This window comes from Apteryx mantelli, chromosome 2 (assembly GCF_036417845.1).
Source record: "Apteryx mantelli isolate bAptMan1 chromosome 2, bAptMan1.hap1, whole genome shotgun sequence".
Taxonomy (NCBI): Eukaryota; Metazoa; Chordata; class Aves; order Apterygiformes; family Apterygidae; genus Apteryx; species Apteryx mantelli.
In genome coordinates this window covers 114,635,374-114,741,599 of record NC_089979.1, presented here as the reverse complement: position 1 = coordinate 114,741,599, position 106,226 = coordinate 114,635,374, and the positions used below count along the sequence as shown (strand labels likewise).

The following is a 106,226-nucleotide window of genomic DNA, read 5'->3' as shown; positions in this document are numbered from 1 at the left end:
CCCTCCCGCCCCGGCTCCCGCCACACGCGCCGCCCTGGAGCTTTCGGTCCTGCGTGGGTGGCAGGGACGGGCCACGGGGCTGCAAGCTCCCGCCTGCCGGAGGCGTTTGGCAGGGCCCTCTCCCAAAACAAAGCTGTTTCTCCTCTTCCCCCCACCCCCACCCCTTTAGGGACAGCCTCGATTTTTCCGCCTTCCCCTTGCGCAGGCGGTGCTGCCCATGCTCCCAGACTGCGATTGCGTCCTGTTTCCCTCTTTTCCCTCGTGTCACATCCTGCGGTGTTACTGTCTGCTGCCTTTTTCTTCCCCTTTCTTACTCCATTTAGTTTTGGGAGCATCATCTAAGTTAATGAAATGCTCCCCAAAGAGAAAGGAGATCGCAGAGTGCTTCCCCCCCCCCCAAATCCCATCTGCAAAGTTTTAACTGCCAAAAGGTGATTTGTTGTGTGTTGCCTTGTCCCAGTGGCTTCCCATTCACAGAAAACATGACCACCTCTTCATTTTGGGGTTCATCTGTGGTTTTGCATTATCATTTGTTAAAGATGCTAAAACATCCAGCTAATGCCTGCGCACAGCCCTGAGATCTTGCTATGACCTCCTCCACCCCAGGGCTAAGAGTGCCATGGGTAAGTTGTGTACCTGTCTTCTGAAGATGCCCATGAACATACAGTAAGCAGTGCTTTTGACTGGTGGTCTGCCTGTGCCTTGGGACTCAGTAGATTGCTTAATGGGGAAAGATGACCAGCAAAGCAAGGCCACAGACAAAATGTAACTCTAGTTAAAACATTCTTCTGGGTTCAGAAGTTTAAAAAACGTTGAAACCCGCAGATCTGGAATAACATTTAGAGTGCCGCTCTGCATCTGAGATTTAGTTTAAGGCAGGTAATCGCATGTTTATATGAAATAAAACTCCTTTGAAGTCTGTGAGACTACACTTGATTTATAGCAACTGAGGGTTAATCAAAAGGCTTTCAAGTCTCTTATAACAAAAGGTTAACATTTCTCTCAGAGACTTCACTCAGAGATTTTTAAGATTTCACTTTTTTATTTAACGTATGCCGCTCGTGCTGCCCCGAGAGGGCTTTGTGCTGTGAACCTCACCATCAGAATGGGTCAGCCAGGGTGACAGAGCACATCTCACTTCCAGACTTGCTTGTCTAGCAACCCTATTCCTTCATTTTCCGGGAGATGCCGGGAGAGGAACAGTACTACTCAGCACATTGTATAATTGGTTATAATGGCCTGAAAACATTTATACTTCCTCACAATAGCCGGTTAGATTCTGTATAACATGGACCTCTGAAACCTGAAATATTATTTCACGACTTTCTAAAGCAGTCATCTTCAATAAACCATGGTAGCTATTACTGTAGCTCCTATACTAAGAAATAGAATTACTATTTCACTGATGATGCAAATACAACATAACTGTCAGACAAGACTGAGCTACAAAAGAACAGTCGTCCTCCTACCTGTGTTTTTCTGGTCAGCACAACTGTGGTCAGGCAGTGACTGATCTGATAATGACACATCAATTTAATTACCATTTTTGGATAATGGTGATTAAATATAAAAGAGTATAACCTCTTCATTTACTATAATCTCCTCAAACTATCCCCTTCACTGTTCTCTGTCCGACCTGTTTTTATTTTTTCTCCTACAAGTTCTTTCTCAACCGTACATACTTCTTGCTTCCCAGATGTCCATTATTTCTGTCTTAAGTGTTTCTTTTGACCCTGCTCCCTTTTCATTTCTCTGTATTCATGTTTCTGCTCCTGAGTTTTCTACATGCTTGAGTTTTATTGACATCATCTTTCCCTTCAAATCTTTTCTTATGTTTTCCTGGCACTTCCACCCTTTTCCATTCTGAAATAAAAGCCACATGGCTGTTTCTAAAATGTTTACGGCTTCAATTTTTCCTTTTTTGTTTTCTTTTCCTAATTTTTTAATGAATCCTATCCTGCTTGAAAGGAAGGTTTCAGCATTATGCAGCAAATATTACTCTATCATATTATTTCAAAAAGATGTTTAATATAGTCAGATTGTTAGGACAGGAGGGTAATTTTGGTCCAGGTTCAGCCACCAGGGTTATGAATGTATGAGAAAAGAATGGCCTTTGTATCTTTGTGGTAGTAGGAATGCTGTTACCACAATAATAGTGTAAGTACTTATTACCACAATAATAGACATAAGCTGATGCAGCTGAATAAAACAAACAAGTCTAGGAGATTGACAGAGGGCCTTTGTATCCACAGATACTCATAGCTCTACATTCCTTAGCTTGCTGAGGGAAAATCATTGCTTTACCCCCAATTTTTTTGGGAAGTAAATTCAAATGGCATATGTCCTGTGTTAACATTTATCTCAAAAATAAGCAGGGCAGATCTTTTGGGAAGAAATAATACCTTTCATTTGCCCAGTTTATATAATTGTATAAAATAGCCAGTCTCCTGAGCACACAAGTCCTTCTTCAAAAGTGAATTACCTGCAACAGATTAACATTACAAGAAACATTTATCTGTGCTTGTTATATACTAAGTATATCTAAAACTATAAAAGTAACACTATTTTAATGTTTGAAGACTACATACTATTTTTCTATCTGTTTTCCAAGTGGCTAAACCAGAAGAAGTTTCACAATCTACTGTTCTTCATACCTGATACTTATCATGAAGCCTTGTCATAAATTTAGTAACTAGCCAAGTCTGCTGTTGCTGGCTGTGTTTTGAAATGTGCAGTCTCCAGATATTTAAGGAGTTCTACACTTAACTGGCATAGAAAAAGAGTATTATGTTATGTTCTGCTGACTTTTAACTCCTGAAACTTACTTTTAAATTTTGTCAAAGTCAATATAGCTATGGAACACTTAGGAACTAGAAGGGTTGGCATTATTAAGGTTCACATCATTGCCATGGGATGGCTAGACTATTAACTGGGCCTAGTCAAGCCTGTGGCAAATCAATTACCTTCAGATTGTTTTCTTTTACTATAACTCTTCAGATGATAATTTATTTCGAAAGATAACACCCACAGTGCATAATAACAAAGGCACTTACTACTTAAGTAAACAACCCAAAAGATTTACAAAGCTATCAGCTTTGTGATAAGAACACAAAGATAGAACATCAAATCCTTAAATGTGAAGGTATTCAGCAACTATAAATTGTGATAGAAACCCATTAACACTACCTTGAAAGCGCTGCAATAGAGCAGTATACCTCTAAAAATAAAATGAGACTTTCTTCAGTCTAAAAAAGACATAAGTAGTAAGAATCCAACAATGTTTCATATGGAATAGATCATTACTAAACCTGCAGATCACAGACAAAGGAGTGATCCCAGTAAGCCAACACATACCTTTCTATTAAGAACAAAAAGAAAAAAAGAGGAAATGTGATAACTCAGAAAGTAAATTTGATTTCTCTCAGCTCTTGATGGTCCTGAAGGACATGGTAGGCCCTAAAAGAGACAACACTTTAATCAGCTTCTGCTAACTTCTTTTGCCCAGGGACAGCAAAATGCATGAGACATCACTCCCAGGACAAAGCACATCCTGAACCACAACATTCATGTTTCTGCTAAGTCTTCCTTATTTCTCTGACCACAGATTTTCCATCAATGATCATTTGACTGTCTTCATATTTCAAAGTCACTCTTCCAGCTTTCAACAGTCTCAGGATACTGAGTTGGATGTTATTTTTGACACTCTTTCAATGGAGATAATTCATAGCCCTTCCAGTAAAACACATTGCCTTGGCAGTTCCTATCCTTTTTCTGGCAGTATTCACCCCGGCCCTGGACAGGTACTCCTCATCACCAAACAGTCCAGAGCTTACTCTCTTTTCCTCTACTCATTCTCATCTTCTGTACTGTTTCTTGCCACCAGTTGTCTCACTTCATTTTGCTGTTTATTACCAATACTAACCCCTTCCCTTTTGCAAAGTGATTTGAATAAGACTGTCTGTGGAGAATTCCCTTTTTTATGTCTATAATGTTTCTTCTACTGCTCTGCTTTGTCCCAGTTGTGTCGTCTCTGAGTGTATGCTGCAGATTTTGTAACTAGGGAACAGTTAATCTGCCATTGGCCACTACCACATCGCTCTGCTTCTTTGAAGCATATATTGATCCTCCACACTTCCCCATATTCTTTAGCAGGCTCTTAATAATAGGATTGCATTGTAGCAATTGTTAGGGAATTTCATCTTCCCTTCCTTTCCCTTTTTCAACCCAAGGTTAGCATGCAGTAAAGGCATAATCTGGAAGGTATGTCAGGTCTGTAGCAAATGTGTGGCTGCTGCTTGGTTAGATGTGCTCAAGCTAGCATTAAACTAGCTATTTTGAGTACTGAGAGCAACATAGCTACAGCAATATGGAGCTCAGAGCCCCAGGTAAATACCCAGGCAATTAGAGCTTTTTGAGCTCCTTACCATATGGCCATGTCTGACTTAATTAATTATTATTCCTGCTTGAACTTCAGTCACAGGGCAGACAATTTCTTACCTAGGGAAAGTACTTTGTGAGGACAGAAACAGTTGGGACCTCTTCTTGTGAGACTAGGCTGAATAGAAGTGCAGAAGTCTAAGGAGTCTCTCAAGGTACATGTGAAGAAGCAGGATTGCCCTAGGACTTTGCAAGTGATGGAACCTTCCAGGAGAAACAGCAAATGTGATGGTAATCAAGCTATAATGTGTATCTTGTTCTATTTAACAACTCTGTGGGGCCAATTCTCTTTTTGCAGGATATGAATATCTCCCCTTGAGTTAACTCTCTTAAACATGCGTTACCTGTATCCTGAAGAGAGAAAAATGGGCTCCTGGCGAGTTAGTAATACAGCAGTCTGATTGCTACTGGCACATATCTGTTTACATCCATCTTCTCTCACTTTTAAAATTGCAGTTGCATTTCTAACTATACAGCTGCAGCATCTCAGTATATATAGCTAACCTCTTATACAAGTGAAAGCTTGTTTCTACTAGAAACATATGAGAACAATTTACTCAGCTTTCCTGTCCTGGCAACAAAAATCACTCTTTTAGAATGGAAAGTCCTGAAGACCCTTCTTTCTTTGACACAGAATTTACCTCCTTCCTTTCCAGAAAGATGATTGTGAGTCTCAAACTGCCTGCTGCTAAAATAACACTGGAGAGCATTAGTGACTCAGAAAAACCCAATTATCCTCCATAGACCTTTTCTGATTTCTTGGCTTTCAAGCTCCAGTACCACCATTTTCATGCTACCTTAAATACTTACCTGCAGCTCTGAAAAAAATAGTTAAAAGACCATGAATTATTATGAATATCAATAAAAAATTATAAGCTACATTGTGAACCTTTTAGATCTAAGATATCTCCAGTTACCCTTCCTTCCTTGCTGCAGACAGAACGATCACAGCAGCACAGCCTTCCACTTGCCCTGTTCAGTAGCTGATTTGGGATATTTGCCAGTGCCCATTTTAATAACATGGGATTCACTGTGTACAAGTAGTCATGCTGATTTGGCATGGATGCCATGATTCATAGCCACAGCAACTGCATCTCATTATGCTTGCATTTGCAGGAGAAAATTATAGAGCAAGTTATCTGAGGACCCCAAAACTCACTGTTACAGAAAGAAGGGATGGATCCAGCTTATCCTAACCTGATTTACCAACCACCAGGGTTTTGCTTCATTTTTCATGAGGTCAGTGCTTATTTGGCAGCTCTTTAAGCAGCTGCTGACAGAAGATGTATCAGAAAAGACAAAGGAAGAAGCCTGCAGTGACAAGCAGGAGCTAAGTGACAGTAGCAGAACAGAATCATATGAAAATGGACTGAGCTAGTACTATTTTTCATGGCAGATGCACTCTATGCAAGAATGAGAACATTGGCACCATTTCTGGTGGAAATACAGGAAGGCCAGCAATGGACTTAGGACAGTAACATGAGAAAAGCAATGATCTGGAGGTGTGCACAAAATAGCTTTTCAATTAACAACTGGCAGAGCAGTCAGATGTGAGGAACAGTATTGCTCTTGAAATACATTGCTATTGCCATACTGAAGTCAGTAAACTTACACTGCTGGAGATTTACTGGCAAATCTACTTTAGCAAGAGAGAGAGAAGGTTGTGAACCCCTGTGAAATACTTATGGACAGCTGTATCAGAAACACTGGCAGGGTCCAAGCTCACCTACTGAGAAGTTAGCAAGTTAATTTATTGTTTGCCTTTTGCCCACCCTGATGTTCATGTCAGTAGTGATTTCAGTGTATCCTTTACTGCCCCAGTTAATGAAGGCAGAGAAGAGGCAGACTCAGTACTGGCAGACAGTGACAGAAAGTGCCTTTAGCAAATGACGTAAAATGGCAGACCAGATTGAAGGCAAGATGATCTTGCACATCAAACGCATACCCCATAAATGGTAGACAAAGCCATCACCTGGGAATTTTGTTTCCTATATATATCTGAGCAAAGGTGAATTCTTTGTCATGAACTGAATCACTGACATGGTCGTTTTGAGGTCTGCATGTCATCTCACTTCTTGGTAAGTCTGGTCTTGATGCCAGAGACTTTATCTAGAGAAAAAAATGTTGGTGAGGCTACAAGCCCTTTAATTTTACACCCACACACAACTAAAAATTAACACAAATTTTATCTGAAAATCACATATAGAGTCCTTACTGGTGACTAACAGCAACAGTTTAATCTGTTTTCCTCATCTCCTTCCTCACCTTTTTCACTTTTTGATAATCTGTGTCAAATCATGGTCCTGGCTGTTTGCATGGTTTCTTTATGTGTTCTGAGACCTTGCAGATAGCAGGACCCAGGCTTTAAAGACTATTTGCCAAAATATTTGTTTCACCATGTTAAAGAACTTGACAGAATTCTTTCTTTCAATTTTCCGTGGTCATTCACAGGCATCAGTCTGTCCCTCTTTACCACACCACCACTGTAGTCTCTTGAACTACCACCAGATAGGTGGTGCTTCCTTTCAGCTGGAATAATGCTTTTGTCTGTGTCCTGTCAGCTAGGCTATGACAAATAGGTGGAACTAGTTCCTAGTTTTGAAGCATATTTTTGAGGTCACAGTGCCCTCTACTGTCAAAGGCATCCTCTTTACTTCTGCGTCATCTTGACAGAAAACAAAATGCAGACAATATTTAATACGTACTCACTGAAAAGAGCAATATATTTTTTTCCCTGAATTAACGCATTCATTTTTGTTTCAACATACACTTTCATCTGGCCTAGAGGACCAACTCTTGGCTGTTTGACTAGATAGAAAATAAGTTGACCAGGGCATGTTCATTTGTTGCTGACTATAAGGCTATTTTGTCAGAGTTGCTATTAATTTAAATTAAGCCAATAATCTATGAGGAGTTTGAATCACACCTGACTTGTAGATGTAGAGTAATTCCATATAATTAAATGCCCTGGTGTATTCAAAGTTAGAAGAACCAGGCCTGTGTATAAAGTACAAATTATAAGTATGTCTGCTAGAAATTTGTATTGCTCCTGGTGATCATTCTAACTCTGTAGATGAGAACCACCTATTACATATTGAGACTTTTTTTATAAACTCCTCTCCTGTCTGTGTAAGCCTTCACCCTTTCTCTGATGGGTGATGGGATATTCTAGATGGTCTCACTCCCTTTTGAGTGTCCACTGGAGCACAACACACTGTCCTGCAAGTGAGCCTGAAACCATCCCTGCCTTCCTGCCAACTCAACTCTCACAAATAACCAGAGACCCCTTGTGGCATTCCCTCCCTCACCCCTAAGCAAAACCTCCCCCTTTACCTTCACACAAGACAGGGACTTCTCTCATCCACCCTTTCCCTACCAGAAAGTCATGCTTGCTTATGATTTTAGTAAATCATAAGCATTTAGTTTAGTAACTAAAAGAAAATTAGAAATTAAATAAAAAATTCTAGCTTGGCTCACTTCTGAAGAAACCTGCAGCACATGGAAGGTAGCACTGAAGTGGGGAGAGCACTAGGTTTAAACAAGTACTATTTGTTTTGTATTGCGAGAACCTTTCATCCTTAAAGAACATCTCAGAGTGCTTAGGGTAGCAGCTGGCTTGTTATTTTCCTATATGCAGATGCATCCACTCAGGCTCCTCAAGGTGCTACAACAACTTGTTTCCCAGTATGGGACATTGTAGCATGATTACACATAGGATGACAGGCAGGAGCTCAGAGGATTTTGCTTGATGAGAGGTCACACTGTATGTCGATTATGGACTAAAACTTGAATATCCATTCTTTATGCTGATATGAGAATGAGGAGAGGTTACTGAGCAATCCACTTTCAAGTGTACACATATATTCATATATATAAATGTGTGTGTGTGTGCATGCATGTATTAAAAAATACCAATTAAATACTAAAAATCATACAGTACTGCTGGGAATGGAAGCCATATTTCAAATATAGTAGGCATAGTTGTCTTTATTTAGCCATTTTGCCATGTAACTGCCAAATCATAAAGTCACAGATAATTTCAGTGATACCGAGTACAGATGAGGACAAATCCAGAATGGAACTGGGGCTACATTGAAAGGAACTGTGGCCCGACCTGTAATCTTGAGTTTCTCTGAAAAAATCCTTCACAGGAAAGCTGCTTTTAAAATTGTCCCTTAATGGAGAGAGAAAAGGAAAAAGAGCTGAAGAGTGTGCTGGATGGAGTGAATGCTCAGTGCTGGTTATTGGTACAAGAACACATTGCTGGGACTATGCAGGGGAACAGAGAAAGCTGTGTACGTAACTGAAATGCAGAATGACTACCAGCAATAGGTGCTAAAATGTTAACAAATCTTTTGTCTTTAGAGAGGTTTCCTTTTTCATATATGCTGAGGCAATACATGGAAAAGTTATATCTACTTTTCAAAAAGGAAGAGCTTCACTGCCCGCTGACAGCTCACAAATGGCTGCCAGTAGCAAATTTAAAGTAACTTCATGTTTACATGCCACATGCATATGCAGAAGTGTATTTGCAAACAATGGGGAACCCCCGCAGTTTCAGACAATGTTATAAGCCTTATAGCCTAGGCTATTAGAAATGTTGCAGTAGAAAGAATGCAAAATACATTATGACTGTGCTGCTTTACTGTAAACTGATACAAAAATCTCTTACACTATAGTGAAATCAGTCAACATGTTGCACAGCTGTAGGAAAACAAAAAGTGCTACACTGGGTATGTGAGCAAAAGTTTCATGTCTCATACATGAAGTCATCTATTGACCCAGTTTTCTCGGTTAAGGAATGTGTCCAAGAGTGAGCACTGCACTTCAGGAAAGATGTAGAGCAGTTTAAGAGTAGGGATTTTTTTTTCCTCATATTCTCCTTTACCCCTTATTGTAATACTTATTGTACACCAGCCATGGTAGTTATAGAGTAGACCCTTCAACATGCACATGCAGCAGGAAAAACCCTTAAAGTCCACACAAGGAAGATGTGAAGAACAGCCTGGAGAAAAGTAATAAGAGGAGATGTAATATGAGTTTTCAAACAGGTAAAAGGTTGCTACAAGGAAGAAACAGACAGCACAGGATAAGGAATGAAGAACTAACATTACAGTCAGGGACATGCTAGACATTAGGGCAGATTTCTAATGAAAGGGTAGTTAAGCATTGGACTCTGAGGGACCCTGGAAATCTCCATTGTCAGAGGCTCTTAAGAGCAAATAGGACAAACATCTTTCAAAGGTAGTTTAATTACAAAACTCATCTTGGCTTGAGCCAAGGGGATGATCTCTGAAGAAGCCTTCCTGCCTTATTCTTTATTATGATATAGGAGCTAATCCTCAATGAGTTTTTATGAAAAAAAAAATCCATCCCAAGTATTCCCTGACCCAGCTGTGATTTAGAGACCATGCAGCGGTTCCATACACTGAGAAAAATGCTTTTTTTTTCCACTTTGAGCTACCATTCTATGGTTGTTCATCATGAAGGCTCTCTACAGCTCAGGGAAGATCAATTCTCTGCGATGAAATACATGACAACCACTTCAAATTATGCTAATGCCTGAAAAAACAAGAGAAGAAAATGAACTCCAGAAGCAGAGGAGCAGGAACATTTGCTTGGGCTTTTGTTTTAGGGTGGGAAAGCAGACGAAGAAAGACAAAACAATGAGTTTACAATGAAAAATTAGGTTGGGTCTGAGACCTGAATGTCTAATGGATCTGCCACAGACCTTCTTTGTAAATACAGTGGATGGTCTAAAATGAGGGTGATAACAGAGAAGGAAGGGTGTTGTGACAGTAATTGATTAGTAGTGTTGAGGACAGGGACCATATGTGTAGAACAGGACTGGAAGGGGCAGGAAATAAATGAGGAAGAAAATGAAAAGTCAGAGGACAAAGAAGGAAAGAGGGAGGAAAAGAAAAGTTATCTTGGGAAATAAATAACCTTAAATGTGCATGTGAAAAAAAGGCCTAATTCCAACAAAGAATTTTCCATTTTCAGCATTTTGTATATTTTTAAAGAAGAGGAAGAGTGGAGAGTGGAAAAGGGATGCCCAGACACTACAAAGAAACTTGGTCCTAGAACCCGGATCCCTTGGCCTGCCACTCAGTAGGTCAGAAACTGCGAGGGCTCACATTTCTGCATAAAGTCTCACTCATAACTAAAATTTTCATCTCATTCAAGAGATTGAGAAGTCCTCCTTCTATGTGTTCTCTACCCCAGGATACAATAAATGTTGCTTTTTGGTAAAATGATATCCAGTCTATTTCCCACATTCAAAAAATGGGTCTGTCTCATGTGATGGATTTTTCCTGCCTTCCTCTCCTGAACATTAAAAGTCTCTTCCTTCTCAAGGAATAGATTCCAAAGGTCTCCGGGAGAGCATGTTTTTCTGGTACTTCTTCCTCATTGTCTGTCACTACTATCATCTGAAAAAGGAGAAAAGTTGCACCCCTCATGCTTGAAAGAAAGGAAACCTAAAGAAGGTAAAAGAGCTCACACCAACAGATGCTTGTTTATGCAGTAGGAAAACTTCAACTGCATCTTCAAGTTTTTCTTACATTCCTCCTGTTGTTAGCTTTACCTCAGTAAACACTGTCAGATTTCTGTTCTCTGACTACTTTACTCTTCAGAGATGCCTTATCCTTCTCTTACAGCCCCTATGTTTTCAGAACTGTGTTTGGAATCAGAATCTTCTCTTCTGGGGTTTAGCCCTCCTTTTTCAGAAAAGCCCCCCAAATATGGCTTGGAAGGACAAGGAGGAATTCAAACTCCATGACCTGTCAAGCGTGTGTCTTTACTTCTCAAAGATGGCAAGGTTATGTCTAGAGTCAGACACATGTTCTATACTTCAACATTTCCATTAAAAGGAGATTTATTCTCATTTAGCTAGAGTCCAGCTGAGACACTCTTATCCTCCAGCAGACACCATAATTTTTTCCTCTCATTGTGTCCACTTGAATATAGAATCAAAATCATGAAAGTTGAAAATGAAGATAAGTGTCTAAGCTCCTGATTTTTACTCAGTTACCTACAGAAATAAGATTTAAGACTCTGTGTGTGTATATATGAGTTTGTCTAGCCATGTCTAATGACTGTACTATTTAGCCAATTTCAACTTAATTTGACAGTCATGCTTTACAGTAGTAGCGAGGTGTTTTTGTATTCAGTTGGTTTCTGGATTAACAACAGTTTAGATCTGTGCAAATAGTGAAAGGATGGGAAGACAAAATTTTGAGACCGATGCAAAAGACTAAATCACAGTGTTTCTTTATAGCTCATTTTCATCCTGCTCAAAGTGAAGATCTGAAAATGTATGAAATGTATTCCCACAAAAGGAAATACATTCATCTTAATGCAAACATTCCATCTGCATAGCTTTTCCCTGAGTGAGGTGTTAGGTGTGGCACACTTACCCAGTTCAGCAACAGCAAGTCCTGAAAGACTATCCAGTTACACAATTCCAGTGCATAAAGAAAGCTTTAAGTGGGTGCACACATCTGCTTTAAGCTTTGTAATGCTTCCTGAGCATTATAAATTGGCTTTTGTGTAAACGAAAATAAAGCTCTGTATTTTCTGCCTGGTATGATGTGGAGTACGTGCTCCAAAAGTATTTAAAGATAACTCCTTTTTTAAGATATGGACTGGTACATTTGGTTTGCCTACTGGGAAGAAATTAAAAGTAATGCATGTGGATATGAGCTAATGCTTTTCTCTTTTTCAGATAGCATTTGTTACGGACAACACTATTATTTGCTGAAAATATGTAAGAATAAAAAAATGATCTTACATCCATAATCCAAAAAGACATTACAAAAGACATTACAACTTACTGGTTGGCACGAATCCAGTTGTAAGTTTAAAAAAAAAGAAAAAAAGGAAAAAAAAGAAAAGCTCACTCAACTTCAGAAACAAAAAGAGTTAGCAGGTACAAGTCAGCATCCTTTCACTCACCTTGTGGATTTTGCACCTGAGGATCTGGTAGAAAATCTGCGAGGATACACTCAGGGCTGAATGCAGGTTTTATATTGCATAGGAAAAAAATGGATTTGGTGCCTGAAAAATGCTTGAAGCCACAAAATGAAAATTTGCAGCAGTGACAGAGTAGGTTTCTGGGGAAAGAAGTGAAACAATTACTGTTGAGGGCAGAGGCTGGGAGCCAGGAGAGGAACAAGGGAGTTTTGGGAATACCATTAATGGGTGCACAGGGAAAAGATAGGATAAAGATCTGGATAGACCAAATTCTTTTTCTCCTTTCCCTTTTTCCTCTTTCCCTCCACCCTACATTGCCACCATGTGCTTGCACCTTCCCGTGTTTCCCCTAACCGACAACACACTGAGGCAGCAGGACATGTACTGCGCATACATCTGCTGCCAGTGAAAAGGCTGTCGTGGCCCAGGGAACTGCCACCGTGCAGCCAGCAGAGGGCACAGAAAGTCTGTGAAATACCTGACTATAATATGGTACCTGAAAAACATGTATTTTCTGTTTCAGGTGGCATTTTTCTTACAGCTCTATCCAAGTGTAGGAGGGGAACAATCAGATGATTTCCAAAAAACTTTTAGTTTTTGATTAGAAACAAAGATGGGAATTGTTCCTGTGCCAAAGTAGCTTCAGGTTAGGCCGATTGTTAGGGCAAGGAAGAGGAAGTAAAGAAACCCACTGGTGGCCCCAAGCAATTGTGAAGGTGGACTGCCCTTCTACTGCCAGTCCTCCATTTACTGAGGCACGCTCCATCCTCCCCTGCAGTGGCCACAGTAGGGAGTTACTTTCTGGGAAAAGGTTCCCTGGTAGTGGCTCCTGAGCAGGGAACATTTTCATGAGGTTTAAAGTTTGATGGCAAGGCTGTACTGCAAGGGACACCTGTGCCAGGGATTATATGCATGCACACACGGACATCAGCATGGGAGCAAGGTCAGTTGTGAACCGGAGACCCAGGCAGTGCTTATTGCTGCAGCATGGCAGTGAAATGGGTTTGTGGCATGAAGAGGTGTAAGCTGTTGACCCTTAGCATGTGTTCAGAAGAGAGCTGGGTGCCTACCTCTATACAGAAACTAGGAGAAAGGGGAAGGACTGCAGCAGCCCAGCAATATAGGGCATCTCTGTCCTCCAACACAATCAGCGCTCTGCAGTGCGAGGCTGGGCGGCCAGCGGCAGCCCTCAAAGCAGTTACCTAGTGCATACAAAAAAGGGTCTAAAACTATCACAGCATCCCAAGCTACAGAAGGAGGTGTGAAATAATATATAGTCCCAGTCTTTACAGTAGCCAGCACTGCAATTCTTTGTTTCTTTGTTTGTTTTGCCATCTAATGATAAGAGTGTAATGGAGTGACAACATATAAAAGTGTAGAGTAGGGATTAGATACTCAAATGAAGGAACGTGACTTAGGACCAGACATGGCCAAAAAGTTCAGTGATGAGTGAACTTGTCAGATGAAAAACCTGTTTCCTGGAAATTGAAATGAGTTTCTAATTCAGACCAAGTGATTTTCAGCTGGAAGGAAAAAAAAAAAAAAAAAAAACCCTACTTCACATATAAAAAAAAATGTTATTTTGATAGGTGATAAAGTGTTTTACTATTTCATTCTGAACCAGTGTAAATAAATTACTTAAGGAAGAATGGTAAATAACCTGAGGACAGAATCAAATATTTTCAGTGAATGCAACATTTCAGATTTGCCTGCAATGTGTTTCTTGTTCTCCCTTTAAATTAGCCATTTCTGCCCCTCCAAACTCTATTTTTCCATTTTCAATTCAATCTGAATCAAGTTTACCCTAATTTTTCAGTTCAGCATTCAACCAAAAAGTACCCCCAAGCCCATTATTTTAGATTCCTAAATACAGCTGTGTAAAGAGCAACACAGAGAAAAGTCTCTTTGCCATTATAGCTCATCTTGGTTATGCAATTGGGATAAATTATATTAGAAATAAATGTATTTGCTGGCATAGCAACATCAGCAAAAGTTATTTTGCTATTGCCAATACCAGTATTAAAAAACAAAACAAAAAAACGAGTCATGACCTAACTAGGATCATAAAGGTGTTTTAGATGTTAATATAATGATTTGGGACTATATTTTTAATCTTACTATCATTTGGGTGCTGAGTTTTGAAGCAGGTTTACCTCACCTCTATCTGTTTGCAACTTTAAGGGGCCTCCTCCCTCCCTCCCACCCCCATAAAGGAAGCTGGGGTTCTTATGAAATTTTGATTCTCATGGATATATTTTTAAGAGAAAAAAAAAGTGAAACATCACAAAACACAATTAAAATACAAAAGAAAAATCACAGGGGCTTTTGCGGGGGAGGGAAGCCCTAATGCTGAAATGAAATGTTTTAGTTTTAAAACTAGATTATGGGGATTGCAGCCATCCTGTATTCAAATTTAAAATGAGTTTTTTATCTTACAGCTCTCCATCCAGATATTTCGTTCATGTGATGTTGGGTGGAGCATACTAAAACAACCAGCTTATAACCTCTTGCAGATATAAATAAGGAAATCCAATAAAAATAGCTGAAACCACATTTACATTTTATGAACAATCTCCCTGCTATAATCCTTACCATTTTAGAAATACATATCTCTTACCAAACCAGGTTTGTGCCTACGCTTTATCATGTTTAAGAATCTTTGCTTTCTTTACCAAAGAGTGCACACTCTTATGTAACATTTTTGTAAAGGCTCGCTTTTTTTTTTTTAAAACTATGATTTCCTCACTAGCTTAAGATGCTTCTTTTAAGTGCTTCTTCTCAAAGCAACTTCACATGAAAAAATCTATTTTCAGGCATTTGTTAATTTACCATTGGTGAAGTGTAGAGCAAAATAAAAATGAAGTCATTATTCATTTTAAGATTATTTATGTCATATGCAGTGGTAGGGGATATTTTGCAGAGTTCTGTTTCTTTCCTCAATTTCTTTCCAACAGCTTGGTCTACTTATTAATTCTTATAACTTTCATTATTTAAATAAAGATGAAGTATAGTTCTCCGTTTCTTTTTCTGGAGTCCTTTTTGTCTTCTCTGAATAATTTCTCCATCTGGATGCATGCTCGGCCTTTGTCATTATTCACAGATAAAGCAGAAATCCATTATTTTGGTCCCATTTGTTGTATTTGTGTGTTTGAATCATTGGTTTAGCCCCAGCCATGCAAGTTATTTTATGTGGGCATACTCCAGAACCAAGGAGGTAAATAGGAAATCAGCATTGTAACACAACAGTTAGGATAAGCACTCATTTTTCTTGCACTTGGACACAGTTCATTGCTGATTTTTAATGTTTGCTTGAATCAGAATCTGGTATAGCATAAATTTTGATGTATGCCCTGTTTTTTCTTCAGGTTATATAATAACAGAACCCTTCGTTCTACGCTACAGTAGTCTTTAACCATGCTGCAGTTTTGTTTATGCTCATGCAGCATGTGTGGGTTTTTTTTATTTAAGAATTCTGTTTGTTGTTTGCAATTTCTTATGCAATTTTATGTTTTAAAATGTCTCCCCTGGTCTCCTGTTATCACACAGGGCATATTCAGTGCAAAGTTTTACATTTGGCACATAGAGCAATTCATCTCAAAATGACATGTTATTTGCTTAATTTGGTATTTCTATTTACAATGACTCTAAATACCCGCTTAGATCTTATTCTCAGCTTCCAATTTATTTCTACTGTACATTTCTACATCTGGACAGTTGCTATTCTTGTCTTTCTAGTTTTTCCCAGGGTGTTCATTCTGGTGAAAGTGCCCATCTCATCACAGCTGCATTGTGGATTTCCAGAATAATACAATTGTTAAAAATATTTAAGTCATCAATTTTTGGATATCCCATTTGTGGACACATTTCTATTTGTAAAAAATGGCTTTACCAAAGTCTTGCTAGAATTTGAACTTCAGAATAAGTATCATCTAAACTTCTCACAGCTTTCCACTAGGATTTTAGATGCAGGACTAGGACCTTGTTCAGCCCTAACATGCAGTTAGGGGACTGATCTATGAAAGAGACTTGAACATTGCAGATCTTAGTTTCTAGGTCCCTAGATTACCAGGGCAATCCACAGCCTTGAGTAAAGTCAGCTCTGCACACAGGCTGACAAGGCAGTTTCTGGGCATCAAAGAGTGTGTGTGTTTATATGTGTGTGGACAGGGGGGACAGACTAGCCTCAGTTCTGCTACCTACTTTGCTCCCTGTACCAAACCCCTGAAGAGCAAAATTTGCTGAGGAGGGTACTTGAATGTGCCAGGGCAGCAGCTACTGCTCAGGAGCGAGGGTTGGAGGCACTACTTCTTGGCTGCAGTAAGAGCATGCTAGTCCTAGTCTACCCCATGCAAATCCACATTCCACCTTTTCCCAGCTTCCTTTGTGGCAAAAGAGCTCTGGCTGGAACAGCAAAATTCAGTTTTGCTGAGATAGCAGGTCTGGCTTTGAGACAACTATATAGACTCTTCTTATGCAAAGCAAGAGGAGAACCAAAATCCTAAGAAGAGGAGCCACAAAAGCCAGCATGCCCCAGTCCCTGCAAACAGAAGAAGTGAATCTCTGCAACTTAGATGAGTGATCTTATTATTGAGATAGCAAATAAAAAGGAAGTATCCATGTGTCCCCTAACAGTTTGGCCAAGGCTGTTGAAGGAACAGGAGAACAAAGACATGATATTATGGCAGGGGGCAAAAGAAACTTTAAAAGAAACTACAGTTTCAGGAAGGGATGGCAAGACTTTTAGGTTGGTCTCTGAATAAGTCATAAGACTTTCAAAACAGGACCGGGGGAATTAGAAGCATGATTCTTACTAAAATTAGTGGGATCTGTGCATCTATATACCTAGATGGCTTTTAAATCTCAGCCTACAATATTACTTATTAATCTTTTTCCCTTAGCAGGCATCTAGGATGGAAAACATTTTCTCTGACTGAAAACACAAGTTGTCTGTCCAGAAGAACTGGAAACCATGCCAGGTTGTCTTAAGTGCTAGGCAGGATATACAGCACATGATAATTCATTTAAAAACAACTGAAAAATGCTTAAAGCCTTGTAAAGAAAATTAAGGGGGCACAAGCATTTGACTTTTTTATGCGCATACAAAAATGTGTGATGTTCCTGGTGCATTGTAAAATGAAAGAGCAAAGAAGGACAAAGACTTTAACCATCTAAAACAATCTAATCATCCTCTGGAAATGCACTGTTTGGGGTGACTATGTTAACAGAAAACGGGAATGATTAAATAAAGTCAGGCTGATAAATCTCCTGAGTACTACTAAGTTATCTGTAACATCATTGAAGCCAAGTAGCATGACTGGTGTCTCAAGTCTAAAAGCTATGACATTCAGCGGAAGGTAATTGAAGCCTGCCGTTCCAAAGCCCTCGGTACATGTTCAGATATTATCAATGCAAATTTTACAGCCAATGATTTGCATCTAGATAAAAATGAATTCCACTTTTGGCTGCCTTGGGATCTATGAAAGAGCAGGGAAAGCAATAATAATAGACTTAAAAGTGACTATGCATCAACCATGACTAAGATGTGGAGCAAAAGAAACATGAAAAAAACCATCTCTCTCCCACACTCAGTTTTTACACTAGAGAACATCAGTGAAGATCAATAGACTTTGTGTCTCAAAAACGTAAAAAAAAAATGCAGGTACTGACAGAAGTGGCGGACGACTGACTCCTTATGGAAAGGTCCCTCACTGATCGCAGCCACTTCCAGCAGCTCCTGTTAAACACAGACAATCAGTTTAAGAATCACAGCTCATTCCAGCTCTGTGATAACTCAAGGAGACAGACAGAGAGAGTGGATTCTGATGACAAAGACCCAAACAGTTTAGGATTTTATAGTTAAAGCTATAATATAAATTGTCCCTAAAAGCTGACTGTAAGCTAGTGCAGACTTTAATTAGAAGAGTTCATGAACTTCCGCAATTTCATATTATTGCTTTCACGACATTTTAAGGTGCCTTAAGACAGAGGCCCATGTAAAAAGTACAACAATAACTCTAGTCTGAGGTGACAAAAAGTATATGAATGGATTGCCTCTGAAAGAGAAGATTATAGGTTTCTGGGAAAGACACAAAATGTATGATATATACTTTATCCCTGCTATGAATCCCTAGGGATACCTGACCATAAGTTAAGCCTCTAAACAGAGAAAAGTTGTAAATGCTCGAAGAACTTTATTACTTCCACCTGTTTTGGGGATCATTTTTCCTAAATGTCATCAATTATGGATTCAGTGGCAGGTATTTGCCCTTCTTTAATTAGTCTTATTTTTTGACCTAGTCCTCTACAGTAGCCAACTAAATTTAAACAGATGAAGAGCTAGTGGAGTGTCTTCTGCATATCTGAAACACTTATTTGTGTCACCACTGTTTCTGCTAATCACCTTGCTCCAAACACAGGAGGGTGACAGAAATTTGAAGCAAATACTCATGAAGTCAGCCAAACCTTGGCTCAGAACTAGGAGATTCTCTAGGACACAAAAACCTGGAGCCACTCAAAATAACAGCACACATCCCTGGCAGGCTTCACAGTCGGAGTGAAAGCAATTCAGAGTCAACTAGTAGATCAAAAAGAGCCAGCATGGTTGCTTGATTTTAATTCAACACTAGCAGATGATGAAATAAGTTAGTGCAATCTCTGTGTTAAGTCTGTTTTCCAACATAAAAGGCCTAAAAGATGCCAGGTTTTGCTGTATCTGCTTGTAAAATTGTATTCTCTATTATTTCTTTAAAAAGAAAATAGATTGAAAATAATTAGCAGAGCTAAAAGTGCTGCAGTGATCAGGCATCTAATACACTCTGCATTAAAAAATTTATCATCCTACTCTTCAAAAAAACAAACAAAAAAAGCAACAAAAAACCACCCACCTCACTGGTAAACTTTTCTGGTAAGCATCCCCACAGGATTGTGTTAGTTCTTCCAGATATCATCAGGGAGGGTAGTTCCCTCAAAGGAATTACCCTCTAGAGCCTTGCTGACCAACACTGCTTATCAATAACTGGCTTTAATAAGGATATTTGACATCAGACTACTGACAATTTAAATCCTTTTTCTTAAATAGAATTGTTATTACTGATTATTGCTAAATACAAATATTGAACAGAAGCTGTATAATCTAAATGTTTTTATGTAATTGTCTTTTTACTTGTGATTCAAAATATCATTTATTTCTCAGTGGCTAGCATGCCATTAAATCAGTGTGTTCATTATATAATGTTTCTACACAGGAAGTTTAGAAAAATTACTCTCATTTTCTGCACTCCAAGATAGGTAAATTGGATACAAATCTGTTCACTAGATGTGACACGCAAGACCTAACCTACAGTCACCATGACTGTTCATCAGTTTTCAGAGTAATTCTACTGGGAGGCAATTCAGGAACTTTGTTTTATTTAATCTCCTGGTTTCTCTATAATTGGAATCTTCATTCACTATTATCAATAAAGGTGTGTGTTGCATGAACAACTTGTTCCCAGAAGTCTTGATTCCACAAAGCACAGAGGGTTCAATTGCAGAGTCAGTGAAATACTTAAGCAATGATTTAACTTTAAGTGAGCAAGCCTGCTGATTTTAATGAGGCTATTGGCATAACTATAACTTGAACAAGTATACAGCCAGTATTCCTGATTCAGGAAAGTGCCAAAGAACACACTTAGTTTATCCTGCATTCAAGAAAGCTCCCCAGCCTGAGGTTATGCAAAGACTTTCAGAGCACTGAATATTCATGAGATAATAAATAGAAGTTTTTTGCTACCAAGCAGACATGAAAATATAACAGAGACAAAGGACACCATATACAGTTACTAACTCACTGAGCTGTCTTCATTTTCAAATATTCCAAATGTAAAGGGATACAGTAATGCATGGTTGTAACTCAGCATAGTTAAAAGTGTATTTGAATTACCTCAGGCTGTTCTCTCCTTGTTTATATTCACAGACAGAAACCAAATTAAAGCAATGCTACAGCTGTCCAATGGAACCTTGTGCTCTTTTATCACATCAAGTTTCTCTATAAGCCAACCACTACTGTGAACTAGTTGCAAAAGACCCAACAGCTGATCTCAATTTGAGGATAAACTGAACTACAGGAGTGTAAAGATAACCCTTAGAGGAACCTGAGGATTTTGTCAGAAGCTGCTTTAAGGAATGGCTCTTACAGAAAGTTGAAAAGCACCTCGAGAGATCATTTGTTTGTCTCAAGGCAATATTAGCTCTATTCACATCATTCTTAACAAATGCATGTTCAACCTGTTCTTAAAGACTTCCAGTGATGGAAATTGCTCCTTAACTTCCCTATGCAATCCTGAGTTTTGCTTCACTACCCCTCTTTGAGTATCTTAGATATCTCACATAAATCTCCTTCGCTTTAACATAAGCCTATTAAAATACAAACAAAATCTAAGCCTATTAAAAGCCCGCAGTAGATATGTAGAATAATTTATTCCTTCCATCTTTACATTCTTCATAGATTTGAAAACCTTTTTGTGTTTTCCCATAATCTTCACTTCTCCAGACTAAACAGACCCAATTCCTTTCCCCTCTTTTCTTGGGCTGTTTTTCCTAGGTCTCTGATCATTATCTCGGTGATCCTGGGAACCCCAAATTTCAGCCTCTTATTTGTACTCCTGTGAAAAAAAAGCAATTTTGAGGACTGTCTGAATAAGAATATGGCTGCAAAGCACCTTGAAAAATCATTTGCGTAACAATGCACAAGCTACAATTATATTTAACTACAATATAACCATCATTCCATACGGATCCAAGATTTAGGCCACCTTTTGCAGATGAGCAGCTCTTCTGAATTTTGTGTGTTCTCAGAGAAATCCATCACTGGTATCATTGCACACAGTGACTTGGCTAGAGAAAGAACAACAGAAGGAGAAATCTTTGGCTAAATAAGAATAATATATCAAAACACCCAATATTTTAATGAAAGAAACTGAATATCCACACATTTGTACTTCTGTACAGGTTTTGTGATATATATATATATAATTTTAAGCTGTTTACAAATAACATTTAATGCTTCAAATATTACATAATGTTGATATTATTTTTCTAGCAGAAATAAATATATTGCACTTAAAAAGAAACTTTTCATTAGATGTTGCTTCATAGTTTATGTTCATAACTTTTTTCCATAAAAAGATTTCCCCCCTGTCCCCACCCCGTACACGCAAACACACACTTCAGTACATGGTGAATGTGCTCACGCAATGCATTATAAACAACAAAGTCAACACAGCAAACAGCAGAACTGTGGTACATTCTGTTAAAGAGGTTACATCCAGTTTTTACCTTCCTTATTTTTAAACAAAATCTTTCCTCCTGTTTCTGAAGGTACAATAAAAAAAGAAAAGACTGTTTAAATGTGCTAAAGGTAAAATACAGCAAATTGTATTTTTTGTCCTTAAACTATTATAAAAAGTTACTTGAGAGTTTACTTAAATCACTGCTTAGTTTTCTTTTAAAAAGGTAAAATAAATGAAAATAAGTTGTCATTTTATAAACTAGAGACTATATTCAAGGACAGTTTGTCACAGAGTAATTATAAATCCTCTGGCCAGCAAGTATGTGGTTACTGAAAAAAACCCACATCTGCAGCAGAAAAGGCTCAGTTAGGAATAGTGATAGTAAGAACTCACCAAAAATAAAAATAATCTTGCAACGAGTGAATGTCATCCTTCTGCAGATGATCAGCATAAGAACTGCAGCCACAAATGCCTCCCAGCTAATGAGCTGTACGTGTTACATTGATCTCACTATTGCTTTTCTGTCTACAGGTAACTTAGTACAACTTACATTAACCACCAGTTTTGGAAAGTTCCCCGAGTTTTCACAATAATTTTCACTGGTATTTCTGTTTCCGTGTAATACACACACATACATAAAGAGGATACAGTGCATAATCAAGTTCCCAGGCCAAACTTTTTCAGTTTCTTCCTATTGCATTTTGTAGACTGTACTACTATTACACAATTATCCTTGAACTTGTAAAGAAGCATTCTCATTAGAAAAGCACTCCTTAATTCTGCACTGTTATCCACTTGGTCTACGCTTGTTTGTCAGTTTATACCTAGAAGAGTACCACAGAAACCAGTGGAACTGAATTTGTATCTTTGACAGACCGTCAAGCCATATAAAGTAATACTGCAAATCAAACAGCCAAATTTAAAATGTTTTAGATGTCTAGCTTCTCTCAGGACTCCAAAAACAGAAAAAAAAAATCAGACAAATGCATCTAAGTCAGTTCTGTTAGTCTTTGGGATGCTTTTGTTGGATAAAAGACCTGAGGCTGTTGACTATCTATGGATAAAAGGGTAATCCAGAAAACATCCAAATGCACTCATAACACTTTGGAGGATAATCTTATCATTCTCTTTGAAAAGCATATTCAGGCATGTTTTCTCCACCCTTCTTAAAAAAACAACACAAAACAGCACCAGTTTGCTGAGCCAAGAAAGCTCATAAAGGTGAAGAGCACTTCACATGGGATATAACATGTGAATTATATTGGAAAATAAACTCTAGATTATATTTGGCATTCCTAGACCATCCACCAGCGACAGATGTTCTGTACTGAAAGTGATATAATTATGACAGCAGTACAGCAACTCCTTAAATAAATTACTGAGTTATTGTCAAAATAGTACAGATTGTTTTAGGCAAAGTGATTTTCCTCTTTAAGTGATTAATAACAAATTTACATTCCTTTTCTTCCAATTGTGAAATCAATGCTAAAGGTGTAGCATTGGTTTGTAGTCTTTCCTGTAGAGCATTGCTGGTATCTCTACAGTCACCATCCATACAGCTGGATAAGAAAGTTGCATGAAATCCTGTCTCCATTACAGATAAGAAATTTACTACGGACTTCAGCAGGGCAGTAATTTTATCCCTGGAATCACTCACATGCTGCCCACTGCCCACAGGAAGCTGAGATGGACAGGGGGCAGAAATTCCCCAAGGTGGCACAACTTTTCTGGCCTATGCTCTGTGGTGTCTATGCATTTAATTCCTTCCAGCTAAACTCTATATAACTAACTGTTTTTGGAGACTGGATTGTGAGGACAAAGAAGAGGAGTGGCGAACTGGACATACCTATTAACCTCATTCCTGGGGAAGGTTCTCAGAAGCTGTCCTCATTTCCCTGACGACAGTTCTGTTTGGGACCTGCCTGTGATTCTGCAGCAGTGGGGAACCCAGTGGGTTTCTGATGCAAGGGACACCATGGGGGAGCAGCGTAGGTCAGAGAATAGCACAGGGAGGAATAAGCACTCCAACAGAAACTTGATCTGGCTGGCAAAATCAGTCTGTGGATTTCCATTTTTTAAAGTTTAAAAGTCTTGACAGATGGCTTTGTAGAACCCAGCCCTTGGTGGGCTATAATATGAATCTCGGAGAATTTGAATGAGAAGTTGGCCCTCTCTTATTTTTATATAGGGAGAGTCTACAGGCATATTTTTCAGATATGCATCATATCTCATTCCTAGTGATAAGCACTTGTCTTTCATTTAATATCTTTGTAAATGATAATGTCAAATTCCAGTTTCACTGTTTCAGGAAGAGCCAGGAGAATTTTCTCTGAAACAGTATCAGAGGAATTTGTGCCAAATACTGATATTTATAGGACAAGGTCCAGGAAAGAGCTAAAGAGATCATATAGTTTATTTTTTTGGACATGCTTCATGAAGGGAGGGTAGGTCACTGTGTGAGCAGGTTTTATATAACTTCTAAAGCTTACCTAAGTCAGTGTACCTGTTCCAAACATTTCTGGAGTCATCTGAAAGCTGCCTACTTACTTGACCATTTTTTGATAAAAGTATCAATATTAAAGCCACTGGCTTGAATTCTGAACCTAACTGCATCTCCTGCAACTCCAGATAGCTTAATGGATCTGCAGAAGAAAACAGATGCAATAAATAAAATAGGATTTCCTCACAGGCTTTAGTGAAAGTCATCATGGGATCTTACCTAAGAAAGACAAATATAGCTACGTATATCTTACAGAAGTCAAGCAACTGAAGGACAGGGATTAAAATTTCCTTCCAGATCATCCTTGAAATTCTTATTTATGTGAAATCATCTAGGTATTTGAAGATTTATTTTCTTGTGGAGGCAGTATCATCTGATTTCCTGAAAACTAGGGTTCTTCATATCAAAACAGGGCATGAGCAGGCACAAGAAGTGCCCTTTGCAACATGCACTTTTCAGATGATGTATTGCCTAGAGCAAAATCTAATGTTTACATCAGCCAAATTCAGTGTTTAATTCTAAGCCATTTAAGTACTGCAGAGCTTGGCTCATTGTATGAACTGGCTCATTATATGGAACTCCTCATCAGCTCATTTGGCTCACTACATTGAACTCCTTGCAGTAACTCTGGATCCAGAAACTGTGAAGGGTTTCATTGCTTGTCTTTGTTCACCTACAGATCAGAAGACCTGCAAACTGTCTTAAGTCATCTTTTTTTTGTTCAACAGTGAGTACATGGAAATTAGGCTAATATTGCAGATAACTGAGATACTCAAAATGGCCAGTTTCACAAGATTTTAAATTCAGCTACTGGGAAATATACCGAGATGGCCCTTATCCATGGGACGCATGTACTGGCCTACAATAGGAATTGGGAAAAGTCTGGGAGGGTGTCATAGCTATGTATGGTTGGGCATGTTAGATAAGGAAATGGGCTGAAAAAAAGACATGTGGCTCACCTTTCAATTTACTGAGATGGGAGGTAGGTGACTCAGTGTCTTGCATTCTCCCTGCTACCATATGATGCTGACACACATTGGTAAAAAGTAGAAGAGAATAGTGCCAAAGAAGTCTGTTTTCCATTCCGTGTTTTATCTCTACACAGATCTTTATTATGAGATCGTATTGCTTGTTCTTTTAATATCAGTAGAGTGTGAGAATTGAGGTCATTAAGTCTCTTCTATGACTTGGATGCAACCATACACAGCAACTCTGTGTTGACCTCTTATTTACAGTGAAATCCTAGCTCCTGCCGTGCAGAAAACCACAATCACACTGGTACTCTTTTCAGCAGTGCAAAGGATTCATGCTAGCCCTCTGCAGAGAGGTCATTTTTTCTGATGACGCTAAGCACAGTTCCTCTGTTGCATCAGACAAAACATACTAGAAAGTGTGGACTGTACTTTGAAAGAAGTGAATTCCTAATTACTGACTCAAAAAGGTAGATATGAATAAAAAAATTACAGGCAAAGTTCTGCGCTGATATTTTCCTAAGAAAACTCCACCATTCTACTGGGACATGAAAAAGGAGAGAACACAACCCTCATTTGCCTGGCCACACAGCTTGTCTAACAACAGGTGTGACCAAACCCAAGAAAATCAGAAGAAGTAGGAAGACACTCCAATGCCATTCATCTTACACCAATCCGTTGCTTATATCTACAGAGTAAAATAATAGCCTGAAATTCTGTTATCTTGGTATTTGCAACTGGACACAGGTCTTCAGTGGGAAGTGCAGCAGCAAATAAAAGCTTTGATTTAATGATCTGATAAATTTTGGATTTCTAAGTTTAAGTAACAGATTGTCTAAAATCAGCACTTTCCTTCATCATACCTAACAGACTGTGAAATTGCTCCTCTTAGGATATGGGACAGGCTTATTTTTAGACTGAAGAAGACTACATCATTACTGCTACAGTCCTGTACACAGTTCTTTTTGGAGCAGATAGAGTTTTGTGAAGGAAACAAAGAAAGAAAGAAAGCCTTGTTAATAATTTCCTCTTTGAGATTATAGTAGCAACTATGAAATACTGCTCTTGGTGAATATAAGCCAGTCTTTTAAAAAGGACAGTGGCCTTCTCCATCTTGTCCCCTTCCCAGCAAATGTATGCTGAGATAGCCTAAAATATGCTCAAAGCTACAGCAATACATTTTTCTGTATTGATGCTCATTAGTCACAAGAACAGATGAAGATGAATAAGAGCATTACCTTTTTCAGAATTCTTGTAGCACATGAAAAAAAGACCTATACACAATTAATTTGTACACTGCTGCATAAACACAATCTCTTTCCACAAGGCATAACGCACCTTGGAACAACCTGCATGCCATTAAAAATCCTGGGAACTCTGGGATCCATTTCAGCTGTGTTACACATCTGTGAGCAGCTCCACGCTGCATGCCCTCTTCTTGAGATCCCTCAACGGAGGAATCTATATCCATAACACATTTTATTAGCTGGTTTGTTATGAGTTTGGCACTTTCTTGCCATAGGCCTTTCAGGAAGGTCCCTTGTATTTTTCATACCAAACTTGCACATTTAAAATCTCGTGTTTCTCTTGTCTTACATCAGTCATACAAATGGCGTCATCACTGCGGAGGAGTGACGCAGTCCCTGGATAGCTGCATAAGGACCCTGCTGAAAATAATGGTGGTACCTAGGCATGTGGAAGGAAGGGAAAGTGGGGCCACTACCTTGCATGGAGCTGGCAATAGCTGAAGGTGTAAGAGGCATTCCCAAGCGGCTGTATGGAGGCAGAGATCCTTGGATTGGATGAGGAATGGGTGTAGCTATGGATGCAGTGCTGGTACCCAGGGCACTCAAAGACTGTGGATGCTGAAATCCAGGAAAACTGGTTGAGGAGGATACCCAGGAACTGAGGGATAGGTTATCAGATGTTGTAAAAGCTGATCCTGCAAACAAAGAGAAAGAATGCCTGACATATGCACTGCAACACACAAAGCTTTTAAAATAGCAAAAAGGAAGAAAAAGTCTTTCACAGCAAGGCTGATTTTTATGACAAGTTATCAGTGCAAATACTTCCCAAATACATCTCTCTCCTTATGTCTTTTTTTACATTTATTTGCCAGTTGCTCTCTTTTATCCCTATACCTTAGACAAATTTCTTTTTTTAAGAAGCTGGTTGCAGTGGCTTGATCAGTAAAATCAGCTTTGCACATTGATTTTACATAGCTCCTAGTAAAATCACCATATAATTTTGTTCTGCAGAGTTGTCAGTTTGTGAGTAGATGTATAAAGTCCATCTCAGTGCTGGCATGAAACACTCAAGCATCTACTCTGACATGGAATCTCATTGCACTACCTCCCCGTTTTGATGACAGGCTTGTAGCTTTTTACATCAAATCTTCAGTAGAATTGATTAAGTTTTTCTAAAATTTCAGTCTGGCAAAAAGGTAGAAAATGTCATTTGCAATACAAGGGCTTTTTTTCCCCAGTAAAATCTTGTCAACACTCCATCTTCTCACTAAAATTGGCTTTTCCAAAATTTAAAATAAAAAACCTCTAAAATGTCAAAAAGTTTGCTATTTTTTTCAACTGCGTACAGTGCTCTAATAAAAAACAGTAATAATGAATCATAGTAAGAAAAGTTGTTTTTTAAGTGAAATACACTAAAATATGAGAAACACGCTCCCAAGCTAAATATGTACTTCAATCTAATCAGTGGTTTCTTTGGCAGCTTTTTTAATTTGAAAAGTTACAAAAATTTCTTTTTTCACAAATCTTCCACTCTTTAAAATATGTTTTCTCTGAAGATTTCAGAATTAGAAAAAAAGCAAAAATGGTGTCTTTAAATTGTAAGTAATAATTTACTTTATTTTGACAGTAAACTTTGGGGGAAACTAATGAATAATTTGTTTTAATAATTATACATGGTCATTTTCAAATAATCTGATGAAGATGTTGCCCTTCCTCTCTGCGGTTCTTCTGTGCATCTGGTTATCAACAGATGTCTGATTTCTAGGCATGGTGAATACTACAGAATTCTATTAACTATCTCTTATTTTTTAGTATGATTAAACAACAATTCAACTCATGTCCCATCTCTATTTTCTTTCTTGTCCAACACCTTCCATTGTGAAAAATGTTTCTTACTTTAAGAAATACATTTACTGGCAGGAATATCTGTTAAAGCATAATTTTAAGCCAATATTTAAAAATAGTCACAGACAACAAAACTTGTAATTATTATTAGAGGTATTAATTCCATAGATCTGATTCTAGAAGATAGGTTCATCCAGCCTGTGAAAAGAAAGTATACACAAACATCTATATGTGAAGACTTATCAGAATGATGTGTTAACTAATCATAACCAGCTACTCAAAACAAAACAATAAGCAAATAACAATAGAAACAAAAAATGCAAACTATGACAAAAAAATCATAAATCTCTTCAGGGAGAGATTCTCAAATCAGAAAGAGGTGAAGGTACTCTTTATTAGTTCCTCCTCTGCTTAATGAAATAAGTAAAATGGCCCAGTAACAGGAAATAGAAATTGTGTCAATTTGGCAGTAGAAATGGACTTGAACTATTTACTGACCCTACCACTGAACCAAATCCTGACTGCTGGGAAATTAGGATCCAGAGTCAAACTATAAGGATATCACCATACTGGCAGCAAAATACTTTACAAATCCAGGAATACCTGACTATTATTGCACTATAGGGAAGGCTGGATGCAAATCTGGATTTGACTAGAAGTTTTACATTTAGTTCAATTCCAAGTGGCTACTACAGTGTGTGGATGTGCTAGAGCACAGGAACCGAGACATTATGGATTAAAAAGTTTTAATTTGATGTATACATTTCCTAATGGTTAATCCCCTTGGAAACAGACTTCCTGTGATGGATACTCTACTGAATGCTAGCCACTTCCATCTTTAGATGGCTGAAAATGGCTGAGATGAGAATGCCCTGGATGGGTGTTGAAGTATTTAGAAATAATTAGCAGTGATAAACTTTCTTTTTCTACAGAGGTAAGGTGCCTTGCTCTGAGCATCTCCGGCAAGGGAAAATTTAACATCATCTTCAACAATAACTGGCCAAGGATCTAAGCTGACATAAAGTGAGGTAATCCCCCAGAAGTGCTTGAAAGGGTGGCATTGTACCAGCTAAGGAGTTGCTCCAGAAACTCTACAAGTTAAGGAACTAGTCTTAGAATAGACATGTATGAACAAGCCCAACTAATCATATTTTGTTGAAGAGCAACTCATGGTTAAAAATAAGTGTATTTTCCCTTCACAAGTCCAAAGAGCTTATGACCAGAAATAATGCTCTTATCTTAGCAACACTGTATGAAGCTAGAGGACAAGACAAGGGCACTGCCAGTCGGAAGGCAGATAGAACTGTTTTACCTCAAGTGGCTGTTGCATATCAGACAGGTCATGAAGTCAACATGCAGAGTATAACGCAACACAAGTTTATGCTAATCAGTGATCCCTCAGGATGGGTTCGAGGTCTGTTTCCAGTGGCAAATTATGGCAGATGCAGTCTGTCCTGCAAGCATCCCCATAGAGAACAAGGTCCACATTGTCATTAGTTTTGTGACTGCTAAAGGAGACAAACCTAAGTGATTTGTGGTGAAATGCCCAAGTAAGAAAGACATCTTCTGGAGACCATGAGATAAAAAAATAAAGGTCAATTTTCAAAGGCTGCTATGGATTTTTCTTTCTGTAGAGGTAAATCAGGGTAACGACAGGCTGGTTGAAGGTGGTTAGAACTGAGTCCTCTATTGGCAGAAGGCTGGAGGGGCAACAAAAGGCACATCCACATGGTACTTCACAGGTGGTGCTGAGCTCCAGCTAGTAAGCCCTGCCAAGGGATGAGGAGCATTAGCTTGTATTCAGCACCACATTAATGAAGTTGCCTGTTTTTCAGCCAGCTTGAAGAGGAAGCAGAGAGCGTTCTTGTCTCCTGGTAAATGCTGTATAAGCAACTCCAGAGCTGCCTCCTGAACCAGCCACCTGCTCCAGTGCCATGGGCATATACGATGTGCAGAAGGGCCATATAGGAACGAGTATCCTTCACTGTTACAACACCTTATGCCAGAGGCACACACCAGAGAAATGTTTCAGGATACCACAGTACTGGCTGTGGTTCTCCTTTTCTCAGGTATAACTTGGTCACAGTGGTTTAGCTAATGAGAAGATCTTCCTACCTCTGCTTTGTGTTGCCTGACTCTCATCTCCCAGATCATCTTCTCCTCCATAGGTTCGAATGGGGGATCGGGCATAGGAATGCTTTTGGATAAGACTCTCCACACTTTCTCTGTGGAAGAAAACAACATATCATATCAATAACTTCCTAAACAGCCTCCTGTCTGTTTCAGAGAATAAGCCAGATGATCACTCTATGATTGGCCTAAAGGAGGCACTGGAAATTTGGACCCTGGAATAGGAAAATAATATGTTAAGTTAAAACTAATGAATATGCTGCTTTTTTCCTGTCCTGATTGTAGTTTTCTCACATAGATTCTTTCTTCAAAATTATTTAACAAATGGGTTACCTCACAGCATGTTGCTGGAAACCCCAAACTTGGCCTGTGATGTTTTATCACTGCTGATCACTTCCTACCTGCATGATACAACCTCTTCAGCAGACAAATTAGAGTGAACCCCCCACTGCATTTCCCGAATCTGGTTTCAGGTGGCAAAAATAAGACCAGCACTCCTCACAGATTTGAAGATGCAAGCATAAAACCTGTACCTTGTAAGTATTTGTGCTCGGTGGCCAGTCTGGGTTCAAAGGAAGAACTCCCTTTGAGCAAGCTTTTGTGTCACATATGACCACCCCATCTGGCACTCTCCCATTCTTCTGAAATGAGGGGCAAGAGATAAACGTGTCCGGAGACAGTTCACCTTTAAACATACTCTCTCCACATCAGGGCTTAGGCCAATTCATAACAGGAAGTCTACAGATACTACAGATCTCGTGCAGTATCTATTCTGGGAGGTTAAAAGTGTCTGCCAGACCCATACCTCTCCAGGTGCATAAAGCACTGAAGTCACCCAAACAATTTTTATATAGAAGAAAGCCATATCTGCATGATAAGCCATAGCAGTTTGTAAGGAAGATCCAACCATATACATTCCCAGCATGTTTCCATGTAAGTAGGTGGCATTATACCAAAGATGAATCTGACCTAGGCACATTTCCAAAATGGCTTTGACCTTTTGTTCCCATTTAACAAATCTAGGTAGAGATAGCTGTCTAAATCTGCTGCTCAGTGAAGGGTTTGTTTGAACTCACCATTTGGCCCGTTGTATTTGCTAAACGCCTTTCACTATGAGAGTGTGGCTGTTGCAGAAATTCCAAGGAAAAATATTTTCCAAGTAACACAATAAATCACAATGGCACATGTTTTCCTTTCCTACAAAATGCCCATTACAGTCATTTTGTCCTTGGTCTATCACTGGCATCATTACTTATGCCAGTCTCCTCAAAAAAAATAAATAAAAAGGGGATCTTATCAAAGTGATTTACTTGTGTCAGGATTGGAAGTGGACTGAAAGCAATGGCAGTTCCTATACAGAGGATGATATAATTGAATTACTGCCTTTTAAGTGATTGAAAACAGTAGGCATATTGGGGCTATCTTGAAGAATATTTTACAAAGAAAAAGACAGATGGCATTGTTTACATTATGTATTGAATGCTTCTTGAAACTTTTTTTTTGAAGCACAATGTGAAATGCAAAGAATTTTACTTAACTAAAAAGACTGTCTCATGAGTACAGAATAACAGAAAAATGAATTAGACCACTGTTGCCTGACAGATTTAGATACCAGTCTATAAACACATTCATAGCCAAAGAATTACTAATCTTTAAAGGTCTGAAAAATAAATGTGATTCAGGTGATTGTCTATATTGTCTCTATTGACTTTATTTCTACTAAAGGTCTGCTTATAATGATAGACATTACGGCATGTAATAATATCCTGATGCAACAGAAACAATGCAGCTCTAGTTCCAGTGCAGTGGGCCAAATTCATCTCTAACCTCACTGGATCCAATGGAGGTTTGGGGATAAACTCACCCCAATAAATTTACATTTGAATTACCTACAGAGGTTTAAAACTAAATCAAATGCCCACAATTATTGCAGACTAAATTCTTTCCAGATGGGTTTGTATGTTAGACAGAGAACTCTATTACTCTATATGGTTGTCTTCTTTTAAAGGAAAAAGAGAGATGACTTCTTAGTGAACCCTAAATCTGAAAAGTTTGAAAATAGGAAACTATGTGGTAGGCTTATTTATTTTTAATATTGTAATTTTGCAGGTAGTATGCTAAAGATTTTAGAAGATTAATTTCACGCATTGGTGCAAGAAGCAAGGGTTTTTATGGCATAGGGAACAGTCTGAAAGAGGAAACTCAGATCAGGGAAAGCAACTCATTTCACAAGAGCAGGTAGTTTTGTGCAGCTGGGATTTAAAACTCAGAACTGTATGTGCTTATCTAGCCTGACCGTGTTGGTGGTTTAAGCTATTATCACAACACGCCTACAAATTTTTCATTTTAGAGGTTGAGGCTGTGATTCACATCATGTGTGCAAAGCACTCAGATTCACACCAGGATTTAGGCACCTGATCTCCACAGCAATATCCATGACCCTCAGGTGGATAATTTCCTTTCTACATACATACATACATACATACATACATACATACATATATATATATATGCTGCATATATACCTCCAAACAGACCTGCAAAACACGAAAGGCTGAGCAGAAAGCCACCTTAACGTGCCAAAAGGAAACAAATAAAAGCCAGAAGTGGTGTATTTTCTCCACACATTAAGCAGATGTCTGAGTGCTCCCACTAGGCACTGTTCCTTCCACCTAGAAAAACAGGGATCAGGTCTGAACTCAGGTCTCCCAGACCCTGGACAAGTGACCTAACTACTGAAATAAAGGATAACCTTCACTTCTATCTGTGTCTCAAAGGAAAGAGGTGGTGGCCTCTGCACTGTGTGCAGGTATTTCATGCTCAGAGAACACTACCCAGAGATCTCGGAGAAGACAGGTTTGCAACTAATCTAGTCTGTGGAAACATGTAGGCTTAGGTGGGAAAGAGGAGTTTAACCTCCTGCACTCTTTGAAGATGGAAGTGCCTCAGGACTTGCTCAAAGCAGACCTGTAGGACAAAGTAGAACTCTAACAAGAAGATTTAAGTGCTGTTGAAATCTAGTTAACCTGAAGTAGTAGTTTAAAATGTGGGAACAAAGCCAGCAACCTGGAATGTAGGTTCCTGCTTAAACTCTTTTCTCAAACTGAGCCAAAGGACTTAAAGGTCAAAATCTTCCTGAAAATTCTGTTTCTAAAAGTGTGATCTACTTAGGATACCCAGAATATAGTGCTATCAATGCCCCAACATATAATAACAATAATAACAATAATAATAATAATAATAATAATGAATTTATTTAGAACTTGTGGCTTTATAGTTCTCTATACAAAACATCTTCAGCAAATCTATATAATTTATAGCAAGACCACTCATATCTCAACATGGTTCAAAGCATTTCTGTAGATAATTTTATAAATTACTGAACTATAAATCAGTATTTGCCATATTATGATTCTTCTCAATTAAAAAAAAAAATGAATAGCAGGAACAAAAATAGGATTTGATGGAATTTTTTTTAAAGCTTTCCTTTAGTTTCTTCAGACCTGATTCATACTAAACTGGCTGAAGGGCAAAGTGATTTCAAGTTACTCAATGTGCAACTTCTGTTACTCAGTTTGTGATCAGACACTTGTTATCTAATACTTGGACCTAATGATTTTTACTTTTTAATGCATCTTAGAACTCTACAGTGTCTTCTATTAGCAACAAGTTAGCAACAAACTTTGTTTTGAGAGATCAAAAGCTGTCAGCTAGCTCGAAGAAAGATGTCTTCTTTCTGTCAAATTTTTTTGTGTGGTTTCCCAACCATTTTCAGCCTTCCAGACTGCTTTTTAACTCACAGTTATCTTGTAAATACCCAGAGGGGAAAAAACACACATGCACAGGCATAATATATTACTATGATTAAGCTGTGTGATGTGTACAACTGGATAATAGTAGCAGATGACAGGCTGGAAAATAGCAAGTTAGGGGCTAAAGCTGTCTGAGACAGAGAAGAAGGAATCATTTGCCAAATGGAGAGGGAAAACCTAAGCTGTTATTGGCTATCACACCCTAAGAGAAGATGCTGAGACAGGATAAATGTGAGGGGAGGTAACATGGGAAAGGAGCGCAGGTTGATCCCAACGACCTGCATTACGACAGAAGCACACCTTGAGCCCAGCCCTTTTAATAAACCTCTGCTTACTATGAACAAAGTGCTTCTCTCCTTTGTGCAAGAAAACAACCAGTAAGTTTGGGACTGAGAATCCAAGGAAGTGAAGGATTGGTAGAATTTATTATTCAGGAAGCTTTAGGGTACCTAGACAGCCCCTTGTCACTCTGCAGGTATTAACCTCTGGACTGAACAGTTAAATCTTGTCCCTGCTGACAACCAATTCCACAGTTAAACTCTCAGCGAAGGATGCTTTCTCTCTTGCAGCTACAAGCTGTGTCTTTGGCCTTGTTTAGTAACACTGTCCTGTACATACAGAGCAGTTTCAGGGGATCAAATATAGACAGGAAGACTCTGACATGGCTGATAAATAATTCACTAATACTTTACAAACTAAATCCAAGATCTTGCCATGGTACTGGATATGAACTGGGAAACAACAGAAAACATGGAGCTGATTTAGGAAGCAGCCAAGGAGCAAGGCCCTGTGTGAGGACACTCACTTCTTGCTGTCAACCCCAAGTCACAGAAATTCTCGCAGGAGATGGTAAAGTCCATGCTTACCCTGAGCAGGATCTTCAATCAAGATGAAAGAATAGTGCTGCTTTGTAGGTGGAAGCAGGCATTTCTTTGATGCCCCCTCAAATCATTTTTTCTGCTGTTATTCTTTTTCAGGCATGCATTTGCCACAGCCCGCTGACCACCATGACCCTGATCTTGAAGCATGTGACCATAACAGACTCTGTGACCCCTGAGGAGACATTGAAGAGGGCTCACCTGAGCACAATGGACCATCAGTACAGAGGCCACTACATGCTTGCATGCACCTGAAGCTATGGATTTTCCTGAATTTGGTAGAGAGAGCACCCAGGGGATGGAGACAGGATGTCTACCTTCTCCCTTTGTGCTGAGGAGACTTGAGGCAAATATATTTAGTTTTGGCAAAAGGTGTTAGAAAAGCTAATCCAGAAGTAGCCTGATGGTACTACCCGTCTTAGATCCATCCCAAGGATCCAAAGACGATGGAGTTGATGTAATACTAGCCATTCACTCCACTGCAAACCCGGATCAACATCTGTTGAAGACAATGGGCGAAAGACAATCTGAAGTGAGAGAGAGCAGGTTCCAGAGCCAGGCAATCTAAATTTATATCCTCTGGATAAGCTACCATCTCATTTAGGAATGTCTAAAAGGGGGAAAAATTTTAGAGCAGTGATGAGCAACCCATTAGTATTTTCTCTATTTGCCCTTACTATCCAAGTGATAGATAAGCAAAAATGGAAGAATATCCTCAGAATCTTCTCCCTATTCCCAGTATCATATTTTTTTGTCATTTTCTTTTTAAGAAAGACAATGTTAAAAAAAAGATTAATAGAAGGAAAATAATAAAACTGGCAACCATGTTTTGCTTGGCCATTCAGTTCTACACAAAGAGAAAATACAGAACAGGACATAAAGTGTATGAATTATCAGTTTGCAGCCTGAATGACTCCTTTAGTTCTGCATTTCAAAGGTTTCCTTTTTTTTATAGCTGCCAGTTAGTATGTTTGGAAGAAAGCCCAGATAACAGAAGACATCAGAAGTGAGGTGAGGTGAAGACAGATGGAATAAATGGGCTGAGAAGGCACAAAAATAAACTTGTCGGAAGTCGCACTGTAGTAGAACTTTTTTTCTAAGGGAAAGATGACTAATTTGTCCAAGATGCAAGCGCTAAAAAGGAGTCCAAAAAACAAGCAGGAGGAACAAATATATTTCCATAACAGCAGCTAGGAGCAAACAACAAATCTGTCAGAACTGCTGTTCAGACGTCACTCAGCCTCCATGCTCCTGTGGCTTCTAGCTGTTACTTTACATGTGCACAAGCATAAATACAGACACAGATTAATATGCTACATATAGTTGTTCTTATATGGGTATATTAATATCACAGACTGATATTAGGAACAGTTCAGCTCTGACACTGTATGGACCAAATCCTCAATCAAAAAACTAGCACTGGTCCACTGATTGGGTTAGAACTGAACCAGTTGCTACCGGCTAAGAACCAGGGCCCATCAAATTTTAAGAAAGAAGGGGAATCAAAATTAAATTATAACAAATCTATATTTAGAAGACTGCAGGAGAAAGAACAAGTGAAGTATGAGGTTATTAAATATATCTCCCCCACTTCTCTATCTACAAAAAAAAAAAAAAAAAGAGAGAGAGAAAAACAGCTAGCTTTATACAGGGAATGAGAAAAGTGAAGAGGTTATATTTCTCTTTTCTCACTTGCCCAAAAGCACACACTTACAAATGCATATTAAAGCTCTTCATCTTTTTCTCCCCAAATATACTGACACATTTAACACTAACATAACCCCATCGGGCTCCATTTCACCCAGTGAACACAACCAGTTCTTTCTGATTGTCAGGCAAAGGACACAAACAGTGCTGTGAAACCTGGACTGGGGAAAGTCCCTGGGAAATTTCCCCTCTGCTGGAAACAGTAGGTCTGACATGACATTGTCCTGTCTCCTTTTGCACGCACTACACCTGCATGAAGCAAGTGGAAAACACTAGCAAAATAAAACACTTTATACCATTTTGCGCAAGGGACAAGATAACAGAAAATCAGGCCTCTGCGAAGAATGACCTAGGGTATGAGTACTTAAAAGTTTGGGAACTGAAGAGATTTTAGCTGGAATGAAGGGATTTCTGCTGGGGAAAAGGAAAGGTTGTCCAGCTAATAGGAAACAGAGTTGGAAGAACCAGACTTGAAGGGGATGATTCAGGTGTCTAAATGTAGGCAGCAAGGGTGTTCTAGATGTCCTAAGACATCCCAGCCTCCTGCAAGGGTCTGGAAGGTGTGATACAGAAACTACAGATAATTTGTCTACCCTTTTGGAGTAGCAGCAGCTGGAGGCTGTAGTAACCACAGGGCATCTGAAATGGCAGCAGCTACAGATGTTTAGGCACGTGAGTTCCTGGTGGCTCTCCCTAAATTCAGGACTTCTCCCAACTTAGAGATGATCTCCCATGGCTGGTCATTGACATCTACAGACTGAGAACTAGCGAGGGATAAAAGGTCAGCTGGAGAGTTTGACTTGGAGGAAAACTATGGCAAAGCCCTACTTGACCATGGATATGGGAGTAGGTCCTAGAGAGTATGTATTTCTGGCTGTTGGTAGGAGGGTTTCAAGACTCAGAAAAGTTCTTCTGGACCAGTAGGAAGCAGTGGGGAGGAAAAGCAGCTGCTGTGTGGCAAGCAGGAAAGGAATGGGAGTGAGGACTGCTGCTGACAGCACATAATTAAGCACATGGCTTTGACTGCTAATTCAACAGGGCAGTACCCATATCCAGGCATTAGCATTCATTTCATTTACAGCCTTATAACTCACTACAATATATTTCCATGTTTCAGACATGAAGTTCCTCAGGGGAAAATTCAGAATCTGATTACCATGCAAATCCAGCTGGGATGCTGTGCTACAGCTCTCTCTTATGTACTTCCCCCATCCCCAATCCTTCCTCTCTCTGCTTAAAAATTATTTTGGTGTGCAGACCATATTTTTCCATTACCTAAGACATTGCCTCTTGAAGCATGCATCTAGCTCCCAGAAGCATTTATGGGATTTGTGCAGATGAGTGTACTCCCTTAGTTCTCTGTAGCAGTTACAGGTCCATCCCTTGAACTCACCTATCGCACACTGGATCAAACTGAAAAACTATGTTCAAAAAATGATTACGATCTGTCAATTCTTGTTTGATCATTATTTTATGATTCAGTAGTTCTGTTGACTCACACTCTTGAAATAATCATGTTTTTGTTTGGATTGTCTGCATGATTTTAACTGTTACGGTTTTATTTATATATCTATTTATTTTTTAAAGTCTAACTCTTCACCGCAATCCAAAAGATAAATTCAAGCACTAGATGAAAAGTGAATCTATTGTGTTCTGATTTGGCATTTTCTATGGGTTTGTCAGTTTTTCCTTAAACAGAAACATAAAGACATTACCTTAAAACTTCTCTCCAGAGTCCAGCTAATATTAGAAAACCTGTCTTCTTTACAAAGGTTACCATTAAAAAAGATCACTCTCAAGACCAGCATCCATACTACAGTGTTTGGCATCTGGTAGTCAACACCGCAGTATGTCAAGTTCCACAGTCTGATAATTTCTGCTAAATATTCAGTTTTTCAATCACAACCACGGTAGGAGCCTTTTTATAGTAGAAGAAATGTAAATACCATATAAAAAGATCAAAAGGTGAATCATCAACTTATCTAAACACAGTAGCCCTAGATAAAGTCTGTCCTGTTAATGTAAATAGATTACCACAAGTAATGTATGGAAAGAGCTGATTGTGGAAGGAGCTTCACATTCTACTGAAAATTTGCTATATACCAAAAACACATAAGATTTTTTCAACAGTTAAAAGATTTGCATAATTAGCTATGAGTATGAGGAAACTGTTCTACAGTATTTAGACAGGAACAAAAGAAAATGTAAGAACTTCAATAGCTTGCAGTTGCCTAACTCCTTTATCATTTTGCAGACTTCACTACCTTTACATGTATTATTTTGACTCCAATACATATAATGCAAACAGATTTAATCCTAAAGGCATTTGCAGTTTGAATTTCCTACATAGGGATCGTAAATCTAGACTGGGAAGCCTGAAATCGTTAAAGTCACATATTTATAAAATCATATTCAATTAGGTTAAAAAAGTGCAATTTCTGTCATCATGTCATAAAAAGATGTGTTTTTCTCTCAGATCTACTATAAAGAAAAACTCCCTATATTGTTACAGATAGAGGCTGTTTTCAATCAGTTACAAGGAGCAATCCAATTACTGGATGGTTTAGTGCAGTAACTGACTCCAGACTAATTTAATTGCTTTAGGTCTCTAAAGATCAATTGATCTGATTTGTTTCCCTCCCCAAAGGCTGTTTAGGAAAAAGCAGGCTTAAATACCTGGAAATGAAATACAAAGCTCTGTACACTTTCACACTACTTAGGTCACTCCGAAAAGCTGGAACTTGCAATAAATGAGTGCTCTCTTGGCCCTAACATCACAGGATACTTTACAAAAGACCATTAAGATCACCGCACAACATTGCAGATTATGCACGCACACACTGTGTCTCAGCCTGCTTAGGAAACATTACATAGAAGCTATTTACACAACTTCTAGTTAAATATTCGTCTTCAAGAACTCTGCAAAAGTGCATTTGCACTGCATACTATTCCCAGGCAAAGAAATATTTTTATCAGCAAGCCGTCTTATTGAACCTACTAAGTTTCCAAGTAGACCATGCTGGAGTCATGCTGTACTATTCAATGGATTACCTTCATCTTGTAATGCATGCCTCAGCGGACATAGAACAGGAAACTCTTCCTGCTGTTGTATCTCACTTTGTTATTTCTTTTGGTTTATACGAGATTTATTTAAACATTTTTTCTGGTGCTATGATGAAATCTGTAAAACCAATGCTGCTGAGGAAACATAGCAATGGGGCTCTGAGAGCGCAGTACTGACTGACACGACATTCTCTTGTGTCTGAATATTTTAATGCTGGAACTGAATAAAACCCTTAGTATGTCTGGACCGTACCAGATAACTCAGGAGAGGAAAAATGAAATTCACAGTCTCTTACTAGCCCTCTTGTGTGTCACACTTTTACTATCTTTTTACTTGATGTGTTGTGCAACAGTTTTTGTTTTTTTTAAATACAGTTGTCCCCTAATAAGAGCTAAACTTTCCCATTTAAGTCAAAATAGATCTGACCCAAACCTGGACTCTCAAAACCAGGTTTTAGTGTGGTTTCCATACTTTACACATTCCCTTTCTTGTATTTATTGTAGGTTTCACGCTTGGATACCTTATCTTTTGTGGCAACATTCATGCCTGGGCTAGGCTGACTGTCTCAGGCTCTGTTCTTACACTTATCAATAAACAAAAGGGCACTGTGGTTTCAGCTCAGCATTTCTGACTTCATGCCATGTGCTGTTATAATAAGATGTCCTCTGGAAAAATTCCCTTCATATCCAGCACCACGATAGTCAGTTCGTCTGCACAGAGGTAACTAAGTTTTTCTCTCAGCTTATCTCTTCAGACACTCTCAGCCCTTGTAAAGATGTGTCATTAGATGTTGCCTGTCTGTAAAAAAAGGAAACTCAAATGTGAAAATTAAGGCCTCTTCTCTTCCTACAGGTTCTTTTTGGACTATTTTCTGCACAAAAACCTGATCTCTGGACCTTGTTTACCTTAGTACTCTGCCAATATGCCAGGCTATGTTATTTCAGTTAAATCTACTTTGTTCTTCTTCATTTTCAACTAAGACTTTCACTTAGGAAGCAACTTTTAACAACAATGTAAGCACACACTGTAGTCCACAAGCTTTCTTTCTGATAAATAACTGTTCTTGCACCCAATTATTCAACAGATCACTAATAATCCAGTAACTAGTAAGGTATAAAACACACTGCCATTTCCCAGCCATAAAACTGCTTGGGACTGACGTATTTTTGAAATGCTGTAAAGACTTTCTCTAGCTGTTTGAATATTAGCAGCTTGTCCCTTATATGCACCCATGAAAGATGAATCATAGAGACATCTGGATATCCACACATAAGAGCCTGGAGGGTTTCAACCTCTCCAAAATTTTCTTTCACGATCATGTTCTTACAGGAAAATTTGGATGTGCTATATCCATCTCCATCAAATTCGCTTCCAGCCTAAAGGATTCAGACAGCTTAATTTGCTTCATTTGCCAAAGCATTTGACACTATCATAAAATTGTGATGCACTGGAGGGATACCAAGAGACTGAAGTTTATTCCCTACCCAACCGCGGGTTAATGCTTCAGTCCCTATGGCAGCAGTTGCTTGTAATGAACTGTAACACAAAACCCCACAGTTTCCAGATAAAGCTTTCCCCTAATGCTGTACAGTATCGGTGAAACAAAGATGGCATGTTTGTCGGCAGAGTGGGAGTTATGGGATTTGTCCTGGTGACAATAGTTGCTGACTTCAGTGCCTGGGATGGCTGAAGGGCATTTTGGGAAGCTGCCCTCTCTCTTTTCCACTGTGTAGAGCAGTGGGCAGCTATAAAGACATTTTTCACAGGACCACAGCCCTTGTTTCTCAGAGATCCAATTCACAGCCCTCAACAGAATTAAATGGCATGATAAGAAAAAAGCTTTTCATTCTGAAGTTATAAAACTGACCCTCTCTTCCTTCAAGAAGCCCCATCAGGAAGATGAATATACGGGCCTCAACTGAAACAGATGTCACAACTCAAAACAGCTCTTTCTTCATAAAGTTTATAAGTATTTTTAAAGGAGGTGGAGGAGGCTTACTATACACAACAAGATAACATTAAAATGCACAGCTTCTCAGGAGTTGAAAGGATGCTTTTCCTACAAACTCTCTCTTCTCTTTATCTTATCTGCATGGAAAGTAAACAGAAAGTCCCCATTACCTCTCGATATCAGTGAGTCTGGAAGAGTCCCGGAATCCTTTAGCAAAAGGGTTGCTGTCAATTTTCAACTTGGTTATCTGGAAACACAGAAAAGAACAATACAACATAAACACAGTGTTAAGCTGTTGCAGTGTACAAAGTGTTAACCAGCCCACCCTCCTGGCTTCACCACTAATTTTATCCATGCTGCTTTTGTGTGTGTGTTAGTGTGTTGTTTATGTGCCTGCAACTCTTGGGATGCTGCAGAGCTCCGGAGGCAGAGCCTGGTCCTCCTCTCATCCCATGGTGAAGAAAGAACAACTCCTCTGAAATCAGTGAAGTGACACTGCTATGAAACTGGTATCAGCAAAAGAACAAGTCAGATTTCCTTTTGGGAGCCTTATGTTGAGCCAGCTCAAGAAGCAGGCTGTATCATTCATATGGCAGTGGAAAGACCAAAGGGCACAGTGGGTTGTGGCTTCATGTTACCCAAGCAGAGGGAAGCCGCACACGTACAAGGTTATTGCTTCCAAATACTTTAGCACAAATTAGGTAGTGTTTTCCATCAGCAGTGCACAGCATCCTGCTAAGATCTGAGCCTCTTTGGTGGAACTGCACAGCAGCTAACCTGAGCCCAAACCACGGGCCTGTTGTCTGCAAACTTGAGAATGCTATTTCAGTTCGGTCCCACCTGTTTTTTTTAGTTATGCAACTGTTCTCAGCCAGACCTACCAGCCACCACACAGGGCCAGTATAACTGTTTTTGTAGAGATAAGACGCTGGGGAAGGGAAGGAGGGAGAGAAAAAGTGGGAAGAACCCAGATCTGAAGTGACACAGTCTGGGTGTTAAAAGGGCGGCCCCGTTAAAACTGTTCCAGTCCTAAAAGACTAGATCTTTTATAACCAAAACTCTCCTCCCCTCTTCAAATTCAACTACAGATCTGTTCAGTGCATCCCACCAGCCTTCACATCTGCCATAGAAACCCACTGGTTAGGACTCCCTCTGCCCCAAGGCATCAGGGCTCCCCTTAACTTTGCAATGTAACTGTTCAGGAATAGAGGGTGGCTACCACTGTGCTTTGGGGGATCAGGAAAAAATACACACCATCGTCCTTCTGAAATTTTCCAGCTGTCCAAAAGAAAAGAGATTTGGTAAATAAAACCTGAGATATCATAATAATATTCAGATTCTCCAACTATACTATTTCTTCTAGGAATTAAAAATGAACTATAAGTGAGTAGTTAGAATTTGATTGTACACAAGACAAGGTCTACCCTGCAAGGCAGTGAATGCCACCCTAGCAGAAGCCAAAGAAAATCAACAGCTCTCAGTATTTCATACTGAGCAGCTATTTCAGCTTGGCTTTCTGTGAAAAAAGCTTGTATAATAGAGCCACACCTCATTTTTAATAGCTGGCCCTTGAGACTCAGAAAGAAAAGGGATCTTTTCCAAATCCGCAAATGATCAAATTCTCTCATGAAGTAAAGGTATTTCAGAATTGGGTGGCTCCTCCAAAAAAGGAGCAGGACAACTGAACTGAATCCTCTCTTGTTCTGAGAGAGAGGTCTTTTGGGAGAGAAACACAGAGGGGGAAGGACAGGCTCACAAAAAGTGAAGTATATGGGGCCAGTAATGAGTTTTTAATTACTGGTCTGCAGTGTCCAAAAGGCAGGTCTGAGCTACAGCTCTGGACACAGCAAGAAGAGGAAGGGAGCACGACAAACAGAGAGGCAGTCTGGCCTGCTGGGTAGTGCGTGGGACTGGGGTCATGAAACCTGAAATAGAAACTAGCTGTCCTGATGTCTTTGGCAAAAACAGACGTCAAGAGGAGAGCCCACGGGTGCTCCGAGCAGCCGCTCTCGGGTCTGCCACCCACCCGCTCTGCAACCCTGGGCAACTCACGTCACCGCCGTGCTGCTGCCTTCCCTGCTCAACTCTTTCCATTCAGTGTGCAAGCTCCCTGGGAAGGCAGTGATCCTTGCTCTGAGGAATTACGCAAGAGACAAACCCCTGCGTTGGCTGGGGTTTTAGGCTGTCTCATCACACAAATACAAATGATAACAACTAGCCTGAACACCAGTTTTGTCACAGGATCTTGTAACAGTTCAGCAAGCCAGTTAGAGTCTTCTCCTACTCCCAAGAGGTCGGCGTCCTTGACTCACGGTCACGTTGCAAAGAGCAGGGGGTTAGTGTCTCATGTATAGTGAACTGACTTCAGTCTGTGGCAACATTTGAAAACTACCTTGGAAAAAGGTAAGCTCCAAGTAGTTCCCTTGACTTAGATCACCAACACGCTGAGCCAACTGTACTGCAGAATAATAAGAATTTCTATTCATCTCTTGAGTGCGTTTTCACCAGTCAAACTTCCATTTTCCTGATATTAAAGGTTTGGTATGACATCACAAGAGAAACTTTTTGTATCCACCAAATCCAGATGAGACTCGCAATCATTTATGGCCATGTTTTTCCTGAGAGACTGTCTCACAAACAATCAGAGAACATCTGCTAGAAAGCATTTTAAAATGAAATTTGACCTACAATTCAACTCTGTGGCAGTGGTTTGACTGTTTAAATAAATGCATGCCCTTTAAATCTTAAATTATGAGATAGTTTGTTGAAAGTGTAATGTATTTAGCTTTTATCTAATAACCTGCAGAAATGTAATCAACCCCTCCTTAAAACAGTTCTGAAAGAAATGGCAAAAATGAAAAAAGGTTCCATTTTCATTAGTCATAAATAAAATGACAGCATCAACCTCTAGGGGTTCCGGAGATGTTCCATTGAGAAATTTTCCAGGACTCGTTGTGTGTGCCTTGGGAAGGTTAGTTTAGAAATGTCTCTGATGTAAATATTATTGGTAAACACAAATCCATTCCACAGAATGAAATTCCAGTTTAAGTTGTTTTTGTGTTTGTTGTTATTTTGCTAGTTTCTACAGAAAGTTAAGTGGAAAAATCTTTTCTAACCACAAGTCCAAACTTTATATTCTTGAGATTGCCACACGCTGAATTCATTTTCTTTAACATTCAAATACATACTCAAGTTTACAGTCAAAACATTCTGATATTAAAGCCTTAAAGCTGGATGTGGGGTCTGTCACAATTACTGACATAGCCCTACTACTACTGCATTCTTTGCTTATTCAGCATGACATGCAGTAATTTCATTTTATTCATAGCACTTAGAAACGAATCATTTTTGCCTCAGATTAACAAATGCAGTGTTTTTTTTTTAAACATAAACCAACAGATATTTTGACTCTGTGATGCTACCTGCCCACATGTTTGGAGAGCACTTGTAATATATCTGGAACAGCCTGTCTTAACTTGGGGGAAATTGAGAGAGAAAGAGGCAATTTAAGAAGTGCAGTAGTCATTAAAACACACTCTGAATTGCACTGAAGCCAACAACATCTTTCCACTGACTTAAATATTAAAGTTTTATACACTGTTGAGCAAAGCCTCTGTTTTCCAATTGTTTATATATGTCCTAAAATTACTCATTAGCAATACATTGTTATGATCTCCTCCATTTTGTGTATATTATTCACTGGCATGCAAATTGAAATTCAAACATCTGGATGTAATCTGGGCAGCCTCTGAAAAGCATGTCTCTCAGCGATTTCCCTTATATTTGAGCCTTACAGCTTAATTAGTTGAGTTTTTAAGTCCATGAAACTGTCATGTGCAAACCAGAATGTCTGCCAGCTACTAGCTCAAAGCGTGAACGAACACTGGAAATCAGAAGAGCTCCTTAATGAACTATAATTTTAAAAGCGCTAAATGATAATATGCAAACAGCTTTGTGTAGACAGAAGGGAAGACAAATGAAAGCCTCTTTCATGTCATCTTTACTCATATGAGCAATCCTTATGTCCCTTTGAAGTTAGGAGAACTACCCATATACATAAGAATTACTCCTTAATATGTTAGGCCGGACAAGGTCTACAAACATTAGAATGGAAAGGTAAGTTATATCAGAAAGTTTCCTCAACCACATCTCAATGTGAGGGAAAAGAAAGAATTTCTTAGCTGTGTGGAATTTAACTAAATCAGAGGAAGTTAGCAACTGTACTTACCAATTGATTCTGATAGGCGGTAACAGCTGTAAAAACTGTTTCTGGAAAGATAAATGTCCTGAACTCTTCAGATTTCAGATTTAGCAAAGATGCCGTGTGATCCTTCTTCTTAATAATGTGGACCCTTGGCTGGTACTTGTGCATGGAGTTTAAAATTATCTGAAAAAAACAGTTACAAGACATTGTCCTGAGAGGAAGATTAACAAGACTGTTGAAGACAATAAAACTGTATGGAAGAAAAGATACAGTTAACACTGTAGAAGGGACATCTTAAGTCTAACTAGCCTGGGGCTGGTTTTCAGAGCAAGCTCTCCAGCTCATTTGGGCGAGTGCTTCCTTCTGAAAATCAAGCCGTAAGAACAGGCATTTCAGGAGCTGATTTCGTCTCATACCTGTGCCACTAGTGAGCACACACTTTTGAAGCATAAATACCTGTTCCCCCAGGTGAGATGTTCTACATATACAGTGTGTTATGGCTAGTTTGTGTCCTGGTTTGTAGGTGCCACCGACAAGTGTAAATATCAACTCTTGAAAAGCACCTGGCCAAGAATTCACATTTGCAAAACTGCATGGGTGACAGAATAAAACCAGGCAGGAATCCCCCCCCTCCCCCCAAAGCAAAACAAAATGAAACTGCAAAAAATCTGCCACCATCAGCCCAAAGAGCTGAAAAAAAGCAACCCTCCCCCGATCCTTTCACATCCTTCAAACCTTTAAAGCAATCTACTTTGTAGATGCTCTTCACTGCAAACTACCAGAAATGAAATCATGGAGAGAAACCAGTACAGAAAACTAAACTGGCCAGGTTTTGCCATTTTTTCTCGATAATAATTGTTTATGAGCAAAAGCATAATTCCAAACCTAATGGACCAACTAACCAATTTCAGTGTTCACTGGAGTCAAACAGAGATTCCCACTTGCTTCAATTAGCACTGGATGGAGGCCTATTTGGCTGCCTCTTAACCACAATATTACAATATAAGAATTAAATACAGAGCTCAGCTTGCACCGGTCCTTGTTTTGGATATAATCACAGTCATAAGACTAAATTGGCAATGGTGTGGGTGGTTCTATTTTACGGGGGCCATAACGACATTACAGACAGTTCTGTGCATCTGGAATAGCTAATCTACATTCCACGGGAAGCGTTAACTTCAGCTGAAACACAGCAGAAGTGTAGTATTTCATGCTAACTTAGTAAATAAGAAAGGTTGCATATTGCCTAGGAGCGGGGAGCTTCGAAACAGCTTTTTCATGGCTAAAATTCCCTACAGCAATTTCTTCTCTTCTCCTTTGGGGCCAAGATTGCTGTGACTTGCACTGCAATTTTGGCGGGCTGCACACGGGGAGAGGGCAGTCACTATGATGACAGGGAGTCATCGCTCTGAAAGTGTTATATGTCAGCTTTTACCAGTTCAGGTCCTTTCTCAAATCACTTCATCAGTTTATACACACACACACAAACACACACACACACACAACGGGCACATGTTTTGCGGTTAACATTCTCAGTATTTTTCCCTCTGTTTCTGAGATTTTGTCTCACCAGCCTAGTCAGTGGGACCCACCAGACGCTCTGTACATTGGGACCAGCTCTAAGCAGTCGGAAAAGACATTTCAAATGACAGTGTGTGCATGGCGATCAGCTTAGTGAGGAGTTGGCCTACAGCACTCGGCAACACGCTTTCCATTGTCTTTAATGGCTGTGATATTTGTGCCGTGGCATTACATCTGAGCAGCAGCCGAGCGGAAGGAGGAAAAGGCTGTGATGGAGCAGCTCCCACACATACCCTTTCCTTTCACTCCTTTGTGAATGTGAATTGTGATAACAAAACTCCATTTTTCAAACAAGACCACGTAATCCTCTATGAAAGTTTTCCAAAACCAAAAGTGCACTTAAATAACATCCTCTACCATGATACTCTACCCCACATATTCCCACCAGAGAAAAGTCAGGTCATTTGGGTACAAAACGCAGTACCGAACTCAGCCAGGAGTTCACAAAAATTCTGGGAGACCCAAGGCCAAAGTTAAGGTCACTATTTCCTTTTTACTAAGGTCTATGCAAGTTGTGCTCCATCTGCAGCCCCACAGAGGCTGTCAAGGTTGCAGCATTCACTGACATTAAAGTCAGCTGGATACTGCACAAAGATACCCCTTAATATCTGTGCATCTTTTTGTATTCAGACCATCAAGGCAGCCTAAAGGAATTAGATACACAGAGTGCATCTGCAGAGTAGTCCCCAAGGTTGGTTTCCAAGTCAGAACGGTCCCCTACCTGTGCTGCGTATTTAGCAGAAAATCTCTGATGCCAGCTCTGAGATACACTGGTGCGCTCAAAGAGAAACATCGGGTGCATGAACGCTTACGGCACACCCCCCAGCACATGCTTACTGACAGTGCGGAGTGATCACAGGCCTCCAGCCATCACATCTGCCTCTGTGCAGACAACCTCAGGGAGGGGAGATGACCAGGATCCTTCGTGGCAGGATCCTGCTCGCTGTGAGGTCAGGCGGGCTTCGGAGGCAGCTGGCTCCCACTGGCCACCAGAGGCAATCTGGATGCCGGCTGCAAAATCCCTGAGGTGACTTTGAATTCAGGAACTCTGCTGTGAGTACAGCTTCCACATTCACTGAAGAAGAGCACTACTAGGCAAAGCTTACTTTTTAAAAGCATTTAGGTTTCAAACTTCTATCAGCTTAATCTTTTAAAAAATGTCCATCATTCCCTAAGACTATTCTGAAACCCTTGCTTCACAGTTACTCTTTGGTCATGTTCACACCTTTGCGCCTGTTTTTGCAAATGTTCACGCATTCAGGTTTTGCTGTCACAAAAGCCATGTATGCATTTGCACCAGAAAAGCAACTGTGATAATGTATACACTCATGACAGATCTCTCCGTGAATCAAAGATGATACCACTGCAACTATGTGCAATCCAAAGTCCTAAGACCAGCAATCGGTGTGAAAAATATCACCAGAAATATGAAAAAATCACGGTGTTCATAAATGTCCAGCAATCAAGAAAACAGCAATTACTTGCTCAGCACTGAAAATCCAGAGATGGAAGCCATTTCCTTTCTCTGCTGAGGATATCTGAAAGCGTTTCCATAGAGCAAGCCATATGTCATGCACACAGAGATAAGACTTCTGTGTGACGCTTGGGAAGAATATGTGCATAGCTACAGGGTTACGCAAGCTGCTGAAGATACATCAGCAGAGATGCTTGCCAAGTCCAAAAGTCTCAGAATAAGTGAAAACAAACAAACGCTAAAACAAACAAATGCCTCTCCTCTCTTCAGGTGGATTCCTTTTCAGGAAACGAACCACTCTACAAATAAAACACCACAATTATCGTAACAGCCAAAAAACCTGTCTTTTGGGGGATAGAGAAAACAAGCAACTAGAACAGACTGGAATTAGGTTGGTTCCATCTTCTGTACCTATAAGTAGTACTTAAAGAGAGTTTTTAGGCCATTAAAACTTCATCAGGAGCCAACATACCTTATCAAACATAATTAACATTTTAGTAGCTCAATTAAAGAGATCTCCTTGGTGAAGAAGGGTTCTTTCAAACAGAAGGGAGAGGTTTCAGAAGGCATTTCAATTCTCCCCTCCCCTTAGCACACAGGAGCTCAGAAATACCATTGGCCATACCACAGCGAACCACCCTTTTTAAAGCTTCAGAGAATGAATTTGTTCCTTAATTCTACTGAGCATCCAATGATGATATTTACATAGCTTCAACAAGGCAGCACATAAAACCTGACACCCTAATTTGGAACATAAAACACCACAAAATATTAAAAAGGGAGTGCTCCACGAAGCCATAATGTCTGTCACGCAAAGCTCAACCCAGCGTCAAGCCTTCGGGGCTTATTCTTAACTGAACAAGCAAAACTTTCCATTGATTTCAGCTGTTCAAAGCCTTAGTGCAAAGAATCTGTTCCACCTCTGCTGTTTCTTGGAAAGTTAATCAGGAGGCCACATCTCCTAAGCTACGGATCATATTCTCCCACTGCGTGTATTTGAAATGATTACATCTTGCTCTGTCACATGTCTCAGTTCCCGACAGTTTCTCAGATCTACTTCTTTTTTATACTCATCTGGACTTCTGGGAACTGCACCACTCCTAACTAGTTTGCAATATACTGCTGCGAGCCCTTTATTAGAGGCACACATGGCCCCTGTTACAATGAAAAATGCTTCTTTTTAAATGCGCACGTATACTGCTCTATCATCACTCGATGATAGAGCCCACAAATCTTCAGCTTTTCCCTTCTGGAGATTATGAAATAAAGAGAAAAAAGACATTCTCCGCCAGCCAGGAAGGGAGTCATGGTGGGAAAAGGATTCAAGAAAAATATATCCACCGACAGATCTTTACAAAGGAACAATTCACAGGCATCTAGCTGGACTTTCTTTTGATTTTTTTTTCTTCTTCTTTTTTCTAGTTTTCAGGATATATTTCAAACTATAAAGACTGTGGTTCAGTTTTTAGGTCTTGAAATGAGCAAAAATTCCCTTTCAAATGAGAAGTATTTGCACAGAACACAGCTCAGACAAATGGCCACTATGCCAAACAGTCTGCAAAAGCAATAAATAGCTCGCTACAGGAGGGCTCTCTGATATCACGTGTCACTGTGCCACAATTATTCTGCTTTGTAGGTTAGTTATCCTCCCCTATGTTTCATTGTTCAGAATCAGCCCTGTCTTGCTGACATCTCCTTTATCAAAACTCTTTCTTTTTAATTGTCCCATTCTGAGCCAACAACTCTTTCAAATCTGTCCCCTTGCTTCTTCAGCTTTCCCATGGAGAATTGCCTAGCTCAAAGTCACTTTTAGCCCTTCCTTCTCCATTACAAGGTGCCACCAAGCCGTTCCTGCACTTTTCAGGCAGCTTCTTAGGAGAGACTCTTACTACCTGGCATTATACAGTCCAGTGGCTAAATGCAGCGTCTCCACTGATGACTGAAGGAGCATAGCAGGAGCCCATTGCTAAGCAGCTCCGCATCCTATTTTCCAGCTTCCAGCCTCAGAGCTTTTGACAACAGAGTGGCACCGATCAGTGCTGGGTGCTGGGACCCTTTAGAGTGCTGTTCCCAGTGCTGTTCCCTTTAGAGGCCCAAGTCCACCCTGCGGCACATTGGGTATCAGAAAGTCTAAGGTTATTCTGGGAACAACTGAGGCGTATCTATTTTTATAATTCTAGAGCCCTTGCTTTGGTGTTACATTAACAGTTTTCTGCTGACTCTGTATCCATTCTGCCTTGAGTCTGGAAGTAAAAAAGCTATTATCCATGGACCCAACCCTAATAGGTTGCCTGTAGTCATGACATGCTATTCAGCAGAAGGGACTCCTCCCAAGCACACACTGAAAAGCATGGGAGCTTGCTAGCCAGTGCGGTGTGGCAAAACATACCGCCAGGTCACAGCAAAATGAAGATGGAAGCACAGCAAAAAGCTCACCTGCCTCCCTTTCTCCTTCACCGTTATGTGCAACCTCACCCTGAATTTTTCCCCATTGGGTGCTCTGCCTCCGACTGGAAAGGGAGCATGATTTGACTGCTTGTGTTGACCTGGGCCCTACCCATCTATCTCAGGAACAACCCAGCATGACACAGCCTCTAGGACCCGTGTGGAAACATGTGCTCGTCCAGCCTGTGGGCTCAAACATTCCCAGGCAGACAAGGCAGATGATGCCACACTCCCTCCTCCAGAAAGGTAAACACAATGGTGATGCTTATGCAAAGGTAGTGCTTACGAACGATAATAAACAGATTTCTGAGATTATCAAAAAGAGAGATTAAAACCCAAAGTATTTAAGCGTTGCACAGCTTCCTCCTCCACTGTGGTATGAAGGGCTGGACAAGAAAGGTGTCACCTTGGGCTAAGGCAGCCTTTTTCCTTTGGGACCTTTGTCCTACAGGATTAGTCCTGAGGTACAAGTGAGAAATTCTCTCATTGCATTTTTTTTTTTACCCTTTCCCACCAGGAGGGCTACTCACATGGCCATGCTGATCCAGCTCGTTGTTTGTGAGCTTCACTTTTTCGAACGATACCATCTGCTTTAGTAATTGCTCTCCTGTAAATGGTGAGTCAGGGTGCACATACAACCTAAAAAACACACAGAAAAGGCACGTTCATAAAAATCTCACTACTTGGCTTGCGTGTGGGCACCACCTCTGTAAGATATTAAGAAGCCCACAATATTTTGCTTTCAGGATATGCAATGGATTCATATAATGAATTTCCTTGAGAGCTTAGGATAATACAGTTTTGCTGCAACCCATAATCTCCCTAAATTAATGAATGCCTGAAATATGACCATTAATGAAAGACAGTAGAGCACATGACTGGAGTTCTTTCATTCACCGGAATATAATGAAGAATTCTGTGTCCAAGTGCTAGATTGCTCTCTAACCATAGCTGTTATTTTATCTAGTTATCTAAAATGGAGACATTAACTAACATTCACTGTTTTGTCTTTTCCCAAATGAAAAATTGATCATGTCTTTCCCCACAGCTGTACTAACAAGCACTTAAAATAACAATGACTACAGCTCCAAGAGAAAAAACATGGTGTCATTAGAGAGATAATGGGGGAATGCAGATAAAAATGCATTTTTCTTTATATGTAACATTAAGCTGTGATAATGATTTTAACCTGCACTCGATCACACGTTAGCTGTGGTGACGTGTGTTTACAAGAGGTTGAAGGCTGCAGTCCAGCATAGTGATTTGACATTAAAAAATTAATTGCAGCTATGTAATTAACAATCCACAACTTGGGAAATTAAGCAGAAGAAAAGGAAGCACAGAAGACATGTAGATATAAAGATATATACATTATGACTAGACTATTTACAAGTGCTGGGCTATTTAAGAGCAATGATTTTACAGGAATGGTAAATTGCTGAAAATTATTTAACTCAAATGTTCTTTTGTGACATTGAATTAAAAGCTAATTTAGCTCTTCAGCTGGGTCAAACTGGAATTGTTCCACGTCTGTCAGTGTTGATTATTGCCCGTGGAGGGCCTGCCTCTCTCTCTTCAGATGATGTACTTGGCCTCACTGATAGATTCGTTCCATTAGGCGGGTGGGTTAGTGCTGAGATGCAGGGTAAAAAGGTAAACATATATATTTTTTTTCTCTTATTGAGCTATAGTTTGGGTTAGGCAAAAGGAGAACTGAAAGACCACTAAGTGACGGGGCGTAACTCTGACAGACTATGTGGATCCCCTCATCAAGGAGCGTCTGTACTAAAGGCTTTGGGGAGCCCAGCTCTGTTGCTCACTGAGGAAAGGTTTGATCCTGGATTCTGTCTTTGCCAGCAAAATCCCCAAGACACAGTTCTGCTAGCAGAACTGAAGTTTTACCAGTGTAGCTTACTTCAGATGTTTGGGGTGTTTTCCTTAAATTGATATGAGCACAGCCTGGCTGGTATAGCTATGTCCACAGCAGGGATGCTGTGCCAGAATTCGTACTGCAGTAAAATGTTCCTAACATACGCAGGACCTCGCTGCTCTTGACTCTCCTGACTGTACTGCAAGGCTTGTGAAAAACAATGATTTATTTGAAAACCCAAGATGTGGAATCCTGTTATGTCAAAAGAATATTACCTTTCATGAAAATTAACTTCTTTGCCTTCCTGTAGAAAACTATGAAAATCTGAATCTTTAAAGGGTTAAATCACAAAGGCAAAACAAAAGGAATCTTAAACGTATTGCTTTCAACCTCTGCAATTTTTCAGCCAGTCGTGTTTCGTTTTTTTTTTGGAGCCTGAATCCTGATTCTGAATGGCTGGATAGCTAATACTGTTTACTGTGATCACAGAGTGTCAGGCTTAACAAGGTTTTGCTAATTGGGACCAAAAAGCCAAACTATTTCAAACATGTGCTTGGGGAGTGAGTAAAGATCTTTAAGTGTTTAAAAGCTGAGCACAATTGTTTTACCCTGTACACAGTTAATGTTTGACACCACTACCAAGCTATGGATTACCTGGGTGTTAGCAGAGAGCTAACAGGAAAGTCACTGAAGGATTGGTACCTGAATACCAGTTACTTAAATGTATTAATAGACCTTGTTTTCTTTACTGATTTGCTACATCTTCGATCCCACATGAACACGTGGTTCCCCATGTTTGAACTACACCTATCAGCATACTTCTCCTATGGCCTGATCTTGTACAGCCTGGAATGGAGGATTCAGAACTAGATATAAAGCCATCTGAAGCAGAGGGAATCCATGAGACTGCAAGTGTGCATGAGCAAAGGGATTAGAGGACTAAACGTGCACATTCCACCGAAGCGCACACAACTCCCGCTGCAGTGAGCGCGAGCTCTGCCGCCAAAGGTCAGCCACACGGGAGAGCTTGCGCACTTGAATTCACAACGGCTTTAGGAGCCTTATTTGGACCTAAATTTGCTCCAAGGTATTTAATGTTTCATGAGATATCCATGATTTGGGTACTGCTTGCTTCTTGTATATTTTGGAACACTATACCATTTTCCTTCTATCTGGTTTACAGTTGGACCGGTCCTACAAGCTCTCTGTGCATGCAACTTTTAATTACCTTAATGTTACAAACAGGTAATTTGCAAAATAAAATAACACCTTTTCTAAAAGTTTCCTTCCTAGAGTTTTCTGTAAGTGTGTAAATACTGCAGCTACATTAAACAAATGATTATGGGCAGGCCAATGTTGCCAAAAACCTAAAACAACAGCAAAAAAACTCTTTATGAAAAGGAAGGTAGAAAAGGAAGAATAGGCACTAAAGGTACATGCTGAAACTTATTAAGCTGATACTTCTTTCAAATAGTCTTTGCAACTTGGAAGAACAAACACAAAATATCACATAGGAATTCTATCCCCAGATAGCACTTCAGGAGACTTACAAAAGACTTTCTGAAAAGTACTTTTATTGAAGTGTCTGTGGCAAAATAAAGTTGTCTTAAATGTTGACAGCAGGAAGACAGGGATAAAAACTGTTTTTTGTAGTTAAGTTCCCTGAAGGACTAATCTTTCAAACAGCATCACAGAATACTTACTAATTTTGAGAAGAGTTGTTTTAGTGTTTAAAGTTATTTTTAGACTAAAAAGAGCAAAAAGTCCTATGGGTTTGAGGCAAAGCCTTACACCCCTGCATAATGTGACTTGGGCATAATTCCCCTGATGCCTTTGAGACTATCCAGGTGAATAGAGCAATGTGCATGTGGAGTTAGCACCTTGGCACGACCGTCCCCAGCACTAAAACATTTGAAGGAAAGAAATCACGAGCGATAACTTCATTGAAGGTTTCTGTTCCTGGAGCAGGACCATTTTAAGATGGGGGGACTGCTACTTTTAATGTGTTCGAGCAGGATTGAGGCGTCCCACCTCAAAAGATGCATTAATGCTCCAGAAACAGCAACAGTGATGCAAGCACACCAGCATGTACCACCCCTTGACAGCCTTTTCTCATCAAATAGGAGTCCAAAAAGCAGAAAGTGCATATACATATGTGCAAGTACCATTTATAGAAATAAAAAGTAATCTGTGCCCATGTTGTTATCAGTTCTGCTTTGTCTAAACATCCTGAAAATGAAACAGGCTATGCAGCATATGTATACATTAGCACACAGGGGCACTGACCTGATGGGGACCTTTAAGAACTACCAATATGATAATAAATAGTAAACTGCAATAAGGTTTGACCTCATCTCTATAAAAGTTGGTAAGGAATTTGCTAATTACTTCAAGGATCAGCCTCCTGTCTTAGTCTCGTGAGAATTTCTTCATTGAGCTATTCTATGCCAGATGGTATGTGGATTAGCAGTCTAGCTAAAGGTACCCCAAAAAAGCTAGGGACTTTAACACACAAAGAAGAAGGGGAAAACCCTGCCCTGAGACTATTTCTGTCTTTCCTTAATTTTTGTTTGACGCTGACTCCTTTGGGAACAAGAGTCATCTTTTTCCTTGGGGTTTGAGCAGTGCCTATTACAATACTTCAAAATGAAGCCCTTAGCTGTTAACCACATTACAAGAAGGAGTTTTTGGCCCTGAAAACAAAGCCAGCATAACTCCTAGGTTGCTGTCTTTAATAATAGCTTCCACGCATGCACTTTTTCTTTACTTCCCTGAGCTGCCTTCCAGAGATCCAGAGTCAGCAAGATTTCAGCAGAACTATTTATATAAGAAAATTGTTCGGGATTTGGTCTCGCACCCACACCTAAAAATGTGCTTCCATTTCTTCTGTTTTAATTCCTGTTCTGTAATACCCAAGATCTTAACCCTGGGCTAAGACACCTGGAGGGGATCTGTGTGCCTGCGCAGAGCTCTCCACATGTCAGAAAGGTTTCTTGCGGAGCCAGAACAGCACCCACGTTGCTGCCGTATCTCCAGCTCTGACTCAGCAAGGCTGCATGTGCTTCTGCCTTACTGGTCGTGGGGACTTAAGTACATACTGAAGTGCTGTGCTAAATATGATAAAGTATAGGTCGCCGCTGAAATGCTTTCCTACCATAAGGCCTAGGGCTGTAGCCTCAGTTTCCCAGTGCCGAAAGAAGTCAGACATTAATTACAGTAATGGAAGGATTTTAGAAATGAGTTTTCTACACATTTTGTTCTGAACAGGAAAGGGTGCTAGTTTACTTGATTTTTTTTTTCCTAAGGTATCAGAAAAATGCTACGATTCCTTAAAAAAAATAAAAAAGCTCTACTGGGGATACACCAGTACATACCTTGACTGCTGTGTAAGAGATAACTAAAAGCAGGAATAAAATTATTAGTTAGTAAACATCGGATATATTATCAAGAAATAATATCATTTCAAGCATAAACAGCATTGTACTGTAATGTAGTATTTCTACTTGGACTTGCCTGGTGGTGCTTGGATTGCTTTAAATTATAAGGTTGAATTGTGGGGGGAACCAACACACAAATCAAAGACTTTTTTAAAAAAAGTTTCATGATCTAAATTGAGACAAGTTTCTTCTAAAAAATATAAAACAGCATTAAGCCAAATCCTGCACAGCTTTGGAACATTCAGTATAAATCAAACCTCATGCAGAGACTTGAGGCCTGATTCTGCCTCACAGAAATTAATCAGAGTTTTCAAATCAACTTTTTTTGGCAAGGTCTCAGGCTCGCAGATCACTGTTTGCAAACAGCATTGAAAGGTTAATAGGTATTTCTTGAAGGGACACACACACACACACACACAAACCAGCTGTAAAATCTACAAACCTTGCAGGGAGTGGAGGGTCAGCTTTTCCAGCTACTAGCCAGGAAGACCTGTGGTAGGCATATCTGTATCTTTTATTGTCCACAGGAACTATATCCATTAACACAATGTACTTGGCTTCAGGATCCACTCCCGAAAAGGAAACCCTGATCGTAGGAAACATTCTCCTGAAATAAAGGCAGATCAGAAAATAAACAGGCGGATGGAGAGCAGAAATAAAAACTTCTGAAAAGCTACCACAAATAAGAATTACATTTAAAACTCCTGGAAAAAAATGGAAACATCAATTGCTTCTATTTCAGCGTGATAGAAATTAAATCCCACGTATCTCTATAATAGACACAGAAACAACAACTAGAAATTGGAATAATTTCTTTGAAGCAAAAAGATAAAATGGTAACAGTGAAAAAGGAGAAAAATGCATTTTTTGCCTGGTTCTTAATGTGCACAAACAATGATTTCAGAAAACAGTTGTACCGAAGGTACATAAGTTCTTACAAACATTTATTTTTGTGGGATCCATGCTAGGGTTAGGGAAATACTGCAGAAATTATTTCCATGAGTATCCCCACAAACTGCAGATGCATCTTGTTTTAGCCTGTCCACAATATTCCCAAGAAGTATTGCCACATGTAAGCTTCCTTTTCTTCACTTGAATTTTGACAAAACGTAGATTTTAAAATGCAATGTTTTGCCACATACCAGAAATGAAGTTAAGCAACTTTTTAAAAAATTGAACTTCACATTGCAAATTTTACACGTTTTTTTTTAAACACACACTGATATATTTGGCTAGTTATAAAAATCATCAGGGAGCTATATTAATAACAAGTAACTTTGGGGATTACAAAAACTGACATTTGGCTCCTACGACTGCATTTTGCTGACCCAAACCCAAAGAGCCTTAGGGAGAAAGCTCAATGCTTTGAGATGACTAGAAAACCTGCGATTGTTTTGCACATGATATGCAAACAGAGAAAAGACACGTTCATCCAAAAAAACAACAAAAAAACAGAATTACTGCTCCGCGACCCTGCATTTGCATATATCTGTACCAACGCAGCCCTGCAAAGTCGCTGCGCAATGCAAAGCAGCTTTCAGCCACAGTGCTGACTTCCACTCGCTTGCAAGCTAGGGGCTTCCTTGCAGATTATTAGGGCGTCTAAATTTGTACCAAAAACGCTGGGACTTGTCCCGTACGAGCTCAGCCTCCCGCAGAGGACAGGTCTGCGCGGTGGCCGAGCAGTGGCCGCGGGGAGCCGAGTCCTGCTAGCAGCGCCCGCCGGTGGGGGCCCCCCCGGCCCTGCTGCTCCCCCAAGATCAAGGCTCTTCTGAATGTTTGGGGGGAGGGGGTTGTCGTTGTTTTTGTTTAATTTCCACTTAAACAGCTGCCCGGAGAGGACATCTCGGTGCCCTGCCCTCCCCCGGCGCGCTGCCGTCCAGCCTTACCTCCCCGACTTGGTGATGATCATCTCGGTGCCCAGCTCGTGAAACTTGTCCCAGAGCTCCTTGGTCTCCAGGCTGCAGGAGATTTTGGCCATCTCCTCGCTGGGGATGATGGGGGTGGTGGGGATGAGGGGCTCGGTGCACAGGGACGAAGGGCTCGTGCTAAAATCCCCGTGAGGGTCCAGGCTGGACAAGTCGGTCAAAGGCTGGGCGCAGGAGGATTTCTCCACGAATTGCTCTGCAGGGTTTGGGGGAGAAAAGAAGGGAGGTTCAGCCGGGACGGGGCTACCGGCGACAGCAAGCTCGTTTCCAGAGGCAGGCACTCAGCCTTCACCCGAGCAAAGGGCGTCAGCTCATGATTTGCGGTGGGAGCGACGCTTTTGCTTTTCGGACGGTAGCGGTTCGCCCGCGCCAGCCCCCGCGGCCCCGAGCGGCGCCTGTGCCCCGAGGTGCCCGGGGGCCGCAGGAGCGCAGCGGCCGCGGCCCCAGCTCCCTCCGCGGGGCGCGGAGAGGCCGGGCCGCCCTGCGCTCTGCCCCCCGCTACCGGGGGGGATTTCCGTGGAAAGGTCATTAATTCTCGTTAAAACGGGAGCGCTCGGCTCCGGCTGCGACAAGGGCCCGAGGCACCGCGGCGGGATGCGCGGCCGCGCTGCTTGCGCGGGGCAGCTCGCCCGGCCCGGCAGCCGCGGCAGGCGGCGGCGCATTTACCGGTCCAATTTGCGTGTCAGCGGCAGGAATTGAGAGGATGGAGCATTACTGCAATAACCTCAGCCGCGGAGAGCCCCGCTGCCCTGCTGCGGCTTCTTGTGGGTGGCTCGCCCGCGTCTGCCGCCGGACTCAAGGCAACAAATCCGCGGGACCCGTGCAAAAAAAAAAAAAAAAAAAAAAAAAAATCAAAATAATAATAATAAATAAATAAAAGAGCGAGATTCCGCCCAAATTTTCAGCAAATAAAAGCTGAGTTACGGACAGTCGTTTTCCCTCAGTTTCTAATTGAACTGTGGGGCAATGGAGTTAAAAAAAATAGAAATATGAATTGAGCGAACGTTTTCAAAACAGCCTTGTAAGGAAAAAAAGAAAAAAAAAGAAGAGAGATGTGTTTAACTCGAGACTGTTTAAATATGTCAAACAGGCATTTTATAACATACCCGGCCTACACTATCGCAGACTAAAAAAACTATATCTAAACTTACAAGGAATTCCTAGAATACGTGAAATCTATTAAGTCATTTAATTAGATGGAGCAGACATTAAAATTCCTTTAATCTTGAATGAAATCTTGTTTATTGGCGCCGAGAATTTTTAATACATTCTTTTTTTCGTAGTTTTCTGCGAACTCTTGTATGCATCCAAGGAATACAAGTCACAGAAATGCGGGGTGAGGGGAGATACTAACTTTTTTTAAAGACTTCGGGAATCTGAATCAAGGCGACCGAATATGAGTGAAATCGCTTACCCGAAAATCCCGAAGAATTATTATAAAAATCCTCGCAATTACTGTAGACTAAAACAGTCCGTATGAGCCCGCATCGAGTAGCTGTGGAATAAGGGAGTTTTCAGGTCTACGTACAAATGTTATTAGTCCTTGTTAACTAGGAACAATACCGGAGACTCTTTTTATTTGACTTTTAAAAGCACAGATGACGTGCAATAAATATTTAACAGAAGGTTTAGTTCCATACCAGCGAAGAGAAACATCACTACCTTAGGGTGTGATATTATTCAACGAACGGCAAAGCCAGATAAATAAACAGAGTAACTTAAGCTGGAGGTATTTAGAAAATGGCTCGTATTATAAACAACTTCGCCTGAAAAGGACGGTAATAAATAAATAAATAAGAGAGATTTAAGCGGCCTCTGTGGTGAAGCTTTTGCTTCTGCAAAGAAAAAAAAATTATATATATATATAATGTGTGTGTGTACACACACACACACACACACACACACGCACACAGAGGGAAACGCGCTGCTGTCTGAGCCGGGCTGCAGGAGCTTTGAGGAGGGCGGATTTCGGAGAAAACGAGCACTTGAGGAGCGAGCTCGGCCAGCGGCTGCCGGGAGCGACCGGCGCTGCTCCGCGGACGCGAACGGGCGCGGCGAAACGCCGCAGCGCAGCGGCCCCGACGGGCGGGGGCGGCCGGCACCCCCGGGCCGCCGCGGCGCTGCCCGGCGCGGGCTGCCGCACTCACCCAGCGGCTTGATGGTGCTCTCCGGGGACTCCTTGTCCTTGGAGCTCCCGCTGGACATGAGGGCGGCGATGGAGAAGGCGTTGGCCCGCGACGAGAGCTGCGGCTTGGGGGGCGGCGTGTACTCCATGGCCGCCGCGGAGCCCCGCCGCCGCGCCCGCAGGAACCGCAGCGGCGGAGGCTCGTCGGGCGCCGCGCCGGGCCCGCGGGGGGCAGCGGCCGGGAGGCTCTTGCGGCGGCGGCGGCGGCGGCCGTGCCCGGGGGGCGGGCGGGCGGGCAGGAGGCGGCAGCAGCGGCGGCGGCGGCCCAGGGCGGTCTGCGCCCGCCGCGCCGCGCTCCCCGCCTTAACTTGCGGGCCGCGGAGATCCTATCGGCCGGCGGCCAATCGGCGGCGGGACACGTCAAGGGCCCCGCGGCCCGGCCCGGCCCGGCCCGGCGCCGCCGGGGGAGGAGGAGGAGGGGCAGGCGGCAGGGCCGGCCCTGCCTGCCCACGGGGTGGGCAGGCGGCGGGGGAGCCCCCCGCGCCGCCGCCCCGGTGTCCCGTCCCCCCGTCCCCCCCCCGGGTTTCGAGGGAGTCCTTGAGGACCGGCCGCGCACACGCGGTTCTCCCCGGGATGCTGCAGAGGAGCTCCCGAGGCGCTTGGCTGCGCCGCGGCGATCATCAGCGGGGAGATGGTTAAAGAGAGGAAAAGCGCCAGGGCTTTTGTACGGGGGATGCCTTTTTTTAATTTTACATTTAAATTCTCTCTCCGTATATATATATACACACACACACATATATATATACACGCACACTTTAAGCAGCCGCTTTGTCGTTATGGTCCTCCTGCCCGTACGGAAGGCTCCTTCTGGTCTGTCGTGCACTTGGCATTGGTCTCCCTGCACCACATCCCGAATATTATTCGATCCCAGCCAGATGCACTCGCCCCTACCGACACCGGGCGAGAGCCCCTGTCCCAGCCACGCCACTCGGTGCGTGGAGCCGCGAATGGATAGTTTCCTTCAGCCTGGTTTAATCAGTTCCACCGAACTAGATGGTATTGATCAAGCACATAACGCAGAGAGAAAATCAGGACGGGCTGATGGTGCCAACAAGATTACTCCAAGACAGTGATCTAAGCGAATCGTTCACCAGTGCTTTTTCAAACACATCATGTAAGCATCCGCCTGCAAATAAAAAAGCGGGGAATTTAACTGAAGTCCTTTAAATTAAAAGAGGACTAAAGAGATGTGTTCGCTAAAACGACCCAGGAGCACTTAAGTGCCGATTTCTAAACTCAAAACCGAACAGAATCCGAGGGGCTTTTAATAAGCAGTCTAGTGCCAAGAAACATGTTGCTGGAAGGACTACCCCCGTTAGATCCTGGATCCCAACAGATCTGTGAGACCCTTCTCTGCTGAGCTTCTCGCCTCAACATTAATAGGGAGAAGAAAATTTTTCGGGTCGCCCTGGCCGCCCGTTGGAATTTCAGCCAGTAAAACAAACAGAGCTTTATTGCTTTGAAATGGGCGAGGACCAGCTGCTGAGTTTCCCCTTTTACCAGCTGAATCCACTAAAAATATATCTTTCTATCACAAACAGGACTAATATTTAGAAGAGCCTGAAGTGATTTCAGTGTGGCCCATAGTGGTCTGGGGGCCAGGTCTTGTCTAAGGCGTGAGCTAGAGAGAAAGAGGAAGGCAAAGAGGAAGAGCCCAGCCAGCCCCGACGCCGGGGGAGCCAGACGACAGTGGCAAGATCGGGTCACGAAGCGTTTCCTCTTGTCACAGAGAAAGCGAGGCAAACGATTCTCCCAACATCAATACCAAAAAAAAAAAAAAAAAAGAAAAAAGGAGAGAGAGACTGAAAAAACCGCTTTACTCGGAGCGGAGCGAGATGCCTCCTTTAGCGCCCCGCGTTGCCGGCGGGAGCGGGCCGCGGCAGCGGGACCGGGTCCCGACCCGGCTCTCCCGTGGGCACACGCACATGCTTCCCTTGGGGCATGGGTTTGGGCGCTCGCTGCGTGTGCACTCCCGCGGCCTGAGACGTCTGGCCTGCTTGGGAAAAAGCCAAGGGAAGGTACAAATAACCTGGGGAATTATTCGCTTCAGCCTTCCTGGCGGGGGCGGGGGGGGGGACCGCCTAATTTCCCTTTGGGTTTCCTACCCCTGCACCCACCAAGCCTAGCAACCATGACAGTGCCCATTTTGCGGAAAACTCTCCCTTTTCCCCGAGTACCTCCGTCCCCGAGCACCCAGGTCGTAACATACCCGTGCCTGGAGGAACTGCCCCCGCCGTGCCCGGCCCGTGCACCGCCCGAGGAGGCGGGCGGTGAACACCGCGCTGCTCACCGCGCCGCGCTGGGAAACACCGAAATGCGGCTCAGCCCGGGAGCTGCTGCAGCTCCCAACCCCCTTGCTGCTCTGCTTAGCTGCAGACCTACGGATTTCCACACCGACGGGGGGGGACCGGTCACTGTCTTTAGCCGGGGAAGAAAGATTCACCGCCGCTTTTTTTTTTTTTTTTTAAACGTCGGAGCCGGCCCTGAGAGCGGAGCGGGGAGAGGGGCACGGTGGTGCCGGCATGGCTGGGCGGAGAGCGGCTCTGCGGGGTGAGGAGGAGACCGAGGCCGCGGGGGTCGGGGCCGGCGATCGCAGCCGGGGCTGGGGGGCTGCTCCCCTGGCGAAGGCCACCGGCCTCGGGGGCTTGAACGTCCCTGCTCGCCCCTTGGCGATCAAGCACGCGGGGTGGGAATAAACCAGGGGCTTCGTTTTATTTTATTTTTAAAATAAAATGTGTGGGTCTATCCACACAGGAGAAAACCCGGCTTTGTTTGCTCTGTTAAACCATGTGGGCTTTCGCTCCATCGCACGAGAATCTTTACTTTCTGAGCTTTCCCCCTGATCCGTCTCCGATAAGGAAAGGAGTGAATCTCACCCGGACGCCCAGAGCATCCCCCTTCCCCCTCGGGCAATGAAAGGGAGTCGGATCCGGCCGCCTAGTCCTCACCGGGGTGGGCGCCTTGCTTGGGATCTCCGGAGGTACCTACTATCCCCTCTCCTTTTCTAACCAGGGGGAAAAATAACAAATGTTCCCCTGCCCTGCACGTTGTTCCCCGGGGGATGCGAACCGGGACAGCCGATCCCCCCCCATCCCCCCCCGCCGCCAGCGCTTACCCTCGCTGCAGCCCGAGGCAGAACGGCTGTCACCTTTCTACAAACTACGGTCCCGAGAGCGGAATTGCGAATTGTGCTTATCCAGAGCAAGGCAGTTGCCTTTTATCAACGCGTTTAAATCAAATCCTTCATTACTGCTTTGTCCCTGCAAAAAGGACACGCAATCTACACAGCAGAGTTGGTGTGGTTTTAGGCTATCTAGTAAATCCAGGTGTTTGTCGCTACTGTCAGTCTTGCATGGCAGAGCCATTTCAGTATGTTTCGCTCTCATTTTTCCCCCAGACCCTGAAAAGCATCCTTTCTCGTCCTTCTCATAAAGAACTCCCTGCTGTCTGTTGCTCTGGCAAAAACTAACGTGCAGATCATTGCTGCGTACCTCGTTGCGCTCGTTCATTTACCAGCTTTAACCAGTATTAGATCTCAGTCTCATCGTCAGCTTTCAAATTTTCAGACCCTCTCTAAAACGTCCCTCTCATCTCTGAAACGCAAAGGTGAAAACCTGATCCCATGTAAGCCGACCACGGCGAACGCTGCTTCTTCCCGGCCCTTTTCTCGCCTATCCAAAATCACGACGAGAACGACTCACAAGGGACAGAAAACTGCAGAAACCCCAAAGGAAAACTAGAGTCCCACCGAGCAGGAGGGCTGTTTGCAAGTGTGCTTTTGCTTGGATGACACAAAGCTCCGACCCAGCCCCGCGCCAGCCTGGAACCACGCTCATTTTCTAGCAACAGTTTCACGGAGCTAAGAGAGAGGACACCGTTATTTTTTCCCCCCATTTTTCGTGCTTCTGCCCACGCAAAAGGCGCCCCCCCCCCCGCAATTCACGCCGCAGAGACAAATCTGTACGCAGCCCCGCGGCAGCACCCATCGCGGTGTGCCCGAAACTCGCACCCGGCTGTCATTTCCCTTCAGAGCCCTGAGCTGAGCTAACATGATCTCCTCTGCCGGCCACCCCTGGGGATAACCTGGCATTTGCATCTGCTCCCTCCTCCCCCGTTATTTCCCCTTCTCTCCACCGCACCGATCGCATGTGCAGAGGGAGAAACCCCCCTTTAACTAGACACAAGCCCACGGGTGCGGGGTGCCGCTGCCGAAACCCTTACTGGTACCCTCCGCTCATAATTGTCTTTTGCCAGGTCCTGCTGGGAGCTGGTGCCAGACCTTTCAGTCTGTATTGCAAGGTAACCTGTGGCGGCTGCTTTTTACTTGAACGTAACATTTTATTATTATTGTTGTTGTTGTTGTTGTTATTATGACTATCATATTTCTTTTAGATGAAAACAGCTGATCCTACGCAAAGAATCATGTTCTTTATTTGCTCGGGCAGGGTCGCCAGAGCGCCCATTCATGTCTTGCGAGCGCATCGCTACTTCACCAAGCAGCCGCTACGGAACTGCGCGGCTCCGGCTCTGCTCCCCCGCAGCTGGAGCATGCTACTTCCCTTACACGATTATCAGCTCTAGTTTCAGCTTTTTCTCCTCCGCTGCACATAATCATATTGCATACGGAGCTCTCTCCTCTGGATTCACCCTCTTTTTACGCTATCTGGTTTCGGAACAAACCCACTTTCCAACGCTATTTCTGCCGCGGGGAGATCACGCTCTAGCCTCCAGTTCACACTCTTCATTTAACGAAAAGAGCCGTGCCAGCTAGGCAGAAGCCCAGGTAACCGAGATTCAATTTCACAACAGAAACATCTCAATGTCACCTACACCGAGAAGGTGGCTTATTGGAGCAAAATGCGAGGCATTTTAAACCCATTAGGTATCTCCCAGATGCAAATCCGATGGTGGAAAGAGAAAGGCTCTATTAAGACCCGAGGGCTGACAATTAGATTATAGTCCAATTGCCAGTGGATAATGTGCTAAAAGCTTTCCCACTTAGTGTAACTCCTCGCTGAAAATTATTCACACTTTGCAGGCTACCGCACTCCTGAACGGGAGACGTCTTTGTCTGTGGAGAGCGCGAACGGCCAAGCATAGCTGAGCCTCCCCCCACATACACATACATACACACACACACACACGGGATCTCACAGCGACAATCATTAAACACACCTATCCCGATCATAAACAATAAAGCACAGCTGAATCTGGCGAAAGTTTGCAGGCACACGCGCTACAAATGTACGAGCCTCTGTTCAGATCTACCCACACGTGTATACACCGTGTATTTAAGCGGGTAAAATTGTGTATATACAACAACGGCACAGGCATGTAAGCAGGATGCGATTACATTTTAATGCCCCTTTCTTGTCGCTCCATTGCTTGTAAACTTTCTATATAAGCCTAAAGTTTGTATTTAATCGGAGCGATGACATTTTAACAAAGAGTAAAAATAACCCAGCTTTTGCTCCTCTAGGTCCTAGCCCGTTTTGAAATGGTCACTAAAAGTCGATCGAACATATACTAAGAGTTTCTGTTTGTAATGTTCTGTTGCTATCGATATTTGATAATTTGAAGCGCCACCAAACAGTGCAAAGTTCCGGACGTAATAATTTAGTGCAGATATTGCCAAATCTGTTTGGGCTTTGAGATTAACGGTCTCGAAAGCTGCAATGCACCTATGTAACATACTTTCCGGCCTGAGTTTATTCCTACGCTACCTATACCTAAAGGTCGTTACCCAAGGAAATTACTTCTCTGTTTTACAGACAGCAAATTACAATGAGCCGCAATGGTTTCCTGAAGATAGCAGGACAACTTGGCAAAAATCACGCCCCTGTGAGCGCCCCTAACTGGATGTGCATCAAGCAGGTTATGAATATATACCGCAAGGGACCAGCCCCTTGCTCTGGCTGTAACCGCTGGATTAAACAAAACTAGAAACACACCGGAGACAAGGCTGGATGGCGGACAAAATTTAAACTTTTTTTTTTTCGTATCTAATATTACAGATATCACAGAGCCGTGAACAAGCGACGATGTCCCAAATAGCCCTTTTGAACTTATTCAGACTTGAGTCAGACCTGGCTGCCCTGGCCGCAGCCGCACGCTGGACTTCCGGGGGCTGAGGCAGGTATCGGCGGTCTCCGCTTGCCCCCCCCCCCCCCCAATTTTTTGGAAAGGGCGAAGGCGGCGAGAAGAAAAACCCACGACCAAGCGGCGGCACCCCCCAGGCGCCGCCGGCCCCTTCGCCCTCGGCGCCCGCGGCGAGAGCCGCCCCCCGGACCGGCGGGCGCAGCGTGGCGCTGGCGGAGCCCTCGGAGGCGCGGCCCTTATCGGTTTAATTCGCGAGCGGTAGAGGCGGTGAGGTGCCCCCAACCTCCAGCCCGCAGCCCGGCCAGGGTGCGCGGCTGCTACCCCTGCTCTGCGGGAAGAGTGGCTCCGGCAGATGCGCAGCAACCCGCCCCGCCGGCCCCCACTGCCTGCGCCCCGAGGACCGCCCTCAGAGAGGCGCCCGAGAAGATGGCGACCTCCCCCCGCAGTAGCTTCCCTCAGCCCCGCGGGCGGGGGCGCCCTGAGAGGCGCCCGAGAAAATGGCGGCGCCCCCGGGGCAGCTTCCATCAGCCCGGCTGGCAGGGGCGCTCCAAGACGCGCCCGAGAAAATGGCGGCGCTCCCCGGGGCAGCTTCCCTCAGCCCCGCGGGTGCGAGCGCCCTGAGAGGTGCCCGAGAAGATGGCGGCGTCCCCCAGCGGGAGCTTCCCTCCGCCTGGCAGGCAGGAGCGCCCTGAGAGGTGCCCGAGAAGATGGCAGCGTCCCCCAGCAGGAGCTTCTGTCCGCCTGGCAGGCAGGGGCGCCCTGAGAGGTGCTAGAGAAGATGGTGGCGCCCCCCAGCGGGACCTTCTCTCGGCCCAACTTGACGCCTCCATCCCTCCATCCAAAAGCCCTGGCCCAGCCAGGGCCCACTCACTCGGCTCACTCAGCCCCACACCCGTCTGCACCGTGTGATGGCGAGAGCCACCCCAGCCGCCCGGTTTCCTCCAGGGCTTGCCCGTGGGTCCCCAGAGCCCCATCCGAGCCCTCCCTGGAGCCCAGGCGCCTGTCCCGTGCGGTCAGACCCCATGGCAGGGCTGCCCTCTTCAGCGACAGGGCCGTGGCGAGGACAGGAAGGAGGCTGCCAGCCCACCTGGTCACCTTAGCTCCCTTCCCTTGCAGCTGCCCGCGCTGGTGCCAAAGGGTAGGTCTCGCACCTTACTTGTCCCTGCAGCACAACCTTAAATAGGTAGTTTTGTGTTGACAGGTGACACAAAGTGCAGGGCTTCACCCTGACCAAAGGGAGGCCAGAATGGTGCTGGTGGCGGCAAGATCATCCGTGGTGGATCTGTGAGGGCCCAGGGTGAGCGGAGGCTCCGTGCCGCGAGGTGGCCGCGCGTCGCAGCACAGGAAGGAAAAGGCACAGCCTTCCCTCGCCTCCATGTGCCTCCAAAGTACAGCCCAGGTGCTCAGAAACCTCTGTCCTCTTTCACATCATGCTTACCAGCATGAAAGAGCCAATTCCTTTCTTTTTTGATTAACATGCAAGTTTGTGTTTTGCTCAAGATTCCCACGCATACTTTAAGTGAAAAAAAAGAAAAGAAGCCCTCCCCACCAGCAGCCAGAACAGCCAAAACCAATGCAACACACAATGCATCTTCAATGACAAAGTGCTTGCTTTGGTTTCTGTCATTCACATGTTCATCAGTGGTGTTAATAAAAAACACGTGATCCTTAACACTCTATTTTCATATATTCATTTCAGTTGTGTTTTGTGCTCAATTTCAGACAAGGTCTTTAGAGTCCTTCCACCTGTTTTTCAGAATTGCCTTGTTGACAGGATTTATGTATTGAATTAACTGGCAGAACTAAGCAGATGGACTGGCATTTTGGAGGGATGGGATAGGTTCTGAAAGGATTCTTTACAGGTCTTCCAAAAAAATCTGAGGATACAAACTTTTCTATTTGCAGATGTATCTACTGTAGAGGAGGGGCTTGCATTTCAATGGCTTGCAAAATGATCTGTTTGCATAATTTCTTTACACAAAAAGCATACCAGAATCCTCTTCCAAACTTTATAAAATCATAAAACATGATTTTCTTACTTAGTGGATGAGAGTATTACTCATCATGAAAAGTATATGGGTGTATGTAAACATATAAGTACACATACATCTGCAGTACTGTAAATTTAAACTTCCTTAATGATACTTTTATTAGTTACTTTCCGTGAATCAGTACAAGCAATCCTCAATTTGCCTCAGTGCAAAACAATAAACTGACACCACTGCTTCGGACCAATGTTTTATCCAAAAACAAGACTTCTGTATTTCAGTGCTCACTTTAAAGATGTACAAATATGAGTCAGTGATGTGGAAGTCCAGCATTTCAAAATCTCATCTAGTTCATGAGTTCTGAGGGCTCACTGAAGTTATTGTATCCTGACAGGCATACGCGCATCTCTCTGTTTGTCTATTCTAGAGACAGGACTGAATTCATTCTTGACTTTTAACTTGAAGATGGAAAAGTGGTTTCTGGCAGGTTGTAATGGTTCCCTCTTTTGATTGGGTACTGCGGGCGTTTCAGGAATTTTGTTTTTTGCATTTTCCAGGTGAGCTGTCCCTGTTTGTTGGTTGAAGCAAATCTCTTGCTACTGAGTGGTGGGGTTGCACAGTAGGACTGCTTAGAAAATACACTAGAGCTCGTGGAATGATTTTAATTTCTTGGTATTGGTGACATATTTTCTGTGAAATTGCTTTAATTCAATTTTCTTTCAAAACTTCCTGAATTTTTTTCATATTTCATATTTAATTTTCAAAGTAAGATTTAATAGATCAGCATATTTTAGCTCTATTGCATAATTGGAATTTAAAGAGGTATTTTGTTTATAATTTTAAAACTTTTGAAAATTTTTTATTTAAAAGACAATACATTGCTAATTAAAATATTTAGAAGAACAAATTCAACAAAATAAAAATGTTTCAAGGAGTTCTTTTTAATTTAAAAAAATCAGATATTGCACAGCAATCAATGTTAAGATGATCACATGCACATTAAGAGAATGGGCAAGTTCGTTCCTTTGACTTAACAGGCCTTGGATCAGTAGGAGAATTTCAGGGTTGCCTGTAATGACAATATGAAAACAGGAATAGCAAGAAGTGTAAAGTGTAGGGAAGAATAGAAACCTCAAGAACTAGGAAAAATATTTTCTGGCAAATGCTAAGACCTTTTTTTTTTTTTTTTTAATAGCAGAGTCTCTGGTTTTGGGTCCTCGGCTTGAGATATCTTGGGTGTTACTTACTTCCTCTAGAATTATAGTTCCTCAACACTTCTTTTGTTGTGTCCCAAGCTTTGTCCCAAAATATCGGAAGAACCTGAAATTAGAGAGTGCCTTTGAAACTGCTGACCTTTGCATATTTTCTCTTTGTGAATATACAGCAGTGGGAATACGCCCAAAGACAACGAGTTTTGCTTTGAGGGCTGGCCATAGAAAGAATTAAAAAAAGACTATCAGCTCTTTTCCAAAAACTTCACTAGTGTATGCTTTTCAGTTTTTCCTGAGTAATGAATGTACATCTTATGTTGCAAATCTCTCCCGGTAGAGGTAAAAGAAAATGGTAGTTTCAAACAAACAAACAAGTGAAAAAAAGAAGACTTAAGGCGAATGTAGAACAAAGAAGGTTTCATTTCTGGCCTAGTAAACTCAGAGAGTGAGAAGCAGCATAGTGATTTACAACTCTCCCAGATCATACAGAGCAGCTTGTAATAAAGCATGTTATATGGTCTGCGAGCAGCACTGCTGTCACCAAGAAACTACCCTAGCAGCCTTGTGTCTGAAGCATTACAGCAATGATCACAAAAACCTAACACGCACAGATAGGGCTGCGCTGCTGGACCAATCAGACACAGCAGAGAGGAGTGCCAGATATTTCTGGCTTATTTCCACACCATAAGGACATAGGAAGAAGCATTCCCACACCATGGTGCAGTGAAAGGCATCAGCTTTTGCTTATTTTAACAGTATGGGGAACAGGATTGGGGTGTTCTGGCACGAAAAGGATTTTTTTTTTTTTAAGCATACAGTGCTAAGGCCTGCAATTTTGAAAGTATTCAGGATTAGGCTTGGAAAACATATTTCAGTACCCATAATATACTGCTGATTTATCTGGCAATGGCTAAGCTTGTAGAGGGAAACTAGGCTTATTTGAAATAACTTGGTCGTAAATAATGTTTGGGTAAAGAAATTCACAAGTTTGTGTAATTCTCTGTATAAGCTTTCCTGGAAGATTGGCACTGAAACAGTTTTCATTTCACTGGTGTGAAGACAACTGTACAAGCTATGCGCTTCCTGTCTTGTCCGCACAGGTTTTCAGAACAATCAGGCTTGGTTCCATTATTTATATCAAAGCAATGAAACCAATCAACCTGAAATTCATGCCGTAAAACATTTCTAAAAGCCAAGTAGTCTGCCATCAACTTTCAGACTATCAGAGGTGAAAGTCTGGCCCCTTTAAAGGGGAGAGCGAAATTCCCAGCAGCATGATTTGCTCTACATTTTCTGCAGCTGCAGATACCTCAAGTTTCTAAAGAGAGGACACACGAAATGGGGAAGGACGGAAGGCTGCCTATCCATGGCACTGTGACCCTATCACTTGAGTACTCATACTGCCCTAAGGAGGAGGCTGAAACCTGCTTCACCGGGTAGTCAGTCTGGACCTGTGTATCCATTTGGCCCTCCCTCACCACAGCAGCTGGACCTCACACATCCCCTATGCCACAGCATGGCTGCTCTTGTACTCACGATGAGTGAGCTTGTGACCAACTGTATTTAATACACAGGGTCCTGCCCTTCAGACCGTTCTATGGCTGCATATTATTTTTCTTCTAACATTCATTTCGTGTGGATCAGAGAGGAATCTGAATCAGTACCTCATTTCAACTTTACCAAATTTGTCAGAGTATCCAAATTTATGTAGGTTTTAAAACTTGTTGACTGTGTATTTGTGGTCTATGTTAAAGCTTTTAGCACTAATGGTTATGATAATGTACAAATACAAATCAATTAGACTTCTGGATGACACAGGAACTAACACAATGTTTTGCCAGGACAGAAATGAGATTATAATGGTTTATATTTGATATAAACAAATGTGTATTTTCTGTTAATGCAGAATACTTATAATCTTGTAGTACATGAATTTGTTAGTTTGAAATATCACTAGAGTGAATAAGGATGTTATAGTCTCAAGCCTACTTGCAGGATACAAAGTTGGGCTGAATTTTTCAAGATACTCGAAAAGTTACATTTGACAAAATTGTGACTGGTGTTACTTTAAAACAAGAATGAGGTAAGTTATCTCGGCAGATGAATGATATGTTGATGTATATGTTGAGTACATAATGAATAAATATAATCATAAATAAAGCTCATAAATGCATATATAAATTGGATATTTTAGGGATAAAAACAATAGGAAGTATAAAGGGGTGAAAACAGCTCCTTTCCACCAAAATGAGATTGCTTAATACTTATCATGAATCTTACTTTTTCCATGGCAGAGAAATTACAATTGCTAGTCTTTTATTTTAATGATTCTTTGTTACATGAGGGTTGAGCTATATTCACAACCCAGTCTTATTTTTTGGCTTCACATTAAGAAGATAAATGGAAAGCTGTTTAAAAACTGCAGACCAGAAGGAATTCCTATTGTGCAAGACCACTATCAGGTGACAAAGACAGTGTGTAACTGACCCTGGACTTGCCTACTCCTGCCTTCAACTAGATTGCAAATTCTTTGGAGCAGGAATTGGCTTTTTTGTATTTGTATAATTATCCAGCACAATCAAATCCCACCACAACATAATTTATGATTAGTAGCAAGGGCAGCCCTGACTTATGGTAGTAGTTGATTAGCTTCCAACTGTCTGTCAGTCAAAAGAGCACAGAATGACATAATATACCTTAGCCCCCACCCACTGCTGAAATCTGTACCAGGTCTGTCTCAGTTAATCCAGCAACATACTTCTTTGACTCCACAATTTCTTCTTAAATTTAGGGTTAGGCACTTTCTCTTGGATCTTGTTTTTTTTTTTCCCCCTTTAAGAAACCTTTTTTTGATGAAAGGATTGATGAAAATCAGCTTGAAGCCCTATAGCACAATTCCAGTTGTATGTGGAATCAAAGCAAAAAATGATTTGTCAAATAATAAATCTTCTTCATTAAATGAAATGCTTTCTAATAATGGAAATTATTATTTAAAATATGTTAGAATAAAATATTTCAAGTTAAAAACCTATTTTACATTGTCATTTTCCAGTCTATTAACGATTTGACCAAAAGCTTTGGTCTAACTCAAATTGAATGAATGAGTTCTGCTTAAAAATCCATGGTATAGCCTCTTTTGTATATATCACAGTCCCTATAGCCCTCTTTCTTTTCAGAAATTCTCAAGCAACTATGGAGCACAAGGTTTGTCTTACATCTTTCAATTTTAAAGGAAACTGACAAAGTATAGTATAAGAAACTGTTTTAATAAAGAACTTTGTACTAGTAGTACAAGGAATGCTATAAGAGCTGGTGCTTTCTAAGACAAACCTCATCTCAGAGATTTGAAACACTCAGACATAAGCAATCCTGTGGAAAGTGATCCTGACTTTTATATAGTGCACAGAATGCTAAAAGTGTTCACCACGATTAGCGTGGATAGCCTAAAAAGGCCTAGAATAAATGAGAACTGAAAAATTCCTTTAGCCCTGCCAGAATAAATTACGTGGATTTACTAAACAGATAGTAAGGCACTATAAAAGGCTGGCACTGTAAAAGGAAGATAACAGTTTAAAGTAGGCTGTAATAGGGAGGGAATGCCCGAACACAATTTAGTGAGTATATTGAAGTAGGTATTTTATATCAAAAAGGGAAAAGCAAAGTTAATTCTGGCAAAATAAATAGGTATATTTGACACTTTACTTAGTAATGGAAAAAAAATGAAGACCAAAAGATTGAGAGAGAGATTTGGTGGTCAGTCTCAGGGATGGAGGGTTACTTCTCCAGGTACTATTTGTTAGCAGAAAAAGGAACTTAAGCGTGACTAAACTTTTACAGCCATAATGACAATTTTGTACCTCAGGTGATGCTTCCACCCTTCTTTAGAAATGCTACATTTTCTCTCAATCAGTATGAGAAAGTAACTAGAGCACAAGAAGGAATTAGTAGTCCTAGGTAGCCCATAGTAGTAGTAGCCCAGTATTGCAATTGTTTTACACTCCTTTGTTTTGCTTTACCTATTGACAAAAACAGACTTAATGATACCAACTTGCTGTATAAGAGGCTTTGGAGTTCACCGATTAAAAGCACCATATAGAGAGCTAGAGTCAGTACTGCTGACAGAACAGGACATTTGGAAGGTAACTTGATTTGCAGACTCTGTCTGAGCTTTGACAATGATAGATTCTATTCTTAAATCTGGTGCTGCTCTTCACTAAAAGCTGATGACACTATCACGTTCAATTAGGTCAGATTTAAGAGAGCTTTTAAAGTATTTCTGTTATCACAGCAACCAATATTTGAACCCATTCTTAAGTTCGGTTTCAAAGGATTCTGAGCCTTTTGCACTGATGTGTTTCTAGGGATTGGGAAGTGCAGTTATATGTTTAACATGCACTCATGTTTTCAGCAAAAGAAAGGCCATCTGAAATCTGTCACTTAATATTTGCAAACTCCATGGCATCCTTTTCTTCAATTTGACAAGGGAGATTATGCCCACAAATAAACATTCCCAATAGTATATTTGGGCTCTTACTGCTTGGCATCTGTCAGACAACTTGCCATCAGTTCTCTAAAATTGACAGTTTCAGTAGATTTCAGCTAAATGTTGAAAAATAGTTTTTCTGACCTCTTCTCTATTGATGATTCAGACACCAGCTGAGGCAGCTGTCCAGTTCGTAGTTTGATATAAGAGAAGAGGAATTAACTAAACAACAATTGGATTTGGAAATGTCTTTAGAGAAGCCACTGACTGCCGCAGGAAAGGGAGTATTACTTAGTTCTGCTGTCACTAAAATGGATGACGTGCTGATCTACAGTGACTTATTCCTCTCTAATGTGTAACCTAAGCACCGGAAGACTGAATGGGTACAGACTATAGTCACAAGCACAACAAAGTGGTCACCATTATTTTGCTGATATTCTCCTCTAAAAACCTGAGTATATACACTTCTGAATAACATGTAACCATAGTATTTCTAGTCTCTCATTCATGCTCTTTTGCCTGCAAATGTATGTCTGTTATGGGTTGGTGCTTTCAATACTGATGATGGTGGAATTAAAGAAGCAGTGAGCACTTGTCTCATTGAAAATAGTGTAGATGGCAGTGACAGGGGCTAGAGAAGCAGACACTGTGCAGAGAGTATCATTTCTTCTGTATTGCTGTTGCTTACCCTATTATTTTTCAGCTGACGGAACTGTGTGTTATTAAAGCTGTGTCAAGCTGAGGCAAGGAAAACAAGTGTCATGGGAATGAGAGGGCTTTGAAAAAAAGTTGAGATCCAAGAAGAGCTAACTTTTGACTGCACCTGAAACATAAATGAGAACTACATGGGCTATGAGGATAGAGAAGGGAGGTCACACATGCAGAAAAAGAAAGGAGGGGTTAGTCCTTTTGAAAGCCATCTTTTCTGCTTTCTGTCTTTTCTCAAACAAAAGAATCTTCACTTTACTCAGGTACTGCTTATGTCACATCAGTGCTATCTCATGGTCATCAGTGGAAGCCTGCAGCCCTCAACATCTGTAAATGACTTTGCTTTTCTTAAAAAAATAAAGTGAGAACCAATGTCTTCTGTGAAACACCGGATCTCTTTCAGAGCACATAAGCTTTGAGGTAAAGCTTAAGCATCGTTATTTCAATCACAAATCCAGAGCAGTTAATAAGCAATGGTCATTCTGCAATATTCTTCATGTGGTGTGTCACTGTTTTATATTCTTAACCAATTGTTTAGCTGGAGCTTTTCTAAACACCCAGGGTTGGTGGTGAACATAGCTCAGATATCCACAGGAAACATGACATACATGATCTAGCAAAAGACAGGGTCATTTCAGTAGTTAACTGTATTTCTGAATTGACTTCTTGGTATCTTAACATAACCTGCCCTGAGAGTTACAGATCAGTGGGAAGGACCGTAAAAAACTATTTTGCAGCCAAACTAAGAGTGAATTATACTAATAAACTGTTCATAATTCAGTCACATTTTCTTTATTGACTCATATGACTGACACCAGAAGCTGTGGTTAGTCATTAGTCTGTTTACCTAGGTTATTGCACTGTGCCCATTGCTTTTATCACTGAGCCTCTGCTTATTAACAGGTAGTGGGGATGTGAAAGCCGTGTTATTGTCTGGCTCTTGTAAAGAGGAGGCAGGCCTGACCAAAGCACTAGCACTTTGAATCTTGCAGGGAGAAAGGGGCATGAGAGACATAGCAGAACTGATGAAACTTGAGGACACTGATGCAGGCTTTTCCTGTAAAAGGAAAGACTTCAGACCTCACTCTGCATATGGAACCCAGATTTCACAAAAGCTGGGTTCCCTTTTTAAGACAACAGACAGAAACCAGATTCACTATCTGTTCAGCAGACTTTATATTAACTTTCCACACTGATAGCAAATAACTTTAGACACATCTAGGTGTGATCCTGTTCGAAGGGTTATGGGAAGTCTCCTAACAGGCCTGTTTAGTCATCCAAGTACCAGGGATTGGAAGAGGTTTAAACTATTGTATAAGAGATAATAGCACCTGTAGCACAGCCAAAGTTACCCCCCCCCCCGGGATCATTTGAATTTACCTTTTTTTAATTTATTTTTATTTTTTAATCACAGTTTATGACAAATGAAACAATCACATAAACCTGTGCAATCAAAACAAGGAAGAGAATGTCAGATCTCACAAAACTCTTTATGGTGGGAAACAAGACTCTCTTCATGGATTTGAGGTACAAGCCTACTAGTATGTCTATGCTGGGTTTATTGAGCACCAGGCCATTCCTCTGTAACACAATGGTGCATGCAGTATGTGCAAGTACATGTACAGTTTCTCAAGAGCATGTATTGAGGGGAACATGAAAAAATACTTTGCACAAGTAGCAGAACTTAGAGTCTTATCACTCATGAATTTATGTCTTATGACAGTTTTCTGTGTTGATAATTCATGTAATTAAGTCATTAACTAGGTCATGCTGTAATCCTTCCCTCAATGGAGGCATGAAGAAAGTCTCTGCCTCCTAATATTAAGCTTTCCATATTCATGAAACACATACACATTTAGTATCTTTGACATCCTGTCCCCCTGTTCACATTTCACTGAAATTAGCTAAGGAGTTCAGAAGTTTCAGAGATGGGATGAATGGACAGACAGCCAGGCAGGCACACACACACAGAATTGCTTCAGCCTTGTTTCTTTAGGAAGATGGTTAAAAAAAAAAAATCAGGCCAAACCATATTGTCCTCATGATAATATCACAACAACAAAGCATATCTGCTTTGCGTTACGTAAACAAAGGCATGGTACAGTGCTTTGGAGTCAGAAACTCTGAGAGAGATTTTAAAATGCCTTGCAATTAGCACATGTGTTTGGTGTTAAAGATGAAGATCCTACAGGTGAATCATTAGATTAGGCCTCCCCAAATAAGAGAGACACTGAGAGCAAATTGCATAGCATCATTGTCAGCTGAGTGTAATAAGAAGCAGAAAGCAAGAGACTCTCTCAGGCAGGCCAAGTGGAGAAACTGACACTTACTTCCCCACTGTTTTATAGCCTATACTTTTGGGGAGGGGAAAAAAAACAACAGCATTAATAAGGTAAGAGCAGAGTACTCCAAGAACTTCCCCTGCTTTTTGCAGCTTGACCAGCATCTGGTTTAAGAAATAAATACTGTAGAAGTGGGACTATTTTGCTCTTGGCAGCAGTGAAGAAACCCATATAACTTATCTAATATGTCAGCAGATTGTTAGCAGCAGGCGTGACCCCAGTTGGGTGGGTACTGTGTCTATGCAGAAGTATAATGGCAAAGAGAGCAGCATAATGAGAACCAGGCTGTTTATGCAGCATGGTTCACATGGAGAAAGGCTTTCTTTGCAATCACTGCTATATGTTAAGGAAGCGGAGCCTTTTGTGAGTCAGCAGCAGCAACATCACTAGTGTTCCCTCAGAGGGACAGTGCTAAAATAGCTAACAGACCTGGACCAGAGCTATAAGGACTGATAATACACTGTTATATCATCTGAAACCTTGCTAGTGAGCATTGCCCAGGCAAATGATAGGAATGCTTGACTCGCTCTGTCTTCATATGGAGCTTTAGAGCATTTGAATCTGTTGGCTCTTTTTCTCCTCACGGAAGTCCTCAGAGCTTCGCTAAGCAGCAAACACTGTAATACACTGAGTAGGAAAGTGAGCAGAAAAGTAAAGCTGGCTTCAGACAACTAGCCTTTTAATTAAACTCCTATGTGCAGATTTCAGGGAACTGCAGAAGAACCAGGGAACCAGTTACCAGTTTGTCATCATATGACATGCAGCTTTGACAAGTAATATACTGTTGGCCCACTGTTCTCCCTCCCACCCTCAAACACATACACCTTTCCCAGTTCTTGTCCATGGCTGGATTGAAAGATTTTGCGCCATGGCCATTTCCCCACATTTGTACTCTAATGGCAATGGACTTTGACAATGTTCATTAGTGCTGGTAGTAGCCCTGTGCCCAATCTTGTGCAGTGCCTTGCATTCTTAAAACACCAGCTAGGTATAAAAGACCAGGGATACAAGTTGAGTGGTTGTGTGTTTGTTTTGTTTTTTTTAAACTACACTTCCATCAGCATATCTTCAGCCAGCTCAGGAAGGCAACATAGTGCATTGGGCCAATAAAACTTGAGCACAATATGCAAACAGTTCTTGTTTTAATGACTAAGTAATGCAGATTCCCTAAGAGATGATACTTGTATTAGCCAGATCACTCCATTGAACTCTGCTGGAGTCAAATGTAAACTTTACAGTTGAGCAGTAGTATTGGGCAAGTATTTATGTAGCAACGAATGCATCATCACTTAGCCGATACAAAAGCTGATGGCCTTTGGTTGAGCATACCCAAACACCAAATGTTACTATACTGTCTAGAAAAAAGCTATGCCAGAGCAGGAAGCAAGAGGCCCAGGGAGTCCATGAGGGGAGGAATTTGGGTTTCCCAGCATACTCAAACAACAGAGAGATTCAAGTGGACTTGAACCACATAAATGGTTACTTGAAATCTGCAGAATATTGTAGCTGTTAATTCTCTTCTCCTTTTTGGGAGCTAAAGAGATCTGTGGGGGAACTGTTTTGTTTCCCCCCCCCCCCTTTTTTTTTTTTAAAGGGGCTGCCATGCTCTCTAGGTAAGCTTTCATCAAATCACTTGTCAGTGCTTCTGCATTAATAGTAATAGCAATAAATAAAGATAAAGTCTTTTTTTTGTACCACTTTGCAATGATACAACTCAAATGCTTTGCAAATAAGGTCATTTTCATTACAGGTAGGAAAGAAAGAGTGCTGCAAAATTGCTTCAGCCTTGGCCTCTAGAAGGTGAATGCCACAGTAGGAAAAGCACTCAAGACTCCCAAGGCTCAACCCAGTGATACATCAATTAGAAAATGTCTACTCTCCTTTTCTGTATATAACCAATGGAGCTACCCGAATACAGATGCTTGGACTGGCATGGACACTCTTCAGACACGCCAGGAATCCCCATCTAAAGAGGCAACTCAGTCAGTCTCCTGTTGAATAAACAGCATGAGGTACTTTTCAGAAACAAAGCCACTCTGATGGCTGTTTGGCAGCCACTAGAGAAGGAACAGATATAACTGTCTTGTTGGACAGAAACTGTCAGTGAAACGACAGCATAGAGCACTCTGGCTACAGCAAAAAAAAGGCTATGTTCTGTAATGAAACTGGTACTGGTGGATTTGGTGCAGCATGTCACCATCATGAAAACACAGTGGATGCACTGATAAAACTGCTGCAATGGAAGGGAATTTTTTTTCTTAAATCATTACACCAGTGCGGACCCTGTTTTACCTCTGTGTAAAAGCCCATTATCGCTGGATAGGTTATTCCTTTTGCGTTTCAGAAATAAGCAGTATTGTTATAAAATATACCTTATGCTCAAGAATGAAATGAGAATTTAGAATTCCTAGCATGACACATTTATTTTGTAGCCCATTTCAGAAAAGTTCCAGTACACATCTGAAGTTTACTGCTCCAGCAAACAAGGATATAGCCCAGTGCTTAAACCCATATAGCTAAATACACAGTTTAGCATTTGAACTGTGCTGGTATAGTTAAATCATCTTCGGTATTTAGACAAGCCCCATTGCAGGACCGGGACCTGAAGATTTATTTGAAAATTTTGGGGTGGAGATATACACAGGAATATTGATCTGAATGAACTTGTTAAGCAGTGGTAATTAAGCAGTGTTAATGTGGTAGTTAAACCACATTAAATCTCCATGTGGACTCTCTTGTTCAAATTAAAGAAGCTTTTATTTGATTTCATTTGCTTCACTTCCAAAGTAAATTAAATGAAATCAGATTAAGGACATTTTAGCTCTGAATCAGGAGTTTGACATGGGAATCTAAATGGAGTTTAACTAATCTTCTTAAAATATACACCTTTACTTCATTTGGCTTGTTCTTCCTGTGTGTAGACAAGTCCTTAGATTGCATGAGCTTCAAAGTCTTCTGTTGCATTCACAGAGTGAATAAGACAGGATCCTAATTTCAGCTCAGGCTGTTAGCCACTATCCAGATACTATGCTAAAATTAATAATTGGGAAGTTTTTACTGATACTTGTCTTGCAGATTCTAGGAGTGTTTTGCTTCATAAAGCAAAAAAAGAAGAAAAAAGTAAGTCAGACACATGGAGTCTCTCAACTAGCACAATTCTCTGGGATTAGGAGACTGTCATTCAGCTTTCACATCTAATTTTTCCCTTTTCTTGTTTAGATGGAAAAATGAACAGTGTTATTAAATTAAGACTAGCAACAAGATTAATGCCATTTTTTGATGTGTTTTGCAAGGAAAGAAACATCCTGCAATCCATTTGCAAATCAAGTGTTCATAAATACACTGCAACTGTAGATAACGCACGTGCAACTAAGTGTTGCAGAAAAGACTCCCATTGCTTAAACAAGCCATTCAAACAGGGCTACCTGTTCTCAACCTAATTTTAGTATTATGTTAGAGAGAGAAGTCTTTTTATACAAGATCTGACAGGCATGTGTTCGTGAGGAAGTGGAGGGGAAGCCCTCTGTTCATATGACTAATTAGACAGACTTCATGCTGGGTTGCTCTTTTTTGATGCTGATCCCTCTACTAATTGTCAGTTTGTTCCTTGGGAAAGCAAGGTTGAGTTCAAATGCTGCAGTGCCTTGTTCCCTATTAGCTTTCCTGATCTTGAACTGATGTGAATTGACAAGGAGCAGACAGAGAGCGCAAGCAGTTCATTCCCCTTGTAGAGTGCACACTTTGGAGTTGATTCACAGGAAGAAACAGAAACGCAATTAACAGGGAGTAGTTACCACTTAGATAAAATGGGCTGTTGTGTCCCTGAAGCAACAGCAAGAAGAATTTGAGGAGGAAGAGGCAGCGTGATTGATAAGCATTCACCCCTATTTGAGATTCTGCCACTCCTTTAGAAAAATGCGTTAATTTTTAACTGGATCTCTGTGATCAGATTTTTTTACTCTGCTTTTCTTCTGGTTAGATCTGCAACAATTTAAGACCAAATTACTGCAGCTGAACCAGACTCACTTCCCACCAGCTGCTTTTTTCTGAGGCTGTTTCAGCTTTGGTCAGGCTTTCATGCGAGGGGAGGAGGGGGGAAGATGGGGAGCATTTAATCACATCTGACATTCAGGAGCTCAATCCTGCAAGGTACTGAGCTCACTGACCTCAGTCCAGCAAAACAATATACATTGGACTTCAAAGGGGATGCTCACATGCTTAAAGTTAAGCAGATGTCTAAGTGGTGCATTGGATCTGGGCCAGAGAAAGCAGGACCTTCCAACAAGCTAAGGCGCTCCAGTGGGTTCAGGTCTGCAAAGTACTACCTTTATCCGCTCAGCTCTCTGTGTAGCTCCAAAGCAGGTGTTACAATTATATAGCAGGGTCTGACATGAAAGGGGCCCAAGAGCCTGGCTGCAAAGGTGGAAGAAAACCAGCAGTTTTCCTGGGCAGTAGTTCCCATTCCATCCCTTGCAAAATAAATGCCTTGTTATGCTATTTCTGATTTAGCATGAAGTGAGGCAGCCAAATGCTGCATCTCCATCTAAAGTCCTGAAATACTAATTTACAATTTAGGCATGAGTACTCTGCAAAAGAAGAAGAAAAATGATTTGAAGTTGTTGTTGTTGTTTTTTCCTCTTTTCTTTCTGATGTTTTTAATTTAGGAAGAGTTCAGGAATGCCAAGCCCTAGCTTTCTGAACTCAGTGGAAGACAGGTTAGAAATCACTGTGTGTACGTGAACATCCTCAGACTCTAACTTGAAAACGTTGGCATTGTGCAACTTTAACTAACAGATCTTTTCCCACACTGTATGTAGTTCTCTGAAGGGAACAGGAGAGTTTTCAGCCAAGCAAGGACTCTCTTGGTCCAATTTCAGACCTGATGATCTCAGTAGGACTTCAGTTGTTCAATGTGTCTTGGAGGTAAAAGAAAACAAACAAGACCTGAATCTGTGATGTTAATAGCAAGAAAAGAAACCCCAAGCAATGACCCCCATGGAAAACATTTGGTAGTGATTATGATCTGCTCAGCTCTTTTTTGTCCAAAACCCTTCATTTAAATATGTTCCACACAGGTACATATGCATACACCTATGCATCTTTCAGTTCTTAACTTGCATCAGAGTAGAATTTGGACAACTGGAATGTTTATTGCTGGACATGGCACAGATAATATTTCTGTCCACCTTAGTGCATGGAAACATCAAGGAGTTGGAGGGATATAGATAACATTTCAACCTTCGAAGAAGTTAATTCTTCAGAGATTCAACTGGCTGGACAAGAATTAACCAATTATAGAAGATCTGTGAAATTCCAGCCTTTGAAGTGTCTTTGAAATACATAGAGAACATGTACTAATCTGTACAATATGGTAAACATCAACTTTCTGAAAAAAGTCACTATATTACAAGTGTTTTGGGGCTTCACATAGCACACATGATGCAATTTTCTTTTCTTTCTTTTTTTTTTTTCCAGGCTATGTCATTTTAATGTTTCCCTACTTAGGATATACTTCACTTTTCCTAGACACTGTTCTAGTAAGAAACTTGAACTCCACAAACAGACTGGAGAAACCAGAGAAAGGAGAGAGAGTCCAAACAAGCAAGGCACTGTTACAGGTCAAATTCAATTCAAGAACTACGAGAGAGACAGAGGCTAATGTATATAGTGGAAAAACAAACAAACAAAACACCTTTCCTAATTCTGCCCTAGAGCAGTTTAAAATAATTTTGTATTGCTATGCCATTTTAATAGTCTACCAGTGTAAGAGAATGACTACCTACTCCAAGCCAGATTTCCTGTGATATGGCAAGAGAAAATGTCATCTCAGTCTTTCAAACCTTTTGGGGTTTAAGGTAACTGCAGACTCCTTCAAACTTGCTATGAACATATAGATTAAGGGCTGCCAAAGAATGGACCACATAATCTCTCTATTCTTTCATCTCTAGCTCTGCTGTAGTAATTGCCTCGTCTGGAGCAAAAAGAATAGTGCAAGCACAAGTAAAAATTCACCTCGAACACCATTCGTGCATGACACCGGAAGTAACAAAACATCCTAGCTTTCATAATTTGACAGCGTAGGGTTTCTATTTTAGCACATTAGCAGCAGAACAGCTTAGTTCTCACTGAATGTGTCTGCAGTAGGCCCTATTTTCATTTAAATGATGGGTTTTCCACTTGCCATGGTCTAGACCTTGTCTAAATAGGGGAATATTATCTCATCAACACCTTCCTCCACATTCACAGTAGCACAGACTGGCAAGTGACTTCGCTGCAGAACTGTAGCAATAGGGTGCTTTAAAAATATATATCAGAAAACTCTTTAAAAAAACACAATAGGCATGTAAGAGAGAGGTCACAAAGTGTCACGCATGATACATCCATTCCCTCTGAATATGCAGTCTTTCAAACCAAAGCAGTAGACTCTGCTGCTTAGCCATGACATCTGTCACTACACATCCTTGTGAAGTGCTTGCTAACAAAAGAAGGGACTCGCAGAATACCAGAAGGCACTATCGTACTACCACAGTTTGCATTCACACCAAAGACCTTGTCCCAAAGGCTGTCATAGGGAGCTCTTATGGAGCGTTGAATCAGGTGTTACATCTTAGTCCACCAGTTTTTCCTTTTAAACACAGAAGTTTTTTTTAATTTCTGGAGCAGTTTTAGGAATCTGTGGTAATGTCCTACCTATCTGTGAAAGAACACTTATTTGCACCCTATTCCCATATGCTCAGATATGTTCAGACAGCATATAGAAAGTAGTACAGCTGACTCAAGTACAGCTGCAACTGTGTGGTTAAGCCTCTTACTGCATCAAGTCATCAGAAAAACTGCACACATACATGCATATATATGTTCAAAGACAGAGCATGGGATGCTAGTAGAGTTCCTGTATCCGGTATAAACAGGTATCCACATACCAGAGTTCAAAATTAAAAAAAAAAAACAAAAAAACCAGAGTATAAATGGCATGGAATTTTTTTCCTTTTCCTCTTTCATATACATGAAACAAAACAAGGGGGAAATGACACCCATTTCAGAAGAACAGGTTAGGTGCCATCGTTAGGGCTGCATCAGAACACACACAACATTCAAGCTTTCTCTAAGATCATCGTGGAAGGAACTTATCTCAGCATCATGCACACGAGATGCAGACCGTCTGAAACACAAAAGAACAGCAGGACATCTTTGCTGCAATTACAGGTCACTTGCAAATATCTGTTGAAACAAGTATCATGAAAACAGTGATCTTGATATTGCAGAGGTCATCAGTCCAATGCTGAGTTTGTCGACATAACAATAATCATACCACAATAACAAGCTTAACCACAACAATGGGGACAGAGCATCTGGGTGGTAGAGTCTCCAAACTGCAATTTTCAAGTTCAGCCTCACTGTTTGAGAGGAAGTAGCAGTGTGTGTGGCATGCCCTCAGACTGAGGTATGGGGTCACTGAAAGCAAAAGCGTAGCACTTCGCAAAATAAAAGTTTAGACTAAACAGTAGGTGATATTGTAGGGACTTGACTAGGTGAAGGAAGCTTTCATCACAGAATCACATTTTACCAGGTATGTATGTTCATGACTGCACACACAAACTCACAATCTCTTGTCTGTTTGGAGGAAATTCGTGTCATTTTCCTTTGTTTATTATAACGTGGTCCTATTTGGACCGGGTTTATAGGAATATGTCAACATATAACAGCTCCCACTGTAGACAGCTGGGAGTGAATACTTGAAAATCTGGTCATCAGACATGATCACGGGAGGGGAGAGGAAGAGATTAGAAGAGCTCACCAAACACAGCACTACCAAAAATTTTATACAAAGGTTATTGCAATACAAAAATGGCAAGATGAAGAAAAGGAGCTGGGAGGATTCAGGGGACTTTAGGGTAGGTGGTGATGAAAGGTTGTAGTTCTGAGGGGAGGAGCAGAAAAAGACTGGACAGGAACAGTTTGGGGATGTGGAAGGAGCTTGAAGGATGGGAGTGATGTGTTGGAAAAGTGTCAGAGACCTTAGTGAAGTGGGGGGATACTTGAACTCAAGGACAGGAGGACTGAGAAGTGGAAGATTATGAGTTCCCATCACCCAGTCTTGCACACTAAATCAGGAGAAAATTGGATTATCTTTAGCTAGACATAAGCAGAACCTATTTAGGAGTCAGGGATGCACAGAACCATCTAGTTTTTCCTCATACTGGACTATTGGGATACTCTCCCTTTCTAACAGCCCTTCCAGTGTCTCTTGGTAATAGCGTAGACCTATCCTAACCAGTTCCAGATATCTTGTAAAATATCTTCTTCCCGTTATCCAAGAGATTCTAACATTTCAACATTAGCCAGTCTAACTTAGATGATGCATGCATTTTAGTCATCAAATGACACTTTTCAAAAATCCAAGATAGCTAACCAACCCAATTCTTGCATCAAAAACAAACAAAGTCTTAATCATACTGTTCAGAGACAACCAAAATATCTGTGTTGTTTAGAGAAGGCTGGGTAGTCCCAAATATGGCTGTGACATAGCAATAATAAGCTATTTCTAAAAAACATTGGATGTTTGACCTAAGATCTTTGTTGCCAAGCAATGTCAGATTACAACACTGACCTTCCTCCTGTCAGTGAACACCACTGTCTGGAAGACCAAACTGAAAATTTTGAGGTGCATCCAATTAAAAGTTGTTTTATTTTTATTTTAGATTTTATAGTAGATCATTCTGAATAGTAGATTGGTCTCGAGTGTTGAAAATAGGCTTTCTGCTATTTTCTATATAGTATTTTTCAGATACTAAAACAAAGAAGTTGTGTACAACAAATCAAGTAATAGTCATGCAAAATTTTGATATCAAATGGGACAAGCTTTTATATAAAGAGTCTCTTACATTTAAAGACTATATCCCCTCCAGATAACTGTGAAATGAAATCTGGATTGTGAATGGATTTCCATACTTACGTCCTTTCAGAAGGATGTAAAAGCAGTGGGTGGACTCTATGTGAATCTCTAAAGAGATTATATAAAATTTCCTACTGGTTAATATTTCTTTTAACAAAGGGATCTTAGTGAATGTCTGACTGTTCCATGTTAAAGAATAACAAATTAATTCTTAAAACAGTGTCAGCTATCATTACAACTATTTATATGTTGTACTACTTTGGGTATTTTTTTAGGCTTTTTTGCTTGTTTATATATTTTGGTCCCCCACTAGCACAAGTATGAGAATACAAAAGTCAATGCCCATTTCCAACACAGATATGCTTAACCTCCTTAAGATCTTCTAAACATCTCCAGGTAGGAGAAGGAGAACAGTTCACCAAAGCACAAAGCCACTTACTTGTAAAGGCTCGGTTCTGCAATCGTTACACTGAAAAGAATAATTTAGGTGTTAGGAGCCATTACTTAGCAAGTGCAGAAAATGATTTTTGAGTGCTATGATGATGCAAGTGCTGATGAAGGTCCACTTCCACCCACTCACATCCTTAGGAGCTATCCCAGAGTTCCCAATATGCACATGCTGCATACTTCCCTGGAAGAGAGGGGATGGTGAAGCTGCAGCAAGATCCATGCCAATGGCTGTAGTCAACGCACCACTGGCTCCGGGGACAGTGCTAGAGCAAGCAGAGGGGCATCCTGTGATAACAAGAATTCTCTCTCAGATACAAGAGTTACCCAGGTTTCCTAGGCTTGGTGTCTACTGTAGCACAGAGTTAAGGAGTCTCAGAGAGGCAGAGCTTTGTTCACTATTCACCTTTAAACTGAGCTCCACAATGTAATATGAGTCTCTGTACGACATTACAACGGGTCTAAATGAGCTCTGAATGAGTTACTGCCCCACAAAAATAACAGACTGAGAATGTGTATTCATTATATTCCCTTTATGGTGGGGCCCAAGTAAGAAATAAGTGGAATAATTTGCTTAGAAACAGCTAAGATATTTCATCTTTGTAATTACAAGAACTAAATTTCACTAGTTTTTATAGTTTCCCCCCAGAGATAAAGCACTGAGAGCTAATTTATTTCCTCCTAGGATTTACAATAGTTTTACCTTCAGCCTTACTGAATCAGATCTCTCACGTTAAAAAAGTCATTTCCTAAGGCATGTGACAGACACTGCTACACAATTATTTTGTTCTTCACAAGTGTGAGACAATATTAAAAGAAGTTTAAAAAACGGATAAGGCAGAGGAGCATGGCTTCAGCAGCAAAATAAGTAAAGTAACAATATTCTTGGGGTCTGGCCAGGCAGAATTTAATTTAAAAAATGTACAGTTGCAATTTGACTCTAGGCATATATAGAACAGGAAAAAGTCAAATAAAACTAGTCATCGGAGATGTGAGTATCAAACAAGAAGTTTTCTTCAGTAAAGCAGGGATTTTAAATGATAGTGAAGGGTAACCGTGCCTAGAAGTGGATGAAGTTACAGCAAAAAAAGGGGATGATGGTACTTACTTCTCACAAAACAATCTAAGAGGCACTCAATGAAATTATCCAGCAGCAACCTTAGAAGCTAAGAAGAGGGAATACTTTCTCACACAAACAGTTAAATTCTGGGACTCATTACCACAGATGTCTGTGAAGGCCCGGAGTATGAAAAAAGGTTCAGAGAAGAATTAAGCAAATCCGTAGAGGATGAATCTGTCAGTGCATATTAAAGAAACAACTATCCTTAAATCATCAACATCTGTAAGCTGGGAACATATACCAGAAAAAGGATCCCTCTATACTCGTCCTAAGTATTTGCCCTCCCCTCTTATCAGTGTAGCTAACAGAGCGCAGGGCTGTATGGATATTTTAGTCTGATTTGCTGTAGCAGTTCTTATCCTTATGGGAATCAAAAAACATTTTATAGCCCTTTATTCACCAATGTATATTTTTTGCCTTTTCTTTGCCCCCATCTAGCAGTTTAAACACAGTGCTCTGAAAACACTATTGGTAGTGTCAGACTGCCTACATTAATAATTACTAAATGCATTAGAAACAGGGTTAAAACTGTTTGCAAGAAAAACTATTCACTGTCTTTAAAACTAGGCTCTTAGTATAATTCTATAAAATATCAGTTCAGCTACAGTACTGCAGATAGTGTTTGTCACTATCTCTTTTAATACTATTTGAAAATAATTTAATCCTACTAGGAGTTTATTTCTTGTTTTCAAAATTAAGATTTAGCAATTAAAAATGAGATCAATACCCAGGAGTAGTCTCTTTTTAATACTATCTTCAGCAGTGTTTCTTTCATCCCAAAATATACCCAAAAATATTTGAGAAAGGAATATGGAAGATGAGTAAGTAAGTCTGGATGGCACCAACACACTTGATTAGAAAGCACAGTCACCTCAAAAGGTGTATGATTTTATCATCTTAATGAAAATAAAATTTAAATTCTGAGGTCAGAAAAATCAATTATTCCTCTAGCTAATCATAATCCTTTCCTAAACCTCAGTGCTACACCCAGTTCAGTATAATTAATGAGAGTCTATATTAAAATATGCAGCACCAACCTCAGCTTTAACCAACATATCTTGGAAGCACTAAATAGCTCCTACAGCTGTGGTTAAAAGGCTATGACTTCCCTTCCGGCAAGAACATTGTGTAACAAAAGGAGAACCAACATAGCACCAACTTGGAAAAACAGCATAGCAAAGAAGCATTACCTATGTGTGACCATCCCTTGAGATGTGTTGCATGTACATCCATATTGTGGAGTGTCTATGCTGGTGCCCATGACACTTGCCCACAAGAAGCATGAACACAGCCGTAGATAAGTGCTCAAAGGAAAGTTACCTATTTCTCTGAATTATTAGCACTACTTTCCCACCCCTTTATGTTATCCAGGGATCTGCTCATTTCCCCACCTGCTGGTGCAAGCTCCAGGGAGCAAGGGATGGTTTTCCATAGCCCTTCCTCCCCTCTGGGACACCGATAACCCCACCAGCAGGGTAGTTGCTTCTCAGCCCCAGGATCTCCAGACGAAGAGGAGCAAAACAGTCCAGTCTCTTACTAACAGGGAAACTGCTATTTTTTCCGGGGCATCACTCAGCTGTTTACTCTTCTCTGTTGTTCTTGGCAAGGAAAACACCTGCACAAGAGTACTTAGAGGGAAACCAGGAGCACCTGAGACTCGTGAGTAGGTTCCTCACAGCAGCTCCTCTTTCCTCTCTGTGTAGCTCTGCTGTGCAGGGAGGTCTGTATTTGTGGTAGCTCCATGCCCACTGGGGGGTGTTGGGAACCAATTTTAAGCAAATAAGGCTCTGGGTAGGTGCCATTCATGAATAGTGGTGGACAACTTCATTGTGTGCAGTTATCCAGAACAGCCAAAGCAGCACAGCAGCACTACAGCTGTTCTTCTATATCATCATTGGCAATAGAAAAAAATATATATATCTTTGCCATCCAGGACTGGACTCGAATGGCAAACTGTGGTCTAGGTTTAGACCACCCAGTAAATTTTGCTTGCTGGAGCCCTTCACCAGTGGTTCCAGACATGTTATCCCACATTTCTGCAGAAATGGAGAGTGTGTTTCTGATGATAGCTTTCCTGGTTTCTTAGGGAGCAGCTATGAAGCCATCATGTACAATGACCAGTGGCCTAGGACCTGGATATTTCTTCTGACTGAGCAGAGTTCAGTAAGATTGCCCAGGACACTTCAATAAACATCAGTTTAATAGCTGTCCCCTCAAACTTTACGCCTCAGGACTTGCACATTCACAAAGATAAGCGATTTTATAATTGCCACAAACAAAAAGTGTATATAACCTAATATGCTACATGACACCTTCTTAGCAACCAGTGCAGCATCAGCTGTTCTCACTTCATTAAATTAAAGCTTTTTAAAGATGTTTCTAGAGCTGGCTGAGAAAAGTATTTCTCACTCTTCCATCCCACACTTCCTCAGGATGTTTTTGTGTTTTAACAAAAAGTCCCCCCAGAACATCATTGCATTTTTGAAAAAAACAAATCATTTTCATTTGAGGATTGAACATAACTGAACTAATCAAAAGACTACACATAAGTATCCATTACTTTGAAAAGACACTTTCAAAACAGACAGATTTTTACAGTGGTTGGTTTTATAATGCTACCAGTTCTAAATTTGTTGCAGCACATTATATAATTAAAACTCAAACATCATTTGGGGTGGGATCAGGAAATTAGAGTATTAGGCACATCCCTCTTAGTGGAAACAGTGGAAACAATACCCACCTCTATCTATCATGGCATCACTTGCTGCCTGTTTTCTTTATGACAGCCAGTTACCATGAGAGAGAGGGAAAGAAAGAGAACAAACTTTAGAGCAAAACAAAATCAAGGCCTTAATGACCTGAAAACGATTTCTTGCTTTATGGTAAACAGGTTCTTTTATTCTCTCAGAGCAGGATCCAAAATCTACTGAAGGTCATGAAGCCTCCCTATTGACTTAAATGGGTTTTGGATCTTCTCTAATTCCCTCCTCACAGTTTTATCTTATTTTTAAAAGGCCAGATGCTGGGTCCATATCTACTCAAATCTATATTTTGCTAATGGAGCTCAGGTTTCCATAGAAAGAAATGTAACCGAGTTCCCCTAATACCCATTGCTGGGTGACTCTAAAAGAGAGACTTAGTCCATCCTGTGGTGGAGAGATAAGAATCATGTTTTAAACCAGCCTACTTTAAATGAAATTAAATAGCTAGCAGTGTTAATTGAGGACACTTTTCTATGGAACTAAAAAATCTGGCTTTATTTCTTCCTCCTAAAGGATCTGCACTTATTTCACCTCTCCAAAGGGTGAGATAGAGAGGACCTCCCAGGAAACTAAGGAGATATACATTAGTGAAAATTGCTTCTAGCAAGAGAGGGAATCTTTGCTAAGTTTCTGCATAATTTATGTTTCAGTCACCCTTAGATTAAATGAGAAATACTGTATACATAGGTAAAACCTGTTAATAATAACTTTTGTCTGATTGCGAGTGATGAGGTATCCTGCCCATGCAATGTTATACCCAAATTCAAAAAAAAAAATTTTTTTGTATAGAGTTTATAAAAAAACTATGTCAGCTGAGTGCCTTATGCCACAAATGATCTCATGCACGTGACATGGTGTTTAACATGCTAGACAATAGTCTGGGCTGAAGCAAGGTCACAGAGCAGCAAAAGGACTGTTCTGTGGTTTTATCTATAGGTGGTATTATAGACCACAATATTTTTTGATGTTCTTTCTTTAAAATGTCATACAGATTAATAAAGAAGTAAATCCAAATGAAGCAAATAGAGAACAAACAGCTTAATTTTTGCCTGTAATTTATCATTTCTTTCAAAATATCTGTTATAAAAGTATCTATATAAATCTATATAAAAGAATCTAACATTTTGTGTTGCCACATTTATTTCCAGAAGGCTATCTCTACCAGTTAACACAAAGTTCATTGCAAGAGTTGGATATTCCATATCTAATCAGTATCATCTATATCAGTGTTAATTTGGCAATCTTGGTAGGGGGAGATATTATCTTTTATTAGACCAAAAAATATAAATAGAAGCAATGACAAGCTTTTGGGTTAGCTTGTTCAGACAAGCCCCATGGCACCATCTCTACTTATTGAAATAATGAATGTGCAAGCATTTGTAGCGTTTCACACAATTCACATGTAAGGGATTTTCCCTTTAGTCATGTCAAAATCATTCATAAATCTCTTCCTTTGAATATGCGTACTGGTAAAACTCCATCACTCAGACATTTGCAAAAAGCTTTCCAGAAAGGGCCTAACAAGACAGAAGAGAGTTCACTCAGAGAAATGCATAAAAGCTTACTATCTCACTTTTTCCACTCTCTTGCTATCTGATCAAAATGGCAAAGCCTAATTTCTGAGATACTACATGCAACATGTCTCATCTGCTGTACTTAAGACTGCAAAAATCATTCCCAGAATAATGATTTCCTTTTAGTTAGGGACTTACCCCTTTCTGCTTGAGCTAGCTATGAAATGCATCCTTCTGCTTGCATTGCACCCTCACTGGCAGAGCGAACCACAGAGAAGTGGTCCAAATCCTGCAACTGTTATGCTAGGAAAGTTCAGAACTTCAGATATACCATTAATTAAAATATCACCTTTTCCAGCTGCTAGACCATATCACTCTAAACATACTGAAAGAAATTCAAGGATCAAAGGTATATAGGATGAACAAAACTAAATGACTAAATTGTCTACAAACTAAATAGAGGTGTTAATTAACCAGGGAACAAGTAGAGTGAAAAGTTCAGTGAAAGTGAAAAAGGATGAATGATCTCATTCCATTATATTTAAAGAAGTCAAGCCAGTTTTGCCCACTGATACTTTGGGGAGCAGAGGAACTGCATTTTGTTTTCACACATGGAATGAAATGCGGAATGAGCTCCATAAAGGATAAATACTCAGAGGAATTTTTGGTTTTCCAGCAGGGTTTCTGTTTTTTCCTCTCTGCTTTTCCCACCTCTTCTTGCCCACCCCCATTTCTTTTATTCAGGAAACACAACATGAATAAATAAGACTGCCAATAAGGATGTGAAGTATTAACAGGAGGAGCTGGTCATATTTCTTTACTGTTGTCATGTATAGAACCTGATCAAAAACTAATACACAGCACATTACACATTAAACTTTATTAACACCCTTCTCCCACTTTTAGTTTTTCCATCTGATTTTCTCAATTCCAGGCTTTTATCGCCAGAGTGGTTTGATAAAAGTCTGCCTTAGTTGTGTGATACTGCAAAAAGGATTGTACACTCAAGAACATTCTCACTATTTCTGAAGTATCCAATTTTTGTCTCACTTATACTGAAGAAAACTTGCCCCTTAGGGTGTTTTTCACTCCACTTGAGTGCTATGGTTTTTACATTCATACATTTATTCCAACTATGTCATTAAGTTAATATTTAATGAATGGCATTTTCCCCCACCTGCCTGGGGTTAAGGTTAGATGAAGTCCTGCCAGAGCACCAGCAATGAAAGTTGAAGTTGTTCGTTTTGATTGCTGTCATGAAGGAACACAAATACCTGAATCATTTATAGTACTGAAAGGATTCTTCTGTTTTAGATTTAGATTTAGATAGATGTTTAAGACTCTTCTGTTTGCAGTTTAGGACTGTGAACACCTGTCAGCAACTTTAAAGGGTGAGTGTACTGATGCTAGGACCCTGAGCACGTTCCCTCATCCTGGGGGTTTGGCTGCTTGGGCTCAGGGCCAATGTAGAGATGGTGCAGGTGTCTGGCTGTGGGAAGCCCCTGCGGGTCTCCCCTTGGCTCCTGAGCTGCATTCGCTCAGGTCTCTGCCCGAGCAGCGCTGCCAGTACTGCCATACCCGGTCTCATATCTCCCTGTCCTGACCCACTGGCTCGATGTCCTGGTCCAGCCTTGGACCTGCCACAGCACTGTAGACTCATCTGGTGGTCTGGACTCTTGGCTTGCCCCATTGCCCTCCCTGGACCTGCTCTACACACGGGCACCGTGGGACAGAATCACAGAATGGTTGAGGCTGGAAGGAACTTCTGGAGATCATCTAGTCCCACTGCTCTGCTCAAGCAGGGTGACCTAGAGCATGTTGCCCAGAACTGTGTCCAGATGGCTTTTGAACATCTCCAAGAATGGACAGACCCCAGATGGTTTATAGAGTATTAGCTTCAAGGCACGTTTAGGGTAAGAAATGAGCTGTGGCTCACAGAAGAGTCCTGCTCTCCAGTGCTCACCCTGTCATTGTGAAGAGGATTTCTGAAGAGAAGCAAGCGTGAATCTCTAGACCATCTGGAGAGCCATATTCTGATAAGCAAATGGAAACATGGAAATATTTCTAGATTTAGCTGTACTATAAGAAACCTTCAGTTTGCAACACTAAGCTGGAAAACCTCAGGAAAAAAAAGTCTGCCTTCTTCCAAAGATGTTAGGGGCTTATGGATTTCTGTCAGCTCAGGAATAAAAGCTGAGCAAGATAATGGTGGGGAGAAGTCTTTGTCAAGAAAACCATTTCTGCCACAGAAGACAATGCTTTTATGAGAAAGAAGACATTAATAAAAACACGAGATTATTTTGTGGCATATCAGTACTACTTTCAGGTCCTGCAAATGCAATTGCATTAAACTATTATTCTTTTTCTTGTTTGTCTCATCTGTCACTGAACAGACAAACTATTTGATGTTTGTTTTAAATTTCATACTGACTAATCTAACCAGAGTCAGTTTGGAAGATTAGTAGAAACCATTTTGACCCCAAAGAACCATTTTCACAGAAGTTCAGGCAAACACCAAACCATGTGATTGCGCTTGCAACAGGGCATGGTGCTCAAGGAGGAGACGACCAACATTTTACCTCTTTCTGTGAAAACCTCAGGAGATTTTGGCAAGCAGGCTGCCAAGGTGGTGGCCACTTTTCTATCCCTTTTCTGCCCTCTTCCTTTTCTCCTCCTCTCCACTGTGGCACAGAGAGGCTCTGGCAGAAGGATCTCCACGGCAGCATGCTGCCGGGCAAGACTCCTGTCCTTGCTGGGCAGGGGAAGCAGCTGAAGGGAATTAGCAGAGCACTTTGCCATGAAAGGGTCATGCTAAGCAGCAGGCTATGTTAGCTTGGGTGATGCACTTCCCCGGTGCACTGCCTGGCCTCCAACATGTGTGTCTGTGTACTGGTGGCCAAGCCATTCAGGTTCAGCTCAGACCAGTTTGCCCAATAGAGAGAGCAGCTGAGCTCCTCATTGCTCCAGCCCAAAGCTCAGAGCAAGTCTCAGGGAAGAGAGAGCCAAAGCAATGCGGAATATGCAGAGGACACAGACACAAGGTAGCCGCCTTTCCTGCCAGAACCAAATTGCTTGGTGGTTTGAACCAGAAGGCCTTTACAACATTGCTCCATTAAGAATGGATGAGGACAGTTCATCAAAACAACAAAGCAAATCCCAGCTTAAACCATCAGATTTCACATTAAAAAAAAGAAGAAAACAGGAGCCAAAAATGCTCAATAAAACCATAGAGACAATAAATCAACCCAGTTCCATGCAGAAAAGTTACCTTTGAAAAATCCTCTGGCAAACCTGGTCTGAGTTTCATGGTGGTAATGAAACCTGAAACCTGTGGGTTTGTGTTTTGGCTGTTAACTAGGACTAGGCACAAGTAAAGGAAAAACTACCCCAGTGACTCAGGAAAAACCTTAAAACATCTTTGTTACTTCTTCCTTCTCAAGAAGTTCTGCTTTTCTAGGGCTTCAAGCAGTGACCAGGTCTTCAGTCGGGAGTCTGCGGGAGAGGAGTTCTCCAGATTTCTTAGGACTTTTGGTTCAGATTTTGGTACCGTGTGCCTAAGACGTTGCACCCAGTACTACAAAAAGGAGGAGGAGGAGGAGGGGTAGCACTTTCTATCACCCAGTATTTACCTATTAGCATGCAAAAGTAAAGCCTTGGAAATATTTCACCATAGCTGCTCACAAAGTGATACAGAGACTTCCTTTTCAAACACCTACAACCTCATTTCTCCTTCTTTTCCAGATAGTTATTATTATTATTATAACCGCAGAGAGTTTAGTGAGCCAGGAGAAAGTGCCACAATCGCTACTTTCCTAGGGACAGTGGGTAAAGGGCAAGACTCCCCTGAAATTAGCAGATAAGAGCAGACCTTAACTGAAGCTTTTATCGGTTGTTTGTGTTCACTGAGGCCAGATGATTTTCAAGGAGCCGCTTAGAGATTTAAAGCACTGATGTGACAGGAACTCTTTGATTTTAATGTTCCTGCCCTCTTCTTGCAGCCAGTGTTTATGTAAACTTGAGAAAAACTGCCACTACTGTTCATCTCCCTCATTTTTCAACCTTAATGGTAATTACATTCCACGCATGACAGGAGACTCAGCATTGCCTTCAAGACCAGGGCTGTAATGCTGTTTTTGACATGCCATTACTATGCATTAAGTCACAGTTTCATAGAGGGGAAAAATAACTTGTTGCAGAAGCATGGGCTTAATGAGCATTGCAAAAACATATTGTTGATTTGTGTAAGAGGTTTAAATAAAATGCTGAGATTTCCAGAGGCATCTAACTGATGGAGGCACAACAATCCTATTGAAATTTAGTGGAAGCTAGGCTCCAGTTTCCATGGACTTTTCGAAATCCCGGTCTTTAAGCTTTCCATTTTAAGTGCTTAGTATTTTCTTCCAGATCTTCTGGAAGAAAACAAGACAGCATTCAGTGTGCATGAGGTGGGGTGTGTGTGCAAGGTGGGTTTGTGTCTATAGGTACGGCATATAGGTCTCTCCAATCAAATGCCCCTTGTCTTTAAGCTTTCCTTTTTGCATAAATGTCTTAAGTTTTACACTTAATGCTTTAGTGTCAACACCTCTTTCAGCACTGTTTTTTCATGTAAGTTCTTCTTTTCTTGGGACCAAACCTCTACTTGTCCACACAAGATCTGCACCGTACCCTTTGCTCTCAGCTTCTTTCCCTTGGCTGATAAGCACTCTTGTTCTCTGCGCCTTGGAAAAATCCCAGCTCTCCAAATATCTCTTACCTCTGTCTGTCCTGCTTGAATTACAGACCTTAACAAAAGGAAGCCTCCTATTTACTGCAATGACAAAAGATGGTTATCTTAACACTGTGCCTACTTAGCAAATAATTCCCTCCAGCTCTTTTGTTTCGTCTGCTTGGGGTTTGCTGTTCTGGATACAGTCTGGTTGGTCATTGGTGTGGAGGGATGAAAAATAAGTAACGGTTGCTGGTTCACTCCTTCAGATATAGTGCTGTCTGCACAGAGATCTGACTGATTGGCATGGATATCACATTTTTGAGGAAAAGTAGCAAGCTGTGTTGGTAACAAACAAACTGTCACAGGATACAGCTTACAACTGTTGTCTGCGTGAAACACGGTCAGTGCACTGCAACATGCACAAACGTCTGAGACACCTCATAGCCACGAGGAATGGGTGGCAGAGGACAGAGAAGACCTTTTGGCCTGGAAGTGAAGTTCCTCCTCATGCTCCCAAATATCATCACCCATCTGCACTGCACTTCTCCCAGCCACAGGCTAAAATAAATGGACCACAGTGATAAGCAAGTCTTGACATAAAAGCATCTTTGACTCACAGTTTCCACCCTGATGCAAAGCCAGCTACTCTGGGTAAGGATTATTTCCTTAGCAGTTCAGCTGCAGCCTTGGCTCCAAGCTCCTGGAGAAGAAAATCTTGATTCTGCCTTGAGGGCTAGCTGCAGGCCTTCGCACATCTCTGTCTCATACCCACACTGTTTAGGAGCCCTGAGGTGTCACAGCTTCTAAAATATGTAGGTAGCTTGAAGCATATAGCACTTTTAAAAGTACCTTAGTTGAATGAGCAACTTTTTCTCTCCATCCTAGAGAGCAAAATATATGTGTCTGTGTATAACAGCCAAAAGCCACCTCTGTTACTTTGCAAACACAAATTCCCTTGAGAGGGGAACTCAGAAAAAAGGTAATTCACCTGTGTTTAATCTAGACTATGCTGAGATGAAATGGCTGAGCAGTATCCTACTTCTAATGGAAATGGACTGTACACCAATTATATTAGTTTTCATTTTTTAAATTACATAGTAGATTTTAAAATTCCATGCTGCTTCCAAAGACCTTTTTAAAAGCCTTTTTCAGGGTTTTATCTCATGGCCCTTTACAGAACTTGCTTTAGATGACAAGACAAAAAAAAAAAAAAAAAAACACTAAACCCCAATCGATTGCTCTGGTAATGGAAATGGAAACCCTGCTTGTCCTTATTATCATGAGCCTTATTACCCTTGTCATCACCACCACCATTATGCCATGAGGCTTTTATTCTCGAGGCATTGGGAGGAGGTTTTGCAGCAGAAGAGGCAAGCGCCCAACCCTCTCTCTGCCCCTAGCTGGTGAGCCACACCGTCATCTGTCAGTGGCTCTCTTAAGTGGCACTTTATCTTTTCTGCCTAATGAGTTATGCTTTATTGTATCTGTGTTACAGTAATGCCTGGAGTTCTCTGTTAAAATCAGGACCCCTGGCAATTACAGCCTGTGCAGATATTTAGGGAAAAGTAGTCCTTGCCTCATGTGGTTTGCAATTTAAAGGACGTACAGGTGAAGGAAGGATAACTCAGGCCCGCACAGAGGGTGTGGATTAGACCCTGTGGTATGAATTACTGACCAGGAACGGCTGTACTCCCCCTTCGCTTGAATTCCTTGTGGGTCTCAAAGCGCTCTGTGCCAGGAAAGCTTTCCAGGTTGGATTCCCATCTCCTGCAAAGGGCAGAGGCAAGCTCATGAAGCAGGTCACACAGGACACCGGGTAATAAAAAATTAAGTCAGTAAGTTTCACTTCGAATAGCCAACATCCGGTTCCTCAAATATGGTTCATCCGAAATGGTACACCGAAGACTGTATTTCCTATAGTCATATAGGGCCAAAATCTATTACCCGGTCTAGACGCAACTCTAGGTCAGCTGTAGCAATGTTAATGGAAATTACTGGATTTTTATAAGGATTAATGAGAGCAGGGTATAGCCCACAGCAAATACTTTGAAAAATGCCACATTAGTAGCAAATACTTTGAAAATGCCAGGTTTCTGCAGTCATACAAAAAAGACTGTGGATAAGGTAAATATAAAGGGGCATGTCAGTAACCTCACTATTTCAGTAGAATTATACTACTGTAATTGGATATTTCTGGAGGCATGATTAGGCTGGAATAAGCATAAGTTTTTTTCTGAGTGACATACAACAAGCCGGAATTGGAGTGGCCACACAGGAAGTATATGGTATGACTGTGGCAATAGGATTAGGCTAGAATATTTCCCCTCATCTAGAAATCTTGGCATTATAAAACAGTTCCCTCAGGCTCTCCAGATGATGTTTTCCTTAACAGATCTATATATTTAATAGAGAAAAATACCCTACAAAAAGGTATTACAGACAGCATTTTTCCACTCGGAGGAATATCAGTACTGCTGATATTCATATGCCACTGGACACAGAGTTCCCAAAGGAACCCCACTCTATTGAAGGTGCTGAAATGGGCCCCCCCAGGCACATCGTTTTCACCTATCTGAGCATCGCTGCAAAGGTGCTGCGTTGGAAAGTACAAACCCAAAGAGTTTTGAAGGGAAGGTGGTAGCTGTAGTCATTGAATATTAATGACTTGAGCCCTATGCTGGACTCCAGACCCTTACTTCATCTTCAGCGGGACAGTCTAGAAACTCTCCCTCTCTCTTTCTCCCTTCTCTTCCTTGCCCGCACCAGTCACAGTCTAATTAGCTGTTCATGTTATTACTCCCTCTCTCCCATGATTGCCTTGTCCACTCCTAACATTAAGGAATGCCCGCTCCCTGGCAATCATCAGCTAATTGGGGCTGTATAAGGTCACTGCCCAGGCATTATCCTGACCAAACCAAAATGCGCATTGACATTCAGTGCAAACATTATCCCTTGTGTGAAATATCTCAACTTTAACTAGAAGCATGCCTTCCAAGCCTGGGTGAAACTGCTCTGCACAAGCTCCACCATGGTTCTGTCACATCAGCGAGGACAAGCTGCGAGAAAGGGTCCCTGCAAGGAAGTGGTACTCTGTGTGCTGCGTAAGCAAGTCTCAAGGCAGCCTTATTCACTGAGGCATGCAGTGGAGTGGCTGTGGTTGAAAGTAGCTTCATCGCTAGGTGCAGCAGTTGTGCAGATGAACTTCTCCATTCAGTGATGCACAGACGATGCTCTCACACCTGTATGCCACAGGAGTGGTCCCAGAAAGCCTGACTGCATACTGGAATTGAGGTTTCTTTTCCACATTCCATTTTGGCTGGGTTGCAAAACCTTGCTTTCAAACATTAATTTGATTTCTGAGCAGCTGTCCTCTTTAGCCTTTTTAGTATCCTGCTTTTATATGCTAATGATCTGTTTACACCACTGAAGTTTTGTTGATGTGAATATTTGGGATGTATTTATTAATCATCCAAATGCTCATACTCATTAGATTGTTCATGCATCACTGTACTTTTTTTTTGTTATTCATGATTCATTTTATAAATCTTTCTGTCCTTCAATTAGAAAATTGAAAAAATATCCTGTGACTAAGATGCCAATCAGACAACACGCTTAAGCCACAAAGTAGCTGGCTAAGATATTTTATGGACAGGAAGGCATAAAGTTTGATGTTAGAAGAAACCATTTTCGTGCTTCATTGAATAATCCTTCCTCTGTTGTGGGGAAGCAAGACACAACACAGTGGCTGTCTGCTGTGGCTGTGCTCTCTGGGAGGCAGCCTGGGTGTGCGTAAGGAAAGCTCTGAGGGTGAGTGAAGGGGAGCTGGGGTGAGTGAAAGGGAGGCTGGAGTGAGGGCAACAGGGAGCAACTGCTCACCTTGCAGCTTGAGCGACTCCTGGGCCACTGAGCACAAACGCCCCGTGAGGACCATTGCAGCAGTGGCTCTACAGTCTGGGTGGGAGACCTCTTGCCCACAGGGTGGCCATTCGCCAAGGAACCAGGACCAGGTCCTGGCCACAAAAGACCAGGATTTAGCCTTTAGAGAAACCAGAAAATCAATTCTTTCACGTTACACTGATGCAAAATCAGGAATTCTGTAACTCCATTGCAGTCAGTGACATGCAAATAAGAGCAGGAATTGCCTTTGGCTTTTGGAGTGAAAGACGATTTTTTCCTCATAGTACCATTTTCATTTAACAAGGATGTCAACATCCCAGGGCAGATACCTTCTCACACTTAAGCAAGCCTGTGGTTTTTGTGGCCCTTACTACTCTGCGTGGGAGAATGATGAGGACTGCATGGGAAGAAAGCACTGTTGAGCTGGGATGAGGGTCAGATGGATATACTTATGGCCCAGGCTTGTTATGAAGCCAGCAAGCCATGGAGAGCAAATAACAGAGACATTGGGAAGAAGGGGGCAAGAGGAGTCTCTCTCCCTTCAGCAACAGAGTAAAGGGAGGGGAAAAAGGGGAGGTACTCTCCTCTGCTGAAAAATCTTCATGTGCTGATTGCGGACACTCAGGTTTTAGATCTTCTGTCAGAAAGCAAAGACTTAAGCAACGAGAAAGATTAACAATGATGAGGCTGAGGTTCGGCTTTGATATGAAGCGATTTAATACTTGGCTGTGCAAAACAGTGAGCAAGAGAGAGCTTCCTTGTGCTTTCAGCCAAGCAGAAAATCTCTGTGAAATTATCTTAAATAATGGTGTCCCTTCTGAGCTTTCATTTCTGCTCTGTACGGTTTCATCAAGCTGACGCTGTTTCCATGCAGGCCCCTGCACTTGGTGCACACGTGAGTACGCAGCAGTACGTTAGGAGCGTGCAGGAGCTGCTCGGAGATGAAGCTGCCCATATTTTGTATTCAGAAGGCCACTCTTCAGGCACTGGCAGCTTTCAACTGACTGAAATATTCCAGGTCAAATTTCTAGTTCAGGATGATTTTTTTAAGTTTCATTTAAAGTCACATAAGAAGCCTGCTTCGATTGAGAGCCAATTTAAATCAATGGGAGTTTATAACTTCAGAATTCTTTAGGTTGGGCTTTCACTGAATAAAAGTGACCTCAGGTTTTCTTCAATGTCATTTACAATTATTATTTATTCAGAAATTAAGAGGACAGTGATTCCTATCCATCAGCTACTCTTTCACCAGCCTTCCTATTCTCTCCTTTTCTATTGCTTTTGCAAACTAAAAGGTGCTTGCCTTTCTGTCTAAAATCAATCAATTAAAAATATGCAACACTTCTTTGAAGTACTGGAAGGGAAATTTTGTCTTTCCACTTTTCTCCTTTGACTCCACAGACTGGACAATGATTATATTTTGATTGCATGTGTTGCCTGATAGCTGCTAGAAACAAAGATTGACCTGGGCAGTATAGGACCCCATTTCTTGGCTTGATGAAACCAAGAAGCAAAGCTTTCAGACATGATAAAAGATTGGGCAGTACACCTGAAGATGTGCCAGTTAAATTAGCTGATTAGTACTACACACAATTAAGCACTTCAAAACATTCTTACTGTATTTCCCATTTTGGAAGCCAGTATTTTCCTAGCTTTGATTTAGGCTTGGAAGGATACCATGGATACCTTCTGGTGCTGTTCTCTGGGAACAAACCTGGCTCTACAACCTTACAGATTTGCTCTGATAGTGCAGATGAGTTGCCTCATCTGACTGTCATTTTTTCCCCCTCAGTCTCAGAACTGACTGACCCATTTCTTCCGGGACTGTTATGAATTGTGGCCAACCATCTCTTATCAGACTCAGCATTAAGAGTAATGCATTACGTTATGCAAGGAGAAGCCAGGAAGTGAATCGACTTCTCCTCTACTGCCAATGTTTTGGGGAACAGAGACAAAAAGGCACAAAACCTTTTAACAAGTGAGACACTAAGTTCATAACTCATTTTCCTCTTTGTATCCTCTTAAGAAAAAAGACCATCTCCTTCCTTTTCAGCACAGCATGTGCGCAAGACGAGACATGCCTCCAGCTCCGCTGCTCCTATGGGCAGGTGGTGGCAGCAGTTTGGCTCTCCCCCCAGCTGGCACTTGAATTTTAGGACAGTTAGTGTTCCTTGATGACTCTGACCCAAGCCGCAGCTCAGTGACAGTGTCCTTAGTGAGACCGCTGCCTCTCTGCGCCTCGCAGGCAGTGGGATGGGGATATTTGCCCCTGCTCAGCACCTCCCAGCGAGCACCGACCCCAGCAAACGTCTCCCTCACAGCGCCGGTGCTGTGGTCGGGCTCACGGTGCCAAAGCATAGCTGTTGGCAACAGTCCCCAGATGTCTTTTCTCTGTTTACATTTCACCCTATCAAGGCTTTTTTCTAACACCTGCAGTATCAGGATGCGGGGGAAGGCAGGGCTATGCCCTGGGAACAACCCTGACATCCACTTTCCTGGCTGCAAGCTGGGGCCTTTCAAAGCCTGATGGCCCCATATGACACAGAGATGATTTTCTCTCCAAATTTGTTCTCCCTGTGTCTCCAATTCAATAACTTGAACTCAGCACTGAAGTCTTTCCCTGGTAACTTTAATTAATGGCTTTTTAGATCCAGAGGAACATTTTGGGAAGGCCTGAGCATACTATTTCATCAGTCCAAGGACTGCAGAGGGTTTTAGCGGTCCAGGGTTGGATCTCCCCAGGTCCGTGACCCCCATGTGCTGCTTACACCCCACCGAGGCATCATGGCGTTGATGGGAGAAGTGCCCGTGGTGCCCGTGAGCCTGAAGCATATTGCCCTTTTCCAAGAAGACTGAGAGATATGTGTGAAAAGGGGTGGGGGAAGAGGACACCTGAAAGATGGTGGGTGGGTTAGCAGAGAGAGAGGGAGACAGAGCCATGGCCCCGGTATGAAGGAGGAAGGAGCTCTTGTAATTCCTTCTGCACTTCCAGTCCAAGAACTTGTTGTAATAAATTCAGTGAAACCCCCTAACAAGAGCTCTGAAGAGATTCATTAGAAAACTGCCTACTGACCCTCAGGACAGGGGAGAGGGGTCTTTTGTACGCACGGACCCAGATGAATCAGTGCCTTCATGCCGTGGGAGCATACTCGGGGGTGGCAGGGAAGACTGGAAATCACATAGGCACTTTTAAATTTACAACCCATTTTCAATAGCAACAGAGGCTCTTAGAAGCAGAACTCAGCAAGAAAACAGTATTGGAAGATAAACATTTGGGTAAATTGCAACAATTCTGAAATTTGTATTAGATTCCAAGTGCTTTGGACAAAAAGAATATTAAAACTGTGTATGTTTTGTTCTATCATTTTAGACTACCTTTCCTTCATTTAAGTTTAAACCAGACCTCTAAAAATGAAACATCACATTTTGTTTCAAGTTGGGCTTAAAATATTTTGTTCGCTAGTTCTGTCCAAAGCATCTTTTGCCAGTTGTTCATCTGGCAGGAAATGAAGTAATTTTGTGCTGATACAAATTAATGACTTTTTTTTTTAATCATCAGCTTGATCACCAACTGAAGAAAATCACTCATTCTTGCTGCTCAACTTAGACGCAACATTACTTTCATGGAAGGTCAATGAACTGGGACTTCCCAATCATGCCAGCATTCTTGAATATTTAATGCTCATGGCAATATTTCCTTAAAATGTCTGAGTTCCTAAATCTACAGTTACGTTTGCAAATAAACTAGCTTAATTTCCAGAGGGGATGTGTATCCCCTAAGTGGTTGAAACTCCTACTGAGGCTGGTGGGATGCTGTAATATCTCAGTATCTTTGAAAAAAAATCAAATCAATTTTATTTAGGGCACATGGATGTAAAGACAGGCTTTATGGCATCAAGGTTTCAAACTCTAATCCACAATATATTTGCCTACTTGTTACGTGTGCTGAAATACATTAGTGGAAAGTGGATGAAAGAGGGTCGGTTCAAAGCAAGTTGCCTTATTATGTTACCTTCCTTCATCCACTAAGTCAAACTGAGGGTTTCAGCTTATAGCAAGCTGCACCTGTTTTGATCAGCCAAAGATTTTCCACAGCTAGAAACTGCCTTCATCGTTTACTGTATAAACTGTGGACTGAGTTTGAAATTGAAACTCCTTGGCTAAAAACTGTTACACGAAGCACTCAGTGCACTGGATGGAAGGTGTTGTCATTTACAACATGAGCAACACTAGAGATATCAATATCCTCTATTACAAATGGAGTTATTTAAATATCACATTTTCAATTTAGCAGGTAGATTCTTCTAATATTTCAACTGTAAAGGTTTTGTTGGGATAGTAGAACAGCAACACAACTAATTACAGTGTGAATGCTTTCAAATAATCCCATTAAGATTGTGTGCTTCCCCAATCCTTTAATGCAGCAGTGAGGAGCAAGTACATTCCACCTTGAGAAACATATGGGCCATTTACAATTCAAAATTTTTTCCTTACTTTCTAGTATAATTGAAAAGATCACAATAGCAGATTTGATTTTTTCTTTAATCCTTTTGAGAAATTGAATCAGCTCTGACATCTCTGCTTTTTTCCCCAAAACTGAAATCTTTAAATCAATTTTTAATAAGATTTTCATTGACAAATCCATTGGAACATTAGTGAACATTTAAATACTAATTAGCTAAACCACTGCTAATCTCTCCTCAGCAGAGCTCACGGACACAAATGTCAATTAAACCTGAGTTTGTCCCCAAGGAAAGAAAGGTCAGAGGGTAGTGTTCAGTCAGCTGTGAGATTATGTTAACACAGAGTTAGGAGTAATAATCTCAGCAAAAAAAGCTAAACTTTCTTTTACTTTTTCAAATAATTACATTGACTACAGGGTGGAGAGAGGGGAGACAAGGAAAAAATTACAAGAAGTGAATCAACAATTGTTGCCTCTTTAGCAGCAAACCAAACTCCCATCAATCCATTGCTTAAAGAGTTATGAGCCAATTCATCCTTTGCTTACAGCTAAATCATTGAGCATCTCAGCAAAACTCTCATTCATTTCTAGCAAGCTAAGACTTAGGTCTTCTTCATATATCTCTTAAATCTCTGTAAAGTGTTGACACTTGACATTTTTTTCTTCTCGACCCCCCATAT

At 41.3% G+C, this 106,226-nt stretch overlaps 1 protein-coding gene across 2 annotated transcripts; it reads right to left on the bottom strand.

Moving 5' to 3' along the window:
* Positions 1–19,892: 19,892 nt before the first annotated feature.
* TBX20 (T-box transcription factor 20) lies at positions 19,893–61,016 on the bottom strand. 2 transcript variants are annotated; one of them, XM_067291265.1, is made up of 9 exons: positions 60,872–61,016; positions 58,686–58,920; positions 57,239–57,403; positions 52,020–52,128; positions 46,014–46,172; positions 41,956–42,032; positions 30,359–30,468; positions 26,875–27,093; positions 19,893–21,053 (listed from the first exon to the last, which is right to left on the bottom strand). In XM_067291265.1, exons 1-9 carry the CDS (start codon positions 60,996–60,998, stop codon positions 21,034–21,036), a joined length of 1,221 nt encoding a protein of 406 aa, XP_067147366.1. In that variant the 5' UTR covers positions 60,999–61,016; the 3' UTR covers positions 19,893–21,033. The 2 variants fall into 2 exon arrangements, with proteins under 2 accessions (XP_067147366.1, XP_067147365.1); XM_067291264.1 differs by lacking the exon at positions 19,893–21,053 and having other exon boundaries at positions 21,353–27,093.
* Between the last annotated feature and the right edge of the window lie 45,210 nt (positions 61,017–106,226).

Excerpts from the sequence above, each read along its gene's own strand:
- TBX20 (XM_067291264.1), bottom strand. The coding sequence starts at position 60,998 with ATGGAGTACACGCCGCCCCCCAAGCCGCAGCTCTCGTCGCGGGCCAAC. Across the intron at positions 52,129-57,238 it reads GACCCTCCACTCCCTGCAAG|GTTGTATGTGCACCCTGACT; the intron begins GTTTGTAGATTT and ends TGTGTTTTTTAG. Across the intron at positions 42,033-46,013 it reads CCGCCTATCAGAATCAATTG|ATAACCAAGTTGAAAATTGA; the intron begins GTAAGTACAGTT and ends CTGTGTTTCCAG.